Source organism: Oncorhynchus kisutch, linkage group LG18 (genome assembly GCF_002021735.2).
Source record: "Oncorhynchus kisutch isolate 150728-3 linkage group LG18, Okis_V2, whole genome shotgun sequence".
Lineage (NCBI taxonomy): Eukaryota > Metazoa > Chordata > Actinopteri > Salmoniformes > Salmonidae > Oncorhynchus > Oncorhynchus kisutch.
This window is the reverse complement of record NC_034191.2, coordinates 60,330,621-60,453,036: the sequence shown is the minus strand read 5'-3', so window position 1 is coordinate 60,453,036 and position 122,416 is coordinate 60,330,621. Positions and strand designations below refer to the sequence as shown.

General features: G+C 42.7%; 1 protein-coding gene across 1 annotated transcript; it reads right to left on the bottom strand.

Annotated features, from left to right (window-relative positions):
• Window positions 1-45,621: 45,621 nt before the first annotated feature.
• Window positions 45,622-108,685, bottom strand: cnbd1 (cyclic nucleotide binding domain containing 1). Its single transcript, XM_020509124.2, has 13 exons — window positions 108,550-108,685; window positions 108,153-108,231; window positions 107,763-107,879; window positions 104,199-104,318; window positions 71,324-71,469; window positions 68,857-68,954; window positions 67,139-67,276; window positions 66,776-66,908; window positions 56,164-56,270; window positions 55,727-55,877; window positions 55,530-55,597; window positions 55,284-55,343; window positions 45,622-50,275 (listed from the first exon to the last, which is right to left on the bottom strand). The coding sequence occupies exons 1-13, from the start codon at window positions 108,581-108,583 to the stop codon at window positions 50,054-50,056; spliced, it is 1,473 nt and encodes a 490-aa protein (XP_020364713.1). The 5' UTR covers window positions 108,584-108,685; the 3' UTR covers window positions 45,622-50,053.
• Between the last annotated feature and the right edge of the window lie 13,731 nt (window positions 108,686-122,416).

The following is a 122,416-nucleotide window of genomic DNA, read 5'->3' as shown; positions in this document are numbered from 1 at the left end:
GGAGAGAGAGAGAGAGAGAGAGAGAGAGAGAGAGAGAGAGGGGAGAGAGGAGAGGGAGCGAGAGAGAGAGAGAGGGGGAGAGAGAGGAGAGAGAGAGAGAGAGAGGAGAGAGAGAGAGAGACAGACAGACAGACAGACAGACAGACAGACAGACAGACAGACGTGGAGGAAGAGAAGATGCTGATATCGGACTCTACAGCAAGAATGAGGATGGGAGAAAATTTGAGAAAGAGAGAGAGAGAGAGAGAGAGAGAGAGAGAGAGAGAGAGGAGAAGAGAGAGAGAGAGAGAGAGAGCACTCAACATAGACAGGTCCAAGGTGTGTGTCTCTGTGTGTAAGTGAGAGGGCTCAGCTCAGAGGAAGATGACTGCAGTGATCCAACAGAGCAGTTAAGTGCTCTATGGTCAGACAGACAGACGGACGGAAGGACGGACGGACGGGCGGACAGACATAGTTTCTTTCTCCATCTCTCTGCCCTGAGGCCTGTATGTATGATTCATGAAGCTGGACTCTAAACCAGGTCAGTCCTCAGCCATCATGTCACAACCACCACTGAGCCTAACTAACATCACCATGGAGACCTGAGACCCTAGCATCTCAAACTGGGGGATGGGGGGGGGGGGATGTGTGTCTAGACATATCTTTTTATATCCACCGGAAAGTATCAACAGTACAGTACATTAATATTCTTGTGAATATTTATTGTACTAGAGATTTCACAAATTATGTGTAATGAGTGTGTGTGCATTCTCAAGACACTGGGTTTGTATACAGTGCCCTTACTGAAAAAACACCTACATTTAACATGTGAAGTTAATGTGATAACAAGTGACAACATGTAAAAGCAACGTGATAACGTGAAACTACACATATGAAAACATTGAGCACATGTGAAATTAATCTGACAACATGGGGATACAAAATTTCAGCAATATACCATGAAACTACATGTGACAACATTTAAAAGTCTTCGGGAAAAAAATATGAAATTTTCCTCACATGTGAAAAGGTGGTGTTAACATGTGAACGACTGACCTCACACGTGTCTCTTTTGTTTTACATGTGAAAGTTTCAGCTCAACGTGAAAACAGCTATTTCACATGTGAAATTGCACATTTCACGTGTTCTTTTGGAAGGGAAGTAGCATTAAACACTTTGAAATTTGACGTTTGGAACCATTTTTGAAATGTGATGTTTGAGAAAGGCGCTACAGTGGGTATTGCGAACGGCCCAGTACATCACTGGGGCCAAGCTTCCTGCCATCCAGGACCTCTATAACAGGCGCTGTCAGTGGAAGGCCCTAAAAATCGTCAAAGACTCCAGCCACCCTAGTCATAGACTGTTCTCTCTGCTACCGCACGGCAAGCGGTACTGGAGTGCCAAGTCTAGGTCCAAGAGGCTACTAAACAGCTTCTAACACCAAGCCATAAGACTCCTGAACATCTCATTTTATTTTACCTTTATTTAACCAGGCAAGTCAGTTAAGAACAAATTCTTATTTTTAATGATGGCCTAGGAACAGTGGGTTAACTGCCTGTTCAGGGGAAGAACGACAGATTTGTACCTTGTCAGCTCGGGGGTTTGAACTTGGAACCTTCCGGTTACTAGTCCAATGCTCTAACCACTAGGCTACCCTGCCGCCCCCAATGGCTTCCCAGACAAAAAATTGTCTGTAGTATTGAAGGTGCCCAAAAACACGGTGGACTCTCAGACCATTAGAAACAAGATTCTCTGGTCTGATGAAACCAAGATTCAACTCTTTGGCCTGAATGACAAGAGTCACGTCTGGAGGAATCTAGGCACCATCCCTACGGTGAAGCATGGGGGTGGCAGCATCATGCTGTGGGGATGTTTTCACTAGCAAGGATTGGGAGACTAGTCAGGATCGAGGGAAAAATGAACAGAGAAAAGTACGAGGAGATCCTTGATGAAAACCTGCTCCAGAGTGCTCTGGACCTCAGATTGGGGGCGAAAGTTCACCTTCCAACAGGACAACGACCCTAAACACACAGCCAAGACAAGAAAGGAGTGGCATTGGGACAAGTCTCTGAATGTCCTTGAGTTGGCCCAGCCAGAACCCAGACTTGAACCCATTCAAACATCTCTGGATAGACCTGAAAATAGCTGTGCAGCGATGCTCCCCATCCAACCTGACAGAGGTTGAGAGGATATTCAGAGAAGAATAGGAGAAACTCCCCAAATTGTATTTTATTTAACCAGGCAAGTCAGTTAAGAAAAAATTCCTATTTTACAATGACAGCCTACCCCAGCCAAACCCTCCCCTAACAACACTGGGACAATTGTGCGCCACACTATGGGACTCCCGATTGAACCAGGGTCTGTAGTGATGCCTCTAGCAGCACTGAGATGCATTGCCTTAGATCGCTGCGCCACTTGGGAGTCCAAATACAGGTGTGCCAAGCTTGTAGCGTCATACCCAAGAAGACCCAAGGTTGTAATCGCTGTAAGTGCTTCAGCAAAGTACTGAGTAAAGGGTCTGAATACTTATGTAAATGTAATTTTAGTTTTTAGGTTTAATAAATTTGCAAACATTTCTAAAAAACGGTTTTTTGCTTTGTAATTATGGGGTATTGTGTGTAGATTGATGAGGAAAATAAACACATTTAATCCATTTTAGAAAAAGGCTGTAATGTAACAAAATGTGTAAAACGGTTATGAATACTTTCCAAATGCACTGTATGTCGAATATGTAACAATATACTCGTGTATGTCAAATATGTAAGCTGAACACTGATTGCGTAACGTTCCGGGGACATCCTAATGACACATTTTTGTTTGCAAGGTATCACCTGTGAAAAATATCCACGTGAAACTTCTTGTGACATTACATCACATGTAAAGTGTTCAAAGACCAGTGAAATCATGTGGTTTTTCATGAAGGTATACACATAAAATGGGCTGTGTTTATGAAATGCTGGTTGCCTTTCACACAGATCTGCCATCTGAGAGTGTTGGAACATGTAAGCTCAAGTAGAGTATCTGTCTCCGTCAGCCTGCAGTCTGTCCCTGGACTTGCTTGTACAGTCCAAAGGGCAAACCCACAATGTAAATGAAAAGGTCTTTGAAAGGAAAACCAAGTCCAAGTCTACATAAATATTTGTAATCCAATGGGGAATTTAAAAAAAATCGGGGGCTGTAGACATGGGTGGGTGTGGGTGGACACAGGCCCACTCACTGCAGAGCCAGGCCCTGCAAAGGCCCACAATCAGATTGAGCAAAAAACAAAAAATGATATATGATTATTTTTAAATACTCCTCAGTCCCCTCTCCCCCGAATTTTGGTCTATACCCCTGAAATGGAAAATGGATTGCTCTTAAAAGGGAAGCTGACCTAAAATGTATCTGGTTGAAAACGCTTATGATTCTAGTGTAAACATGGCATAAGGGAACGATGAGCGGATAAAAGGCTATCTGTAATTTTGATTAAGACATTAATGAGCGTGTTAAGACAGACATAGTCAATATAACTATTTGTTCAGCACTTTTGAAATGTACAGCGATAGAATTCAGAACATGGGCCGTTCTTACAGTATTCTCCCTGTACACCAAGTCAGAACAGTAGGATAAATGAAGGGGGCATATAAGCAGACAATGAAAGCTCTTACAATATTCAATGATGACATTCCTCTAAAACAGGCTATAGGCTACATGTGCACCACCAAGTCAGAGCAGTAGGCTAAGTTATGAGGGGAAAGGGACCAAATGATTAGGGTGAGGCACATGGGCAACTAGCAGCATACTAAACAACATACACTTAGTAATACTTTCTTAGCTACAGTATACATATCTCCCTGGCATATTACATAATTTATGCAGCAGCATACAATACATTTCTGGACTCACCGTTGTGCTGTTCTCACTTGAACAGGAACGTGGTGCAGCAGTCCTTCTTGTGGGCAAATTTTGTCATGAAACTTTGTCATCAAAGTCTGACATTCTCTGGATGTATTGTGCTTTCAAGACAACTGGGAACTCAGAATAAACCAGGTTGAATCATGAGGTCAGTGATCTTCAGGTCAGAGCTCTAGAAAGATGCCAGAGTTCCCGAGTTGGAATTTTGAGTTGGATGACCATACAAAACATATTTTTCCAGTCAGAGCTAGTTTTTTCCTGAGTTCCCAGTTGTCTTGAACTCACTGAAGTCTGAGATTTCCCAGTACCGAGTTTCCAGTTGATTTGAATGCGGCAGGTGTCATGCTGGATTGACAGCATGGCCAATGTATTCAACCTTTTCTGGCCCATGGTTTTGCGAGTGAATGTTTATCCTTTTATGCTTGGAAAAGAGACCCTTAAACCCAGATTTGTGATTTGACATCATTTTATCTGTGGCCAATTATCTTGAGCCATCTTGGATGTGCACTTCTAATGTAGATCTATAGCAGCACCCAAGGAGGCTTGAACATTCAAGCTCTCCCTGTAGATTTTGCGGTGATGTAGTGTCCCCATGAGTGACAGAACACTGAGCCAATCACGCGCAACTAGAGAAGATTACCAACCCCTACATTTTGTATTTTTCTCTGGCTGCCCCTCCACCACAGAAAGCACTGAGCTCGGCTGAAACACCTGCATTTTGCAGCTGGAAAACTCAATAAACCAAAAAAGAGACCTAAAAAGAGACCTCCTGCTAAACAGGTAGGGCTCAAAACAGGTGGGCCTCTGCCTCACATGCCCTGAATGATGGGTCTTATCCTACTGTTCTGACTTGGTGTACAGGGAGAATACTGTAAGAACGGCCCATGTTCTCCACTGTGCCTGCGGAGAATTGTCATGTACGCTCTATCCAATCGTATTGCAGACAGACCTGCCCACATTATGCAGAACCTCAGACAATACTCGCCAATATTGTGTTAAAATAACACTTGGTCCCTAAGCCCTTTATTGAGCGGCTACTTGCTGATATGTTTGATAGTCATCACTCGAGTCTACCACTGTTTTGTGCAAAGTGAGATTTGAGAAGGCGAACACTTGCATCCTAACTGCCACTTGACAATATTCCAAAATTCAAAACCTATTCTTGTGTTCATGATTCGCTATGAAACAATATTAGACAAACGCACACTCCGGTAATAGATTGTGAGAACGTTGTAAAAACAAAACCAAAGCACTTTGCCACTTGCCTGTGACTTGGTAAGCTGATTTACTGTAGCTAACGTGGACTGTCTGCTCAATGTGCCAGCTTCATTGACAAACACAGAGATTGAGCTTAGCTGGCTAGTGATTTTGTGCACTGATAAAGAGAGTGGACCTCGTGCTTTAGAGTATTTAAGATAGTTTTACAGCTTGCTGATGAAGTTGTTGACATGTTCTCAGAAATCTTTCATTTCTGCAGTCATGTCCATTTTTTTACTCGAGAAATACCGCACCAAACACTTTAGCTAGATGTTCAATTGCGCCTCAAGTTCGGCTGGCGCCTATCCGAGCTTGCATACGCCGTTAAACCTCTTAGATGTAAGGTCTGTGGGAGGATTTTTCAGTCATCTGATGATTCTCAGTAACTATACTGTTCTCTTTGAAGTAGAAAGAATAATCAATATACGTTCAAATATTAGAGATGTGTAAGTAGAATGAAGGCTGTATAAAGCTAGATCAGCTATCGAATTGACCATTGGACATGTAAAAAACAGAACGTAAGCAGAATCTGTGTGGATTAGTCAAGGTAGACCAACAAGACGTGTCTGGTCTGGGCCATGTCTGATCTTGTGAAGGCTACTGGACACACACATGGGTTAATCATACATAGACAACTTCGGTCTGAACTTGTGAAGACCTTTGGTCAGGAACATTAGCTAATCAGTGATAGGCAACAGTAGGAGTATGCATGTCACGCCACCACTAGAATCTATGCCCCAATGTCTGAGCCAATAAGAGAATGGAAACTATGTAAGACAACAAGATTCGTAAAGTGGAGTGATGATGATGTGTACAACAGGGAGTTTCCTAAAAAAACAATAATTGCCAAAACATTTCTAGCCTGTCTATTTATGGGTAACAGGGTTGACGTGTTATGCTTGACCCGCTTAGTTTCACACCCAGAAACACCAAAAAAAATGGCCAAGAGTAGAACCAGCTCACCTGTTTTTAAACTATGATTTGAACAGTAGGATTAGGAGTTAGGATTTCATTTGGATCCCCGTTAGCTGTTGCAAAAGCAACAGGGGCCTCTATCTGTGGTCCACACAAAACATAACATAATTCAGAACAATAATAGACAAGACCAGATCAAGGATAGAGATACATACATATATTATTAGATGTTCAATGTTAAAATGAGGGACAGACGTAAATGAATCACTAATCACATGAAATAGATAATAATCTTCAGGAATTACTTTGTCAAAGCAACAAAATAACTAGGGCTTTACAATGATGGTGAAATTTTGAGAATTTTGGCGATTAAGTGGGTTGAAATCTTCCTAGAAATGACAAGGGGTTGACAGAGGGACATTGGCACTTTGGCAAGCCTTTATTCATAAGGCTCAGTGTACACAGCAGAGAGAGTGAAAGAGAGCAATGACGTTGTGCACATACAGTGTCTGCACATACACTATGTGACGTAGTACGCAATTTTCAGGGACCATTTTTGGCTTGTAAGTGCTACTTTCAGAACTACTGGCTAAAAAGTATAAAAAAGTACCAGAGAATCTCTTTAAAGGGCACTTAATTTAATATAACAGGCTTTTAAAATGTTATATTGGCAAACAATTTCTGCTTAAAATATCAAAGGGATGCAATAGGCACCCTTTTCGTGGAACAACCCTGCTAGGCTCTCTCAAACAATGGGCCTGCAGCCTAATTCAAAATGGCACCTGTGGGTTGGACACACCTCCAACCATAACCATACCTGCAGCCTTAAAGGACTACTGCTTATGAAGTAATTATCAGTAAAATAGTGTTGGTCGAATACATACAATAACACATTATTTTCACAAAAAACATTTTTAGGGGCCGTGTTTCATTTCATTTTCATTTTATGTTTTCATTTAGCAAGAGAAGGAAGAGTGAGAGAGATAAAGGGAGACATACAACGTCTGAGATAAAAGACCCATGGTCCCATTCCTATGGAGATTTTAGAACACCTCAGGGATTCATGATGGACACCTCCCAAATCCCCAAAGCCTGTCATTTTAGAGTGGTGGCAGCGTAGCCTTGCTGCTGACCTCATTGAGGTTGACCAATCAGGTTCACCACAGACAACCACAGATACAGTAGACCGCAGCCTGTCGTTTCGATTGGGAACAGACGAATCATAGTGGGCAGAACAAGTAAGGAGGTGGGCAGAGCCAAGCACGAGCTAGCAAGATCTTTTGGCCCGTTCTAGCATATATCTGCATATTTCCATTTGGGAACGCTTACTCTGTGAAATGAACGTGTGCAAGAAATCAATTAGACTTTGCACTCCTTCTAAACAATGAGATTTTATAAAACTTTGGCAAAGGGTAATATCCACTCTGTTCATAACAGATTCTAGTTTAGGGAACAGATAACTGTATTGAGATCAAACGTTTTATTGACGAGAAAATGTAGAATGTAGGCCAAAATCCATCTTGTTCAATCTTCCACCACTTCCTGCCAGTGGGCTTCCTCTCACTGTGGAAACGAGTGCAGATGCTTCATATTTATACATCCAGTGAAATATCTGTCTCATTGTTCTATCTGTGCTATACGTGGCTCAGCCAACACAACCGGGGGCCATTTTAAATGACCAAGGTCTCCCTCCTAAAATAAACACACATAAAACATCTGTCTAAGAATGTAATATCAGAAGCATTCGATTTCATATCACGTTCAACAGCGTACAGGTGTCGGCAAGCTACTGAAGTTTACTTTTTTTTGGAACCAATCAATACCCAACCTGAACTGTCCGTTCCTCTGCCCAGGTTACAGCTGACTTTAGGCTTTACACAATAGTGCTGGATGATTATATAATGAGCTGTATTATGTAGAGTATAACCTAGTGTTAGATCCTTTTCCTCCATCTCCTTCGCCACGTATCAAGAGAGTCCCATTTGTGAAAGTTGTACAGTATTTTTATATTACTGTCTATTCCAATAAAACCTTGAGGATAATATTAGAAGTTTCTATGCCATTATCTCTCTAGGGCTTCCCTTAAACTGGTGGCTGTAACAGTCTAAAATAGGAATATAACGACAGTACAGAGACTTCTCTTGGCCTTACAAATCGGTCTTACAAAAACCTGCTAATTAAAATCGGCCTGTAGTTCACGGTTATACAGTATCTGATCTACCATGATCTGCTGTGTGTTGTGTCAAAAGCAATTAATGGCCCTCAATCGACTCGGCTCAGCTTTTTGTTCCTTCAGAAACTTGAATTAGATTGCTGAGTGAATGTCTTCAGAAAAACGAGGACACACAAGTTCTTCAGATAGAAGCCGGAGACATGGAAAATGGCTTGTTCTGTTCTTCTTCAGTTATTCAATAAACAATAGGCGTGTTAAATCATGATTCATTTTGACTGGGGAAATGTAAACTCGCTTATGTCCCTTTTACTCTAGCACTGCTAATGGCCTTTAAAAAATATATCGTTTAACTCCTGTACATAATTCTAACAGTTGGAGCCTCATTCAATAAACAAGAACAGTACAACATCCGTCAAGAACTCTGCAAGCCAGGGACCAATATTGGAAGAATCAAACCAAAGCACTTTTACATAGTCCTATAAGGGCACAGGGGCGAGACCCAGATGCAGACATGGGAGGCAGATGGTTCGAGTCTCTGATATTCATTAGTATCCAAGGGGCAGGCCAGAGAATGGTGGTGGACAGGCAAAATATCATAAACAAGGTCAGAGTCCAGGAGGTACAGAGTGTCAGGCAGGCTCGAGGTCAGGGCAGGCAGTATGGTCAGGCAGGTGGGTTCAGAGTCAGGGCAGGCAAGGGTCAAAACCAGGAGGGCTAGCAAAATACAGAACAGAAAAAGCAGACGCACAGGAAATAAATGCTGGTTGACTTGACAAGACAAACTGGCACAAAGAGACAGGAAACACAGGGATGAATACACTGGGGAAAATAAGCGACACCTGGAGGGGGTGGAGACAATCACAAGGACAGGTGAAACAGATCAGGGTGTGACAGTCCATCTCTGATCAAATCATGTAGCTACAGTAGCCTGATCCAGACTAATATCTGGTTAGTTACCCCACATGAGTGTCCTTGAATCATAAGTGGTGTCCCATATTCCCGTTACTCCCAGTCTTTTCCATGGATTCAATAATTCTGACTTCCAGATAGATTCCTGGAGGCTCAGGGCACAGTGGCCATGAAGTGGCTTAACAGAAATAATTATTCCCATTGTGACTTGTAACTGGAGACAAGGCAAGGCACATGGGGCTGCAAGAGGAGACAGGGAGTGTGTGTGTGTGTGTGTGTGTGTGTGTGTGTGTGTGTGTGTGTGTGTGTGTGTGTGTGTGTGTGTGTGTGTGTGTGTGTGTGTGTGTGTGTGTGTGTGTGTGTGTGTGTGTGTGTGTGTGTGTGTGTGTGTGTGTGTGTGTGTGCGCAAAGCTTTCATCAAGGCAAAGGGTGGCTACTTTGAAGAATATATTTTGATTTGTTTAACACGTTTCTGGTTACTACATGAATCCATATGCGTTATTTCATAGTCTTCACTATTATTCCATAAATGTAGAAAGAACCCTTGAATGAGTAGGTGTGTCCAAACTTTTGACTGGTACTGTATGTGTGTGTGTGTGTTATTCTCTCCACTATCCCTCATTTTGAGATAATGTCCTTATCTTAGTTGACCTTTTGGATTAGAAAGACAACGCAAAATCTTCCATTCCAAATACTGTAGCGGCCCCACCAGTTAAACCTTTTGTTAACCATTTAGGAGTGAAAAACACTTCATGTTCTTGTTTCACATTCAATTACAGAAGTGATTTGAAAAAGCACCCAAGTGGCACAGCAGTGTAAGGCATGGCACCTCAGTGCTAGAGGTGTCACTACAGACCCTGGTTCAACTCCAGGCTGTATCACACCCGGTTGTGATTGGGAGTCACATAGGGCGGCGCATAATTGGCCCAGTGTTGTTAGGGTTTGGCTGGGGTAGGCCGTCATTGTAAATAAGAATTTGTTGTTAACTGGCTTGCCTAGTTAATTAAAATAAATAAATTTGAGGTAGGTAGTTTAATTTACACATTTTAATACAAACATTTCTACGATACAATTATTTTCCATTTGAGCTCGTTCTGACTGTCTGACTCCTGTTTTAGAGATGATCTGGAAAGAGAAAACAAGAGGTAGCAAACAGACAGAGAGCAGGCTAATGGTCCCTGGGAGAGAGATGCTAGCAGAGCTGCCACGGCCACCGGTAGGTGTTGTGTTTATAGAGATCACTCCATTGATATCCCTCAGGTCTTGTTATAAAGGAGAGGAGACAGAAAGAGAAAGACAGGGAAAAAGACAGAGGAAAGTGACAGATAATGAGCCAATTCAACATCAGTACACCAACACATGGGATAATAACTAGAAGGTGTGTGGAGTTTGCTTGATCGCAGTGCCTGTAACTTGCTCTGCGGTGCATGCTTGTCTGGGTGCATGCGTGTGTGACATTGCCCAGTACAGTCCTTCTGCCATGATAATAAAGGATTTATAGGGTGTATAAGACGGTAATAAAAATATGAATTGTGTTATTTTAGAGAACACTCCAATAGTTATTGGGGTGAAAGGATAAAATAAGTAACCTCAGACATATAGAAAATGTTTTATCTTATCTCTTTGTTGTTAACTACAGGATAAAACAAGGCTCCGTGTTGTTATCCTTGCAAGGGGAGGGTGCCTGAGTATTAAAAACAGAGGTGCCAATAAAACATTTTTTTTACTTAATAAACAAAATCTCTTTCACTTAGCAAATGTATTAGTATAAAATAATTAAACTTTCCAACTTTTTTTAGTATACAATAGAGCTCAGTATTTGTATTATTTATTTTATACAGTCTTTTTTGCTCATCTTTATCAACGGTGCCAATAATTTAGGTTGTGACTGTACAGTATGTCCAGTATTGCAGAGATTGGCCTCTCATCCCTGTTGAGCGGTTATCTGGCCAGAGGCCTCCATTGGTAATTAACACAGAGAGCACACCCTTCAGTTATTAAGCCTTACATTCACACACGTACAAAAAACACACACACAGGAGGAGGCTGGTGGGAGGAGCTATAGGAGGACAGGCTCAGTGTAATGGCTGGAATGGAATAAATGGAATGGTATCAAACACATCGGACATACCGAAACCAGGTTTGACTCTGTTCCATTAATTCCATCCATTACAATGAGCCAACCCTCCTATAGCTCCTCCCACCATCCTCGACTGACACACACACACACGCGCACACACGCACACACGCGCACACGCACACACGCACACGCACGCACGCACACACACACACACACACACACACACACACACTCTAAAGATAGATGGCATCCCCCCTCCAATCTCAATGATACAGAACACGTTAGTGGTTTATAGCATCCTCTCCCTCTTCAGTCCACCAACCCTCACCCCAGGGGTCAACAATAATCTACATTTCAATGAAAGTGGAAAACAGGGTTTAAAGATGCTCAATGAATGATGATAATGCTCTGTCCCGGGGTGCAGGAGGTTTCAACTGCTGCGCTGAGGAAAAGTGGACTGCTGCGTTTAGGCATAATTATTTCATTATCTGAAATCCTGCTAACACCAGAGCAGTGGCACAGTGAGACTACAGATTAGCCCAAACCACAATTATTATTACAATTAGAATTGGAATAGCAGGCCCAGTAACGTGGCCTTGGGAAAATGTGAATGTCAAGACCGCAATTAAAGTGTGGAGAAGGAGAAAAAGCAAGTGGCAGGAGTTTAGGAGTAAATATTGTGTGAGTTTGGGGGGGGGGGGGTACTTGTTTGTCTCACCGCTGATTGGTTGAGATTGTTTTGACATGGACGGCTGTTGTGATGGATAAGAGTTGTTTGGGAGAGACAAGTATGTCAGGTGTCACAGGTGAAACTTGAAGGCCCGCATAGTAGTGCAAGAACTCATAATGCCATTTCCTGTATGGGAAAAACATTATTCTCGATCCAAAGAGGCAAGTATGTCTAGGCAACAATTCAACATCAGTACACCAACACATAACTATAACTAGGTGTGTGCAGTTTGCAGTGCCTGCGATTTGTTCTACTGTGCATGCTTGTCTGTGTAAACATTTCCCAGTATGGGCCTTCAGCTATGATAATAAAGAATTTATAGAGGGTGTATAAGTCGTTAATAAAAACATTTCATGATGTTCTTTTGGAGAACACTCCAATAGTTATTGGGGTGAAAGGATAAATGAAGTAACCTCAGACATATAGAAAATATGTTTTTCTTGTGTGTTGTTAACTACAGGATAAAACAAGGCTCAGTGCTGTTATCCTCGAAATTCAAGTGTGCTGGAGTATTACATTTGACATAATAAAATAGAACCCAGCTGCAACATGCGGTCATGTTAAACCAATCATCAGAAAACACAAGACAAACGCATATTTAGTGGTAAATATCTTTGAACATATGTTCATACAGGAAAGTGAGAGAGAGAGAACACATGTCGACATTTGAACAGGGGGATTTCCACACGTTCTAACGTTTCAATGTTTTTTAACAATCTCATTCTGATGAGACATAATGGTATTAGCTGTCAGCGGCGCTGCTATGGTAACGGCGGTAAAGAATGGCTCCGTTATAGGCCATAATTACTACCAGTTCTGCTGAGGTCATGACCGGTCTGTGAGAAAACTTGTCATACTGAAACAAAGGAAAGTCTAATAGCGTATCACATTGCCAGCAGCATACCACCCTGCATCCCACTGCTGGCTTGTATCTGAAGCTAAGCAGCGTTTGTCCTGGTCTGTCCCTGGATGGGAGACCAGATGCTGCTGGAAGTGGTGCTGGAGGGCCCAGAGGAGGGACTTTTTCCTCTGGTCAAAAAATATGTATATCCCAATGCCCCAGGGCAATGATTAGGGACACTGCCCTGTGTACGGTGCTGTCTTTTGGATGGGACGTTAAACGGGTGTCCTGACTCTCTGTGCTCACTAAATATTCCATGGCACTTATCGTAAGAGTAGGGGTGTTAACCCCGGTGTCCTGGCTAAATTCCCAATCTGTCCCTCATACCATTGTGGCCACCTAATCATCCCCAGCTTACAATTGGCTCATTCATCCCCCTCCTCTCCCCTGTAACTATTCCCCAGACTATTGTTGTAAATGAGAATGTGTTCTCAGTCAATTTACCTAGTAAAAAAAATGTATAAAATATTCACTGGATCCATACAGTACATACTGTATTCATCCATTTCCCACTTCCGCTAACACCACTGGCTCCCCAAGGATACTTGGTAAAAGATAATGTATCAACAATTCAGTAAGTTATGATGTTTTAAGTCTGTCCCAGGGAAAGTTAGAAAAATGTAATGTATTGGATAATCATATGTACAAAGTGAGAGAAAAAAATCACACTGACTGACAGTAAAATCACATCTTAGTATTATGCTATCCAACTCTCTATCAAGCAAACTGTCTAAACATATACCATACACATACACATTCCATTATTCCTATATCCCAGATGGTTTTGTCAAATTGAGCTCGACTTACTATTGAAGAAGTAATACAGTCATCATCCCTTCACATAAACAGGCTTTAGCCATACTTTACAGGATAACTGAAAGGACATTAAAGCTGGGTAGCTTCGCTCAGAGTGGAGGCGAGGAGAGGATCAACTAGAGAGGCATTAGCTGGTGGAAATCATTGGGTATTGGAATAGGTCATCATCAAACTAATGACTGAGGCTTAAGTGGACCCAGGTCAAACATTCCCTTTCTTCAAAGTTGTTATGAAATGGCACCCTATTCCCTATTTAGTGCGCTACTTTTACCCAGGGCCCATGGTCAAAACAACCATTTGGGACACATGGTCCCTGGACTAAAGGAGGGTGCATATACAGTGTATTTGGAAAGTATTCATACCCCTTGACTTTTTCCACATTTTGTTACATTACAGCCTTATTCTAAATTTGATTAAATCATTTTTCCCGCTCATCGTTCTACACACAATACCCCATAAGGACGAAGCAAAAACAGGTTTTTAGACATGTTTGCAAATGTATTAAAAATACAAAACTTAAATATCACATTTACATAAGTATTCAGACCCTTTACTCAGTACTTTGTTGAAGCACCTTTGGCAGCGATTACAGCCTTGAGCCTACTTGGGTATGACGCTACAAACTTGCCACACCTGTATTTGGGAAGTTTCTCCCATTCTTCTCTGCAAATCCTCTCAATCTCTGTCAGGTTGGATGGGGAGCGTCGTTGCACAGCTATTTTCAGGTCTCTCCAGAGATGTTCGATCGGTTTCAAGTCTGGGCTCTGGCTGGGCCACTCGAGGACATGCAAAGACTTGTCCCGAAGCCACTCCTGCATTTTCTTGGTTGTGTGCTTAGGGTCATTGTCCTGTGGATCAGGGGTGGATCAGCTTAATATTGCAGAAAGATTGTTGCTTCCATCAATGTAATTGTCTGCATCATTTCCAACCCCCCATATATTTTTTGGGTAAATATATATATCCATATACATACACGTATTCATACATATACACATATATACATACACATACCTATATAGATATACATACTTTTTAAAGAATATACTGTACCTTTATTATTTCCCGCAAACCCTACCACTCTTCCCCCAATTGGAGTAAACTAATCAACACTTAGGCTTCTACCTTCAATTTATACATCTTATACACATTTTACAGACAAAATCTATTTTACAATAGCTGTATTTTGTTTGTTTTTAGTCCTTCCTCTATTTCTGACATCCGTCCAGTTTGATTTTCATTTTCCTGTTGGAAGGTGAACCTTCGCCCCAATCTGAGGTCCTGAGTGCTCTGAAGCAGGTTTCTATCAAGGATCTCTCTGTACCAATGGAGGCCGTTGACTTGAACAATTGAGGAGGATGGGAGACTCACGGTATAGGCGCGGAATGTACGTCATCAAAGACTAATTATTTTAACCTAATGCATTTAAGACGATTATAGTACAGTATCATGGGGAAGGGGAATGAGAGGGCTACTTACACAGTGTTGGAAAGGGATCACAGCAGTGATTGAATGAGGGTATGAGGCATGAGTTGAGGTGTTCAGAGGCTTGACCACTGCAGGACAGGATTTGACTGGGAAGACAAAAAACAATAACACAACACACTACACAGTTAGACAAAATAGCTAAGAATGAGTTAGTCCAAGCAAGGAGTAAAATCGTTGCTGTGTAATAATGTGATTGTGTATGTGATTGACTCTACATACAGTAATGAGATAACATTGATATGGGCACTCACAGTGCTTGGAGGGGAAACATTCAATGTGCCAGTGGATGAGTGGGCACATGAGACATCGTGGCTTCAGTTCATGTCAAGAGAAATTTGACACTGGTAGTTAAGTGGAGTAGTCATCACCTCTTAATCAGGGATTCCATTACAGCTGCGCCATCGTAGGTTTGGACAACGAGTTTCTCTATGAAGTTCCACTCAGACATTTCAAAATTCATAAAGTCAAACACAGACCGCGCATCTCGCCCACTTGACACATAAAAGTAGCCCAAGAAACGTTTGTGAATAAATCCCTGATCATCCACATACCACTATGGTGGCACCATAGATCCCAGAGCGGTGGGGCAATTTTTACCCCCTGGGGCCTGGAGTTTTCTTTATATGTTAACTGAACTAGGAAAACTCCGGACCCTATAAGGTATGACAGTGATTCATCATAAAACTGTTTTATATGGGCTATGATGGGACCAGTTTTCATAATCAAGTCACATGGTTTAAAAAAAGAGTTCCTCTGTACAGTGTCTGTGTTCTTTTGTCCATCTTAATATTTTATTTTTATTGGCCAGTCTTAGATATGGCATTTTCTTTGCAACTCTGCCTAGAAGACCAGCATCCCGGAGTCACCTCTTCACTGTTGACGTGGAGACTGGTGTTTTGCGGGTACTATTTAATGAAGCTGCCTGTTGAGGACTTATGAGGCGTCTGTTTCTCAAACTAGACACTCTAATGTACTTGTCCTCTTGCTCAGTTGTGCACTGGATCCTCCCACTCCTCTTTCTATTCTGGTTAGAGCCAGTTTGCGCTGTCCGTGAAGGTCTTATTACACAGCATTGTGCGAGATCTTCAGTTTCTTGGCAATTTCTCGCATGGAATATCCTGGAAGGAATCTGGAAGGACATCAAGGAATCTTTGTGTTGTCTGTGAATTTATAGCACGACTTTTGATGTTCCTTGGTTGGGGTCTGAGCAGATTATTTGTTGCAATTGCAAACGTATTAAAATGGTGGTCCGATAGTCCAGGATTATGAGGAAAAACATTAAGATCCACAACATTTATTCCATGGGACAAAACTAGGTCCAGCGTATGACTGTGACAGTGAGTGGGTCCAGAGACATGTTGGACAAAACCCACTGAGTCGATGATGGCTCCGAAAGCCTTTTGGAGTGGGTCTGTGAACTTTTCCATGTGAATATTAAAGTCACCAAAGATTAGAATATTATCTGCTATGACTACAAGGTCCGATAGGAATTCAGGGAACTCAGTGAGGAACGCTGTATATGGCCCAGGAGGCCTGTAAACAGTAGCTATAAAAAGTGATTGAGTAGGCTGCATAGATTTCATGACTAGAAGCTCAAAAGACGAAAACGTCTTTTTTTTTGTGTAATTTGAAATTTGCTATCGTAAATGTTAGCAACACCTCCGCCTTTGCGGGATGCACGGGGGATATGGTCACTAGTGTAGCCAGGAGGTGAGGCCTCATTTAACACAGTAAATTCATCAGGCTTAAACCATGTTTCAGTCAGGCCAATCACATCAAGATTATGATCAGTGATTAGTTCATTGACTATAATTGCCTTTGAAGTAAGGGATCTAACATTAAGTAGCCCTATTTTGAGATGTGAGGTATCATGATCTCTTTCAATAATGACAGGAATGGAGGTGGTCTTTATCCTAGTGAGATTGCTAAGGCGAACACCGCCATGTTTAGTATTGCCCAACCTAGGTCGAGGCACAGACACGGTCTCAATGGTGATAGCTGAGCTGACTACACTGACTGTGCTAGTGGCAGACTCCACTATGCTGGCAGGCTGGCTAACAGCCTGCTGCCTGGCCTGCACCCTATTTCATTGTGGAGCTAGAGGAGTTAGAGCCCTGTCTATGTTGGTAGATAAGATGAGAGCACCCCTCCAGCTAGGATGGAGTCCGTCACTCCTCAGCAGGTCAGGCTTGGTCCTGTTTGTGGGTGAGTCCCAGAAAGAGGGCCAATTACAGTGCCTTGCGAAAGTATTCAGCCCCCTTGAACTTTGCGACCTTTTGCCACATTTCAGGCTTCAAACATAAAGATATAAAACTGTATTTTTTTGTGAAGAATCAACAACAAGTGGGACACAATCATGAAGTGGAACGACATTTATTGGATATTTCAAACTTTTTTAACAAATCAAAAACTGAAAAATTGGGCGTGCAAAATTATTCAGCCCCTTTACTTTCAGTGCAGCAAACTCTCTCCAGAAGTTCAGTGAGGATCTCTGAATGATCCAATGTTGACCTAAATGACAAATACATGATAAATACAATCCACCTGTGTGTAATCAAGTCTCCGTTTAAATGCACCTGCACTGTGATAGTCTCAGAGGTCCGTTAAAAGCGCAGAGAGCATCATGAAGAACAAGGAACACACCAGGCAGGTCCGAGATACTGTTGTGAAGGAGTTTAAAGCCGGATTTGGATACAAAAAGATTTCCCAAGCTTTAAACATCCCAAGAAGCACTGTGCAAGCGATAATATTGAAATGGAAGGAGTATCAGACCACTGCAAATCTACCAAGACCTGGCCGTCCCTCTAAACTTTCAGCTCATACAAGGAGAAGACTGATCAGAGATGCAGCCAAGAGGCCCATGATCACTCTGGATGAACTGCAGAGATCTACAGCTGAGGTGGGAGACTCTGTCCATAGGACAACAATCAGTTGTATATTGCACAAATCTGGCCTTTATGGAAGAGTGGCAAGAAGAAAGCCATTTCTTAAAGATATCCATAACAAGTGTCGTTTAAAGTTTGCCACAAGCCACCTGGGAGACACACCAAACATGTGGAAGAAGGTGCTCTGGTCAGATGAAAACAAAATTGAACTTTTTGGCAACAATGCAAAACGTTATGTTTGGCGTAAAAGCAACACAGCTCATCACCCTGAACACACCATCCCCACTGTCAAACATGGTGGTAGCAGCATCATGGTTTGGGCCTGCTTTTCTTTAGCAAGGACAGGGAAGATGGTTAAAATTGATGGGAAGATGGATGGAGCCAAATACAGGACCATTCTGGAAGAAAACCTGATGGAGTCTGCAAAATACCTGAGACTGGGACAGAGATTTGTCTTCCAACAAGACAATGATCCAAAACATAAAGCAAAATCTACAATGGAATGGTTCAAAAATAAACATATCCAGGTGTTAGAATGGCCAAGTCAAAGTCCAGACCTGAATCCAATCGAGAATCTGTGGAAAGAACTGAAAACTGCTGTTCACAAATGCTCTCCATCCAACCTCACTGAGCTCGAGCTGTTTTGCAAGGAAGAATGGGAAAAAATTTCAGTCTCTGGATGTGAAAAACTGATAGAGACATACCCCAAGCGACTTACAGCTGTAATCGCAGCAAAAGGTGGCGCTACAACACGCCCAATTTTTCAGTTTTTTATTTGTTAAAAAAGTTTGAAATATCCAATAAATGTCGTTCCACTTGTTGTTGATTCTTCACAAAAAAATACAGTTTTATATCTTTATGTTTGAAGCCTGAAATGTGGCAAAAGGTCGCAAAGTTCAAGGGGGCCGAATACTTTCGCAAGGCACTGTATCTACAAATTCTATCTTTTGGGAGGGGCAGAAAACAGTTTTCAACCAGCGATTGAGTTGTGAGACTCTGCTGTAGAGCTCATCACTCCCCCTAACTGGGAGGGGGCCAGAGACAATTACTCGATGCCGACACATCTTTCTAGCTGATTTACACGCAGAAGCTATGTTGCGCTTGGTGATCTCTGACTGTTTCATCCTAACATCGTTGGTGCCGACGTGGATAACAATATCTCTATACTCTCTACACTCGCCAGTTTTAGCTTTAGCCAGCACCATCTTCAGATTAGCCTTAACGTCGGTAGCCCTGCCCCCTGGTAAACAGTGTATGATCGCTGGATAATTCGTTTTAAGTCTAATACTGCGGGTAATGGAGTCGCCAATGACTAGAGTTTTCAATTTGTCAGAGCTAATGGTGGGAAGCTTCGGCGTCTCAGACCCCGTAACGGGAGGAGTAGAGACCAGAGAAGACTCGGCCTCTGACTCCGACTCGCTGCTTAATGGGGAAAACCGGTTGAAAGTTTCTGTCGGCTGAATGAGCGACACCGGTTGAGCGTTCCTACAGAATTTCCTTCCAGAAACCGTGAGAAAGTTGTCCGTCTGCGGGGACTGTGCCAGGGGATTTATACTACTATCTGTACTTACTGGTGGTACAGACACTGTTTCATCCTTTCCTACACTGAAATTACCCTTGCCTAACGATTGCGTCTGAAGATGGGCTTGTAGCACAGCTATCCTCGCCGTAAGGCGAGTACAGCGACTGCAATTAGAAGGCATCATGTTAATGTTACTTCTTAGCTTTGGCTGTTGGAGGTCCTGACGAATCGTGTCCAGATAAAGCGTCCGGAGTGAAAAAGTTGAGGACAGAAAAACAAAAATATAAACGGTAATTAAAAAGTAAAAACCGTAAAGTTGTCAGGTAGCAAAATAGGTTGGCAAGAAAAACAAAACATGTTATTCCGCCTTGAATGTCCCTCTGATTTCTGCTTCATTGTAATCATGGATTCACACACAGAACTGATGTCCTCTCTCAATGACTTACAGATTGCTTTCATCTTGCCATTCTCCTGTTTCAACTCATCGAGCTGACCCTGGGAGAATTGCAAGCTGTTCTTCAGGTCCTGGACCTCTCTGGTCAGGCCGTCCATTCTTTTTCTAAGTTGAATCCACCAATATTGTTGTAACAACTGTTGTTGTAACATCCTTCACCTGTGATAGAGAGACACCACTGTCCTCAACAGTACTCCCGCCAGCTCTGGTCTTTGTCATGGTTGCTAGCAACGTAGGTTACACTGTTACTCCTCACAGTTCCAGACAGAGCAGGCCACAGAGAAGATTGAAAACAACAAACAGCAGGTATCTAGACAGACACCAACCCGGGACAATCCGCAGTCCCAGCCACAATGGCTAACTGTATCGCGGACTGTGTTCAAGCCCACAAGAAACCCTGCTAGCTTGATAGGCAGCTAGCTAGCAGCTAGGCTACCTGCTATGCCAAATAACTCCTCAGACCCGGCCTTGGTTGACAGGATCATGGGACAGAGAGCAGCAGTCCCAGCAACTGATGCAAACTGGGTTGCGGGATCCAAAATAAAATGTTAGCTAGCTGATAAAAAACTTTCCAAAACAACAAACCGAGCTCTCCCTCATTCTGCATTCAACAGGAAGTCAATTCGATTTACCACAGGTGGACTCCAAGTTGTAGAAACATCTCAAGGAGGATCAATGGAAACAGGATGTACCTGAGCACAATTTTGAGTCTCATAGCAAAGCATTTGAATGTAAATTAAGTATTTAATTAAAAAAAATATTTTATGCATTTGCAAACATTTCTAAATGTTTTCGCTTCGTCATTCTGGGGTATTGTGTGTAGATTGATGAGGAAAAAAGTAATTTAATAAATTTTAGAATAAGGCTGTAACGTAACAACATGGAACAAGTCAAGGAGTCAGAATGCACAGTATCTAGGAGGTAGGGGGTGACATTCAGACACAGCAGGAGAATGTCTAGTAGTAATTTCTGTTGTTTCTCTCATTCAGGGAAAATGGAAGGATACCAAATCTCAGCTGCTGCTGGCTATTTGCTGTTGCTGCCTCTTTGGTCCATGCAGGAATACAGGTCATAACCATAACATTAGTGCTTAAGTGTTATGATGTTCTGAGAAGGGCTAATGGTTAATGGGAAGTTAATGACTATGGGTGTGAGAGGGGTTGTGAGGTGTGGAGGAGTGTGGGGTTCTGGAATGCTAAGCAGTTCCATTCGAGAACATGTGACAGTACATGACTATGATATAATGGGGGGCAAGATGGGATTGTACTGGGGGCTGAGGGTGCTGTGTGTGCCCCTCGCTTTGGCTATGATGGAACTGACATATCTAACCTCTCTAGGGAGAGTTCCATAATTACTTATTCATCATAGAGCTCCTTCCTCTGCTTAAGAGGCCGGATCAGGTTATCTCTCCAACAGGTGCAAGCAACGATATTCCCCAACTCTTCTGAGAGAGACAGACTGTTGACGGTTTCAAAGAGAAAGATACAGAGCAATACTGGGTCTGGGAGACTAATAGAAAAGATAGGGAAAATCCAAACTGAAGACTTAAATGCAAAAATATAAATGAGTTGTTAGGGCATTCATATTAGGCTGGGACATCACACTTTACAATCAGTGGAGGATGCTGAGGGGAGGATGGTTTATAATGATGAGTGAATGGAATGGTATCCAAAACATCTGCTGGATACCATTCCAGTCATTCCACTCCAGCCATTATTATGAGCCGTTCTAACATGTATAAGTGTAACTAGCGTGAATAGAGAAAATCATTTTATGTTTCCCTCTGTCTGCCTGTCCCTCCCTCCCTCCCTCTTAATCTGTAAATTAAACTGTCAGTAGCAGTCAGTCTTTAGCGTCAGCAGTGTCGTACGGCACTGCTGTGTCCTTGCGGAAATCAACGCTAAGATAATCAAGCTGTGCAGGTCAGGGGGAGTGGTAGGAGCAGAGGCAGGAAGTTGTGTTTATAGGCCGCTTAGGAGCCCCATTCTGATTGGCTCTTGTCTCCATGGACTCTTCCGCTCATCAGCCAGACTTTATGCACACACACACACACACACACACAGGGGCGGATAGTCCATCTGGCAATTCTGACAAATGCCAGATGTGCTGGACCATTTTTTTTGTTGTGTGAGCTGGTCGAAATTGACACACACACGTTTTCTATACAGTGAGGCGGAAAAGTATTTCATCCCCTGCTGATTTTGTACGTTTGCCCACTGACAAAGAAATTATCAGTCTATAATTTTATTGGTAGGTTTATTTGAACAGTGAGAGACAGAATAACAACAGAAAATCCAGAAAAACACATGTCAAAAATGCAATTGTCGGACAAACACAGCTTTGGAAACTTCTTCCTTTGTCCCTGTAGAAAAGAGGAGGGTCTCAAATTTCTGTAGATATACGTTTCATTTGTCAACTGTCAATATTCAGCTCAATAGCAATTATTTTACAATCAAGATATTTGAAATGGCTCTGACATACAGATCTAGGATCTTAATTTGACCAGTTATTCACAGCAGGAAAATAATCCTGCAGCAACAGGAAACTGTATTACAGTGTGGATTGTAATTCATGGAAATGTTTGTAGGGGTTGATACATTTTCAGTTAGGACAGATCAAGTATGAGCATTTTAAGTGGAAATTGCAAGCTTTAGAAGTATTTTTACACCTTGAAAATACTACACGTTTGCATTTCCTGCTGTGCATGTAATGTCCTGCAAACAATAGGGTGATCAAGCAACTATTGTCTAATTGTCAACGCAAAATTCATGACAATCAGTGGATTAGGTTGCACATCAAAATATCTTGAATCATGCATTCCTGCATAGTCGTGTAATTTCTTGAATACCTCAGTAGTCTTGCCACTCCCACAGGCTTCTAATTGTCTCCAATAACCCTAGGCCAAACCCCTTCCCTCCATACCTGTTACAACTCCTTTTATCACCTCTCTACCTCTCATATGTTACCCGATTTAATCTGCATGCTCCTTCCTACAGGATCAGTTTATGCTTGGTGATGCCATGGGGCGGCTCAATTCTTCCTCCTTCCATTGTGTGCGATATAATCAAGTGCCCTTTATATTATACTGTTAGGAGAATGTCATAAATAATATATATATATATACAGTGCCTTGCGAAAGTATTTGGCCCCCTTGAACTTTGCGACCTTTTGCCACATTTCAGGCTTCAAACATAAAGATATAAAACTGTATTTTTTTGTGAAGAATCAACAACAAGTGGGACACAATCATGAAGTGGAACGACATTTATTGGATATTTCAAACTTTTTTAACAAATCAAAAACTGAAAAATTGGGCGTGCAAAATTATTCAGCCCCTTTACTTTCAGTGCAGCAAACTCTCTCCAGATGTTCAGTGAGGATCTCTGAATGATCCAATGTTGACCTAAATGACTAATGATGATAAATACAATCCGCCTGTGTGTAATCAAGTCTCCGTATAAATGCACCTGCACTGTGATAGTCTCAGAGGTCCGTTAAAAGCGCAGAGAGCATCATGAAGAACAAGGAACACACCAGGCAGGTCCGAGATACTGTTGTGAAGAAGTTTAAAGCCGGATTTGGATACAAAAAGATTTCCCAAGCTTTAAACATCCCAAGAAACACTGTGCAAGCGATAATATTGAAATGGAAGGAGTATCAGACCACTGCAAATCTACCAAGACCTGGCCGTCCCTCTAAACTTTCAGCTCATACAAGGAGAAGACTGATCAGAGATGCAGCCAAGAGGCCCATGATCACTCTGGATGAACTGCAGAGATCTACAGCTGAGGTGGGAGACTCTGTCCATAGGACAACAATCAGTTGTATATTGCACAAATCTGGCCTTTATGGAAGAGTGGCAAGAAGAAAGCCATTTCTTAAAGATATCCATAAAAAGTGTCGTTTAAAGTTTGCCACAAGCCACCTGGGAGACACACCAAACATGTGGAAGAAAGGTGCTCTGGTCAGATGAAACAAAAATTTAACTTTTTGGCAACAATGCAAAACGTTATGTTTGGCATAAAAGCAACACAGCTCATGGTGGTGGCAGCATCATGGTTTGGGCCTGCTTTTCTTCAGCAGGGACAGGGAAGATGGTTAAAATTGATGGGAAGATGGATGGAGCCAAATACAGGACCATTCTGGAAGAAAACCTGAAGGAGTCTGCAAAAGACCTGAGACTGGGACGGAGATTTGTCTTCCAACAAGACAATGATCCAAAACATAAAGCAAAATCTACAATGCAATGGTTCAAAAATAAACATATCCAGGTGTTAGAATGGCCAAGTCAAAGTCCAGACCTGAATCCAATCGAGAATCTGTGGAAAGAACTGAAAACTGCTGTTCACAAATGCTCTCCATCCAACCTCACTGAGCTCGAGCTGTTTTGCAAGGAGGAATGGGAAAGAATGTCAGTCTCTCGATGTGCAAAACTGATAGAGACATACCCCACAAAAAAATAAAGGGATCACTTAAACAACACAATGTAACTCCATGTCAATCACACTTCTGTGAAATCAAACTGTCCACTTAGGAAGCAACACTGATTGACAATAAATTTCACATGCTGTTGTGCAAATGGAATAGACAACAGGTGGAAATTATAGGCAATTAGCAAGACACCCCCAACAAAGGAGTGGTTCTGCAGGTGGTGACCACAGACCATTTCTCAACCCTATGCTTCCTGGCTGATGTTTTGGTCACTTTTGAATGCTGGCGGTGCTTTCACTCTAGTGGTAGCATGAGACGGAGTCAACAACCCACACAAGTGGCTCAGGTAGTGCAGCTCATCCAGGATGGCACATCAATGCGAGCTGTGGCAAGAAGGTTTGCTGTGTCTGTCAGCGTAGTGTCCAGAGCATGGAGGTGCTACCAGGAGACAGGCCAGTACATCAGGAGATGTGGAGGAGGCCGTATGAGGGCAACAACCCAGCAGCAGGACCGCTACCTCCGCCTTTGTGCAAGAAGGAGCAGGAGGAGCACTGCCAGAACCCTGCAAAATGACCTCCAGCAGGCCACAAATGTGCATGTGTCTGCTCAAACGGTCAGAAACAGACTCAATGAGGGTGGTATGAGGGCCCGACGTCCACAGGTGGGGGTTGTGCTTAGAGCCCAACACCGTGCAGGACGTTTGGCATTTGCCAGAGAACACCAAGATTGGCAAATTCGCCACTGGCGCCCTGTGCTCTTCACAGATGAAAGCAGGTTCACACTGAGCACATGTGACAGACGTGACAGTCTGGAGACGCCGTGGAGAATGTTCTGCTGCCTGCAACATCCTCCAGCATGACCGGTTTGGTGGGGGGTCAGTCATGATGTGGGGTGGCATTTCTTTGGGGGGCCGCACAGCCCTCCATGTGCTCGCCAGAGATAGCCTGACTGCCATTAGGTACCGAGATGAGATCCTCAGACCCCTAGTGAGACCATATGCTGGTGCGGTTGGCCCTGGGTACCTCCTAATGCAAGACAATGCTAGACAGCTGGCGCTGTACTGCAGCACCAGCTGTGCCACCAGAGACACTGGGTTCGCGCCCAGGCTCTGTCGTAACCGGCTGCGACCGGGAGGTCTGTGGGGCAAAGCGACAATTGGCCTAGCGTCATCCGGGTTAGGGTTTGGCCGGTAGGGATATCCTTGTCTCATCGCGCACCAGCGACTCCTGCACGTAACAGACACACAGTGCACGCTAACCAAGGTTGCCAGGTGCACGGTGTTTCCTCCGACACATTGGTGCGGCTGGCTTCCGGGTTGGATGCGCGCTGTGTTAAGAAGCAGTGTGGCTTGGTTGGGTTGTGTATTGGAGGACGCATGACTTTCGACCTTCGTCTCTCCCGAGCCCGTACGGGAGTTGTAGCGATGACAAAAGATAGTAGCTACTAACAATTGGATACCATGAAATTGAAGAGAAAAAGGGTCTAACATTTAAAAAAATTAAATTTAAAAAAAGAAGTAACCTAAAAAGTGTAAACACCGATTCTTCAAATGATGACAGCTTTGCACACTCTTGGCATTCTCTCAACCAGCTTCATGAGGTAGTCACCTGAAATGCATTTCAATTAACAGGTGCTCCTTGTTAATTTATGGAATTTCTTTCCTTCATAGAAACGACAGTCCATCATTACTTTAAGACATAAAGGTCAGTCAATCCGGTAAATTAAGAACTTTAAACCTTTCTTCCCAGAAACCATCAAGCTCTATGATGAAACTGGCTCTCATGAGGACTGCCACAGGAAAGGAAGACACAGAGTTACCTCTGCTGCAGAGGATAAGTTCATTAGAGTTAACTGCACCTCAGATTGCAGCCGAAATAAATGCTTCACAGAGTTCAAGTAACAGACACATCTCACCATCAACTGTTCAGAGGAAACTATGTAAATCAGGCCTTCATGGTTGAATTACTGCAAATAAACCTGTATTAAAGGACCAATAAGAAGAAGAGTGTTGCTTGGGCCAAGAAACACGAGCAATGGACATTAGACCGGTGGAAATCTGTCCTTTGGTCTGAAGAGTCCAAATTTGAGATGTTTGGTTCCACCCTCCTTGTTGTTGTGAGATGCAGAGTAGGTGAACGGATGATCTCTGCATGTGTGGTTCCCACCGTGAAGCATGGAGGATGAGGTGTGATGGTGTGGGGGTGCTTTGCTAGTGACACTGTCGGTGGTTTAGTTTGAATTCAAGGCACACTTAATTAACATGGCTACCACAGCATTCTGCAGCGATACGCAATCCCATCTGGTTTGCACTTAGTGGGACTATAATTTGTTTTCAACAGGAAAATGACCCAAAACACACATCCAGGCTGTGTAAGGGCTATTTGACCATGAAGGAGAGTGATGGTGCTGCATCAGATGACCTGCCCTCTACAACCATCAATTGAGAAGGTTTTGAGTTGGACTCCATGAGTTGGACTGCAGAGTGAAGGAAAAACAGTCTAGTGCTCAGCATATGTGGGAACTCCTTCAAGACTGTTGCAAAAGCATTCCAGGTGAAGCCGGTTGAGAGAATATGTGCAAAGCTGTCATCAAGGCTACTTTGAAGAATCTCAAATATAAAATATATTTTGATTTGTTTATTGGTTTATTGGTTACTACATGATTCCATGTTTTATTTCATAGTTTTGATGTTTTCACTATTATTCTACAATGTAGAAAATAGTAAAAATAAAGAAAAATCCTTGCATGAGTACATGTGTCCAAACTTTTGTCTGGTACTGTACAGTATATATAATTTGTTGCCCTACGTTATATCTATGTCCTCAGTTTAATTTTGCTAATGCACCGTTATGGCAGCTTCCTTAGTTTGTGGCTATATGTTAAGTCCATTCCCCTGAAGCTTTATGTTGTGTGCCTAATGTTTCCTTTTTGTATTGCCCTTCCAGACCAGCACATCCTAAAACACATCCTTCCTAAAAACCACCACATTCTATCTCCATGGCCTTACAAGCCACAACTCGTAACCCATCCTTCCTCACCTTCCTCTGTTCCTTCCTGTGTGTGTGTGTGTGAAACTGGATTCCTTCTCCATATCCTCATTTGCATTCTGATCGAAGCTCAGGGGTTGGGTTAAATGCGGAAGACACATTTCAGCTGAATACATTCAGCTGGACAACTGACTAGGTATCCCCCTTTCTATTTCCCTTTCCATGGTGGCAGCAACAGTCCTGAACCTAGCTTGCAGTCCGTCCTTTCTTCAAGTCTATTGTCTATTATAGTATAATTACTTAATAAAGCACTGACTTTATAAGATGAATACTCAAAGTCATGGGCTGGTGCCACCAACTAAAAGTCAGTGACACCAGGGGGGAATGTTAGTCTGTCAGTCCAGTAATGGTAATTAACACCTAGGATAGGTTTTGATTCTGGGGAACACATATGACAGGGCAGGCACATATTCAACAGTGTTGTAGCCTAAGTTTTATAACATGAGGCTTAAAGGGTAGGTAGCATAAACGTAACATATGGATTTGCATTAGTATATGCATAAAAAGTCCCAATGCAAAGTTACACCACACTTTTATATTTAGAGTTATTTTATAAAACTGATCAGAACCCCGAAGTAATGTCGGGAAAAACACATGGGGTGTAATGTAATATGGAGGACCCGGCAAGCCAGCCTACTCTCTATGATTTAAAGTCCAAGAAATCAAAAGAAATCAGCCAAGACCTCAGAAGTGTTTTTTTAAACCACCACGAATCTGGTTCATCCTTGGGTGCAATTTCCAAACGCCTGAAGGTACCACAATCATCTGTACAAACAATAGTATGCAAGTATAAATACCATGGGACCACATAGCCGTCATACCGCTCAGGAAGGAGACGCGTTCTGTCTCCTAGAGATGAACGTACTTTGGTGTGAAAACTGCAAATCAATCCCAAAACAGGTACAAAAGTATCTATATCCACAGTAAAATGAGTCCTCTATCGACATAACCAGAACGGCCGCTCAGCAAGGAAGAAGCCACTGCTCCAAAACCGCCATAAAAGATCATACTTTCTGAAGAAATGACCTCTGGTCTGATGAAACAAAAATAGAACTGTTTGGCCATAATGACAATCATTATGTTTGGAGGATAAAGTGGGAGCCTTGCAAGCCAAATAATACCATCCCAACCATGAAGCACAGGGGTGGCAGCATCATGTTGTGGGGGTGCTTTGCTGCAGGAGTGACTGGTGCACTTCACAAAATAGATGGCACCATGAGGGAGGGAAATTATGTGGATATATTGAAGCAACATCTCAAGACATCAGTCAGGAAGTTAAGCTTGGTTGGGTCTTCCAAATGGACAATGACCCCAAGAATAATTCCAAAGTTGGCAAGATGGCTTAAGGACCACACAGTCAGGGTATTTGAGTAGCCATCACAAAGCCCTGACCTCAATCCTATAGAAATTTTGTGGGCAGAACTGAAAAAGCGTGTGCGAGCAAGGAGGCCTACAAACCTGACTCAGCTACACCAGCTCTGTCAGAAGGAATGGGAACAAAATTCTCCAAACGTATTGCGGGAAGCTTTTGGAAGGCTACCGAAACATTTGACCCAAGTTAAATAATTTAAAGGCAATGATACCAAAAACGAATTGAGTGTATATAAACTTCTGACCTACTGGGAATGTGATGAAAGAAATAAAAGTTTAAATAAATCATTCTCTCGACTATTATTCTGACATTTCACATTCTTAAAGTAAAGTGGTGATCCTAACTGACCCAAGACATGGAATTTTTACTGGGATTAAATGTCAAGAATTGTGAAAAACTGAGTTTAATTGTATTTGGCTTAGGTGTATGTAAATTTCCGACTTCAACTGTATGTGCAGTTTTTAGCTAGCAAACTAGCCAGTAACAAAAAAGAAGCTCACCAGCCAGCTAACGTTAGCTATTTAGCCGACAAACATTAGCTCTTAGCCTAGCAAGCCTAGCAAACCAGCATGGCTATGGTCGGCACGCTAGAGCCCAACTACTGGAGTCCAGTTAGAACACAACTAACACATAACCACAAATGAAAAGAGCAGAGACTTACAGATTGTCGGCTGGAGGCTAATCCAATTGCTATAGCGGAAAATCCAAAGTAGATTGCAGATGTCAGTCAGTTAGCATGCTAGCATTACGACAAGTTGCTTTCGGAGTTTTTCTGATGTAGGCTGAAAAGTTGACAAAACAAAATGGAGAACAGACAAGGTACCGCCGTTAGAGAAAGCAGGTATGATTTTTTTCCGTTTTGAGCCCATGGCAAGAAGGCACCAGAGCCTGCAGTGCTAACGCGTTCTCAATAGATTAATGTCCCGAAGTCAATGAAGAGCATGAGGTGTGGCTAACATTAGCAAGCTTGAGCTAGCTTGTAGTTATAGGTAACCAGATCGTGACTACAACTAAGTTACTAAGTCTTTGACCACACTGCTGTTACTTTGGTGATTCAAAATCATGCTTCCTACCCTTTAAGCAGACACAGACAGACAGACAGACAGACAGACAGACAGACAGACAGACAGACAGACAGACAGACAGACAGACAGACAAGAGTGATGTGGGCTGGTGGGGATCAAATTTCAGAGACAAATTCTTGTCCCAGTCCACACCTGCCTACACACACACAGCCAGACTTTATGTAGAAATCACTCTTGCCTCACCTCGTTAATAGGACTGGGGCTAATTGCTAATTACCGATTCCTAACGAAGGAACGGAGTGCGTACAGCAGGAAGGAGCTGATGAATCAGAGGTGTGTCAAACGAACGCCCCTGAACGCACCCCTGAATCACCCGAATAATTTCTAAATTAGCCAAGACTAAAGAGAGATACACTCACTCAAAGGCATGCTGTGCACCATGAAAATGGGAAGATTATAAGGGAAAATAGAGAAAGAAAGACCTGTCGAAAAAATTATATAATGTAGACGCTAACCTTTCAAGAACTATTACCTTTTCAGTTTGACTGTTCATTATCTTTTGGAAGTTAATCTGAATAGGTTAGCGCCCTATATTTTTTTTATTTAACAGTGTTGCTTTAAACCAAGGAAACCAACTATGGTTGGTGAGGTGCATAGAGTTGCATAGAAAGAGGGCACATCTTTCTAATAAACTCTATGGCTATGTCTCATTTATCTCTCCTTCCTCCCAAAGTGTGCTTTTGTTTATTTCCCTTCACTGATATGAAAGTAATTGACATAAATATGGTGGAAACCCACACTAGCTCATACCTCCACCAATCCAATGCTTTTAGATTTGTGGGAAGTGGTGAATGAGTGCACACTTCAGGAGAAAGGAGACATTATTGGGATGAACCCCTTGATTTAAACCAAAGATGGTTGATAAATGAAGAGTTCACTCAGGCTTTTTACTATAGCAAAAGAATTGTCAGTTCCTGTCTGCTTAACGGGGTGGCACTCCTATAAAGATCAATGCGATAGCATCTGGGTCTGGTATATTTAGTTCATTGACTTTAATTGAAACACAAATAACCAGAAAAAAGCTGTGAGGGGGGTGTCTCGCTTCCTCTACCGTCTCTGTTTCAAATGCTATCTTCCATCCATTGGCACCTCCTGTTACTGACACTTGTTGACTCAATGAAGGAAGGACTAAATTACTAACCTTGAGAAGCAAAATGCAAATGAAGGAAATCACTCTTCCTGTTGTTAATTCCTGTATATTTAACATTCAAGCTTTCTCCTGTTGGCTTGCAGCTAGGTAATTTCCTGTAAGTCCCAGCGATATGGATTTACATTGCAAATCACATAGCTTTCCTTTTTTCTACCCCACAACAGGCACTCAAAAGATGGGCAGATCATAAAACAGCATGCGCTCTCCAAGTGTGATGTGAGAGTCATCGATTCTTACAGTACATTCCGGAAAATATATATATTTTTCTCTCATAATAAATGTGTCATGATAATGAAAGCCCTGAGTGGGCTATACTAAAAGAGCATATCCTGATCTCTGGAATGGATGTCAGTTAGCCATACAAGTACACTGTTCAGTACACCTCTCCTCTTTCAATCAACTATACGCTCACACAGCGCACACACACAGCGCACACACACACACACACATCGCGCACACACACACAGCACGCACACACACACACACACACACACACACACACACACACACACACACACACACACACACACACACACACACACACATACACACACACACACACACACACACGCACTAACACACACTAACACACACTAACACCCACCCAAATGGGGACATCAGTTCTTAGTGGGGCCATTGCACAGCAGCCTCATCAGGCAGAGTGCCACACAGTGCAGATGAATACGTCTCCATGGACATTCACAGGAGCCCAGGGGCTGTTAGGGGATTTATTGGCAATGACAGTAATGAACTGACTCAGCATTCAACTCATGTCTTGCCCGGGACGTCCTCAGAGTGTTTGTAACACACACACGCATGCGCACACACACACTGAACGTTTGATGACAAACAATGTCCGAACAAGCAAACGTTGAATGTGAAAAGCATACTGTTCTCTATCACCAGCAAATCACACATTCCATAGGTAAACCTATATTCATTCCACTAATTCTTTCACAAGCTTCTCTTTCCTTTCCCCTATCCCAATTCCACTTACATGGTGTGCATCCCAAATGGCACCATATTCCCTTTTTACTGCACTTTAGGGCTCTGGAAACAAAGTAGTGCACTGTCGAGTAGACAGAATATGTTGCCATTTGGGAGACACCCACCTTTCCTTTACCTCTCCTGATTCCATTCAAATAGCCAGCCTACTCTGGTGAAATAACTGTCTTCATCATGTAGAAATATGGTCCCAGACAATAGAGTAGAGCTGCAGCTTAGAGAGACTCTGGGGGGACCAGGGTGAGAGTACTGCAGCTGTCGTCTAAACAATGATAAATGGAGGAATGACAGGTTTAGATTGTTTTTCTTTGTTTTCCTAGGCCCTGCCACATCAACATCAATTGTCCCCCTGAGCAACGTGATCATAATCCCTTTAATGCCTCAATCTCCATCAACTTCAGTAGGAAAAGAAGGGAGGAGGGACGAGAAACGAGGAGGAATTCCCCTGCCGACCAGCTCCTCCTTCTCCCCCATATGGCTCCTCTCCTCGCCACAACTCCCTGGGTCTCCCCCATCCCATCCTGATGTCATCCCTCCCTCTCCCTTCCTCTCATCTTTGTATTATTTGTTCCACCACGCGCTCAATTGATGTTCTATCCCGCCTAAACGATGAAAATCATGAGCCAACATCTCTCTCTCTCTCTTCCCATCTTAAACCTTTCTAGTTTCCAAAAGCACCACGGTGAAAGAAAAGATGTCATCGATTCGTAACTCAGTGAACGGTGGGTCACAGGAGACAGGAAATGGCCCCGATTGACCTCTCAGAGCGAGCCAGAGAGACAGTAAAAGTCATCTGTGTTTGTATACACGGCAGAAGGCAGACCTTGTGTACACAGCCGTGGAGTGCACCAATAATGTTTTCCAAAGGAGATGATTCTGTTTTTCTTTTTGCGGTGTCCCTCAGAGACTTCTTTTTGCTGAATTAACAGAAACCAGAGCGGATATGTATTGTTACTGCCGGTGTTAAAGGTCAACGCCATTTTGGAAAGTGTGACAATTGAGACTGTCAGACAGAGGGACCGACGGAAGCTTGGACAGTCATGTAAAATGACGAGTGAAACTTTCCATTAGGCCAGGCCACAACCCATTGTGTTTCAGCTCAGATTGTTGCCTTAGATACGTTTATTTACCCTTTACTGCGTCATTGGTCTGTGTGGTTCGTGTGGAACAAGAAAAATGGGGAAACGTGATTGAAAGTCAATACATAGAATGAGAGCCATTGATCAATGTAGATGGTGACAGTGGGAATCCAGACGGAGCCTGACAACCCAAGCCCATTTAATTGTAATGTGTAAAGCCAAGGTATTGAATCTCCTTCTACAGACATCAATACTTGATGGTCCCTACAGGATCAAATGGCCTGCACTGACAATCAGCTTACTCCTGCAATAGACTAATACCACTGAAACAGACTAATACCACTGAAATGAACGTTTACAATCTCACAGCTGACTGTTACCATTTAATAGGAAGGTTAAATTGCAGAGGACTGTCTACACAAACATGTCAGCTGGACATGAACAGATGCTTAATCTCAATAGAATGTTTGTAATTGTTTATGGAAGTAGGTCTTGGACGCATGCAATGTGTATCCGGGACAAAGTTACACAAATAAAAGTACGCTCAACAGGAAATAGCAGGAGGTCAAACCAATTTCCAACGTGAAGGAAACGAGATAAACCAATTGAGTAGTGTCCATCTTCCATTTCACCCACCATCAGCTTGTGTTTCGTAGAAGTAATGTGATGATCTACCGTGAGGACCTCCAGAATGGTGGAGGTAGAGCTCAGATACGTGATTACCTGTTGGTGTCTTGGGCTCAAAGATAAAGCAACAACTAACTGGAAAGTTTGGGAAATTCCCTGATGTGACAGCGTGTGCCGAGGAAGGATACAAGGTTGACTGTTGTTTCAGGCCTACAGCATCACCATAGAAACATTATAACATTGGTCAAGGAGACGCAGTAGATATCAGCTATAACAACATGGTTAACACACAAAGGGGAGGATGGCTTTGGATCCCAAGCAAGCAGTGAGTCTGAACCACCCACGGTGATTCGTCAAGCCTGTCAGTGGGTCCTTGTGAATGTCTTCAATGACAGATCCATCCACCCAAAGACAATCTCCCCCACTGTCTGTCCTGTCTGTGGAGCCGGTTCATATTTCCAGGAGCCCTCAATTCCCCTAAACTGACATCAAAGAAGAGGAGAGGGTCTGGAGGCCACGTTTCATTACAGTTGGGAGTGAAGGGAGCTGGTGAGAACTAAGAGCTGATTCTCCTCACTGAATATGCATCGCAAATGGCATCCTATTCCCTATATAGTACATTACTTTTGACCAGGGCCCATATGACTCTGATGCACTAAAGAAGGAATAGGGTACCATTTGGTACGTAAGAGCAGAGTGGTTGGCTGGTTGGCTGAGTTACAACGTTCCTTCCTGCATCTCCCTGAATGGGCCTCCCTTATTGGTCTAATAGTCTTAAAATGAGCAGGTGCTGAAGGACCCCGGTGATTAATAGATCCTTCTGAGGAGAGATGAATAAGGGGGCGACCATGAAAACAAGACATCTTATTCAGTGAACTTGCCTTCGTCAAAGCCTTTACATTATATGGCCATTTTACAACCCAAGGCAAAGGTGAGGGGTAACGGTCAAACTGCTATGACTTTAGATTTGGTCTGAGAATAAGATTCCCAAGTTAGGTCTAATACTCACACATACAGCGATACTTTGTCCCATAAAACACAACTCAACACACTTCACCTCAAATTGAGCATGCCCCCCCCCCCCCCTCCTCTGGTCCATCTGGTGTGGGAGCGCCAGCTCCTGTCACTAGTGGCCGTCTGAAGCCTCCTCAGAAAGCCCGGCCAGATGTATCCCATTATATGGACATGGTTCCACAAAAATTGTCTTTCATGGCGGCAGACATCATGGTGAAGTCGAGCTGCCTGGTCTGTGCTGAGACGGCGCAGCACAACCGCCCACCCCACACACACAAACACCAGCTGGTGCACATTTAACAGTCCATTGGGTCCTGATGCGCACCATGAACCCCAACGCTGTCGAAACACTATGATGGAACATTGGGTATCAAAGAGACAGACAGAGAAGGACACTCATCTCCTTCTCCTCTTCTTCCTCCGTCTCGTCTTCGGTGTCTGCCCTCTGTACGGGGACAGGAAATGAAAGGGGAGGGGGAACACCATGACATTTGGCAACTGGAAAATATGATGAAGAGAGTTTGTATCGACTAACCTTGGAGCCATTTCAACATTTTTGCAGCGCCTATATGTCTTCATGACTGCTGCCTTGGAAAATAACCTAATTTACAAACAAATAAACACATTTGAATAGCAGAGGCGTAGACCAAGACTTTGTATGTTGTAAGATATAAATCCCTGCTTAGCTTTATGGAGAGCCAACAACACATTAAAACACTCATTAACTGTTCAGATGCAATATGGCAGTGAACTGAACATGGGCTCTATTTCAATGGGAACACAGGCTCTATGTCCATGCTACCATTCTACTTACACTGCACTACTGTATTTGTCACACATTGTATGCTAGTATGGATGTTGAAAGTACAGGGAATAAAAAATACCCTGTATGCATCCTAAATGACACTCTATTCCCTATATGGGCCCTGGTCAAAAGTAGTGTACTATAAAGAGAAAATGGTGTTATTTGGGATGCAAACCCTGACCATTTTGTTATATTTCTCTTTTTATCTTCTCCGAGAATTAATGTTCACCTCTTCCACAGACGTCCTATAAAAAGCAGCGGTGTAATGTTGTGGAACCAACAAAGCTTTCCCATGCTACTTGTGCATCACACAGTATTGTCTGGTCAATCTACCATTGCTTCAGACTGGCAGGAGAATTTATCACACAGATAAAGTTAGCCAGCGGCTGAAAGTAAACAGGGGGACAACAAAGCATTTCTCCTTTCTCTCTCTCTGCTCTCTTTCTTTCCCTCTCCCTTTCATAAAGTAGTAGGTAAACTACAAACTACAAAACCTGGCTGCATTTAACACCAACAACCTGGTGGGAAATCTCTCACTTCCTTTCTTTTAGAGGAAGGCTACAAAACCTGGCTGCATTTAGCACTTAGTAACCTGCTGGCTATATACCACCCAATTTAGCTGAAGATGTGTTACTGATGCATAAAAAAAGTGAGAAATCCACAGCGCTAAGGAGATGGTGAAAGATGCAGCGCCATGTGGGCCAGGAAATAGCATAGCTGGCAATAAAAAAAGTTGAAAATACAAAAAAAACACAACTTTTTACGGCATCACATTAAAATGATAGGACATCTTATAAAATACAATTTGTATCCCATTGAGGGTGATTTTTATTTCTTGCCAGATGTGTAAGGAGTTAGGACTGTTACTATTAGCTGCAGGGGTATCGCCCATGCAGCTCTCTACTAAGGCCAAACATGAGCTCAGCTATAGAGGTTCTGGATGCATCCCAAATTGCACCCTACTCCATATGTAGTGCATTACTGTTGACTAGGGCCTGGGTCTCTGGTCAAATTAGTGCACTAAATAGGGAAAAGGGTGCCATTTGGGACGCAACCTCTGAGGAGAATTAGGGTGGAGGGGAGAAGGATGTTCTGGCTGGCTGCTGTGACCCAGAGGGAGAACAATCTGGAACAGTAACAGGTGTTTAATGTTGTTTTACCAACAAGGCCTCCCAACACCACTCCTTCCTTCCGCCAAGCTGCCAACTCCCCTCCACCTCCCTGATAGATAATGTCCCTTTCTTCCATCTGTAATACAATGAGAAAATTGACTAGCTGTATCCTGTTCCAATCCCCTTATTCCCTCCTCTCATTATTCAACTAATTACAGTCACATAATTCACTGGTTCTTCCTTCTCTAACACGTTTGACTAAGCATTAAACTATCAGCAGAAGGGAGGTTTTACACTGACAGAATGATGAACATTTGTTTGGAGTAAAAAGACATTTGGATAGATTTGATGGATAAGAGCAGTAGCGCAGTTCTCCCATCAAAGTTAAGGAAAAAGCTTTGTCTAAATAGCCTTAGACTGAGATTAGCGCTTGAAGTAATTGTGTGTGTGTGTGTGTGTGTGTGTGTGTGTGTGTGTGTGTGTGTGTGTGTGTGTGTGTGTGTGTGTGTGTGTGTGTGTGTGTGTGTGTGTGTGTGTGTGTGTGTGTGTGTGTGTGTGTGTGTGTGTGTGTGTGTGTGTACGTATGTGCATGAGTGTGTGTATGTGTTGAAGTATGCAACTGTAACCGCCGAGTATATACAGATATATACAATGCATTCGGAAAGTATTCAGACCCCTTGACTTTTTCCATATTTTGTTATTTTACAGCCTTATTCAAAAAAAGGATTAAGTAGTGTTTTCCTCTCATTAATCTACACACAATACCGCATAATGACAAAGCAAAAACTGTTTTATAGAAATGTTTGCACATTTATATTTAAGTCCAGCCAGAGGCCGGATTTAAACCTAATCGAACATCTCTTCAGAAACCTGAAAATAGCTGTGCAGCAATGCTCCCTATCCAACCTGACAGAGCTTGAGAGGATCTACAGAGAAGAATGGGAGAAACTTCCCAAATACAGGTCTGCCAAGCTTGTAGCATCATACCCAAGAAGACTCAAGGCTGTAATTGCTGCCAAAAGTGCTTCAACAAAGTACTGAGTACTGAATAGTTATGTAAATGTGATATTTCAGTTTTATATATAAAAAACTGACAAAATGTGGAAAAAGTCAAGGGGTCATAAAACTTGCCAAATGCACTGTGAATTAAACCTCCTACAACTATTACCACTACCCTTTTAAAATCATGTCTATCTTTATTTCCCAAACACAATTCAACACAATCACAATCGCTTTTGGTCTATTAATAATGTTAAGCATCTTATAGCACAGGCTTAACCACTAACAAACACTTTTCACATAAGCCGGGCCCTGTTGTTACTTTATATCCCAGTGATAATGCCTTGCCTGGGAAGAAAACACCTAAATTTGCTCATCTTGCCATTGGCTCAACTTACTCCTTAGCCCACACAGCTACAATGATGCACTTTCATGCTAGGTTGAGGGACCTCATATTGAAGCTTATATTGAAGCTTATAGAGACCCCAACTGATGTATAGAACAATCTTAAACGTATCTACTTATACAAGAATCATGAAACATATAACACAATAAATGCATTTGACTTGGTGAAAATCTGTTTTTTTGGACCTAACTTACTTACCAGCATCAACCCTACACTAGGGTTTCTACTGGGTTGTGTGCCAGCATCAGAGTGTGCAGCTGAACACTTGGTGTGTTGCTTTTGAAGAAAACATAATCAATATTCATTAAATATAAATACTGAACATGTTTTTGCATGGATTCCGCGACGCGGTTAGCTTTAATCAGCTAGGGCCGCTATTTCTTGTCCCGTAATCCCACTTAACAAACAGGTTGAAGCCACTAACCTTAGCTAGCTAATTAGCTAAGCTGTTAGCCATCAAGCTAACGAAGTTAGTCCCCGATGAGTTTTGCAATGGAACCTTCTTTGTCTGGAGATGTAAATGAACAGTTCCAGCGCTGTAGGAGCTGTATCTACTACACTTTGTTTCGGGACAATCTGGATTACTTAGAGTTCCAATGCGGTAATTGTTTGCTTGCCGAGGATAATATAATTGAAGTTGCTTCCTTGATCAAGCAGGTCGCCAGCCTAAGTAAGAAACTGGGGAAAACGCAGAGTTGAATGTTTACCTTTTCCACGCCAGTTGCTGGAGGGCGTTCGCTCGTTGGATTGCCGTTTGTCTTTGTCCGACTGATTGGTGTTGACTGGAGTTTGTTCGCCAGAGGAGCCATCTCCTGCCTATCTGATTGTGGAGTCGAAGGAGCACAGCAAGAGGAGTATGCAGCTCAACGATGGTTGCATGTCACGAGCCGTGGAAGCCGAAGATAGCAGCCTTCCGCAAAGTAAGCTATACTCCCAACGAGAGGCCTGGAGCTGATACAAACAACAAATAGTTTCGACGCCCAGGAGCCTGATCTTCCGAGACCTTTGTCCTTGTGGGTACCTGTATCTGCGGCCGCTGTGTCTATACCTTCCCCTACGATTCCGAAGTCGACGTTGGCAACCTTCTGTCCCTGTTTTGGATCGAGCTGTGCTTCTCCATCTGTCAAAGGCCTGCACTTGACGCCGGCAGCTACAGGTTCAAGTTATCCTGCCTCTCGCCCGTCCTTAAAGGATTCTCCGGATCTTGTGAAGTGGGGAGTGGGCGGATTTTCCTCGTTCTTCTTGTCAGCCATGATTTTGGGCAGCTCCATGGTAAGAAATGTGACTGTTCCTGGTGCAAAAACAATGTCCTATCCCGGAGCTTGAGTAAATTACATTACTAAACTGCTCCTGAATGTTTTACGCCAGGACATGGAAAGTGATTCTATCATAGTCCATGTGGATTTTATTGAAATTATGAAGGGCAGCTCTGAACAGTTGAAACTGGATGTTAAAGAGCTGATTCTCTTCGAGACACTAATAAAAGACCCATCATATCTGTCCCTGTGGCCTCTCTGAATCATGGCATTGAACACTTTAGCAGGATTCTTTCTCTTCACAATTGGCTACATGGTTTTTGCAGCTCAATGTGTGTAACTTTTGTTGACAATTTTGAAACCTTTTGAAGACAAAGCACGTTTTATTAAAGAGGATGTTCCTGGATCCATTCATAGCATTATAAGGCTGCATTGAGACAATAACTTATCAATGACCCAAGCCCAGATCAGTTAATCCTTACCATTGTGTCGCTGAGTTGTCGTAAATATACATTATAACAGAGGCGTTGGTAGACACAATGTAAGTAACCTAATTTATGTCCCTCTAACTGCCCTGAATGCCGCTGCTGATCCAACATTTATTGTATGCAGTAATCATGTGCCTATGAAACAGAGTTATTCTGTTAGCAATGAGGGATTGTGCCCTAGTAGGAAGTCTACTGTGTGCAGCTAACCCTGCACTAACATAAATAACATGAGCATGTCTACTTCTGCCAAGCTTCTCAGTAAAGCAATGAAACAATCAAGCATCCCAGAAAAGTGCAAAAATAGCCCACGTTAACATATGTAGCTTAAGAAGCAAGGTTCATGGAATTAATAACTTGCTAGTAACAGATGACATTCACATAGTATCTATGAAATGTACTTAGATAATAGCTTTGATGATACAGTGGTAGCAATACATGGTTATAACATTTACAGAAGAACAGAAATGCCAATAGCGGAGGTGTTGCTGTTTATATTCAGAACCGCATTCCTGTAAAGCTTAGAGAGGATCTCATGTTAAATACTGTTGAAGTAACATGGCTACAGGTTCATCTGCTTCACCTAAAGCCCATTCTTGTGGGAAGCTGCTATAGACCAGCAAGTGCTGACAGTCAGTATCTGGATAATGTGTGAAATGCTTATCAACAGTGAGGTATATTTTCTGGGTGATTTAAATATTGACTGGCTTTCATTAAGCTGGTATGGTTGAGAGGGATGAGGCTAAAGGAATGGCAAATAAGTCTGGCTGCATAACCGATTGGCAAACTTACTGCAAATTGAGAAATTGTGACTAAACGGAGTAAAAAGAAGAAACTATACCAAGAAACAAAGATAAATTATATAAAGAATGATAGCAAAAAGCTTTCAGGAACCTTACATTAAATGTTGGGCAAAAAGGCAAACTCAGCTCCATCATTCATTCAATCAGATGGCTCATTCATCACAAAACACACTGATATTGTCAATTACCTTAATGATTTCTTCATTGGCAAGATTAGCACACTTAGGCATGACATACCAGCAACAAACACTGACACTACACATCCAAGTATAACTGATCAAATGATGAAATACAAGCATTGTAATTTCGAATTCCGTAAAGTGAGTGTGGAAGAGTTGACATTTTTTGTTGTTGTCTATCAACAATGACAAGCCACCGGGGTCTGACAACTTACTGTGGATAATAGCAGACGATATTGCCACTCCTATTTGCCATATCTTCAATTTAAGCCTACTAAAAAGTGTGTGCCCTCAGGCCTGGAGGGAAGCAAAAGTAAATCCGCTACCTAAGAATAGTAAAGCCCCCTTTTCTGGCTCAAATAGCTGACCTGGCCTGTTACCAACCCTTAGTAAGCTTTTGGAAAGAATTGTGTTTGACCAGATACAATGCTATTTTACAGTAAACTAATTAACAACAGACTTTCAGGATACTTATAGGGAAGGACATTCAACAAGCACAGTACTTACACAAATGACTGATGATCGGCTGAGAGAAAATTATGATAAAAAGATTGTGGGGCCTGTTTAGTTTGACTTCAGTGCAGCTTTTTACATTATCGATCATAGTCTGCTGCTGGAAAAACATATATGTTATGGCTTTACACCCTCTGCTATATTGTGGATAAAGAGTTACCTGTCTAACAGAACACAAAGGGTGTTCTTTAATGGAAGCCTTTCCAAAATAATCCAGGTAGAATCAGGAATTCCCCAGGGCAGCTGTCTAGGCTAATGGGGATTCCTACTAAATACAAAATACAAATACAACTTTTTCCATGTGGTTTCTTTGGTCACAGACTCCATGAAATGATGACCTCTTCCTAAATATTTTGGTCAAATTATTAATTTTGTGTATGGTTTCCTAGAAACAAGGGCAGCTCAACTTACCCCTTTTGTTCAACTTACCCCATTATCCCCAACTTAGAATCTCCCACCTTAACTGAGGCAAATATAAAACAATCATATTCACATAATTCACCTTTATGATGCCTGGCAACAAGAATGCACTCAATTTGTTGCGATTATTTTCCTACTTCCGGCCCATTCACAAATAAGCAAAACATTGCTAAATATGAATTACATTTGTAAAAACTCTGAAATAATGTTGCACAGAATTTTAAAGATATGTTAATTTAATGTTAAAAAAAATTACTGAAGGAAAATATTACAAACAGCTTAATATGCTAGCTAGCTAACCCACCCAGTGAAATTGTATGAGAATGCTAATACTATAAAAGGTCGGCATTCCGAGTGTTTATACTTCATGAAAATAATATACCTTGTGAAAACAAACGTTTCAATTTTTTCTATCCAAGTTATTTAATTCTTAATAGTCTAAGCTGACATATGCATTTGTTTTAAGAAGGTCATGGTATGCCATGGATCATTTAGAAATTAGATTTTAAATTTTAGGACCCCTTTAGGTATCCCAATTTTTAAAATAAAATATTGAATTTGGCTTTTACTACTATAGCCCATAGAAACACGTTGAAAAATACATTCATAAATGCAGAGGCGCAACATTAGTTTTAGAAGTGGGGGAGGACAATACTTGTGTTTTTCTTTTTTTTCTTGACAGGTAAACACACCAAAACAGCCTAACTGACCACTCGGAGACGTCCACACGGTCGGAATGCACACCTTTGCCTAATTTTGTATCGCATTCCAATGATAAAACTAGCGGGGACAACATTTCTGTTTGTGTGTGTGTGTGGGGGGGGGGGGGGGGGGGCGTGCCAACTATTCTAAAGTGGGGTCATATTGTCATATTAGTTTGTTGGGCGCTACAGGCCAAAGTTGGCACATCAGCGTTACCGACGTCAGATGAGTCCTGTCGGGCTTGTGTGGGTCGTAGAGCAAAACGGAGAACACCATCATGTCCGTGAGACTCTTCCCCTTTCTATAGAGTGGTCATATTAGTTTTTGTGAGAAGACAGAAGTCTCCTGGTTTCACAAACAGCCACTTTTTTATTTTTTTTGTTGTTGTTGAATTTTACCCCTTTTTCTCCCCAATTTTGTGGTATCCAATTGCTTGTAGCTACTATCTTGTCTCATCGCTACAACTCCCATACGGGCTCGGGAGAGACGAAGGTTGAAAGTCATGCGTCCTCCGATACACAACCCAACCAAGCCGCACTGCTTCTTAACACAGCACGCATCCAACCCGGTAGCCAGCCGCACCAATGTGTCGGAGGAAACACCGTGCACTGCGCCCGGCCCGCCACAGGAGTCGCTGGTGCGCGATGAGACAAGGATATCCCTACCGGCCAAACCCTCCCAAACCTGGACGACGATTGTACGTCTCCCAACGGACCTCCCGGTCGTGGCCGGTTATGACAGAGCCTGGGCGCGAACCCAGAGTCTCTGGTGGCACAGCTGGTGCTGCAGTACAGCACCCTTAACCACCGCGCCACCCGGGAGGCCAGCTCTGCCACTTTCAACAGCAGATGCGGAAGGACTACATAGGCGGATGCGGTGCCCATGCAAAATGTATTTTATTTTATTATGTTACTTAGATTGATGCACCGGTGCATCAATAGACTATTAATAGTTTTTACAAACGTAATTCATATTAACAATGTTTTGCTTGTTTGTGAATGGGAGAAAGGAGGAAAGCAATCATGTTCGATCAGGAACTGGCTCAAGTGGGCGGGGCATCATGAAGTGAATAAGTAAAGTTGTACCTGGTTGACATTGGGATACAGAATCCACTTAAAGAAAACTCTGAATTAGGTCAGAGATATCAAAACACCTCCCCCTCCTCTGATGGAGTGTTTAAAGTTCCCTGAGGTCTAACTTAAGATCCTTCAATGTAATTTCCCCGTATGGCTAATGACATCATAAATAATGAGTAACCAGACCACTACATATATATGAGAGAGAGAGAGAGATGCATCTTCATGACAGTAGACTGCATCGAGATGACAGTATAACCGATGTGGTGTCCAGGCCAGAGGGGGCCAGAGAAATGAACCACGCTCGCCCTTTATATTGTAGATGATGATAAGAAACGACAATGCAGACAGTCATAAAATCAGTGAGTAAATGAATCCCTGTTCTGAGTATTAATATGGTAGTTTGTAGCTGGCAACAGTTAGATAGAGTAAATATTGGTTTATAAAAGACAAGATTGGATATTGGTTTATAAAAGACAAGATTGGATAGTAGTGTATGTGTCAAAGGATGACATAAGCTTCTTTAATCGATTCTTTAAAAAAAAAAGAGTGAAACACCTAAGAACTGTCGAGGCAAGGTGTGAGATGTGTCACTGTATGTAGCGGCACCATAGGCTCCTGTTTGGTTTTGACAACGCGCCTGACAGAATGCAATTTGGTTTATTGTAGTTTTCTTGCCACCTAATCAAGCCACAATACAAATGGGTTTTCTTTTACCTGACATGTAATCTGCTTGAAATGCTTCTTCTTGACAATGAAGTAATGTCCTGAGCTGTGCAGTGTAGTATAAATTAATAAGGTACCTTCTATAAGACAGAGGACACAGCGGGAGACAGAATCATTCCACTGACCACTGCTCTGAGGCTAGTATGGGTTCCACCTCTAAGAATGAAATGAAAAGTGTTGTTTTTTCATTATATTTTAGGATTAGTGCTTAGGGCTGTAATCAGTGGTATGACCATATCTGTCTGCCTGCATAATGTCCAACTCTGCAACGCTAAATTATTGTTGAATATGAATCATCATAACTACAAAAACAATAGTGAAGCAAGTAGCCTATTTTAGGCATATAGGAATATTTAGGCCAGTTTAAATGCCAAATGTGATGCCATGCAATCCATCATTTGGATCACTGTCTATAATCTAAAACTACTGGAGCTGACGACAGAGGGCCTCTCTCTCTGACCTTTCTGCTCTGGGATCCAAATGGAGATAGATGTACTGTAGGAGAAGGAATGATGCAGATCAAGCTTTTCTCAGACTCAATTTCACACACATCTCATTTGCTTAAGCCCCCAGAAGCTCTCCACCATCCATCAACAATTGAGATGAAAACAGGTTTCAATGATATGACATCCATTTACTTATTCTATTGTGAAGTCAGAGGAAGGGGGTGCACATGTTGAGAACTCTCTTTCAGCAAAGTGGTGCAGTTTACAGGGGTGTATTAACTGTGCCAAAACCAACAGACTCTTCAGAGAAGCTTTAACCTCAGACAGTGTGACTGGGAGGACTGGAACCCAATGTGGTTGCAAAATGACACCCTATTCTCTATGTAGTGCACTACTTTTATCCAGAGGCCCTATGGGAGCTGGTCAAAAGTAGTGCACTATATTTAAGACACAACCAGTGTCTCCTGGGCATGGATACAGACTACAAACTCACCACTACCGGAGGAGGATCAAACTGGAGCGTGGTCTGAAGATACCACAGCGTGACCACAAAACATTACAGTATTAGGCTACACCAACTAATAGGCACTTTTTCTAAAAATAACTCTTTACTTTGATGATGTCATCGCAATTAGGGCTGCCCAATTCTGGTAACTCCTAAAATTCCCAGGTTACCAGAAATCCTGGTTAGAAGATTCCTGGAGTAAGGAGGGAATAAACTGGGAATCCAGGGATTCTCCAACAGGGATTTCTGTAAAACCTGGAAAATTTGGGAAAGTTATCCCAATTTTCCAGCCTTAATCTCTGATGTCTAATGACAACCATCTTTGTTAATATATGTCAGATGACTCTCACCAAGTTGAATGAGTGATTACCATAGAAGTTGTGAGGAAAATGTTTTAATAGTATTCCATTCAATGTTAAGAGTGATCCATAATGCATTACACGGACAACAGACAATAGTGGCTCCTTTGAATAATTTCTGCCTAGACTATGAATTTGTATGCAATCATTCATCTTTTACATCATCAGAACCAAATTGAAATGTAAATAAAACACATTAAGCACAGCCAAAAATTATATCCATCTCTTTCCTTGAAAGTGCTCTAAACCAGAAATACACTAAAGCATTTGACTCCCGTCTGGAAGGAGTCACCACACCAAACGGCTGTATTTGTTGGTTTGGACGACTGAACAGGCGACGCTGCTTCCTACCATATGGTTCCACTTTCCAACAGAGCCAATGCCCTAAAGGCTACCCACTTTTTTTGTTTTGGACTTTCTTCCTTTCTCAACCGTACATTCTCGATTTAGAAACAGATTTAATAGAACCCAGTGTGAGTCTCAACTGGCACCATATTCCCTACATAGTGCACTACTTTTAGCCCAGATCCCTATGGGCTATAGGGAATAGGGGGCCATTTAGGATGCCACCCCAGACTCACTTGACCTCCCCCATCTGGTACAGGCAACAGTTAAGTGTGTGTTCTAACCGCCATTGTTTGTATGTCTACACTTCTTTCATACAATAGGTGTAATGTGCAGGAGTATCTCTGTTCACAAATTAAAGCTCTAATGCAGGTGTTTTAATGTCAATATCAAATCATTTATGGGTAACAATAATTATGTATCTTACTTTGATTGTTTTCAATTAAAATGGTCAAAAAGAAACAAAAACAAGTTGTTAGCTAAATGCCATTTCTCAAGCAAGATTTTTGCTAGGACTGTCTGGGAGTGGTCTGAAAGAAGGGTCTAATTGGAGGAGCCTAATGGGAGGGATGTGTAACCTGAAAATTAGCTGTTGTTGGCAGAGAGGAGGGAAACCTCTGTTATTTGTGTATTAACTTATACTGCCTGGCTGTTCTGAGGGCAAAAGGGGGGACTGGTGGTGCAACTCAATATTAGGAAGGTGTTCCTGATGTTTGATATACTCAGTGTATATAAAACATAGGGAAATCATGTTTTTGACTGCACTGCCCTTTTAACAAAAGAATATAGTTATTCTGAAAAACTCAAACTGAATCAAGTTTGTTCTGACGAAATTTACAATTTTTTACATCAACCTGACTCAAACCTGCCTTTGCCTTTAATGCCACAGCGTTGAGCTACACAAAATAGATGCATCACATCAAAAAGACTGTTCAAGACATGCATTAACCAACATCACAACATTGTCTTACACCAGATAGCGCATTGACTTTGCGTCGTGTTGGAGTGACGCCACCTGTCAGAAGACAATAACATCACAGATACCAATCTAATCCATGATAGGAAATGAATTTGAGGTGCCTGCTTCTGAGGGGATGTGGAGCATGTCCCATATGGTTTAACTAGCTACCTCTCATCCTGTGTCCCAAATGGCAACATATTCCCTATGCACTACCCTATGGGCCCTGGTCAAAAGTAGTGCACCATATAGGAAATAGGGTGCAACTTGGGACGCAGACACTGTCTGCCGATGTAGGAAACAATGAGAAGGGCATCCTTATTTCCCCTGGGGTTGGTCCTCTGTGACACTGCATTGACAACAGACAGAGACATAGTAGAGCTAAATGGAAACCACGAGATATGGAAGAGAGATCTCATTGAGATGTGAGATGTAGGTTACAGAGACACAGACAACACAACACTACATAGCAGACATCAGGCCTGAACATGAGTCATGACCCAGTTCGCTTAGTGTAACCTTGTGTTATGAAAGTGTGTGTGTGGGGGTGGAAGAGAATTGATGTCCACATACAGTACGGAAGATTTGCCTTCAACTAAACAATATCTGACATTCTCCCATGCACTTAGGGTATATCTGGAACCATGACAAGTCTTGACACTACTTCATATAAAACAGGAATGGAAAATTATCAAAATACCTGAAGATCCGATAGCTAGACAAACAACTTGCCATCTAACAACCAGGAAACATGGATTTCGAATTCCCAGCCAAACAACACAAATAAGCCCCCTGCATTTTATGGGGGGGGGGGGGGGGACAAATCAGTTGCTATTTGTTTCGTTTTGCTATAGAACAACTTGAGTGCTTTTTCCTACTTGGGGACACACAGCAGAGAGAGCCATGATAGATTATGCCCCCAACTTCAGGGGTTAGAGTTCATTATGAAGAAGACAAAACTCTGTGCCAAGATAATTGGCTGTGTTTATCTATTACGGTTTCCTTTCTCAGAGTAGAGAAACAATGGTTGATGTCAATAGGTGCAGATCCACTGACACCGCCAGGCAGACAACTCCCATACAATATGTGTGATGTGTATATCCTTGGGAAGAGCTCCAGCCTCTCTACTGCTTAATAAACAAGAAATTAACAGGTCAGCAGCAGCTATGATGGATTACCTTGACAGGCCCAAGACATTGGGTGTCTCCCAAATGGCACCCTATTCCCTAGTACAATACGTTTGAACAGGGCCATAAGGGTTCTATTTAAAAGTAGTGCACTATATAAGGAATAGGGTGCCATTTAGGTCTATCCCATGTTCCATATAGCCTGCACTGTGTTTATTATAACATGTTGTATGAAATCCCAGGGGAAATACATGCCAGGAGAATTAAATTCCCAAAGACAGGTAAATAATTGCAGAGTGTAATTGAACAAGATATGCACCAGTCATTTTTGGAATAATCATCTGATCTGAGCAATCAATTATCTGACCAGTATTCTGTTATTTTACAGATAAGAGGCTTAATGAAAACTCCACAATGCGTGGCTATTACAATTTTTTATATACACATGTGGTGAAATGCCCTGGAGTCCAGTAAAGTGTTATGTGGGATAGCATGTCCTGTTGTGAGGTCATGGGAAGTGAATGGGATGTTTCAGGCTTCATCACCTCGTTTCCTAGTAACACCCCCTACCGTGACTGTGTCACACCACACCTAGGTGACACCTCTCCTCTCGCCTTGGAGACACATGCAACACCTCTCCTCTAGCCTTGGACTACGTTCTCACGGGGCCTTGTCCAAACAAAGGAAACAGCTTTGTCATTTCCCCCTGCACCTTGAGGGAAAACATCTCATCTCACCAAGCTAACCTGCCAAACATTGTATTGAAAGCAGCTCTTGGACTGTGTGAAATGACCGTGCGTGTGTTGACAAAACCACGTGAAAGCATAATTAATCTTACTTGTGTCAATGTTAAGGGTTAAGAGCCTCACTCATCTTGGGAATTAGCTATTTGTTTGAGTTTCTGAAATCTCTGCTAACATGAAGGAACACTTTTGGCGGGGATAAAAGGTGAAGATTAACCAATGAATAGAGCACAAATTGCTAAATGTATCTCTATGCAGGTAAAATTTCCATAACACACGCACAAAAACATTTAATAAAATTAGGCTTATGCAGACGAGGAGATGCTACAATATTTGCTACAATAAAACCATACCATTTACCACAGCTCGTTTCAAGCCCATTCTCATCTCAAATCATTCTCCAGACTGAGGGACAATTTCAGTAGGTCATTTCAGTACAGAACTGTCATCTGAGGAGAAAACAAATATATATACAAAGAAGCAATAAAGAGGTATTTTCCTTAGGGAATGTGGAACAAACAGTCTCGGTCAAGGTCAGTCAAATCTAAACAAACACCATGTATTTTAAGGTCTGTGTTTCTGTTTCCATACAGATCCCAGCAATCTAAAAAGTCTATGTCTCGACCCAAATATTTAGACATAAAACTAATTATACGGTCAAGTGTCATTTCAGTTTCTCTATGATACGGTTCAGCATTGTCTCTTTCATAAAGAATTGTTTTCCGTTCTCTACAGTATTCACAGTGTCTGCGCAACAAGATGTTGTGTTGGGCTCTATATGTCATTGCGGACTTGTTGCCTGTCTTGCCCAACACTGTTTCACACAAGTATAAGATCCAATACGGCTGTGTTGTTTTGGCCTGTGTTGGGGGTGTATGCTTATGGTGGGTTGTTTTGGGCTGGGTCAGGCTCTGTATTTGCACACGTAGGACATGTCTGGTTACGTTATACTAAGTGGGTGAAAGACAACATGATGTGTCACTGTCCTCAAGAGTTCCTCTGGCCCTGGCAGGGATATAGGAAGCACTGCAGTGAAAGCTGCTAGCTGATTGACAATAACTGCCTCTTATTTCAAAGGCTTTGAGTGAGAGTGAAAGCTGGGGAGAATAACAGTTTATTTTCTTTGACACTATATTAGTGTACATCTGGAGTGGTCACTGTACGTTGAGTCCAAAGATACAGGCAGAGAATGAAAGTGTATGTGGCGGGATATTGGAGGGTGTGGTGTCAGAAGTTGGATTGGAGCATGGGACTGGAGTTATACTTTTAAACAGCAAATTAGGGTTTGGCAATGTCAGTTCCTGTGTTTTCTTGCGTTGTTGTTGTAACATCTGGAGTCAAAGCAGGCAGTATACGCTGGGGTGTTTGTGTGTGTGCTGTGTTTATTGGATGGGGGTTGCTCTTGTCCACAGATCTTCTTCCACCTCCCCTAGTGAAGGTCCACTTCCCGTTCCCCTGCTGGATCCCGTTGTAGAGCAGGGCATCAGACAACACTCTCTTCTGTGGAGGAAATAAGAGACAAAACATGACATTAAAATAAACACTTATGATGAGCATTACAGGATGTCACACTGCATTGCAGTACAGAGGCGTCATACCCATAAGGGGCACAGGGGTACGTGCTCCCTCAGAATTGTCCAGTAAAAAAACAATATTATAATATTAGAACATTTGTTTTTAGAACATTTGTTTTCCTTCTGTAATACAACTAGCGACTTTAGCAATTTTAGGAAGTTGGCATTAGCTAGCCCAGATGGTTTCCCAATTTCCCAACCTTATAAATAGCTACCAAGAAGCCATTTCAGGCAATCAATCTAGTTAGAGTAGCTAGCTTGTCTATCTTAGCTGACATGCCTGCTGGCAAGGTTGTAGACAATCAATAACTAAATGTACAAATAACACTCAAATTCCTTTGAACCTTTTACCCAGATTTTTAGCAGAGAAGCATATTTTGTTTCTTTAAGAAAATAACCACCAGTCAGAAGGAGAGAGCTCAAGAGGTATGCTTCAATATGCAGAAAAATCGACAGAAAACAAAGAATGAAGCATAATGAATATGGCTGTAGATAGCAGGAAAAGGCTATTTCACGTGTTTGAAAAATGCTAAATTCTCCAACTTCCGGATGGGGAGCCTTGCGCCACTACGGACCACCCTTCAGCCATCCTCAAATACTTTGTGCCTCCTCAGATTTATTAGGTGCATGATACCCCTGCCTGTATATCACACTGTATGCCCAGTGCTAAAGATCAGAAGCACTAATCAATGGAGCGTTATTACATTGGTCTTTGGCACCCCACACTACCTGGGTCTGATTATAGGAAACAGATAACCAATTATACAGTACCAGTCAAAAGTTTGGACACACCGATTCATTCAAGAGTTTTTCTTTATTTTTTTTACTATTTTCTACATTGTAGAATAATAGTGAAGACATCAAAACTATGAAATAACACATATGGAATCATTTAGTAACCAAAACAAGTGTTAAACAAATCAACATATATTTTATATCAGAGATTCTTCAAAGGAGCCACACTTTGCCTTGATGACAGCTTTGCATGCTCTCAACCAGCTTCACCTGGAATGCTATTCCAACAGTCTTGAAGGAGTTCCCACATATGCTGAGCACTTGTTGGCTGCTTTTCCTTCACTCTGTGATCCAACTCATCCCAAACCATTTCAGTTGGGTTGAGGTCGGGTGATTGTGGAGGCCAGGTCGTCTGATGCAGCACTCCATCACTCTCCTTCTTGGTCAAATAGCCCTTACACAGCCTGGAGGTGTGTTGGGTCATTGTCCTGTTGAAAAACAAATGATAGTCCCACTAAGCGCAAACCAGATGGGATGGCGTATCGCTGGAAAATGCTGTGATAGCCATGCTGGTTAACTGTGCATTGAATTTTAAATAACTCTCTGACAATGTCACCAGGAAAGCACCCCCCACCATTACACCTCTTCCTCCATGCTCCATTGCGGGAACCACACATGTGGAGATCATCCGTTCACCTACCCTGCGTCTCACAAAGACACGGCGGTTGGAACCAAAAATCTCGAATTTGGACTCCTCAGACCAAAGGACAGATTTCCACCGGACTAATGTCCATTTCTCATGTTTCTTGGCCCAAGCAAGTCTCTTCATCTCATCCTTTCGTTGTGGTTTCTTTGCAGCAATTCGACCTTGAAGGCCTGATTCACGCAGTCTCCTCTGAACAGTTGATGCTGAGATGTGGCTGTTACTTGAACTCTGTGAAGCCTTTATTTGGGCTGCAGTCTAAACAGATGTGTGCGAGCACACAAATCACAGATCAATATCCATTTGTTTATGAACACACATTTTCAAAGGGCAATCATGTTTAAAGTTTGCAATGATTCAAGTGAATGCATTCGGTCTGTGGATGAATTTTGTCTTTCCGACGCGTTTTCTCTTGCTCGACACACGCCACACACACACACACACACATGCACTCCCACTATATAGCACTGGTTATAAGTGAAGCATTCAACACAATCAGCATCATCCTACATATCAGTGTGGCTAAGATGTAACATCAGGACCATTTTAATATTCCGCTGCAGAATTTTATCTTGCCCAAACACTCTCTTGCAAACTGGTGCTCTGTATTCAGTCTGGTCAGATATTGATTGGTTCAATTCAGATGGTTCTGTCTGAGAAATTAATTCATGCAGTTCCTCAGTATGAAACAATCACAAAACGGTTAGGACTTGTTATTTTGGGGAAGAATTTCTTGAACAAAAGGCTTTGCTCATTATTATTTTCCTATTAGACAATCATGTATTTGTTAGGATTTTTCCTTTTGTGTGGATTGAGTGATATTTTGAGGGACTCAAAACCTTTAATAAGAAAATGTAAATCGGGCACATTCTGAAAGGAAAAGCTGATGAACATTTTGTCGTTGTCTGGTGAAATTTCTAAGTCATTTATTTTTTGAGTGATCCGTCCATATTCTCAAGGGCATGACACTTGCAAACATGGTAGTGTACCACAAGACTGTTTAGCGATCTGAGCCAAAAACTGGGCATTAGCTCTGGGGGCTAATAGAAGTCTTCAGGTCTCAAGCAAGGTTACTCATCAAGTGAGCATTGTTGTCACTATCTTTGTTACGTAGGAGTACAGTGTTTCAAACGCTGTCTGTTTGTGACTCGGGGAGCTAATTCAAGTCATTAGGTCTCAGACAAGGTTACACAAGTAAGGAATAATAGTCACTGTCTGTCTGTTTGCGTTTTTTTCCCCCACCACACCCACATTCATGGAGATGTCTGTCGTAACAGTGACCAGAGACTAAAAAAACCAGGAAGACACAGAACCTCTTCTCCAACCCATATTTAGAACCTACCGTCTGACGTAAAACTCCACCGCCCAAAATTACACACACTCAGCCTAGATTACTGAGCATAACATAGGAATAACACATCATTTATAGGCGATTCACCCATGTCCCAATACTTTGGAAACTCTTAACTCCTAAATCTATTTAAAAGGCAAAAAATAGTTCAGATGTTTGGCTAAAAAAGGGCTGTTGCGTCAGAAACGTGAACACTCGCAGTCCTATTAATCATAGCCACTTTGGGTTCTCCATATGAGAGCATAAACAAACAAATCTGTCCTTATTCTGGAGCTGAAAAATAAAGCCTGACAGCAAACAAACGCTGTGACTGTTGTCATTCGTCAGCTCAACAGTAAGATTAGCAATCAAACAGGCATAATAACTGCCCGTCTCCATCAAAGAGAGACTAGACATGTAAACAGTCGTTTTTCCAGCTCTGTGCTCCTGCTACAGATCGTAAATGATCTAACACCATTTAGCGATGGCAGATGGAAAATGCCATCAGCTGTAGCAAGAACGAAAGGTTTCAATAGACACATATCCTTTGTTTCTGTTTAGGTTCATCAGTGTCCATTTGTCAGACTGTGTAATTGCGATAAACAAGCATGACATACAAGCAAGCACTGACACTGGGGCTTTAAATGTCTTTTAAATGTTAAATGGCATGAACCACAGTTCAAAAGGCACTTAACATGAGAAGGAGACGTATCTGGCTCCATGCAGAGAGAGGCTCCATTAACCTGATGGGTTGTATAGATAACTCCAATGATCTTGGAAATACAGCACAAGCAGATCTGGGATCAGGAAAAGGCTGCATATAAGAGAGAAGCTACAGTTGTGCTACAGAGGCCTCCCTGTAGAACAACGGGCCGATTCATACCAGTGCAGAACAGCTGACCATATACTGTACAACAACATGCTGTTTGAAACAACTAGCTACAGCTGTCTGTTTTAGTCTCTATGTGTTAGCTAGGATGACAACACCCAACAACCTGCCCCCACTGAGCTCTATGTCACTATCAGAACACTGTTCATGACAGTTGATTGTTACGGTAACGGTTTGCTTTGTGAGGCTTTCATCGGTCAAGATCCTCCTCTCTCATTGGCGGTGGGACACTGCATGTCGGTTCCCACCACACCCCAACAGGCCGGGGCTCCCGAACTCCAACGCCTCCTGTCTGTTCAGCCGAGAAAGCTTGGCAGTGAGACCCAGATCCAGACCACACACTAAACCAAACCAAACCATGACAGAGGCAGACAGCTGGGGCTGATGATCACTTTAGCCTCCTGACAGACAAACTGTATTGTGTTCCTGACAAAATGCACAAAGAGACCCTTTCTATTGGCCTACAACCCAGAGCTACATGGGAAGGGTCTGAAAGGTTATATTCCTGTGAAACAAGCAGCCAGAGAAAGGGAGGTTGGCCGGCCTGTCCGTCTGTCTTTATTACGTGGGAGATACACAAGCTGTAGCTGTAGAAAGGTACCTCAGAGAGGACTGCACTAGACCAGTTAGCCAGCGTCCATAATGAATTTCCTTCCAAGTAAGGATTTTGCCATGGCAATAACAGAGCAGAGCTACACAGTGGTGTAATCATCTATGGGAAACTGGCACGCATACCCGCATACACAAGCGAACATGCGCAAATACACACACACACACACACACACACACACACACACACACACACACACACACACACACACACACACACACACACACACACACACACACACACACACACACACACACACACACACACACACACACTGTTGGTTGAGAACAAAGGCAGACATTGGCACTCAGGCCTGGGAATTAGTTAGGGCTGGCTGCATGGCTGCTGATTCTCAGAAGAAACGTTGTGTTTGTGTTCTGGGTTTGGACAAGGCACAGGGATTATAACGTACTGTGCTGGGTATTCCATAAGAGCCTAAGACAGAGAGAGACCCTTTTCACACTACTGAGCCGACCCGTACTGTCCTGGCTTGTTATTTTCTATTCACATTGTCCTTCACTGCACAGGTCCAGAAACTATGGCGGATGCATAATCAGGCCAGTGTTGTACAGCTCTGTAATGTGAAAAGGCTTAGTAGAATTTAAAGGCTCATTAGTGAGAAAAGGAAAGACAGTAACAATATGCTTTACTGACGTATACACTACACCTTTATGTGGTCCCACTCCTTGTGCCGCTCTTGTCTGATGTATTCCTTGTTAATCTCTTCCTGGAATAAGACAGGGACAAGTCATACAGAACCAAGCTGTCAACAGTATTCTAGGTGAATGCAACAGAATATTATTCACTATTCGAACCAGTGCTTTTCCACTTGTTCCATAACACAATAGTATCAGGGTAAAGGGAAAGGTTGAATAATGTAAGGTTAATATGTTGGACAAATTGACTGCAGTACCCGACTCAACTTCCCGTAAGTCGGCTGTGCTGTTTGTAACATCAGTGCTGATGTCACTGAATCAAGTCCTAAGCAAAATATGAACATAAATCAAATTAACGCACAGTAATGAACTCAGTTTTTATTTCCTTTCAAACATCCAACAGTTTAAGAGATTGTATAGGCTACCAGATATGATATAAGAGCATGTGACTAACCTTTCAGAGCATCTGGTTGGATGATCCCTACTTGCACCTCTGTCGCCGTGACGATGCTGCAGGGGGAGGGCTGATCAAGCAGGATGCTCACCTCACCGAACGATTCCATTGGTCCGAGCTTCCCCACGACAACAAACTTTATCCTGCTGCCCTGGAAACCAACAACCAATGAAGGAAAAATAGCCAAGGCCCAATCATTATCACAAATGACATGTTCCTGGAATTGATATTCCCATTTCCCGGTATAAAATGTAACACAATTATGGTAATCAGTCTTAACCATGTAATTAATATTCAAATCAAGTCCTGCTCTTTCACTCCTTGATTTAGATGAAGTGGTTTTTAATCAAACAGGGAACATGCAGCAGCCTGGAGGAAGGCCTACTGTTACAGCTTGATGTGTGTGTTTGTGTGTGTGCGCGCACGCAGACCGACACCTTCTCCTGTGGGGTCCTCATCAGCGAGTTAATGTCCTGGAGGATGTTACACTCCCCCTCTCGGATGTAGGCCACAAAGGGACACACCTTACCTTCCTTCGCCAGTACTACAGAAAGAAGAGAGGAGGAAATAGGGAAATAAGTTCTCTACCTGCATGCCTACTCATTTCAGATCAAGTAATATTCTTCTGCTTCTTCAGGTCAGAGTGCGGGCTCCTGTATCATAGGATGGATGAGGTTATGAACCAGCATACAGTACGTGAGAAGTGTGGGTCGGTGTGTGTAACATCGACCTTGTAAGTATGCTCTGTACTCAAATCAAAATGTTATTCATCACATGCTTTCAAAACAGGTGTAGACTAACAGTGGAATGTTACTTACGGCCCTTCCCAACAATGCAGAGAGAAAAAATTGAAGAATTATAACATGGGGAATAAATACACACTGAGTGATGATAACTTGGCTATATGCACGGGCTATGTACCGAGTTGATGTGCAGTGGTATAAGGTCATTAAGGTAGATAAACACATATAGGTAGGGATAAAGTGACTAGGCAACAGGATAGATAATAAACAGTAGCAGCAGCGTATGTGAGGAGTCAAAAGAGTTGGCGCAAAAAGGGTCAATGCAGATAGTTAAATTCTTTAACCAACTAGCTACCCAGACAAACTAATTAGCATTATTACGGTTTGGGAGTATAAGCTGTCCAGAGTCCTGTTGGTTCCAGACTTGGTGCATCAGACGAAGGCCCTAAAAATAAATCAGACTCCAGCCAACCATCATAGACTGTTCTCTCTGCTACCGCACTGCAATTAGTAGCAGAGAGAGCAGTCTTTTAGGGCCTTCTTCTGACACCGCCTGGTATAGAGGTCCTGGATTGCAGGGAGCTCGGCCCCAGTTAGATACTGGGCTGTACTCACTACCCTCTGTGGTGCCGTGCAGTCAGATGCCAAGCAGTTGCCATCCCAAGAAGTAATGCAGCCAGTCAAGATTCTCTCAATGGTGCACACTAACACAGTCAAGATGCTCTCCCAGCCTCCTGAGGGAGAAGAGGTATTGTTGTACCTTTTCACGACTGTGTTAGTGTGTGTGAACCGTGATAATTCCTTAGTGATGTGGACACCAAGGGATTTGAAGCTCTCAACCCTCTCAACTACAGCCCTGTTGATGTGGATGGGGGCGTGCTCTGCCTTTCATTTCCTGTAGTCCACGATCAGCTCCTTTGTCTTGCTGATGTTGAGGGAGAGGTTGTTGTCCTGGCACCAGGTCACTGACCACCTATAGGGAGGCGGTCTCATCATCGTCGGTGATCAGGCCAACCACCGTTGTGTCGTTAGCAAACTTAATGATGCTGCTGGAGTCGTTTGTGGCCATGCGGTCTTGGGTGAACAGGAAGTACAGGAGGGGTCTAAGCACGCATCCCTGAGGGGCCCCTGTGTTGAGGGTAAGTGTGGCAGATGTGTTGTTGCTTACCCTCATTACCTGGGGGAGGCCCGTCAGTAAATTCAGGATCCAGTTGCAGAGGGAGGTGTTTAGTTCCGGGGTCCAGAGCTTAGTGATGAGCTTGGAAGACACTATGATGTTGAACGCTGAGCTGTAGTCAATGAACAGCTTTCTCAAAAAGGTGTTCCTTTTGTCCAGGTGTGAATGGGTAGTGTGGAGTGCAAGAGAGATTGCATCATCTGTGGATCTGTTGGGGCGGTATACGAATTTGGGTGGGTCCAGGGTGTCTGGGATGATGGTGTTGATGTAAGCCATGACCAGCCTTTCAAAGCAGTGCTACGGGGCGATATTCATCCCCCTCCTGTCCTTTGTAACTATTCCCCAGGTTGCTGCTGTAAATGAGAACGTGTTCTCAGTCAACTTATCTCCTAAAATAATGGTTAAATAAAAAATGTAAAAATGTAGACAGGTTACCTTGGCATTCTTGGGCACAAGGACTGTTGCGGTCTGCTATAAACATGTAGGTATTGCAGACAATCAGGCAGAGGTTGAAAATGTCAATGAAGACACTTGCCAGCTGGTCCTGGTAACCTGCCTTGCCTTGCGGCCTTGTAAATGTTAACCTGTTTAAAGGACTAGTATGATTCGATCTTAGTTCTGTATTGACTGTTTGATGGCGTGTCGGTGTTCGTAGCGAGATTTCTTATACAGTTGAAGTCAGAAGTTTACATACACTTAGGTTGGAGTCATTAAAACTCGTTATTAACCACTCCACAAACTATAGTTTTCGCAAGTCGGTTAGGACATCTACTTTGTGCACGACACAAGTAATTTTACCAACAATTATTTTCAGATCGATTATTTAACTTATAATTCACTGTATCACAATAACAGTGGGTCAGAAGTTTACACTAAGTTGACTGTGCCTTTAAACAGCTTGGAAAATTCCAGAAAATTATGTCATGGCTACAGAAGCTTCTGATAGGCTAATTGACATCATTTGAGCCAATTGGAGGTGTACCTGTGGATGTATTTAAAGGCCTACCTTCAAACTCAGTGCCTCTTTGCTTGACATCATGGGAAAATCAAAATAAATCAGCCAAGACCTCAGAAAAAAATTGTATACTTCCACAAGTCTGGTTCATTCTTGGGAGCAATTTCCAAACGCCTAAACGTACCACGTTCATCTGTACAAACAATAGTATACAAGTATAAACCCCATGGGACCACACAGCCACTCAGGAAGGAGAAGCGTTCTGTCTCCTAGAGATGAACGTACTTTGGTGCGAGAAGTGCAAATCAATCCCAGAACAACAGCAAAAGACCTTGTGAAGATACTGGAGAAAACAGGTACTAAAGTATCTATATCCACAGTGAAAAGAGTCCTCTATCGACATAACCTGAAAGGCCGCTCAGCAGGGAAGAAGCCACTGCTCCAAAACCGCCATAAAAAATCCAGACTACGGTTTGCAACTGCACATGAAGACAAATATCATACTTTTTGGAGAAATTACCTCTGGTCTGATGAAACAAAAATATAAATGTTTGGCCATTATGGCCATTGTTATGTATGGAGGAAAAAGGGGGAGGCCTGCAAGCAGAAGAACACTGTCCCAACCGTGAAGCACGGGGGGTGGCAGCATCATGTTGTGGGGGTGCTTTGCTGCATGAGGGACTGGTGCACTTCACAAAATAGATGGCACCATGAGGGAGGGAAATTGTGTGGATGTATTGAAGCAACATCTCAAGACATCAGTCAGGAAGTTAAAGCTTGGACGCAAATGGGTCTTCCAAATGGACAATGACCCCAAGCATACTTCCAAAGTTGTGGCAAAATGGCTTAAGGACAACAAAGTCACGGTATTGGGGTGGCCATCACAAAGCCCTGACCTCAATCCTATAGAACATTTGTGGACAGAACTGAAAAAGCGGCCTACAAACCTGACTCAGTTACACCAGATCTGTCAGAAGGAATGGGCCAAAATTCACCCAACTTATTTTGGGAAGCTTGTGGGAGGCTACCTGAAATATTTGACCCAAGTTAAACAATTTAAAGGCAATGCTACCAAATACTAATTGAGTGCATGTAAACTTCTGACCCACTGGGAATGTGATGAAATAAATAAAAGCTGAAATAAATCATTCTCTCTACTATTATTCTCACATTCTTAAAATAAAGTGGTGATCCTAACTGACCTAAGACAGGGCATTTGTAATAGGATTAAATGTCAGGAATTGTGAAAAACTGAGTTTAAATGTATTTGGCTAAGGTCTATGTAAACTTCCGACTTCAAATGTAAGTGTCCGGATTAGTGACCCGCTCCTTGAAAGCGGAAGCTCTAGCTTTTAGCTCAGTGAGGATGTTGCCTGTAATCAATGGATTCTGGTTAGGATATGTACGTACGGTAACTGTGGGGACGATGCACTTATTAATGAGGCCGGTGACTAATGTGGTTAACTCTTCAACGTTATCGGATGAATCCTGGACATGTTTCCAGTCTGTGCTAGCGAAATGGTTCTGTAGCTTAGCTTCCGCTTCATAAGACCACTTCCGTAATTAGGGTGTCACTGGTACTTCCTGTTTTTGCTTGTAAGCAGGAATCAGGAGGATAGAGGATCAGATTTGCCAAACAGAGGGTGAGGGAGAGCTTTGTATGTGATTTTGTGTGTGGAGTAGAGGTAATCTAGAGCTTTGTATGTGTCTCTCTGTGTGGAGTAAAGGTGATCTAGATTTTTGTATGAGTTTCTGTGTGTGGAGTAAAGGTGCTCTAGAGTTTTGTATGTGTCTCTGTGTATGGAGTAAAGGTGCTCTAGAGTTTTGTATGTGTCTCTGTGTGTGGAGTAGAGGTGATCTAGAGTTGTGTATGTCTCTGTGTGTGGAGTAGAGGTGATCTAGAGTTGTGTATGTGTCTCTGTGTGTGGAGTAGAGATGATCTAGAGTTGTGTATGTGTCTCTGTGTGTGGAGTAGAGGTGATCTAGAGTTGTGTATGTGTCTCTGTGTGTGGAGTAGAGGTGATCTAGAGTGTTGTATGTGTCTCTGTGTGTGTAGTAGAGATGATCTAGAGTTGTGTATGTGTCTCTGTGTGTGGAGTAGAGGTGATCTAGAGTGTTGTATGTGTCTCTGTGTGTGGAGTAGAGGTGATCTAGAGTTGTGTAGGTGTCTCTGTGTGTGGAGTAGAGGTGATCTAGAGTTGTGTAGGTGTCTGTGTGTGGAGTAGAGGTGATCTAGAGTTGTGTATGTGTCTCTGTGTGTGGAGTAGAGGTGATCTAGAGTTGTGTCGTCTCTGGTTGCACAGGAGACATGCTGGTAAAAATGAAGTAAGACAGAATTCAGTTTCCCTGTATTAAAATCACCGGCCACAAGGAGCGCCACCTCTGGATGTGCATTTTAATTGTTTATTTATGGCCCGTTTCAGCTCATTGAGTGCGGCCTTAGCTCGCTCAAGTAAACAGACATCTACCTAAGGTCTGCAGCTTATCATGACGGAATTCTAACTCAGGCGAGTAAAACCTTGAAACTTCCTTAGCATTAGAGATTGCTCACCAGCTGTAGTTAACAAAGAGACACACACTTCCCTCTTAACCTTACTTGAAGCTGTACTCTATGTGTCTATTCAGCGCCTCGAACACTCTTGGGTTACTGCGCGTGCACACACAAACACACACACATCCTACTAACCCCCACAGCAACACCCAATCCACCGCTTCTTTGACTAATGCATCACAACCGACAAAATATACCAAAAGTTTTGTGAAAAAAAAGTAGGCTACACTGTAAATTACAGAAGAAGTCCTCTTGTTTTAGCAAGAGGCCCCAAAGTCTGGGCTGGAGGATTATTTTGTCATGTGACAAATCTTTGGTTTGTGTGCATTGGGAGGTGAGCATTATATTGATTCACGGCCCTCTAGCCTTTAACGGCTAGGAGAAACACGGTATATTAGTGCTGACAGGTGTTTTTAAACGCTATCTCTATGTAGGGGAAAGTTGGACAAACGGGGCCCATTTGTTATGTGTGCTGACAGTACGGGAGGGCCCAGCCTCACATACAGTGGTAGACATCACTGGGGGAGCCATGGTGTGTGTGTGTGTGGGTGTGTGTCATTCTCGGGCCTAATTTCATCCCGGCCTATTCCAATGAAACGCTTGGCAGCTTTTATTTAAGACCTCAGAACCTCAAGATCCCCTTTGACCTTTCTCACTCACTCAGGCCCCAGAATAATCAAACAGTTAACAGGGCCTCACCTGGGAAATTACCCAGTAGGATCCCCTGGACTGTGTCTGTCTGCTCCAACTCTCTGTCAAAGACTACGTTCCAAATATCACACTATACCCTAGTGCACTACTTTTGACCAGGACACATAGGGCTCTGGTCAAAAATAGCGCACTTTATAGGGAACAGGGTGTAATTTCTAACACAGTCATAGTCAATGTTCCCTCCAGAACAGGCTGGGGCCAAGGTTCACTCAAACTGCCGTCACATATTAAGTGAGAGGGCTGTTTTCCCCTGGCGATCAGGTTAATTTAGTGGCCATGTCTGTATTGTTATCCTTTTTCACATAGAAAATGAAAAATGGGCAATGTGCAGGGTATTTAGGATAAACTGCTAGATGGCAGGGTTAGTGTGAGGTTGTCTTTGGTATGATTTCCCCATACATCAGAGTGCATTGGTTGTGCTTACTATATCTCCAAGCATACAGCATCTACCGTGAAATGAAAACATCAAGCGTGCAGTCCATTATCTTTCCTGGAGCTGATAGTACCTCTTGACTGACAAGCCATATCGTCTCTAGCCTCCCCGTCCTCTCCCCTTAACGTTTAAGTTGCTGCCTGACAGACTTTTGATTGTCACAGAACTAATGGGTAGTTAATGCCAGTGTTTTTACTGGTGTGATGGGAGACAGCCAAACCCTCTCTCCTCTCCTCTGTGTGTGCATGTGCATTCATGCGCCAGACAGAGAAAGATTCGGAAGGGAGTTTTGTCCAAACACTGTGGTAGACCTCATTCACTGTATATAGGGACGGAGGGAGGAAATCCAAATAGGGGTTGAATTAGCCACTCTAATAGGGCCCTAATAGTCCGTTATTAGTCTGTTTGAGGCCCTCGTCTACAGTAATGAGCTCTCTGAAACAATAATCAGCCAATGATGGATAGTAGAGCCATGCCACAGTTTGGAGAAGGGGAGGAGGGTGAGGTGGTTGAAGAAGGGGTGAGAAGGGCACAAAGATGACAGCTGAGAATTATTAAGAAGAGGAAATGCCTACAACCGAAGGAAAGGGATATTTTCTAAATGAACCGTTTTATTTTCTATTACCAGTATACGTTGAAATTGTCTTGGCTTCACCAGATTCCAGGAAGGGGAAAAGCATACTTATCTGCTTGTGATCAACCACTACTCTACCTGTCGGCCTCGGAGGCATTCGACGTACGTCATAAGGCAGAGCGGTCATATTCAATTAAGTGTAACAGGATACCTCGCTGAAGACGTATGCGAGTCTGTAAGACTAAGGCATGGTGAATCACTCAACTCTTTACAATACCCCGAATACATGTGTTTCATTCAGGCCATGCACCACTATGAAAATATCCATCAGCCACTTTACACACAAAGCGTAATGTAATCCATCTCTTGCTTGGATTAAGATACCGGCTGGATGTTTGATCCCCGTGAACAATCAATGTAAAACAGTCTGCCAGACTATGTGCAGTGTGTGTGTGTATGTGTGTGTGTGTGTGTGTTTGTACGTGCCCGCGTGTGTTAGAGGACTACATTCCAGAGGAGAGCTCTTGGACAAGCATGACCGTCTGGGATGGGGACACAGTATTCCCATACAGACAGCCTTGTCTATCGGACGTTCTGAAAAAGCCTCGCGTGGGAAAACGCCTTGGTCTCCAGCCAGACTGCTGTTTCTGTTGTGTTGGAGCCAGAAGGGAAACGAATGTACCCTTTTTACACTACCGAGCCAAGCCAGGTTACGCAACTACAGTTCCTTAGTTGCTTGAACCATGTTGGAAAGGACAATGTGAAACGCATAGTAATGTAAAAAGGGTACCGGATGGACCAGAGCCAGCCTGGAGAGCTGTTGGCGCTGTTAAAGCAACCAGCCAGCCAGTCAGCCAGTCGGCCAGTCAGTCAGCCGGCCAGCCAGCCTGTCCAACACATTTACTGTGACTGAGGTCATCTCATATAGACAAAGGATCCGTATGTGGAAACTTGAAGCAGCTACTGTAGGACAGTTGTGCCTGTGGTGACACCAGAGTTAGACACACACCCCTCTGAGATGAAGAGTCCCCCTGCAGTGGTGAGGTCATAGCCTTCTGTAACACTGCCTTTCTCCACTGACTTGTACATCTCACCTATAGTACTGTATACAGGCGCTGGCATAACAGATGTGACGGAAGGGGTCATAGAGAGATTTAGGATGCATCAAAACTTTAACAGAGGGGCCCCAAATTGAGGTGGCCCCAAATGTCATGGCCCGGCCTAACCTCCAGAGTTATTGTCTGTTCCGACAGTAGTTGAATGTCTCTATGGTGGCATCAGCAGATAACAGTCTTCATTCTGCTCTCACAAACCTTTACATGAAACACTATCCCTCTCAAAGCCACTGAAGTATCAACATGGAGCCAATCAAGGTGATCAAGTAGCCTGTTGGAGATTGAGAGACAAGCTTAGGCGTCCGTATAGGTTAACATGGCAGGCAGGTAAGCCAGATGGTTATGGTATCCTCGCCATGTCACAGGCCAAAGTACAGAGAGACAAATGGGGATATTGTGTTATAGGGTTGAATTACAAATGACACCCTATTCCCTATATAGTGCACTACCTTTGACCAAAGCCCTATGGGTAGTAGTTCACTAAATAGGTAATAAGGTGCCATTTGGGAGGCAGACTAGGCCTCTGATGATAGGCAGCAGCATGTAAACAAGTCATTCATCTGTACAAACCTCAGGACAGGAGTCCTGCCCTCTAGGCAGACCGTTCATCTATCCAGGATACATAAACCCAGATACAGCCGGCTGGCTAGCTTCAGCTTCCCCACTGGGCAAATAGAGCTAGAGATCGTCCCTATAGCAATCAACGAACGGCACACACCACTCGCTCGACTTATTTCAGCCTGCGATGAGATCCTATCGTTTGACAGTATGATACTATCCTATACCCCACCCTTACCCCCCAACCAACATATCCAATCACTAGCGGATGCACGTATGCACACCCACCATTTCTTCCGTCTTTCACTTTCCCTCTGATATAGGTAATGTATCATTGCATTCGGATGAAGGGGATGAAGAGGAAAATGGGGATGGAGAGAGTATGGTCTCCTGTTGGAGGGAGCTGTAGGAAGGCCCTGGCTCGCTCTCTCCTTAAAAGACAAGAAGGTGAGAGAAGAGGGAGGGGATCAGTGATGATGACATGCGCTACAAGTAGTGGAAAAGACAAGGTTCTGAGTTAAGTGTTTGATATAAAACATTTTGTACGGTGCCTTTAGCCTCACTGTGTAACGTCTCCATTCAACGTTCACCATATGCTCTCCTGTCGCCTCGACTACATCTAAAGATGGAATAGGGATAGGTAGAGGCTAGAGAGAAAGAAGAGAGAAAGACAGAGAGAGAGAGAGAGAGAGAGAGAGAGAGAGAGAGAGAGAGGAAGAAGTAGAGGATGGATCTAATTTGATGTTCCCCCAAATTAAATTGGGGAGGGGACTGTGCATCTGTCTCTGTCCGTTAGTACGTTAGTCACGCAATATCTCAGACAACACAAGCCCGATTTTGACTAAACTTGGGTGAATGATGAGTCTTGTCATGGAGATCTGGCATTTACTGATTGGCCAGATGGTGGAGCTATAACAGGAGATTGAAAACCCAAACTTCAAAAGGTCACGCCCCTCACCCCATTTGACCTAGTCATGAAATGTGGTACATAGGTCCCTGTTCTCACAAAGAACACATTTCCCTCAAGGACCCATAAGGTCCACCATGATTGATTTTCTTCCATTTAAAATGTTTGGCAAAACGCTACTTTTCTGGCCCCGAATGACCAATCTGTACGAAACTTCATATGTGACAAGGTCTCTCAATGCAATTTTTTCCAGACTACTACGTTAAACAATTTCGCCGACATTGACGAATACATATTCAAGCAGGCGTGCTCTAGCACATTAATAAATAGAAATTAGTCAAGGATATTCGTATTGTAACAAAATGTGGCACACATGTTGCAAACACTATCATCACTCAACATGTGAAAGAATATTAATATTGACCACCCGGTGGCGCTATAACAGGCAATTGTTTATATCTCTTGATCTGTTTGACTCAGAGTGATGAAATTGGTGAATGATGCGTTTGCCATAGTGATCCGGCATTGACTAAATTACATTGACTGGCCCAAGAGGGCGCTACAGTAATCAACTGTTGATACGTTAGTCCTACACGATATCTCAGATGCCACTGGCCCATTTTTTACGAAACTTGGGTGAATGATACATCTCGTCATAGAGAGCCGCCATTTACACAAATTACACTGATTAGCAGAAGGCGGGGGCGCTGTATCATTCGTGGGGGACAACATGTTTACTGTCGCCTTGCTTGTGTTTGTTTGCTTGGCAGACGGCACACACTAGGGCAGGGAAGTTAATGCATAAGCCGTTCATGTCACTTTGATAATGTATTGAAGTTGTTAAGATCTAGTGGTATACTACAGTAACCTCGGTTTCATATGCAACCATCTGCGTCTAGGTCTAAGTCTGTCTTGTTTTCAATGAAGCATACAGCGTCTGTACCTAATTACTGACAAATAAAGATGTAATAAAAAAAACTGCCACACATTACAAAGACTTATTTCATACATGATGTATCATATTTTCCCAGATAAAAAAAACAACAAAGGGATTTAATTGAACTCATACAGAGATGAATGTGTGGAAAAGAGAACAAATATTATTCATTACAGGAATACACAGCCTAACTCCCATTGCACTATGGAATTACCATGTACTACCATGATTCGAATTAGGTAGTAGTACAGTATTACCATGATCGGCTGACTGTGAGGCGAGTATTAGCGTGATTGGCTCACTGAGGGTATTATTGTACCATGATTGGGTGACAGAAATGGGTTTACCGTGATTGGCTGACTGAGGGGAGGTTATTACTGAACTGTACCGTGTTTGGCTGGTAAGTTCTTCATCTGGATGATGTTGGCAAGCCTATCGATGGAGAGCTTGGGCCACTGCAGGTAGAAGTGACAACCCTGGATCAGAGATTCCTTCAGAGCATAGTTCTGGGCCAAGATCTCCTACAACAAGAGACACACAGCACAATACAGATTCAAGACAGTGGGCAAGGACACATGTCTTAGTGTAAAAATAAAGTTGAAAACATTGAGGGCATGTCTAAAGACATTGAAACATGTGGAAGTATAAGTAACTTGTATTTGTGGTTGATTAATACAGTCGCATATGCTGGTATGCATATAAATCAGGTACGTAGCATATTCATTTTGGATAGTAAATGTAGTTCCTTCACCTTCTTCAGCTTGGCGTAGCCTGAGTGGGAGATTTTCAGGATCTCGCAGGTTTCCTGTGTTAATGTACACTGGATGGTGATGCCTGCCTCAGTACCTGCAGGAGGTTCAAACGATCCAAAGCTGCCACCCACACCTATCTGAAACACGCAATCAATCACTCAATCAACCAACAAATCAATCAACTAACCAAAACTGTGAAAAGACCTTAAAGCTTAACCCTTGTGTTGTCTTAAGGGTAAAAAATAACCCGCCACTATGTTTAATAGCAGAGAAAAACACCTTAAATTATATTTTTCAACTTGACATTTGATGAGTGACCCCAACATTACAAAAAGTTAAACATCGCCTTTGTTCACATTTCCATGAAAGCTGTACGCCACCAGGGCACAAAGATTGTCTTAGGGTCATTTTTGACCCGGCAGTTATAAAATAACTTACACACCATAAAAATCACAAAGACACACACACACACACACACAATGAGAGATTGAACTCAGCTTGGCCCCTGGTCATCTTCCATAACATTATTGATGTGTCCTCATACAATTCCTTCATGATATGGAACAAGATCAACCCTACCTGGATGCCTGATAAGCAGAACAAGAGGAGGGTGTTCCTGGAGCAGCTGTAAAAGGCACTTGTAACCCCACACATTCAAAGAAGGGAGTGCCTCCCCCACACAGCAGCCTCTGCAGCGCTTGTGAAAGCTGTTTAGGGGGCTGAATCTTGTCCTGTTCCACCTGAGGCTGCAGCTGGGGCAGGCAAGAGGAGATTCCAATTCTGCCCCCCAAAGAAGGACTGTAAAACAAATACTATGTGCTGCACATGTGAGAAATACATCAGCAAAGTCCATGCACACACACTTGCATACAGTCCTACATGTGCTAATTAGAGTTGATTGATTTATGTTCTTCATGTTTTTGTTTTGTATCTATTATCTTATTTTATTCTTATTTATTGTTGTTGTTTATACACCTTGTGGTTGGGGGCAATGATAAAAAAAAATGGGAGGAGACTAGTATTTTGTAGTTGAATTCCTCATTGTACAGGATATAAAAATATATCACTATGTACCCAAAAAAGTTCAAGACCGTTAATATTTCCCTTCAATAAAATGCATTCAAAACTACTTGCTTCACATTTCTGCTACTTTCTTTGGCTATATAAGTGCTATCTCTTGCTAAAAAACATATGTTTACATCTATGTAGTACATTTAGCAATAATAATAATAATAAGTGATAAAACAATTATGACAGGTGTGTTGTAATAAAAACGAGTGGTGTCCACTGATTAAATGCAGTCTTTCTGCATCGTGAAGAGGGAAAACCCAGATATTCACAAAGTTTGTGATGAATGACAGATTTTGGGTTTAAAATTAAATTAAGCTGCTTTATTTTAGGGGTTTAGTGAAGGTGGGTCATTTTTTACCCTTAGGACAAGGGGAGTATACCGAATGTTAAGACTACACAAGGGTTAAAGAATCCTTAATGGTGAAACAGCCACATTCCATTGCGAGATTACAACAGAGAAGTCACTGCAAACGACGAACACGGTTCTTTCCGCTTTTACCATGCTGCACGATGCTCCTCAGCTCGGCAACAAAAACGATAACAATGGTGGTTTGGGTGGCCAGTGTCGCCGTTTCCCCCTACAGCAGATACCATCTTTTAACACTCCGGAGTAACATTGTGGCAATGCCATGGTGTGGTTGCTTACCACTGAGCCCTTTGGATCAACAGCCTCCTTGGATCTTTCTTGAGTGTACGGAGCTACTGAACCTTTCAGGATGAGGTAGAATCCATTGTGTCCAAATACTGCAGGAGGAAAGGGATGTTAAAGTGTTCAAATGAAATACAAACTTTAAAAAGTAAAGAAATGCCTCTGTCCATCACAGAAGAACATCACAGAATCTGCCTGCATCCCAAATGGCACCCTGTTCTCTATATAGTGCACTACTTTAGACCAGTACACTATAGTAGACAGAAAAAACTCCCTCACAGCAAAACAATTATCCCAAAATGCACCGGTCTTGTCTTTTCAGAACGTTTCAAATAGCTTATCACATCACAAGTCTCAGACATGAAACCATGCCATCATATTCTATATTTGAGATTCTTCACAGTAGCCACCCTTTGCCTTGGTGACAGCTTTGCAAACTCTTGGCATTCTCTCAACCAGCTTCATGAGGTAGTCACCTGGAATGCATTTCAATTAACCGGTGTGCCTTGTTAAAAGTTTATTGGTGGAATTTCTTTCCTTCTTAATGCGTTTGAGCCAATCAGTTGTGTTCTGACAAAGTAGGGGTGGTATACAGAAGATAGCCCTATTTGGTAAAAGACCAAGTCCATATTATGGTAAGAACAGCTCAAATAAGCCAAGAGAAACAACAGTCCATCATTACTTTAAGACATGAAGGTCAGTAAATCCGGAAAATGTCAAGAACATTGAAAGTTTCTTCAAGTGCAGTCGCAAAAACCATCAAGCGCTGTGATGAAACTGTCTCTCATGAGGACCGCCACAGGAAAGGAAGACCCACAGTTACCTCTGCTGCAGAGGATAGGTTCATTAGAGTTACCAGCCTCAGAAATTGCAGTCCAAATAATTGCTTCACAGAGTTCAAGTAACAGACATCTCAACATCAACTGTTCAGAGGACAGTTGATGTGTGAATCAGGCCTTCGTGGTCAAAATGCTGCAAAGAATCCACTACTAAAGAACGCCAATAAGAAGATAATATATTTAGAATTCAAGGCACATTTAACCACTCTTAACCTGCATGGCTACCACAGCATTCTGCAGTGATAAACCATCCCATCTTGTTTGCCCTTAAAAATAACGAAAAACCCTGGAATGAGTAGGTGTGTCCAAACTTTTGACTGGTACTGTATATATATATATATATATATATATATATATATATATATATATATGTATATATTGATCTCTGCTTATGTACACACTATATATATATATATATATATATATATAGTGTGTACATAGTGTGTGCATAAACAGAGATCAATTTATTTAAAGTATTCATTTCCCTCTCTAGAATATAGAGTACTTCTCTCCCCTCATCAAAATCTACAAAAATATCAGCCTCCCGACTCAAGCTCCTGGGAAAGGTAACAGAAAAGCAATATCCAACCACCAAATCAAACATAACAGGAGAGGGGATTGAGTCTAAGCATTCCGTTGATAGTGCTGCCTGCCTCTATGGATGACAGTCATTTCAGAAGCCAAACCAGCTCGCAGAGTTTCATATATGAGCAGCTTCTATATTTCCCTGTGGTGCTCTGCTGCATATCTCACCACCACTTGTAGATGTTCTATCTCAGTGAGTAGCTAGAGGGGTTTCAATCTGCCCAAATCGGTGCACGCACACACGGTGTACGCGCACACATGAGGGATGAATGATGAAAAGAAACGGACACAGATAAAACTGCTCGTGAAACCAGTCAGGCCTCACAGAAGGGAAACAAAAAGACTCTATTTCAGTACTGTATGTTCACAGTCAGATGCACTGTGGGCAGGAGTGTGAAGGGAGCAATGTACTTCTTGGGGTGAAGGGGTGTGTTTTGGGGTGAGGCTGAAGGGTGTTTGTATGCGTGTGTGCGCATGCACATGATGCATAATGTATAACAGTGTGTGTGTATCAGCTTAGGCATGCGTGATGAGAGTTTGTTGTTTGTCTATCCCCACCAGCCTCCGCCAGTGAAATGTGATAGATAGAACAGCCTAGAAGCACGTGTGATGTACTCAGATTACTGTTGAATAGCATGAATAATAGATGGTGAATTTGGGATGATTGAGGTCTACAGCGCTGGAATAGTGCTGTCTCAATCAATAACATCACCGCATGCACAGCCCTCCAGTACTTCTTAAGACAAACAGTAGCTATAACATTGACTGTGAGCACTCTGACAGACAGCATCTCCTGTTAAAGACCATGGGAATGGACTAGAATGAATACCTTATAAAAACCTGTATGAGTATTTCTCTCTGTGTTTGTGTGAGAAAACGCTCTAAATAAGGCTGTGTTCTTATGCATTTATGTGCCAACGCAGTATTCAGGAAAAGGCAGGGAGTTTTCCAAAGACAAAATGATATATTGCCAATGCTATGCTAGAGCATGTTTAAGTTTACAATGCAAGAAGAATATGGTGTGTGTGTGTGGGACTCACTGATCTGTGCCCTATCCCAGGTCTCTATGATGGCGATGGTGCTGATCTGCTGTAACTCATGTCTGGAGAGGTGGGCTGTCAGACACGGGAACACCTTCAGCATCTTATGGATAGAATGGTGCTCCAACTGGGACCGCTCTATAGGGCTGACAGACAGACAGAGACAGACAAAGAAAACAACATTTTTCAAAACTCCCCCCAAAAATGATTTTTGCGCGTGCATGGGAGCACGGACGTGCACACGTGCGCATTAATTGATGATGATCGCTGGGTATTCCTCTACTAATTTGGAGAGATGATGATGACCGGGCAATTAGGATACAGACGTGTCAGTACGTCTGAGCCCAGAAAATGTTAGAACTATCAATCAAACGACCCCTTAAAACTGCCTGGTGTATGTGTGAGTGTTTGTACGCGTGTGTGTATACAGTGGCATGCGAAAGTATTATACTGGAGTGATAGATGTGCAGATGATGATGTGCAATTAGAGATACTGAGGTACAAAAGAGCAAGAGGGCAATTAATAATATGGGGATGAGGTAGTTGGGTGTGCTATTTACAGATTGGCTATGTACAGGTACAGTGATCGGTAAGCTACTGACAGCTGATGCTTAAAGTTAGAGATGAAGATATTTTGCAATTCGTTCCAGTCATTGGCAGCAGAGAACTTGAAGGAAAGGCTACTAAAGAATGTGTTGGCTTTGGGGATGACCAGTGAAATATACCTGCTGGAGCGCGTGCTACAGGTGGGTGTTGCTATGGTGACCAGTGAGCTGAGCTAAAGCGGGGCTTTACCTAGCAAAGACTTATAGATAACCTGGAGCCAGTGGGTTTGGTGACGGATATGTAGTGAGGGCCAGCCAATGAGAGCATACAGGTCGCAGTGGTGGGTAGTATATGGGGCTTTGGTGACAAAACGGATGGCACTGTGATAGACTACATCCAGTTTGCTGAGTAGAGTTATTTTGTAAATGACATCGCCGAAGTGAAGGATCGGTAGGATAGTCATTTTTACGAGGAATTGTTTGGCAGCATGAGTGAAGGAGGCTTTGTTGCAAAATAGAAAGCCGATTCTAGATTTAATTTTGGATTGGAGATGTTTAATATGAGTCTGGAAGGAGAGTTTACAGTCTAACCAGCACCTAGGTATTTGTAGTAGTCCACATATTCTAGGTCAGAACCATCCAGAATAGTGATGCTAGTCGGGCGGGAGGGTGCGGGCAGCAATCGGTTGAAGACCATGCACTTTGTTTTACTAGCATTTAAAAGCAGTTGGAGGCCACGGAAGGAGTGTTGTATGGCATTGAAGCTCGTCTGGAGGTTTGTTAACAGTGTTCAAAGAAGGGCCAGATGTATACAGAATGGTGACGTCTGCGTGGAGGTGGATCAGAGAATCACCAGCAGCAAGAGCGACATCATTGATACATACAGAGAAAAGAGTCGGCCCGAGAATTGAACCCTGTGGCACCCCCATAGAGACTGCCAGAGGTCCGGACAACAGGCCCTCCGATTTGACACACTGAACTATATCTGAGAAGTACCTGGTGAACCAGGCGAGGAAGTCATTTGAGAAGCCAAGGCTATTGCGGTGATTGACAAATCAAGTCAAAAGCCTTGGCCAGGTCAATGAAGACGGCTGCACAGTACTGTCTTTTATCGATGGCTGTTATGATATCGTTTACGACCTTGAGCGTGGCTGAGGTGCACCCATGACCAGACCAGATTGCATAGTGGAGAAGGTACGGTGGGATTCAAAATGGTGGGTGATCTGTTTATTAACTTGGCTTTCAAAGATTTTAGAAAGGCAGGGCAGGATGGATATAGGTCTATAACAGTTTGGGTCTAGAGTGTCTCCCCCTTTGAAGAGGGGGATGACCGTGGCAGCTTTCCAATCATTGTGGATCTCAGACGATATGAAAAAGAGGTTGAATAGGCTAGTAATAGGGGTTGCAACAATTTTGGGGGATAATTTTAGAAAGAGAGGGCCCAGATTGTCTAGCCCAGCTGATTTGTAGGGATCCAGATTTTGCAGCTCTTTCAGAACATCAGCTGTCTGGATTTGGGTGAAGGAGAAGCGGGGGGGCTTGGGCAAGTTGCTGCAGGGGGAGCTGAGATGTTGGCTGGGGTAAGGGTAGCCAGGTGGAAAGCATGGCCAGCCGTAGAAAAATGCTTATTGAAACTTTCGATTATCGTAGATTTATCGGTGGTGACAGTGTTTCCTATCCTCAGTGCAGTGGGCAGCTGGGAGGAGGTGCTTTTATTCTCCATGGGCATTAGAGTGTCCCAAAACATTTGGTAATTAGTACTACAGGATGCAAATTTCTGTGTGAAAAAGCTAGACTTAGCTTTCCTAACTGACTGAGTATATTGGTTCCCTGAAAAGTTGCATATCGCGGGTGCTATTTGATGCTAATGTAGAACGCCACAGGATGTTTTTGTGCTGGTCAAGGGCAGTCAAGTCTGGGGTGAACCAAGGGCTATATCTGTTCTTTGTTCTACATTTTTTAATGGGGCGTGCTTATTTAAGATGGTGAGGAAAGCACTTTTTGAAGAGCAACCTGGCATCTTCTACTGTCGGGATGAGGTCAATATCCTTCCAGGATATCTGAGCCAAGTCGATTAGAAAGGCCTGCTTGCTGAAGTGTTTTAGGGAGCATTTGACAGTGATGAGGGGTGGTCGTTTGACCGCGGACCCATTACGTACACAGGCAATGGAGGCAGTGATCGCTGAGATCCTAGTTGAAGACAGCAGAGGTGTATTTAGAGGGCAAGTTGGTCAGGATGCTATCTAAGAGGGTGCCCATATGGATTTAGGGTTGTACCTGTTAGGTTTCTTGATAAATTGTGTGAGATTGAGGGTATCTAGCTTAGATTGTAGGATGGCCAGGGTGTTAACCATGTCCCAGTTTAGGTCACATAACAGTACGAACTCTGAAGATAGATGGTGGGTGATCAATTCACATATGGTGTCCAGGGCAACGGTGAGAAACTTGCTTCTGGAAAGGTGGATTTTTAAAAGTAGTAGCTCAAATTGTTTGGGCACAGACCTGGAAAGTATGACAGAACTCTGCAGGCTATCTCTATCTTGTCAGAAAATAGTTAATAGTATCCCCAAAGGCAATATGTTGTAGAACCACATTTTTCAGCAATTACAGATGCAAGTCTCTTGAGGTATGTCACTATAAGCTTGGCACATCTAGCCACTGGGATTTTTGCCCATTCTCTTCAAGGCAAAACTGCTCCAGCTCCTTCAAGTTGGATGGGTTCCGCTGGTGTACAGCAATCTTTAAGTCATACCACAGATTCTCAAATTGGATTAAGGTCTGGGCTTTGACTAGGCCATTCCAAGACATTTAAATGTTTCCCCTTAAACCACTTGAGTGTTGCTTTAGCAGTATGCTTAGAGTCATTGTCCTGCTGGAAGGTGAACCTCTGTCCCAGTCTCAAATCTCTGGAAGACAAACAGGTTTCCCTAAAGAATTTTAATGTATTTAGCACCATCCATCATTCCTTCAATTCTGACCAGTTTCCCAGTTCCTGCCGATGAAAAACATCCCCACAGCATGATGCTGCCACCACCATCCTTCACTGTGGGGATGGGGTCCTCGGGGTGATGAGAGGTGTTGGGTTTGCGCCAGACATAGCGTTTTCCTTGATGGCCAAAAACCTACATTTTAGTTTCATCTGACCAGAGGACCTTCTTCCAAATGTTTGGGCAGTCTCCCACATGCCTTTTGGCGAACACCAAACCTGTTTGCTTATTTTTTCCTTTAAGCAATGGCTTTTTTTCTGGCCACTCTTCTATAAAGCCCAGCTCTGTGGAGTGTACAGCTTTAAGTGGTCCTATGGACAGATACTCCAATCTCCGCTGTGGAGCTTTTCAGGGTTATCTTTGGTCTCTTTGTTGCCTCTCTGATTAATGCCCTCCTTGCCTGGTCAATGAGTTTTGGTGGTCGGCCTCTCTGGTCAGGTTTGTTGTGCTGCCATATTCTTTCCCTTTTTCAATAATGGATTTAATGGAGCACCGTGGGATGTTCAAAGTTTTTTTATAACCTAACCCTGATCTGTTCTTCTCCACAACTTTGTCCCTGACCTGTTTGGAGAGCTCCTTGGTCTTCATGGTGTCGCTTGCTTGGTGGTGCCCCTTGGTGTTGCAGACTCTATATACTGAGATCACGTGACAGATCATGTGACACTTAAATTGCACATAGGTGGACTTTATTTAGCAAATTATGTGACTTATGAAGGTAATTGGTTGCACCAGATCTAGATTTAGGGGCTTCACAGCAAAAGGGGGTGAATACATGTGCAAGCACCACTTTTCCGTTTTTTAAATAGTAATTTCTTTCTAGTAGAAAGAAGAGGAAGGGAAGCACTACTAAGGTACATAATAGTCAATTTTGGTAGACAGAAGGTGCACTTAGGTAAAAGGGGTGAATTGGTCATCTAAAAGAAAGGAGGACCAAGGCACTCTATATAATTAATTAAAATTCCTTTATTTGTATGGCGTGTTCAATAGAAACAAAGTTTTAGTGCTATTAGGGCTAAATGGAAAAGATGTTCAAAAGAGGACATGTATTATTTCTTTGTACTCCCTGACGAAGGCCATGCAGCCGAAACGAGTCAGATTTGTAACACTTTGTTTCTATTGAACATGCCATACAAATAAAGGCATTTTAATGAATTATATGAAGTGTGCCTTGGTCCTCCTTTCTTTTTGAATATTTCTTTTTCATTTCACTTCACCAATTTGGACTATTTTGTGTATGTCCATTACATGAAATGCAAATAAAAATACATTTAAATTACAGATTGTAATTCAACAAAATAGGAAAAACGGGAAGTGGGATGAATACTTTTGCAAGGCACTGTATATGGGGCGGCAGGTAGCCTAGTGGTTAGAGTGTTGGGCCTGTAACCGAAAGGTTGCTGCATCAAATCCCCGAACTGACAAGGTAAAAACCTGTCATTCTGCCCCCAAACAATGCAGTTAACCCATTATTCCCCTGGTAGGCCGTCATTGTAAATAAGAATTTGTTCTTAACCTACTTGTCTACTTAAATACAGGTTAAATCATTTTAATTTTTTATTTTTATGTTTAAATATTGTGGTCAGAGAGAGACGGCATGAGTGTGCATAGGAGAGCAGCAGGTAAAAAAAAACAAAGAAACTGTTCCCTCATCTCAGATTCAAGGCAGTCACAACTGAGACGGCCCGCTTTGAGAGAGGAGACCGGGAAGGAAGCGACTTCACCCTCACTCTCCAGAAGGCAATGTTAAGATGGGTGCTATTGTGGTGTCTCCCTACCATGGTTCACATATACTTTGAGTCAGACTGTCTGAACTATGGAGAAACACACAATCTATTGAACGGCCAATGCACAAAAGTATCAAAACGGTGAGAGACAGTTGTGTGATTGAAGATCGCACACATTCAGACGGAGACTTCTGACACCAGTCACTCATCTCTAGCCATACCTGAACTCATCTTCACGACAGTTATAGAACACGTCTAAGATCTGAATTAGGTCCCTTTAGTGCTTAAAAAAGACAAACGTGACAAGCCAGCCAGTCACCTGCTTGCATGTAAAACGGGTCTAGACAATCATTTGCGCCATATCCGTCCTAACGGGTCAGAAGTAATCTCCTTATCCATCCATTAAAATGGGGCAATCTGCAATTGACACATGATATATACCCCTTGATTCTTGAAGAATATAACTTTTATACATGCTTCATGAGCTCACGTCAACTGTCGTTCTCTATCAGAACCCAAAATATAAGCTTGTTTTATTCCAATGTTTGCAAACAATCTACATCTAAACGAACACTGTATATAGCCTCAAAACATAGTTAAAACTATCATTTTAAAATCATGGATGGCAAGTCCTTGTATCCATAGCGGTCTATGCATTTGAGAGTGGTTACAATTTTCCAGCCCCGTTCCTCAGCTTTTTACTAAAACAGAGGCGGGTGATGGCTTTGTTATTGTTTGAAGCTGCTTTAAGTTTTCAAACTGTATAGAAATTGTTCTAAATTTGTCACTGGGAATTCATTGTTCTTGTCCTTTTAAAACGCCTTTTAAATGTGTACATGATACTGCGATGACTTTTCCCTATACGGGAACCATAAAGTCAGTGGTGTAACCCACCCAGCATCCCGAGGGAGTATCCTCTTTGATAGTAACGCGTGACTTATGCTGAGCTCTGGTTAATATCGCAGCAGGCTATTTCAAGGTTCAGCAGGGACGAGCTAATAATTCTAAACACATCACATCTAAATCAATGCATATGCACAAACTGTACAGCGTACACTCAGTATACACTAAGCCCATGGGAAATATCAAGGAACTATGGGCATCTGTATTCCATTTCCTTACCATATAATGATTGCTATAGCAGCTGTGTAGGGGGGAAATATAAATTAATATGGGCGGGGTAGTGGTACTATCTATTCTGTCATTGGGAGAAAGGGGAGAGACTTGCAAGCAAATTACGCTTTGCATGTCGAAGCGGTGCAGCGCTACATTCAACCTCTGACTGTCTTTACAACAGCCCTATAGATGGGATGACCTAGTGTCTGTGTAGGTGGAAGTGGTTCAGTGATCTACACTTGTGTGATGACTAGCCTTGTCTGAGACTTGAAAACTACTGGCATACAGATGTGGTCAAATATATTGGCACCCTTGTAAGATTCACTTTTTCTTCTAAAATAAGTTGAAATTGAAAACACTGAAATTGAGAAATGTCAAAGCCAAACAATGGCCTTGAGTAAATTATAAAAAATTATTATTATTAAAAATAATTTAGTTGTTGGCAATGATTCTCATTTACTGTGCAATTTGACCTCTGGTAAGTTGCAGGTGCCTACAGGGTAAAAAATAGCCATTCAACCAGTTTTGAAAAGAAAAAAACAGAACATTCTGCTCCATTGCAAGAGTTCCAATATATTTGACAACATCTGTAAAAATCTTACCCTCTCTTCCACATCAGCCATTGAGAGTACATACAGCACCCCTCCACCCTGCCTTCTCACTTCCTGGTACCCTTTCCGTGCCCCCAACATGACCTTTGACCCAGAGTTATGCACTTCCTGCTCACTTGACGCTGCATCATCAGACACATCTGAGGTTGGACGTAGGAATGCTTTGGTGTCTGAAATGTGTATACCACTGCCTTCCTTCCACATAATTATCCAGATAAGTCCTTCTAGAGCATCCCACAGCATCTGATTACATATCTTAATTGTTAGCTCGTAGTGATGTCCTTGGAAATTCTAGGGCCAAATTTACTACATATTTACAGTATAGACATTACATCAGTAATTTTTCCCTTTCAACTTAATCCCTTCTAAAAAAACATCAGTCCCTTAAATCGCAATGGTCCTCAGTCATATTCAGGAAAAATCGATTAATTAAACAGTTAACTTGATTTACAACGTAGTAGCTTATAAGATACATGTATAATCAAAAGGTTGAACTATGAGGGTCACTTTGGTAATGTAAACATTTTTACACCACCAATTCCAAGACTTCCAGTTGACATTTCCATATGCTGGTATTAATCATAAATTCCCCAATGATAATAGTAATTGCTATCGCTAATCCCTTTCCATAAGTTTCTAATTAACTGGATGAAGGTTTATCATTGGAAGGACAGGGAAAGACTCATTTGTGTGAATAAGTCATTTCTGCAAACGTGAAGGATTTGTAGCCTCTAACACGCACACAAGGTTCTTTCTCCCACTCTCTCTCACAAACACACAGTGAGGAGCTGAGGAGACAGAAAGTGGTGGTTGTGTAAACAGAGTGGCAGATTAATTTGCAGGGCGCGGGGCTGAGGCAGTGTGTGTGTGTGTGTGTGTGCGCCGAAGGGGGCTGCTGGCTACGCTGTACTAACCGTGGTGCTTAGAGGAGCTGAGAGAAGAGATCCTGTAGAGGACACACCAGAGGGTTTGTGGCTCAGAGAACAGCATGGGGGATTGAGAGGGAGAGAGATGCTCAGCTCAGTTTAGCTCAGGCCTGGAGGGATGCTGACACAGTCCATCCGCTTGCTCCACTCCTGACTCGCATTCTCTTTTTTCAATCTATCTAGCATTTGCGTCAAGCATCGGATCAAGCCGAATCTAAAGCACACATTGTTGTTCAAATAAAACAACAATGTTACTGCCGTGTTGGTAGTTACATGGACTCTTAACAATGTGATGAAACTTTGCTCCTTGCTGAAACAAATTCAGCAGCAGCACACAGAAATAGAATGAATAGAACAGGTTTGGAACCTCTAACCGTGGCAATTTTACTGGTTAAACTCATGGGAACACTCGCAATGGCTGCCTGATATTGTGATGCAATAATTTCCATGATGATGTAGAATTTCCATTCAAATTATGTTAACTGATGTGGCTCATGCAATGGAATGTATTTCTTGTAATGTCAGTTGAGTTCAATCAACAAATCACAGCACATTTTTAGCTCATATTTTACTCCCTGCTTTGCTATGGGTACACTCGCAATGGCCGCCTGTCTGCTCATTATGCCATCATTGACTTGAATCGGAATGACGTTTCTAGTCACAATATTTCTATTGCAGCACATGCAATCAGGAGTGGAAAAGAGGAGAAAATATGTGTAAAAAAACAAAAACATTGCCTTTCGAACGGTTATTACGGTGACCGCAGTCCTTTCACTGGCCAATTACTGTCATCCAAAATTCCATGACCGTCACAGCCCTACTAAGCAGCACATTTAAAATTTCTCACGCTTTATACTAAATTAAAATAGAAAAACACAAATCGTCTACAACAGAGGTACTCAACTACTTTGAGAATGTACGGTCACACAAATTTCCTAAGTGGCAAAGGTCCGGATGGATATTGTCAGTGACTCACCAAAATCAAATGAGGGACCCCTGGTGGTCGTGTCCCTGGGCACGTAAATCTAGACATTTTAACTACACAAATTATATAGGTCAATTAAACTAACCAGCAATATGGCTAACATGGGCTAGTAATTGATCAACTGGACATGTCTGACAGGTTCTAAATAGCTTGAGGGTCTGTCAGTGAATGACATAAGAGGAAAACTGCCCATGCACTTCCAAATGTTGAAATTGCACCTTGTGCATTCTGCTACTCCAACCATCAACAGCAGCAAGTTGAAAGCCCAACGGAGCATTCAACTTGCGGTCCGCCAGTTGAGTATGGCTGGTCTACAAGGTCTTATCAGGACAAACGTTATTACCAAAGTTCAGGAAGCTCAGGAGAGAAGAGACCCTGGCCTGCACTCTCCTTGGCTTACAGGCTTTTAAAGTGTCATCACCATCGAGAGCCTTTAGACAAGACAAAAGTCCTATCAGATCGGTTTCAACACTGGACCCTTGCTTTTAGGAGAGGAGAGGCAGCAAACGCTATTTTTCTTCTCACAAATAACTGTAATCAGCCTTATCTACAGCCTCCTACAGCCTGCTCCGGCCGCTCCATCACCATCTTATCGCCCCACCAAATGCCTTCCTTTCCTCTCACCTATCACCAAAGGACGCTGGGGGAAAATTGCCCCTAAAGCGGACCCAGCCAGTGACATAAATCACAGGGAGAGAAGAGCTTGATAAGAGCTATCTGTCTGGAAGTTAGAGCCACAAGGCACTTTTCTTCAGATGGCCGGCCGGGGCAAAAAAAGAAAAAAATGCTGGCTAGGCTAGCCAACTTAATTCAAATTCAAAGTCCACTTTGAAGATAACAGGGGGGGGGGGACCTTCGAGGTAATCAATTTAAATCAGGAAGACTCAAATCACAGCTCCAATGGCCTCTGTCTCTGTTTCTTTTTTTCTTTTAATCTTTTCAACTGCACTTTTTCCGAAAATGGGAAAGAAAATTATACGGGGGGGGGGACACACACCCTTGTCTTTGACTGAGCATTCACTTCCCATAGGAGAGGGGACGTAGAAAGGCAATGTCTTGGGGACCACAGTGATAAGATTTGTGTTATACAGCAGTTTAGACCTTTATCAGAGATGGCTGATGCCTGCGGCCTGTGCAGAGCAAGGGAGCCAATCAATCTTTGGTTGGAGGGGAGAAGACAAGAGAGCCTTGAACCTTTCTGCCACGGTCTAATTCATTCTGAGGGGAAAACAAAGAGCCTTTGTGAACACATATAGATCACATATATTCTATTAATGTTCACACACATATGTAGCAGATAGGGATCTGTCCAACTCACTCCTCAGCCTGAAGTGTCGCCCCTTGCACAATTATCCTTTACAATGGTGCTGTGACCCGGATCTCAGCTCAACCGCTGGGGTCGCCTTGGAGTGAATTTGGGGTGTGAATGTAGAAGACGGGGATCTCTGAAACTCACTCAGTGAGTGTCGACCCTTACGCAATTATAAATGGCCTTTTCCAATATCCTGATGGGTTGGAAAACTTCACGAGGGTGGTCACGTGTGTTTGCGAGGCAAAGGTCCTGAGTCTCTGTATGAGCCAAATCACGGGGAAGCGGTACTCGCTAAGCAAGCAGCATGACATCCTTTACACATAGTAGGGGTGTAACGGTACATGTATTCATACCGGGGACCACTCTTTGGTTCACACTGTGAACCCGAATGACTACAGAGATATATCAAAAATGAAAACAATAGGCTGGTGGAGGATTTGGACACCCTTGTCGAGTAAATTGAGGTGAAAAAACATTTCAGGCTATTTCCGTTAAAACAACTAGAGCCTATGCCCACGTTGTAATATAAATTCCAATCTTAATTGCCGCATTTCAAACTGCCCTTTCGTGAGGCGCAGCCAGGAACTAGTTCTGTACGATGGCGAGTGGTGGGGTCGATAAACCAGGAGAATTCTCCATCGTTTAAATCTTCAGTTTGGCTACATTTTGTCTTTCCAGTAGATGACAATGGCAATGGACAGAGAGAGCATGTCGCCACTGCTCAACGAGAATACCCTACGTACCCGACGTCGACCCAGTATTCCTACCACCGGAGCAAGACCGAAAGGCAAAAAAACAACACAACTTCGTCTCCTCCCTGCATTCAAGCAACCCATCAAAGTTGATTCTGACAGGGCCAAAGAAATTACAAGAGCGTAATCCCTCCTCTTTCACCAAAGCTGCCAAACTAACCCTGATTCAGAGGACCATCTTACCCATGCTAGATTACGGAGACGTAATCAAAGATCGTACTTTTTGGAGAAATTTCCTCTGGTCTGATAGAACTGTTTGGCCACAATGCCCATCGTTATGCTTGGAGGAAAAAGGGGGAGGATTGCAAGCCGAAGAACACCATCCCAACCGTGAAGCACAGGGGTGGCAGCATCATGTTGTGGGGGTGCTTTGCTGCAGGAGGGTACATGTGCACTCCACAAAATAGATGGCATCATGAGGAAGGAAAATTATGTGGATATATTGGAGCAACATCTCAAGACATCAGTCAGGAAGTTAACCTTTCTAGCGCAGTGGTTCCGCCTCGACAACATGTCGCTGAAAAGGCAGTGCGTGAAATTCAAAAATATTTTTTGGAAATATGGAACTTTCACACATTAACAAGTCCAATACAGCAAATGAAAGATAAACATCTTGTTAATCTACCCATCGTGTCCGATTTCAAAAGTGCTTTACAGAAAAAGCACCACATATGATTATGTTAGGTCATAGCCAAGTCGAAGAAACACACAGCCATTTTTCCAGACAAAGATAGGAGTCACAAAAAGCAGAACTGTAGATAAAATGAATCACTAACCCTTGATGATCTTCATCAGATGACACTCATAGGACATCATGTTACACAATACATGTATGTTTTGTTCGATAATGTGTATATTTATATCCAAAAAGTTTACATTGGCGCCTTACGTGCAGTAATGTTTTGATTCCAATACATCCGGTGATTTTGCAGAAATACTCATAATAAACATTGATAAAAGATACAAGTGTTATTCACAGAATTAAAGATAGACTTCTCCTTAATGCCCACCGATGTATCAATAAAAAAAAAATACTTTATGGAAAAAGCATAATCTGAGAACAGTGCTCAGAACCCAAAACAGCCAGAGGAATATCCGCCATTTTGGAGTCAACAAAGTTAGAAACAACACCATAAATATTCACTTCATCAGAAGGCACTCCCAGGAATCCCAGGTCGACAATAAATGACTGACTTGTTCCATAAAATTCCATGAAGTCCATCATTTATGTCCAAATAGCCACTTGTTGTTAGCGTGTTCAGCCCAGTAATCCATCTTCATGAAGCGCAGCAGGTACTTCATCCAGACAAAAACTCGGAAAGTTCCAAAACATGTCAAACGATGTATGGAATCAATCTTTAGGATGTTTTAAACATAAAACATAAAACATCAATAATGTTCCAACCGGAGAATTCCTTTGTCTTCAGAAAAGCACTGGAACGAGAGGTAACTCTGTCGGGAGCGTGCGTCATGAGACCAAGGCACTCTGCCGGACCACTGACTCAAAGAGGTCTCATGAGCCCCTCCTTTATAGTAGAATCCTCATTCAAGTTTCTAAAGACGGTTGACATCTAGTGGAAGCCGTAGGAAGTGCAAATTTATCCATATCTCTATGGTTATTCGGTTGGCCAAGCTTTGAAAAACTACAAACCTCAGATGTCCCACTTCCTGGTTGGATTTTTCTCAGGTTTTCGCCTGCCAAATGAGTTCTGTTATACTCACAGACATCATTCAAACAGTTTTAGAAAGTTCAGAGTGTTTTCTATCCAATACTAATAATACTATGCATATATTAGCATCTGGGACAGAGTAGGAGGCAGTTCACTCTGGGCATGCTATTCATCCAAAAGTGAAAATGCTGCCACTGTCACGACTTCCGCCGAGGTTGGCTCTCCTGCCCGTTCAGGCGGTGCTCGGCGGTCGTCGTCACCGTCCTACTAGCCACTACCGATCCCTTTTCGTGTATCTGTTGGTTTTGTCTGATTGGTTTCACCTGTGTGTTGTTTAGTTAATTAGTTTCTGTATATAATGTAGGTTGTCCCACCCTTGTTTTGTGCGGGATTGTTTATTTTGTCATTCATTTTCGTCTGTCGGTGTTATTGTGTTTCTTATTCTCCGGTTAGTCTGTTATCCTGTGTTGGATAATTTCACCCTGTGTGTGTTTGTGTTGACCGTGTTTGTTTTGTTCACCGGAGAATAAACTTTATATCGCTATCTGCTCTCTGCGCCTGATTCCACCCACCTTGATTAGACGTGACAGAATCAGCAGGAGCAGCAGCGTCTCCTCTCCCATCGATGGAAGAGAGGGTCCTCCATCATACCAGCGTGCTTCACCGGATTGGTTCTGCTATGGACCAAATGATGGAGAGAATGGATCGATGGGAGAGGAGTGGCCTCCCCACCTCATCTCTAGCAACCCCTTCTCCAGCACCTCCTGTTTCTGCGACCACATCTGGCTCTGGGGCTCTTCGGCTGACACTCCCACGGGAGTTTGACGGATCGGCGGCTGGGTGCCAGGGTTTCCTCCTTCAGCTGGAACTATACCTGGCTACCGTGCGTCCTGCTCCCTCTGGAGAGGAGAGCGTGTGCGCCCTCGTCTCCTGCTCGACTGGCCGAGCCCTCGAGTGGGCCAACGCAGTGTGGAATGGTCCGGACTCGGCTAAGGATAATTACCCAGAGTTCACCCGCCGATTCCGAGCTGTTTTTGACCATCCACCCGAGGGTCGGGCGGCGGGTGAACGGCTGTTTCACCTGCGTCAGGAGACGAGGAGCGTACAGGATTTTGCCCTAGAGTTTAGGACTTTGGCAGCAGGAGCAGGATGGAACGACAGGGCCTTGATTGATCATTTTAGATGTAGTCTCAGTGAGGACGTCCGCAGGGAGCTGGCCTGTCGGGACACCACATTCACAGGTAGGTGTATAGGAGTTGCCATTGGTGCGACTACGGTGGAGAGTCCAGACCAAGTTTCCACCGTGCGCATTCCCTCTGAATATGCCGATTTGGCTATCGCCTTCAGTAAAGGGAAGGCGACCCAATTACCACCTCATCGTCGAGAGGACTGCGCGATAAACCTTCTGGAAAACGCTGCACTTCCTAGGAGTCACGTGTATCCATTGTCCCAGGAGGAGACAGTTGCGATGGAAACATATGTTTCCGAATCGCTGGGACAGGGGTACATTCAGCCCTCCATATCACACGTCTCCTCAAGCTTCTTTTTTGTGAAGAAGAAGGATGGAGGTCTGCGTCCGTGTATTGATTATAGAGGTCTAAATTCCATCACAGTGGTGTTTAGTTACCCACTACCTCTCATCGCTACGGCAATGGAATCATTTCACGGGGCGCGATTCTTCACAAAACTGGACCTGAGGAGCGCGTATAATCTGGTACGTATCCGGGGAGGAGATGAGTGGAAGACCACATTTAGTACTACTTCTGGTCATTATGAGTACTGCGTCATGCCATACGGGTTGAAGAATGCTCCAGCCGTTTTCCAATCCTTCGTAGATGAGATTCTCCGAGACCTGCTCGGGCAGGGAGTGGTAGTGTACATTGATGACATCTTGATCTATTCTGCCACACGCGCGGAGCATGTGTCTCTGGTGCGTAAGGTACTTGGGCGACTACTGGAGCATGACCTGTATTGCAAGGCGGAGAAATGTGAGTTTTTCAAACAGTCCGTTTCCTTCCTGGGGTATCGTATTTCCACCTCCGGGGTGGTGATGGAGGATGATCGCGTTACAGCCGTGCGTAATTGGCCGACTCCGACCACGCTGAAAGAAGTGCAGCGGTTTTTAGGGTTTGCCAATTACTACCGGAGGTTTATCCGGGGTTTTGGTCAGGTGGCTGCTCCCATCACCTCACTGCTGAAGGGAGGACCGGTGCGCTTGCGCTGGTCAGCAGAGGCGGGCAGAGCTTTCAGTCGTCTGAAGGAGCTGTTCACCAATGCGCCCGTGTTGGCGCATCCGGACCCCTCTTTAGCGTTCATAGTGCAGGTGGATGCGTCCGAGGCTGGGGTTGGAGCCATGCTGTCCCAACGCTCGGGCGTGCCATCCAAACTCTGCCCGTGTGCTTTCTTTTCGAGCAAGCTCAGCCCAGCGAAACTATGATGTGGGGGACCGGGAGTTGTTAGCTGTAGTCAAGGCTCTGAAGGTGTGGAGACATTGGCTTGAGGGGGCTAAATACCCTTTTCTCATCTGGACTGACCATCGTAATCTCGAGTACATCCGGGCAGCTAAGAGACTAAATCCACGTCAGGCTAGATGGGCCAGGTCCTGGCTCCATGGCATCAGAGTCAGGCCGAGGCTCCTGCGGTGGAGGAATGGGTACAGCGCTCCAAGGACACCTGGAAAGCCGTTCAGGACTCATTACGGTTAGCGGGAGAACGGCAGAAGAGGAGCGCTGACCAGCACCGCAGTGAGACCCCCGTGTTTGCACCGGGGGACAGGGTCTGGCTCTCGACCCGAAACCTGTCTCTCCGCCTGCCCTGTCGGAAGCTGGGGCCGCAGTGTGTGGGGCCGTTCAAAGTCCTGAGGAGAATAAACAAGGTGTGTTATAGGTTACAACTTCCTAGGTATTACCGTATTAACCCCTCGTTTCATGTGTCTCTCCTCAGGCCGGTGGTGGCTGGTCCCCTGCAAGAAGGTGAGGTGTCTGAGGTCCCTCCGCCCCCTCTGGACATCGAGGGGCCCCCGGCGTATACAGTTCGAGGCATTCTGGATTCGAGACGCCGGGTGAGGGGCCTGCAGTACCTTGTGGACTGGGAGGGGTACGTCCCGGAGGAGAGATGCTGGGTTCCGGTGAGGGACATTTTGGACCCTTCTCTCCTGATAGAATTCCACTGCCTCCACCCGGATCGCCCAGCACCTCGTCCTCCGGGTCGTCCTCGAGGACGGTGGCGGCGCGCTGCGGGAGCCGCGCGTCAGGGGGGGGGGGTACTGTCACGACTTCCACCGAGGTTGGCTCTCCTGCCCCTTCAGGCTGTGCTCGGCGGTCGTCGTCACCGTCCTACTAGCCACTACCGATCCCTTTTCGTGTATCTGTTGGTTTTGTCTGATTGGTTTCACCTGTGTGTTGTTTAGTTAATTAGTGTCTGTATATAATGTAGGTTGTCCCACCCTTGTTTTGTGCGGGATTGTTTATTTTGTCATTAATTTTCGTCTGTCGGTGTTATTGTGTTTCTTATTCTCCGGTTAGTCTGTTATCCTGTGTTGGATCATTTCACCCTGTGTGTGTTTGGGTTGACCTTGTTTGTTTTGTTCACCGGAGAATAAACTTTATATCGCTATCTGCTCTCTGCGCCTGATTCCACCCACCTTGATTAGACGTGACAGCCACCTATCCCAAAAAGGTTAAAACTAGCTGGGTCTTCCAAATGGACAATGACCCCAAGCATACTTCCAAAGTTGTGGCAAAATGGCTTAAAAGGACAACAAAGTCAAGGTATTGGAGTAGCCATCACAAATTTTTACTAGGATTAATTGTCAGGAATTGTGAAAAACTGAGTTTAAATGTATTTGGCTAAGGTGTATGTAAACTTCCGACTTCAACTGTACATATTGATATCACACGCATATTGCACTTTATTTTAGTGTTGAGTAATCGTGTGTTTTAATTTGTTATAGTAAATACAAAGTGTTAGGATTCCTGATTGTGCTCTCAACAGGTATTATAGGACTCATGATCATATATGGAATTAGGAACACCAACGCTTTGTATTTTCTTAACAAACATTAACTACAGTAACTGTCGGAATTGAACTTTCCTGCTGTACCGAAATATGACCCCAAAAGCGCAAAACCGTGGGTTTGGTGAAGCGTTACAGCTCTAACACATAGACTCTAAAATGAGCCAGACACAGAAATCGTAATAGTCACAAGTGAACCATTTTCATCAAGGTAATATCATATCATTAAGAAATGTTCTGTATTGCATCAGCCACTGATAGTCCTGCTAAAGCTCAGCAGTATGGCTGGAACCACAGACACCAGCTAGCTAGGCCTTGGCAGGGTAGACGTGGCAGTGGAGATAGAGGTTAATTGTCCACCATCACCCAGTTTGGAGAGCATCCCGCCAGCCAGCCAAGCCATCTAACACTGGACGTGATTAAATACCCTGTCTCCTGTTATTGTTTACACTCCTGGGGGAAAGAAGGGGGAGGGGCATTCAGAAGAGGAAGAAGTCATCCGTTTTTGTGGGTTTCCCCCCAAACCCAACCCAACAGCAGCTGTCATAGAGAGACAGCTGTCAGAGAGAGAGAGAGATGGAACTGACTGGAGGCCAGGGCAGACAGCTGGATCTGAGGTCATGTCCCTCTGTGTGCCAGAAAGAGTCTTGACAACGACAAAAAAAACACAGATTAGAAAACTATTATAACTCAGTTTAAATCAGATTCCCAGGCCAATATGTGTGTCATCAAATCTGGGGGACGGTTTTCTGGACCGCAGTCAGCTGGGAGAGAGGGAGTAGAAGTAAAACTGGGCACCTTGCAACAACGAATGCAGAAATAGAGATATTTTGCAATACGTGACAGACCGAAAAAGACAGATTGTATATTCTCCAAAAATATTTCTTAATCCCCCCTCTACTGAAAACTCCAATCAGATACGTGTCCTGCTGATATGAGTGGACTGCAATAACACAGCTTCAACAAAGCACTAGAGAGTTCCATGGCAGAGCCCAGTAGGTGAGGCAAGAGTGGCTGTTGCTCAGTTTTGTTTACATTTCAGCAATATCCATAACTGATCTTAATCTTGATCATACAGTAACATTACAGCATCGACACTCACAACGACGAGACGTAACATGAGATTTCTTCTGTTTAGCTTGGGGACAGGAGGGACTGAGACCTTGTGTTATTTTGTGTTATCTGCTGACTGGGGTAAAAACCTCTAAAAGTCGAAGCCTTTGGGGGGGTTGAGGGTTCTACTAAGCTGACATATGAAATTGTTTAAAGATGGTCATACCATGGATCATTTAGCCATTTCATTTAGAATTTTAGGACCACTGTTGTTATAAAAAGTACACTTTATATACAAAAGTATGTGGACACCCTTTCAAATTTGTGGATTCGGCTATTTCAGTTACACCCATTGCTGACAGATGTATAAATCACTGGAGTGATGAATCACACTTGACCATCTGGCAGTCCAACAGACGGATCTAGGTTTGGCAGATGCCAGGAGAACACTACCTGCCCAAATGCAAAGTGCCAACTGTAAAGACTGGTGGAGGAGGGATAATGGTCTGGGACAGTTTTTCATGGTTCAGGCTAGGCCCAATTAGTTCCACTGAAGGGAAATCTTAACGCTACAGCACACAATGACATTCTAGACAATTCTGTGCTACCAACTTTGTGGCAACAGTTTGGGGAAGGCCCATTCCTGTTTCGGTATGACAATGCCCCCAAAGCGAGATCCGTACAGAAATGGTTTGTCAAGATAGGTGTGGAAGAACTTGACTGGTCTGCACACAGGCCTGACCTCAACCGCATCAAGCACCTTTGGGATGAATTGGAACGCCGACTGCGAGCCAGGCCTAATCGCCCAACATCATTGCCCGACCTCACTAATGCTCTTGTGGCTGAATGGAAGCAAGTCCCCCCAGCAATGTTCCAACATCTAGCGGAAAGCCTTCCCAGAAGATTGGACGTTGTTATAGTAGCAAAGGGGCACCAACTCCATATTAATAACCATGATTTTGGAATGATATGTTTTGACGAGCAGGTGTCCATATACTTTTGGTCATGTAGTGTATTTGATAAAATACTGAATTTGGCCTTTACTAATATATCCCATAGAAACACATTGAATAATACATTAATAAATGGTTAAAAAAAAGACAGTCAAAACATAAATCATAAGGAATAAGGTTTTGAAATGTCTGTCCTAAAACTGGGAGATATACGAAAGCTCATATTAGTTTGTAGCCCAAACGGGTCGGACGCTACAGACAGCGGTACCAACTTCAGACAAGTCCTGTAGCTCAGCCGCCTTCCAGCGCAGATGCGGAAGGCCGACATAGGCGGATGCAGCCCATGCAAAAAACAGATATCTCTAGCTTAAACTGACTGATTCTGATGGGGATTTCTTTATTATGTTACATTGATTGGCGCACGGGTGCATCAATAGACTTAAGGATTATGAATTAAATGGAAACTCAGAGAGACAGGTCCAACAAACCATCTCAACGTGGCCAGTCATCCCAGACCTGTCTGTCAGTTTGACTTCTCCCCCTACTTTTTTTCCACAACCTAATGTACTCCCTTCTCTTCTCACATAGTTGGATGGTGTAGTGACTAGTCTCTCCATAGACAGACAGCTGGTGAAGAGTTCCCGCACTTGCAATCTGAAATGACGCTCTACCTCCTTTGACCTTCCACTGTGTCAGGAAAATACATTTACCATAGGGTGACTCACTCTCACACACCAGACAGACCAGACAGGAACTTTCCCGTTTCTCTCCAACGACTCCCCACCCCTCGCCTGTGTTGATGTTTCCACAACAAGATGGACGCCTGTTTGATATTTATGTTCCTAAGTCTTTTTTCGTGGCCGGCGGATTGTCAGACAGATTGGATGGAAAAAAGAGCAGAGAGTAATCTACAGGGACAGGGTATTTCAAGTCTTTCCTACACTGTAGTTATAGATGGGAGATGGTTTTATCACCAGTGGTGGTGGGAGTGTGGTCCAGGCACCTGTCTAATACCAGAGAGTGATGAACAGGGCCAGTAGAGGTAATCACTTAATAATTCATGCGGAGGCAAGCATAGTGTTGGCTTGGCACACCACATGCTGGCACACATGCACACCCGTGAGTACACCCCTATATACAATAATAGAATATATGCCATTTCAATGCCACTTTTATCGCGTACACATTTTACATATGGATGGTCCCGGGAATTGAACTCACTACCTTGGCGTTACAAGTGCCATGCTCTACCAACTGAGCTATAAATGACCACTTCTCACTCTGTTACTCTAAACACATGTGGTGAATCCTTATGACTACTGCATATAACAGCCTGGTCATCCATAACACCACACATGGCAAACTACTGTTCTGTAGCCATGCTAGATCTCACATGGAGTGAAACATCGACATGGGGTCTGCTGCATGAGATGACGCATCGTTAGACTGCTGGCGTCAAACCTTCCGACTACATCCAATCCATCTGCTCAGTATTTGCAATGTAAATGACACTTCTGCATCCCAAATGGAACACTATTGCCTATATAGTGCACTACTTTTGACCAGAGCCATAGTCAAAACACGTGCAATAAATAAGGAAAAGGGTAGTATTTGGTACACACACACTGGCTGTACTGTATAAAACATGTTGCAGTCGTCAGCTTTGATTAATTTTGCGTACAAACCACATTAGGATCTGGATATTAAACAGACATAATGGTTAAGCCATTTACTCATGAGGCATAGACATCATGTGGTCCCACCCAGAAACACAAGCCTGCTGCCTACAGTTCTTGGGCCACATTCAATCTTTTAAATATTCTTTGCAGTGATATTCTCAATATATACAGTGCATTAGGAAAGTATTCAGACCCTTGACTTTTCACATTTTGTTACATTACAACCTTATTCTAAAATGTATTTTTTCCCCCTCATCAATCTACACACAATACCCCATAATGACAAAGCAAAAACAGGTTTTAAGACATTTTTACAAATGTATTCAAGATATATAACTGAAATATCACATATACATAGTTTGGGATCTGGCTAGGCCACTCAAGGACATTCAGAAACTTGTCCCGAAGCCACTCCTGCATTAGCTTGGCTGTGTGCTTAGGGTCGGTGTCCTGATAGAACCGCTCTGGAGCAGGTTCTCATCAAGGACCTCTCTGTACTTTGCTCCGTTCATCTTTCCCTCGATCTTGACTAATCTCCCAGTGACTGCCGTTGAAGAACATTCCCACAGCATGATGCTGCCACCACCATGCTGTTGCCACCACCATGCTTCACCGTAGGGATCGTGCCAGGTTTACTCCAGACGTGATGCTTGGCATTCAGGCCAAAAAGTTCAATCTTGGTTTCATCAGGCCTGATTGGTGGAGTGCTGCAAAGATGGTTGTCCTTCTGGAAGGTTCTCCCATCTCAACAGAGGAACTCTGGAGCTCTGTCAGAGTGACCATCAGATTCTTGGTCACCTCCCTGTCCAAGGCCCTTCTTCCCCGATTACTCAGTTTGGCCGGGAGGCCAGCTCTAGGAAGAGCTGGTGGTTCCAAACTTCTTCCATTTAAGAATGACGGAGGCCACTGTGTTCTTGGGGACCTTCAATGCTGCATACATTTTTGTTGTACCTTTACCCAGATCTGTGCCTCAACACAATCCTGTCTTGGAGCTCTACGGACAATTCCTTCAACCTCATGGCTTGGTTTTTGCCATGACATGCACTGTGGAACATTATATAGGCAGGTGTGTGCCTTTCCAAATCAGGTCAAATCAATTGAATTTACCATAGGTGGATTCCAATCAAGTTGTAGAAATATCTCAATGGAAACAGGATGCACTTAATACAAATTTGGAATAAGACTAACGTAACAAAATGTAGAAAAGGGGGTCTGAATACTTTCTGAATGCACTGTATATATAGTACCAGTCAAGAGTTTATTTTTACTACTTTCTACATTGTAAAATAATAGTGAAGACATATAAACTATGAAATAACACATATAGAATCATGTAGTAACCAAAAAAGTGTTAAACAAATCAAAACAATTTCATATTTGAGATTCTTCAAAGTAGCCACTCTTTCTCTTGATGACAAATTTGCAAACTCTTGGCATTCTCTCAACCAGCTTCGTGAGGTAGTCACCTGGAATGCATTTCAATTATCAGTTGTCCTTGGTTAAAAGTTAATTAGTGGAATTTCTTTCCTTTTTAATGTGTTTGAGCCAATCAGTTGTGTTTGTGACAAGGTTGGGGTAATATACAGAAGATAGTCCTATCTGGTAAAAGACCAAGTCCATATTATGGTAAGAACAGCTCAAATAAGCAAAGAGAAATGACAGTCCATCATTAATTTAAGACAAATGTCAGTCAAGCCGTACAATTTCAAGACCCAACTTCATGAGGTAGTCACCTGGAATTGTTTTCCAACCGTCTTGAAGGAATTCCCACATATGCTGAGCACTGGCTGCTGAGCATTGGCTGCTTTTCCTTCACTCTGCGGTCCAACTCATCCCAAACCATCTCATTGGGTTGAGGACGGGGGATTCTCCTTCTTGGTCAAATAGCCCTTACACAGCCTGGAGGTGTGTTTTGGGTCACTGTCCTGTTGAAAAACAAATGATAGTCCCACTAAGCGCAAACCAGATGAGATTTGATTAGGATATTTTTTAGTCCTGATTTGGACTAATCTTCCAAGAGTCCTTAAACATTAAAATACAATTTATAATACGATCACATTTTCACATATAACACTGTTACAAAGAGACATAATACACTGACATATTCACCAGATAAATACTCTTAACAGTCTAAAAAGATAGATTGATTCTTCATCGACCATAGTCCAGCACAACTTTCCTATGTATTATATTTAAATGGTTTTAAAGTATTGTTTGAATTTATATATTGAGAGTTTTCTGGTTTGCGCAGATAAATTATTCTATATCTTTATTGCTCCAAATCGAAATGTTCTTTGCCAATTTCTCTTTTTTGTATGGACAATCTATTCCAAGTATTTACTGAATGTCTGTCTCTTACCAACTGAATACTGTTGTGAATAGAGTTAGGCCGTTTTAAATTGTGTATATTATGAAATAAAATAAGCATGTGTTTTTCAATTATCTTGTCGATTGATGACCAACCAAGAGCATTGAGCATGACTACAACAGAAGAACCATATCTCCACCTTGAAACATTCCTTGCTGCTTTGTTCTGTTCAATCTGCAGCCTCCAAATTTCACTAGCTGATGCATTTCCCCAGACTATGAAATAACACAAAACAGGAGTTCACCTGACTCTCAATAAATGCTTGGTTTATTTGCTTAAGAATTTTTTTCCAGTAAATATTTAGCTGTCCTTCTGATCATGCATGCAGTTGTAATACTTTTATTTACATAGATGATTTATTTGATATGACCATGATAATCAGTTGTCTAGTTGCACTCCCTGTAGTTTGATTTCTGCCACTTCCTGAATTTGTACTCCCCCCATACTTAATTGTATCCATTGCTGTGTTGGCCTTTTCCTGGTGGAACAGACCAACATAACTTTGGTTTTCTTGGTGTTTAAAACAAGTTTGTTCCGGAAAAAAACAAACACTCGCTGATATTTTCCAAATCTACTTGTAGAGCTTGCTGTACCTGTTGAACTGATTGTCTTGCTGTATAAATTGTAGTATGGCGCATCGCTGCAGAATTCTGTGGTAGCCATGCTGGTTAAGTGTGCCTTGAATTCTAAATAAATCACAGTGTCACCAGCAAAGCACCCCCATATCATCACACCTCCTCCTCCATGCTTCACGGTGGGAACCACACATGCAGAGATCATCCGTTCACCTACTCTGCGTCTCACAAAGACACGGTGGTTGGAATTTGGACTCATCAGACCAAAAGGACAGATTTCCACCGGTCCAATGTCCTTTGCTCGTGTTTCTTGGCCCAAGCAAGTCTCTTCTTCTTATTGGTGTTCTTTAGTAGTGGTTTCTTTGCAGCAATTTGGCCATGAAGGCCTGAGTCACACAGTCTCTTCTAAACAGTTGAGGTTGAGATGTGTCTGTTACTTGAACTCTGTGAGGTGCAATCGGAGGTGCAGTTGATTGCCGATATCTGAGGCTGGTAACTCTGAATGAACTTACCCTCTGTCTTCCTTTCCTGTGGTGATCCTCATGAGAGCCAGTTTCATCATAGCGCTTAATGGTTTTTGCGACTGCACAAAGTTCTTGACATTTTCCGGTTTGACCTTCATATCTTAAAGTAATGATGGACTGTCATTTGTCTTTGCATATTTGAGCTGTTCTTGCCGTAATATGGACTTGGTATTTTACCAAATAGAGCTTTCTTCTGTATACCATCCCTACCTTTTGACAAACACAACTGATTGGCTCAAACACATTAAAAAGGAAAGAAATTCCACAAATGAACTTTTAATAAGGCACACCTGTTAATTGAAATGCATTCCAGGTGACGACCACATGAAGCTGGTTGAAAGAATGCCAAGAGTGTGTAAAGCTGTCATCAAGACAAAGGGTGGCTCTCAAATATAAAATATGTTTTGATTTGATTAACACTTTTTTGTTACACATGATTCCATAATGTGTTATTTCATAGTTTGGATGTCTTCACTATTATACTACAATGTAGATAACAGTAAAAATAAAGAAAAACCCTGGAATGAAAAATGAAGAGACCAATGCAAAATGATCCGTTTCTCTGGTTTTACTATTTCTATGTATGTGTTTGGGTAAAATGAACATATTTGTTTTATTCTATAAACTACTGACATCATTTCTCCCAAATTCCAAATAGAAATATTGTCATTTAGAGCATTTATTTGCAAAAAACTACAACTGGTCAAAATAACAAAAAAGGTGCAGTGTTGTCAGACCGAAAATAACGCTAAGAAAATAAGTTCATTTTTAAACAACATAATACTAAATGTTTGAACTTAGGAAGAGTTCAGATATCAATACTTGGTGGAATAGCCCTGATTTTCAATCCCAGCTTTCATGCGTCTTGGCATGCTCTCCACCAGTCTTTCACATTGATGTTGGGTGACTTTATGCCACTCCTGGCACATCATTTCAAGCAACTCGGTTTTGTTTGATGGCTTGAGACCATCCATCTTCCCCTTGATCACATTCCAGAGGTTTTCAATGGGGTTCAGGTCTAGAAAAACCAGTCTCAATGTCAACAGTGAAGAGGCGACTCCGGGATGCTGGCCTTCTAGTCTAAAGACAGCCAGTTTTATTGCTTCTTTACAACAGTTTTCAGCTGTGCTAACATAATTGCAAATGGGTTTTCTAATGATCAATTCATTTTATGTTATTTTAATGGACAAAAAAGATTTTTTTTCAAAAACATGGACATTTCTAAGTGACCCCAAACGTTTGAACGGTAGTGTGTGTGTATATATATATATATATATGGTGGTTGTTTTGCCTACTTTAGTTGAATACACTTCAAATGAAGTCACTCTAGATAAGAGCCCCAAAAATGTAATGTAGATCTTAGTTCTCTAGTAAAACCCTGAGAAGACTTTATTTGCCTGGGCTGCATGTGATGGTTTTACCTGTGGTTTTAGACATTGACATCACGATAGTCATCACAGACACATTGTCTGATAAATACCTCTGAAGCATTCAGCCATACAAGTTTGCATCCTTGATACAGATCCCCACAGCATTGTATATCCCCTTTAGCTTGGAGTAAGACACCCTGTTATTACCCTCCATAAAGATGAAGAAATATATATATATAATATTTTTTGATATATACACACACACATACACACAGATTTACTGTAAGAGGTAATATTGGATAATGGTGTCTGCCAAATAGATGGATAATGATAATAGATGGGTTTCAGAGCACCAGCCCATCAGTGGAGGAGGATGAATCAGGCAAATTAATAGCTGAAGGCATACAGCTACATTGATTTGCTGTGTTCTGAGAGTATATCACATAGAGGTAGATTCTAGGTCTGCCTGGCTCTTCTCTCTCTCTCTGTGTCTATTGTATTTGACTTATCTTTTGAAATAGATTGAAAAAGCCTAAATGTGCAGACAGACCCTATACTGAATGGTCTGATTATCTTGCAGTCTCTCTCCCATCACTACCTCATAATGAGATGCTTATATCTGGGCTCCAGTGTTACAAGATTTTCTTGGATTTCTGGTTTGTGTTGTCATTGTGCTATTGATATAAATCCTTCTAGGTACAATAATCTAGTCACAACGCACACACACCATTCTAGGGTTGCAAAGAGAGGGTATATTACTGGTACCTTTTGAAGTTTAGAGGTAAACTACCAGGTTTTGGGGGAAATATTATCGCATGACATCTAGTGGCCTTTTGGGTACGTCTGTAATAATCTCTGGGCCTCTGTGTTGCCTTATCACAGGTAAAATATCAAATAATCAAATAAGAGACTGGGAAAGCTGTAAAACATTATGCTAAATGTAAACCATCAACTTAGTGAATACTATTGTGTTTAATATGAGGGTTTCAGCATGAAATCTCCTTTATATTTTTTTTACACACTTATTTATTTTACTGTGTCAATTTCTTTGTTTTAAAAGTGTTGGTGCCAAACTGGTGGCAGTTGTGAAAAAAGTTGATAGTTGGGAGAATTATAGAGCTTATTGAAAATAATGCCAAATCTCTCTTGAACCATATGGTCTATCCACTAGAAACTCATGGACAATATGGACACAAAAAAATAATACTATACATAAATACATGACCAAAGATACAATAGATTGCCTGTTAATTACCGAAAGTTCCTGTAACTTTGGTAAATTACCAGTAGGTTTTGCAACCCTACACCAGTCACAACACACGTGTAAATAAAGACATACACACAGCACAATAAATCTTTGCCCACAACCTGGTTGGATTGGACTACAGACAAGACAGACAGACAAAAGAAAAGTAGGTAGGTTACACCATTTTTCCCAAACCAACCCATAGCGGCATCCCGTAGCTGAGGAAGCTCCCAACACTAGAACGGTTGGAAAGAGGAAATCCTTTCGGAATGGAAAGCAAAGAGGAGTGGAGTGGGACGGGACAGAGCAGAGCAGGGCGCTGATTCATAAAGAAAAATAAATACATGAAATAAAACAAAAACAGTGAAAGTGCAGACAAAGCAGGTTGTGCGGGCCAGTTTCCTTCATAAAACAAGCCTATTTCTTCCTGCTGGCCAGAGCATCAGAGGCCCCCTTCTCCCTCGGACCATTACCCAGAAACACCGGCGCTGAGGCCGTCGGCCTGGGTTGTCCATTGAGGCACGGGTGGGAAGGGGCAGGGTGGTTGCAAGGTACACACACACACTTCCTGCTCCCAGTGCTAGCACACAGACATGGAAGAGACGCGTGTGTGTGTGTGTGTGTGCGTGCGCGTGGTCTTGTTCTTCTATCCTCGTGAGGACCTGAAATTCCAAAGTGTCCCCACAAGGTTAGGAAAACAAGGAAAAGTCTTCCTCGTGGGGACATTTTCCACATCCCCATGAGGACAAAGGCTATTTTAGGCAAAACAGGATTTTGAATTGAAAGACATTTTAGGTCCCCACGAGGATAAAAGAATGAGTATGTGTGTCAGCACAGAATGTAGAAATCACACTGTGTGTGCAATACACATTCAGTGCCTTTAACTCCCATTTATCTGTTCATGACATGTTCAAAACAAAAGTGTGAATCTATTTTCAAAAGATCAATAGGAAGCACAACATGCACCCTTTCACTGATGCCAATTTTCTTTTGCTATTTCAACAAGACTGTTTGGTTATTTCTCTCTGAAGAGACTTGTGTAATACCGTAACTGGACTGCAGACAGATTATTCCCGTAACTCTATTTTGAGTATACATATTTCACAGGCAGAGAACTACAATAACTGCACTTGTTAGAATAGATTAAAACTAGGCCTGACCCTCAACACAGGGGCCCCTCAGGGGTGCGTGCTTAGTACCCTCCCGTACTCCCTGTTCTCCCAGGACTGCATGGCTGTGCACATCTCCAACGCCATTATTAAGTTTGCTGACGACACAACGGTGGTAGGCCTGACCCCCGATGACAATAAGACAGCTTATAGGAAGGAGGTCAGTGACCTGGCAGTGTGGTTCCCTCAACGTCAGCAAGACAATGGAGCTGATGGTGGACAAAAGGAAATGGAGGCCCCCATCCACATCAACAGGGCTGTAGTGGAGCGTGTCAGGAGCTTCAAGTTCCTCGGTGTCCCCATCACTAAAGAATTAACATGGTCCACACACACCAGCACAGTTGTGAAGAAGGCACGACAACGCCTCTTCCCCTTCTGGGGGCTGAAAAGATTTGGCCTGGGACCTCAGATCCTCAAAAAGTTCTACAGTTGCACCATTAAGAGCATCTTGACTGTCTGCATCACTGCTTGGTATGAAAACTGCTTGGCATCCAACCGGAAGGCGCTACAGAGCGTAGTGTGTACGGCCCAGTACACTACTGAGGCCGGGCTCCCTGCCATCCAGGACCTCTATACCAAGCGGTGTCAGAGGAAGGCCCGAAAAATTGTCAAAGACTCCAGCCACCCAAGTCATAGACTGTTCTCCCTACTACCGCACGGCAAGCAGTACCGATGCACCAAGTCTGGAACCAACAGGACCCTGAACAGTTATATATAGTTAACCAAATAGATACCCGGACTATCTGCATTGACCCCCCTTTGCACTAACTCTTGACTCGTCACATACGGTTTATTATCTATCCTGTTGCCTAGTCACTACCTATGAGTACATATTTACCTCGTACCCTTGTCATTATCGTTATTCATTGTATATTTATTCCTCGTGTTATTACCTCTTATTTAAAAAATGTTTTTCTGCATTGTTGGGAAGGGCCCTTAAGTAAGCACTTCACAGTTAGTCTACACCTGTTGTTTTACCAAGCACATGACAAATGACATTTGATTTGAACAACTGATAAATGTTTTAACATAGAAACAACCACAACACTTGTTTCCTCATGCCAGAGTGCAGATCTTTTAGACAGACTTATTCTTAAACCTGACAGATTGCAGTTGGCATCCACAGCCTAGATATGAAGATACCCCAGCCTAGTGCAAACAGTTTACAGAGAGGAAGTTAAAAACTAGGGAAGCAGCGAGGAAAGCAGGGCAGGAGCCTAGGGCCAAAACAGTGCAGACAGGGCTGCATAGTCAGTCAGACCAGGCATATGGATGGGAGGGAAAGAATGGTGCTATCTGTAGTTCCATCTGTGTAGGCCAGGTGGCAGAGAGGAGAGAGAGATACCTTTCATTAACCTTGACCTTCCTTCTGTTGTTGCTGATGCTGACACACTGACCTCAGATCAGAAGATAAGCCGATGGTAAAACAACACACTGACAGAGCTTTAAAGTAGGAATAATACAGTAGCTTAATACTGCACAAAGGTTGGTGGGAGGTTGGTGCAGTTAGTTTTGTCTCTGATTGCTTCAGACAATGGATATTTCGAGGCAGGTGGGTAACATGGGTTTTGTACAAATCCCTGCCAAACCTGTGTGGCGCTTTTTCGGATTCAGAGCAATTCTGGGAGCCTTACTGCAGTAATATAAAATGCTTTCTCTAAATCCTTTGTCTTTATATAACAGAGCACTGTGTCAGGAACATAGAGAAGACATGAGTTGGGGTCAATTCCATTTCAATTAGTCAATTCAGAAAGAAAACCAAATTCAAATTTCAAATGTTCCTAATTGAAAGCATTCAATGGAATTGGAATTTCAGTGTACTTTCTGAATTGACTCATTTAAATGGTATTGACCCCAACCCTGATGTAATGTTTGAATAGCGAGTCGGTGATGACACTGAGGGGCTTCGTTCTAATAGTACTTCACACACCTACTGTACAACACATTATATCCCAATGATCCCCTCAATGAAATACTACAGCACTCTGAGGCCTCTCTCTCTCTGCACAGGTCCTGTCCTGTCCAACACTACCAGAGAAAGAGAAGCTAAAAACACCACATAATAATGCAACTTTGTAAAAACCCACTGCCTCGATGAAAAGGAAAGATTAAATAAAAACACTAGGAATGTCAATGAATCCATTCTACACAGGCAGGCTGGAAACAGACACCCCAAATAGAAACATGTCGGCCAGGAGGATGTTGCTACCTTATCTCACCAGAGGGACGTCCATCTCGGCATCTGAAATTGCACCGTATTCGCTATAGGAAGAAAGTACTGCACTACAGAGTCCTCAGAAAGTATTCACACCCCCTTGACTTTTTCCCACATTTTGTTGTGTTACAAAGTGAGACTAAAATTTATTTCTTTGCCATTTTTTGTCTACAATTTATACAAAATACTCTGTAATGTCAAAGTGGAAGAAAAAATGCTAACATTTGTAATTTTTTAAAATATATATTAAATATAAAACACTAATATATCTTGTAGAAAGAGGAGGGAGGGAAGCGCTACTAAGGTACACAATAGTACATTTTGGTAGATAGAAGGTGCTCTTTGGTAAAAGGGGTAAATTGGTCATCAAAAAGAAAGGAGGACCAAGGCACTCTTCATATAATTAATTAAAATGCATTTACTAATAAAGGCATTTGAATTAATTATATGAAGAGTGCCTTGGTCCTCCTTTCTTTTTGATGACTAATATATCTTGATTAGATAAGTATTTATCCCCTAGTCCTGAGTTAATACATGTCAGAAATACTTTTGGCAGTGATTAAAGAGTTTTTCTGGAGAAGTCTCTAAGAGCTTTTTCACACTTGGATTGGGCAACATTTGCCCATTATTCTTTTCAAAATTCTTCAAGCTCTGTCAAATTGATCACCCAAACATTTTCAGGTCTTGCCATATATTTTCAAACAGATTTATGTCAAAACTGTAATTCAGCCACTCTGGAACATTCACTGTCTTCTTGGTAAGCAACTCCAGTGTAGATTTGGCCTTGTGTTTTAGGTTATTGTCCTGCTGACAGGTGAATTAATCTCCCATTGTCTGGTGAAAATAACCAGGTTTTCCTCTAGGATATTGCCTGTGCTTAGCTCCACTCTTTTTTTATTATGAGTACAAGCATACCCATAACATGATGCAGCCACATCAATACTTAAAATATGAAGAGTGGTACTCAGTAATGTGTTATATTGAATTTGCCCCAAATATACTATTTTGTATTCAGGATAAAAACGTAATTGCTTTGCCAATTTTTTTGTGCAGTTTTACTTTAGTGCCTTGTTGCAAACAGGATGCATGTTTTGGAATATTTTATTCTGTACAGGCTTCCTTTTTTCTCTGTCAATTAGGTTAGAATTGTGGAGTAATTACAATGTTATTGATCCATCCTCAGTTTTCTCCTATCACAACCATTAAACTCTGTTTTAAAGTCACCATTGGCCTCATGGTGACTGAGTTAGGAAGGACAAATGTATTTTTGTAGAGACTGGGTGTATTGACACACCATCCAAAGTGTAATTAATAACTTCACCATGCTCAAAGGGATATTCAAGGTATGTTTTATTTTCATTTTTACCCATCTACCAACAGGTGTTTGAAATTCACTGCTCAACTGAGGGACCTTACAGATAACTGTATATGTGGGGTAAAGAGATGAGGTAGTCATACAAAAAATACTATTGTTATACATAGTAAGTTGCCTGGACTCAGTCTATATGACTTGTTAAGCAAATATTACTCCTGAACTTATTTAGGCTTGCCATAACAAATGGGCTGATTACTTAGAGTAAACTCAAGACATTTCAGCTTTTCATTTTTCATTTATTTATAAATATTTCTAAAAACATTTCCACTTTGACATTATGGGTTATTATGTGTAGATAAGTGACACAAAATCTCAATTGAATCCATTTTAAACTCAGGCTGTAACACAACAAAATGTGGGAAAAGTAAAGGGGTGTGAATACTTTCTGAAGGCACTGTATGTTGGGATTAGGGTGCCATTTCAGACACAGCCTTTGTCACGATATGGCCAGGGAGGGCCAAATAAACTCATTTACTGAACATGCTGGTCTGGGATAATCTCACAGTGATTAACCATGATAGCAGGGAAATCAAAACATGAAGGCAAAAGGGCATACATAAACTGTCTGTCCCATCCAAATGAATCAAGGCTACAAGGAGCTTTGTTGATTACAAGGAGGTCTGGGGCTGGTATAGTGATTTGGTTCGTTTACTTTGAGACAGTTCCATGTGTAGTAGAGGCACCAAATGCTATTGATTTGACATTCTTAATATGTCATGCTGCTGGAGTTGTTGTTGTAGAACTCAGGGCTTTGACCCAAATGGCACCCTATTCCCTACAATGTGCACTACTTTTGACCAGAGCCATATGGACCCCAGTCAAAAATTGCACCGTATAGGGAAAAGGAATATGGCGCCATTTGGGACGCAGCCAGAATGATCCTCAACTGCATCTGGCTAATTCTAATGAAAACAGTACTTCATCATCCGTTGGCCAGCCAAGGGGGGAAATGTGAAGAAGGAGCGCAGCGCAGCACATGTTCAGAAAATTTGATGATGAGACAGTTACAAAGGGAATACACTGCCCCCTTCTGGTTTTGGAGAGAAGTGCAATATTCACAGCATTGTTTGTCTATGACTCAACCAGAGATACTGTACTGTACAGTACAAACCTGAATTAATTTAAGCTAAAGAAGTTATGTGCAGGGATATTATACAGTAATATATACTACTTCAAGGTAATACCACGTTTTTTAAAAGATGCAACGAACGCATGCAATAATATATCGGACGTGGACAGGAGTTATGTTCTTGCACTTAAATGTGCATACATCACTGTATATACTCTTTACTTCAACATAACTAGAGTTGCGTTCAACAAGGGAAATAATTTGCTGACGTTGGCTAACATATTCCATTTGTTTTGTGTTAGCCAACAGTCAGATGATAATGTGCAGTGAACGTAAGTGTGTTTCGGGTCTAAACTGCAGCTAAAAATAATAAAGTGGCCATGTAGACTTTCTACTATATTTAGTAGGAATAGTTAAGTTGTTTTATGTTTGAATATTGTCGCTAAAAAGCCACAGTAATCCTTACAAAAAGTAACTGTTCGATGTTTCACCGAACATATTGGAATGCTCATTCAAATGGTTCAACTGAAATTGTCACTCTGGATGTTTGCTGCAAACAAGCCTGTATTAGATCTCGCCCACCAGCTGGTAGATCAGGACATGGCTTTATCACCATGACAGACAATTCTCTACTCACAACTTTTTGAGGGCTTTGATCATTTGGTTGATGAGTGTCTCTTGAGTCTGTCTCCCGTGACCTTGGTTCCTGTTCACTTCCTGGCTCTCACTGGCCTTCAGCTTCTCAGGGCCGGGAGCGCTGTTGGGAACAATGACAACAGTTATTTTTTACCCCCCTTTTCTCCCCAAATTGCAATCTTCTCTCATCGCTGCAACTCCTCAAGGGCTCGGGAGAGAGTCTTATTTTACCTTTATTTAACTAGGCAAGACAGTAAAGAACTTAAGAACAAATTCTTATTTTCAATGACGGCCCAGGTTAACTTCCTTGTTCAGGGTCAAATCGACAGATTTTTACCTTGTCAGCTCAGGGATTCGATCTTGCAACCTGTCGGTTACTAGTCCAACGCTCTAACCACTAGGCTACCTGAGTCATGCAATGAAGGTCGATGTGTTCTCCGAAACATGACCCACCAAACCACGATCCTTAACACCCACCAACTTAACCCGGACGCCAGCAGCACCAATGTGTAGGAGGAAACACATTTCAACTGACAACACTTAAGTCCTCTCAGGGGAAACGTCACATTGAGCATGTTTACTTTCTGTCAACCAGAGAACGAGACCCCACTGACAAACTCACTTCATTGAACTAGGTTAAGTTAATCATAGTGGCATGTCCTATGTAGACTAATCCTATTAACAGTGCTTGACTTGGGCAGGAGCTCACCGGAGCTGAGTTCCAGCACCTACCATGTTTTGCTGCTTGAGCTCCTGTTCCTATTCTATAATATTAGATAAAAGTATTGTGCCGCTCCTGCACCTAAAATACCGTTCAAAAGTTTGGGGTCACTTAGAAATGTCCTTGTTTTCCTTGAAAACATACATGAAATGAGTTGCAAAATGAATAGGAAATATAGTCAAGATGTTGACAAGGTTATAAATAATGATGTCATTTTAATGTAAATAATAGTGTCCTTCAAACTTTGCTTTCGTCAAAGAATCCTCCAGTTGCAGCAATTATAGCCTTGCAGATCTTTGGCATTCTAGTTGTCAATTTGTTGAGATAATCTGAAGAGATTTAACCCCATGCTTCCTGAAGCACCTCCCACAACTTGGATTGGCTTGATGGGCACACCTTACGTACCATACGGTCAAGCTGCTCCCACAACAGCTCAATAGGGTTGAGATCCGGTGACTGTGCTGGCCACTCCCTTATAGACAGAATACCAGCTGACTGCTTCTTCCCTAAATAGTTCTTGCATAGTTAGGAGCTGTACTTTGGGTCATTATCCTGTTGTAGGAGGAAATTGGCTCCAATTAAGCGCCGTCCACAGGGTATGGCATGGCGTTGCAAAATGGAGTGATAGCCTTCCTTCTTCAAGATCCATTTTACCCTGTACAAATCTCCCACTTTACCACCAAAGCACCCCCAGACCATCCCATTGCCTCCACCATACTTGACAGATGGCATCAAACACTCCTTCAGCATCTTTTCTGCGTCTCTCGAAAGTTCTTCTTTGTGATCGGAACACCTAAAAACTTAGAATAGTCTGTCCATAACACTTTTTAACAATTGTCCTCTGTCCCGTGTCTGTGTTCTTTTGCCTATCTTTTATTTTTATTGGCCAGTCTGAGATATGGCTTTTTGTGGCAACTCTGCCTAGAAGGCCAGCATCCCAGAGTCGCTGAGACTGGTGTTTTGTGGGTACTATTTAATGAAGCTGCCAGTTGAGGACTTGTGAGGTGTCTGTTTCTCAAACTAGACACTCTAATGTACTTGTCCTCTTGCTCAGTTGTGCACCGAGGCCTCCCACTCCTCTTTCTATTCTGGTTAGAGCCCGTTTGCGCTGTTCTGTGAAGGGATCTTCAGTTTCTTGGCAATTTCTCACATGGAATAGCCTTCATTTCTCAGAACAAGTATAGACTGACGGGTTTCAAAAGAAAGTTCTTTGTTTCTGGCCATTTTGAGCCTGTAATCGAACCCACAAATGCTGATGCTCCAGATACTCAACTAGTCTAAAGAAGGCCAGTTTTATTGCTTCTTTAACAGTTTTCAGCTGTGCTAACATAATTGCAAAAGCATTTTCTAATGATCAATTAGTCTTTTAAAATGATAAACTTGGATTAGCTAACACAACGTACCATTGGAACACAGGAGTGATGGTTGCTGATAATGGACCTCTGTACGCCTATGTAGATATTCCATTAGAAATCAGCCGTTTCCAGCTACAATAGTCATTTACAACATTAACAATATCTACACTGTATTTCTGATCAATTTGATGTTATTTTAATGCACAAGAAATGTGCTTTTCTTTCAAAAACAAGGACATTTCGAAGTGACCCCAAACTTTTGAACGGTAGTGTAAATATAAAGAATACTGGCACCCAAAATGAGTACCGGCCCCGGCATTCTCATGGCAAGGCCTTTTCAAGCGGCCTAACCCCGACTGAGAGCGGATCTATATTCACGGCAATTAAAGCTGTGACTCATATGTCACTGCCCACCAGAACACTAATTTCTACAGTAGCTGAAAGTAGTGCTTCCTTTCTTTCCACTGTAACACATTATGTATTACTCAATGCATCTGTCTCTCTGTGAGTGGGTTTGTTGTTGTGTTGTCAAACCATGTTTGATTGACAGGTTTCACTATTGTGCGTCACTCCACTCCAGGGCACTTAGTAAAAACAGCCCACGCTGCTTTTCATTTGTTTACCTTTTTTTTTCTTGCTTAAACGTTTGTCAAAGTTAAAGTAAAATGTTATGAATATATATTTTTTTATATTGTTCTTCTTCCACTATGGAGAGGTCTATTTCTTAAACGTTCTGTGAATTCATTACAGTGCAAAGCAAGATCTACATGCACTTAGCTTTCTGGCTTAGGGAGTGAGTGAGAGCTTTGGCGAAAAGGTCCGCAGCTCGAACTCTGAGCTTAATCAGTTTAATGGATGAGATGGAGAGATCTAATGACCGCCCTCCTTGCATCAGTAAACATTGGAAAGGTATAAAATAGTGGTGCATCTGCACTCTTCACCCCCTCGCCTCTCTCTCTCCATTTGGTTATTTACTACATGGAGAAACAATTTCTTTTTTAACTGGATGCTACTGAAAGCATCCCCCTCTACTTAGGTTCATAAACATGTAGCCTCATAAGACATGGAAAACCTCAATCATTTCTTGCGACACTAGTCTGGCTTTGAAAACAATTAGCTACGAACATCTGCTGGTATCTAGAAAAAGCACAGTGCACAGAAAGGCAGTCATCCCATTTTCTTCCACACAAACTTCTATGGCGGTTTCCCAGACACGGATTAAGCCTAGTCTTGGACTAAAAACTATTTCCGATGAAGATTTCCCATTGAACTTGTCTTTTAGTCCAGGACTAGGCTTAATCTGTGTACGGGAAACCACTCCTACTGTTAAATTGACCATTTTCTTATGTTAACTCTTTATTTAAAATAATGATCCGTGAGAACTGTATGCTGCTATTTGGCTGTCCGTGATTCATTCATAAAAATAGTCTACCCAGAAGAAGACATCGGTTTTGCATAGGGTGTTGTTGTCTAGCTGTAAGATACTTACACTTTGCTATCTGTCTGGAAAGGGTTCTGGGCAACCATTTTCTTTGGCAGGATAAATATATTTCGATAGGAGTTCATGAAATTGTTATGGGCCTCTTCAGTTGATTGGTATCTGTTGCTGTAAAAACAAGTTTATCAAAGGAGTAAAACAACAAACTGATTAAATGTGATGATGTGATTTAGAGTGCAAGAGCTATTCTGAATCCTGATGAATTTTTTAAAAAGTGCCCATGGTAGCCTACAATATTGATATTGTAGGCATCTGTTGGTATTTTAGAAACCACCACATTAAATACAGTCTCCGATGTACACGGTCACTGACTGATATGAATAAACTGAAACTGAAAGAAGATTAATTCATAACAGGTAGAGTAGAGAGTCATAGGCCTACCTGTCTCTGAGTCTAAGCCCGTGGATTCTGCACAAAGCCTTCAAATTACTGTAATCTATCCCCAGGATTTGCTGATCATCTGATGAGAGACATGAATAGAGGTTGGCGTAATAAATGTGACACTCAATAAATCAACAGCAACTTCACTTGGCAGGCAGTTGATCCATTTTTTTGTAGTTAGCTCCGACAATATTTCTTAATAGGTCACCACCAAATTGTTGTAGGAACGACGTGATGCTACACCTACAGTAAGTAGCTAACTAGCTACAAAGTGTAATTTTTGTGCGCACAATGTATCAACATGATACCTCTATGAAGTTAGCTGCCGATGCTAGCATGATGGCTAACTACTGCAACATTGTTTCTCTTTTGACCACCTGAAAGAAGCAAAACATACCCTTGCGCTGCAAACTAGAGGGATGAAGCTGCATTTCACTCGGGATAAAATAATATAATTGGGGTAAAGAAGAGAAAGAAAACGAAATAACAAAATACCCCTGACAACCCACAGCCCAGTGTCCCCCAAGCTTTGAAAAGATACTATGACATGTGTTTGGCTAGTTTCCTCTCGCCATGGTAACACCCTCACAGGTTTGAACAGCCTAGTCTCAGACTAGAACGTAGTAAACGAAAATCTGGTATTATTATGATATGTAACGTTTGGTATGGTTACCTAAAACAGATGCTTACTTAAGGCAACCCAAAGGTTGCGAGTTGGAATATCATCACGGAAAACTTTAGCATTTTAGGTAATTAGCTACTTTGCAACTACGTAGCATGTTAGGAAAACTTTAGCATTTTAGGTAATTAGCTACTTTGCAACTACGTAGCATGTTAGCTAACTCTTCCCCTAAACCTACCCTTAACTCTTTTAGATAATCCTTCCCCAAGCCATAACCGTTTCAGCTAACCCTCTCATAACCATTTAACATAACTCCTAAACTTAACCCTAATCATTGACCCTAACCTCCTAGCTAACGTTAGCCACCTAGCTACGTAGCTAGAATTTGTAACATGTCATACATTTTGAATATTAAAATAAAATAAAATTGTATTTGTCACATGCGCCGAATACAATAGGTGTAGACCTTACAGTGAAATGCTTACTTTACAAGCCCTTAACCAACAATGCTTTAAAAAAGTGTTCAGTAAAAAATTGAAAATAAAAGTAACAAATAATTCAAAAGCAGCAGTAAAATAACAATAGCGAGGCTATATACAGGGGTACCGGTACAGAATCAATGTGCGGGGGCACCGGTTAGTCAAGGTCAAGGTAATTGAGGTAATATGTACATGTTGTACATGTAGGTAGAGTCAAAGTGACTATGCGTAGATAATAAACAGAGAGTAGCAGCAGCGTAAAAGAGGAGTCTGGGTAGCCCTTTGATTAGCTGTTCAGGAGTCTTATAGCTTTGGGGTAGAAGCTGTTAAGTATTTTGGACCTAGACTTGGCACTCCGGTACTGCTTGCCGTGCTGTAGAAGAGCGAATAGTCTATGACTAGGGTGGCTGGAGTCTTTGAACATTTTTAGGACCTTCCTTTGGCACCGCCTGGTATAGAGTTCCTGGATGGCAGGAAGCTTAGCCCCAGTGATGTACTGGGCCGTACACACTACCCTCTGTAGTGCCTTGCGGTCAGAGGCCGAGCAGTTTCTATACCAGGCAGTGATGCAACCAATGCTCTCGGTGGTGCAGCTGTAGAACCTTTTGAAGTCTCCTGAGGGGGAATAGGCTTTGTTGTGTCCTCTTCACGACTGTCTTAATATGTTTGGACCATGATAGTTTGTTGGTGATATGGACACCAAGGAACTTGAAGCTCTCAATGTGCCCCACTGCAGCCCTGCCGATGAGAATTAGGGTGTGCTCGGTCCTCCTTTTCCTGTAGTCCACAATTATCTCCTTTGTCTTGGTCACATTGAGGGAGAGGTTGTTCTCCTGGCACCACACGGCCAGGTCTCTCACCTCTTCCCTATATGCTGTCTCATCATTGTTGGTGACACCGTTATGTCATCAGCAAAATTGATGATGGTGTTGGAGTCGTACATGGCCATGCAGTCATGAGTGAACAGGGAGTACAGGAAGGGACTGAGCACACACCCATGAGGGGCCCCCATGTTGAGGATGTGTTGTCACCTACCCTTACCACCTGGGGGGCGGCCCATCAGGAAGTCCAGGATCCAGTTACAGAGGGAGGTGTTTAGTCCCAGGTTCCTTAGCTTAGTGATGAGCTTTGAGGGCACTATGGTGTTGAACGCTGAACTGTAGTCAATAAATAGCATTCTCACATAGGTGTTCATTTTGTCCAGGTGGGAAAGGGCAGTGTTGAGTGCAATAGAGATTGCATCATCTGTGGATCTGTTGGTGCGGTATGCAAATTAGAGTGGGTCTAGGGTTCTGGGAAAATGGAGTTGATGTGAGCCATGACCAGCCTTTCAAAGCACTTCATGGCTATATGAAGACTACGGGTCGGTAGTCATTTAGGCAGGTTACCTTAGTGTTCTTTGGCACAGGGACTATGGTGGTCTGCCTGAAACATGTTGGTATTACAGACTCAGTCAGGGACAGGTTGAAAATGTCAGTGAAGACACTTGCCAGTTGGTCAGCGCATGCTCGGAGTACACGTCCTGGTAATCTGTCTGACCCTGCGGCCCTGTGAATGTTGACCTGTTTAAAGGTTTTACTTACATCGGCTACGGAGTGCGTGATCACACAGTCGCCCGGAACAGCTGATACTCGCATGCATGCTTCGGTATTACTTGCCTTGAAGCGAGCATAGAGGTAATTTGGCTCGTCTGGTAGTTTCATGTCACTGGGCAGCTCGCGGCTGTGCTTCCCTTTGTCGTCTGTAAAAGTTTGCAAGCCCTGCCAGATCCGACGAGCATCGGAGCCGGGGTGTAGTACGATGATTCAATCTTAGTCCTGTATTGCCGCTTTGTCTGTTTGGTGGTTCGTCGGAGGGCTTAGCAGGATTTCTAATAATCTTCTGGGTTAGAGTTCCGCTCCTTTAGCTAAGTGCAGATATTGCCTGTGATCCATAGCTTCTGGTTGGGGTACGTACGGTCACTGTGTGGACGATGTCATCGATGCACTTATTGATGAAGCCATTGAGGAGTGGTGTACTCCTCAATGGCATCGGAAGAGCCCCGGAACATATTCCAGTCTGTGCTAGCAAAACAGTCCTGTAGCTTAGCATCTGCTTCATCTGACCACTTTCTTATTGACCGAGTCACTGGTGCTTCCTGCTAGTTCGTTTTTGCTTGTAAGCAGGAATCAGGAGGATAGAATTATGGTTAGATTTGTCAAATGGAGGGTGAGGGAGAGCTTTGTACAAGTCTCTGTGTGTGGAGTATTTGTATTTATTATGGATCCCTATGGATCCCTAATTAAGTCAGTTATACAATTTTAAAAACATACATTCATTACAGAATTCAGAACACACTAAGTGTGTGCCCTCAGGCCCATACTCCACTACCACATATCTACAATGCAAAATCCATTTGTACATGTGTGTGTATAGTGTGCATGTGTCTGTGCCTATGTTTGTATTACTTCACAGTTCCCGTTGTTCCATAAGGTGTATTTTTACCTGCTTTTAAAATCTGATTCTACTGCTTGCATCAGTTACCTGATGTGGAATAGAGTTCCATGTATTCATGGCTCTATGTAGGGCTGTGCGCCTCCCATAGTGTGTTCTGGACTTGGGGACTTTGAAGAGACCTCTGGTGGCATGTCTTGTGGGGTATACATGGGTGTCCGAGCTGTGTGCTAGTATTTTAAACAGACAGCTCAGGAATCTACAACTTGTCAACATCTATTATAAAAACAAATAATGAGGAAGTCAATCTGTTCCACTTTGAGCCATGAGAGATTGACATGCATGTCATTAATGTTAGTTCTCTGTGTACTTTTGAGGGCCAGCCGTGCTGCCCTGTTCTGAGCCAACTGCAGTTTTACAAGTTCCTCTTTGTGCCACCTGACCACACAACTGAACAGTAGTCTAGGTGCGACAAAACCAGGGCCCGTAGGACCTGCCTTGTTGATAGTGTTGCTAAGAAGGCAAAGCAGCGCTTTATTGTGGACAAACTTCTCCCCATCTTAGCTACTGTTATATCAATATGTTTTGACCATGACAGTTTACAATCCAGGATAACTCCAAGCAGTTTAGTCACCTCAACTTGCTCAATTTCCACATTATTCATTAGAAAATGTAGTTGAGGTTTAGGGTTTAGTGAATGATTTGTCCCAAATACAATGCTTATAATTTTGGAAATATTTAGGGCTACTTCCTTGCTACCCATTCCGAAACTAACTGCAGCTATTTGTAAGTGTTACAGTCGTTTCAGTTGCTGTAGTAGCTGATGTGTATAGTGTTGAATCATCCGCGTACATAGACACACTCACTGCCTTACCCAAAGCCAGTGGCATGTCGTTAGTAAAGATAGGCCCCTTGCTTTTTTCTCAACAGCTACCATGGGGAATTCCTTCTTCTACCTGGATTATGTTTAAGAGGCTTTCATTAAAGAACACCCACTGTGTTCTGTTAGACAAGTAACTCTTCATCCACATTATAGCAGGGGGTGTAAAGCCATAACATATATGTTTTTCCAGCAGGACAGTATGATCGATAATGTCAAAAGCTGCACTGAAGTCTAACAAGACAGCCCCCACAATAATTTTGTTTGTTTTTCCCTCTGGTTGCACATTTAACATGCTGGTAGAAATGAGGTAAAACGGATTTGAGTTTCCCTGCATTAAAGTCCCTGGCCACTAGGAGCACCGCCTCTGGATGAGTGTTTTCCTGTTTGCTTATGGCCGTATACAGCTCATTGAGTGCGGTCTTAGTGTCAGCATCAGTTTGTGGTGGTATATAGACAGCTTCAAAAAATACAGATATAAACTCTCTTGGTAAATAGTGTGGTCTACAGCTTATGATGAGATACTCTACCTCAGGTGAGCAAAACCTCGAGACTTCTTTAGATTTTGTGCAGCAGCTGCTGTTTATAAATATACATAGACCGCCACCCCTTGTCTTACCAGAGGCCGATGTTCTATCCTGCCGAAACAACATAAACCCACCAGCTGTATGTTATTCATGTCGTTGTTCAGCCACGACTTGGTGAAACATAAGATAACACAGTTTTTAATGTCCCGTTGGTAGGATATATACGTGATCGTAGTTTGTCTATTTTATTTTAGATTGATTGTGCATTTGCTAATAGGACTGAAGGTAAAGGTAGATTACCCTCTCGGCGACGGATCCTTACAAGGTACCCGGACCTTCGTTTACAATACGTCCGTCTCTTTCTCCTGCAAATGACTGGGATGAGGGCCTTTGTCGGGCGCCTGAAGTAAATCTTTCCCGTCTGTCTCGTTGAAGAAAAAGTATTCCTCCAGTATGGGGTGAGTAATCACTGTCCTGTTATCTAGAAGCTCTTTTTCGGTCATAAGACACGGTGGCAGAAACATTATGTACAAAATAAGTTACAAATATCGCGAAAAAACATACACAATAGCACAATTGGTTACAGGATAGTAAAACGGCATCCATGTTGGATGTCAACAAATTAATACATACCATACGAAACGTACCCTATCATACTAAAAGTAGTCTCTCGGATTTACATACAGAATAATATGAAATGCTCTGAGACCAAGTTGCAGCGAACCTTAGGTATTTTTCTTAAAACTGCATTGTTGGTTAAGGGCTTGTAAGTAAGCATTTCACTGTAAGGTCTACAGCTGTTGTATTTGGTGCATGTAACAAATACAGTTTGATTTGATTTGACCTCAGCAGTATTTTATGGCAGGTTCTTAGTTCTGGAACCAAACAGTGCATCAAAATTCAGTTGAGATGCTTGAACATGGAAGAAAACCCTGCATCCCTTCTAAAACTAAATGCAAAACAATGGCACATTTTATAATAGGCCTACTAAAGTATCTTACATTACACTTACTGGTCTATGCAGAAGGCAAATAGTTGCCTATAAATTGTGGGCATACTGTTGGCAGTAACTTGGTTTGAACTTTAAAAGATTTCTTCACTGTAGCATGTTGTATTTGTTTACCTGCGTCACATTCACCTAGGAGACACTAAAGTAATCCCCTCATTGGCAAGTATAGCTTGTGGCTTGTGTGGTTTAATTAAGTAAGTGATATCTAAGTTTATGGGCCAATTGACCCACCGAGCTCCAGTATGCCTGTCTGCCAGTTCTTTATTTACTCTACTGAATGCCTGCCTGGCTGTGGACTATGTAATTGATGGTTCACAAGAAGAATGGACATTATCATAGCTGTGGGAAGTAGGGGTGCTGAGGGTGCTGCAGCACGCCCTGAAAAAATCAGAATTAATAAAAAATACAAAAATTCACAAAAGTATTGCACTGGGTGTTTACTAGTAATTTATTAGTGGGTCAATATAGCAGTTTGTAGCGTGGGCGCAAAACAAATTCTGCATATATCATATCGTAGCCAATAGATATAGGCATAATAACTTAACCTCTGATGAAATACTCTGGAACAACTTCTTGAATCTGGCAGATAGTCTGTACTGTACTTTCAGTGTTCAGAGATTATCCTGAACCCCCCCCCCCCTCGGTGGTGACTTACAAAGCCAATTTGTTCTCATTATGATAGCTGGCATTGGACTTACACACCCTGCCAGGCCGGCCCCTAAAGTGGGGGCTGCTTGCCTCAGAGGGGGGTATTAGTGTTCTGTATTAGTGGGTCTAACAGCATCAGAGGCCTAATTCTATCAGAGGTCCGCAGGTTATGGGGACAGCAACCTAGAGGACTGTATAGCTGAGCATGACATAGAGAGACAGAGAGAGAAGAGAACAGAAGGGAAAGGCTTGGAGGGGAACTCACTACCACCACCTCTGTCCACAGCAGAGTCTGTTGGCTACCCAGCTATACAGCCATGTTTGGCAAATTGAAGAGGATGTTTATCCCCCAACCCCCAGCAGCCCCGGTCTCCGCTCCAGCCCCGGCCTCTGCCTCAGCCGCGGTCCCAGCCCCAGCCCCGGTCTCTGCTCCAGCCCCGGCCTCTGCCTCAGCCGCGGCCCCTGCTCCAGCCCCGGCCCCTATTCCAGCCCCGGCCACAGCCCCAGCTCCTGCACCTGCTAAGGTAAGATACCACTGGTTCATCCCAATACTGTAGCAGCATTAGGCTGATCCACTGTGTTATGTGCAGCATACTAACAACATATTGTAGGCTAGTGAAGCTGAATGATTATCCCTGTCCTCCAATGATGCTTGGACAAAGTAATGCTTATGTTAATAATGGTTATCATAAAATACATTTGTGCAATATTTTTTATCCTGTCTTTTTCATTTCTGTTTTCTCGTCACATTTTGTAAGGACCAACAATGTCTAACATTCAGAAATATCAAGCAACTTCATTTTGCATTATCATGTTTTTGCTATGAGATTTGCACTCTGGATTCCAACGCTTTACTTGTAGCAATCAATTCTTCTCCATTCTCCATGTGCTTCTATTCTTCAGGCAAAAAAACTATTGAATCATGATTGTTGTTTTTTTCTTTCATTTGTCCCATATCAGTTGTTCATTACTTAAAGGCACGTTCAAATTCATTGCATTATGATTAGACCTTAATTTGAAACTGTCTATCACGAGTAGTGTTTTGTTGCTGAATGGTAGATCTACTCCCTCTGTGGGAAATTGTCTCCTAAATTAAAATGTCCTCTAATCACAATGACTTGAATAATGAAGATGAGAGTTTGACTTTGAGGCAATGTTACTCATCTCAGCAGGAACATAAGCCTGCAGATAAAGAAAATGGGGCCAAGAAAGAGGATAAACCAGCAGGTAAAGAGTCTTGACTGTTGGCTCATTCCCGCTGCTTCTCATTGCTTAGAGCTAGCTCCTGAATGTTTTGGATCATTTTTATGCTTGATTAAATATAGTTTGAGCTTTTCTACTGTCCTTGTAAGGCAAGCCGTTACTGACAAGGTACAAGCAAACAAAAACACAACTTATTTCAAAATGTTGGTTGTTGTCCTGTATGTTTTACTTTACTGTGAGGCTGAGGTGGGGGCATGTCTTGGCTGGTTAGCTATTGTAGTTGGATATAGACAGCTCAACTGTCTGCTTATACTTTAAGTGGAGCAGCGAGGTGAGCAAGAAGTTAAAGCTATGCAGGTCAATGGTCACATTGGTTCATCTGCATTAATGCATTAGCGTCCAGTCTGTTACTGTAGCAGATGGCCAAGATTCACAAGACTGGTCACAGAGAAGGCCCCCCCCCCATGTCCCCCATCTCCTTTCTGTTGTGACCATGCAGGAAACCATGCAGGAAACATACACCTCAACATTTCATGTCTAGATGTTTCTGTGGCAGATTAAATAGTTGATAGTTATTTTATGGATTTCTCTTATTAAACAAAGACATCAGAATGCCTCTTAGACCTGGTATATATTGTTTGTTTCTCTATTTTTTCCTTGTACATCTTGATTGAAACTGCCATCCCGCCGGTCTTCGCAGAGCCTGCACATAACCCAGCCCCGGCTTTAGTCACTTCCCCAGCATCTGCTGTGGCTCCAGCTGCAGCCCCAGCCGCTACCCCAGCCCTGGCCACTGCCCCAGCATCTGCTGCGGCTCCAGCTGCAGCCCCAGCCGCTACCCCAGCCCCGGCCACTGCCCCAGCATCTGCTGCGGCTCCAGCTGCAGCCCCAGCCGCTACCCCAGCCAACCCTGGCCAGGAGGAAGCAGAGGGGTAAGTGCAGTACCTTGTGTTCATTCTCCATTAGTCTCTCCCAACATTTATAGCTTGAGATTTGGTTATGGCTTTGGTAACTCTCCATAGAAGGCTCTCTTCAACTTCCAACACTGGCATTTACTTACAGTATGTATAGTAAATATTGATAACACCCTTAAGGAGAAGAGTGTGAGTGAAAGTAACCTACTCACCTTCTCTTGAACCACACAATGGGAGGTTGACCGAATTTGAACCCCTTCCAAAATGGCCACCTCCCAAGAGATCTTAACACCAAATCAGTATCAAATTAATAATCTAATCAAGGCTGACACAGAGAGTGGAGAAGATCTCTCAGTCCGTGTAAGAGACAAACACAGGCGTGATCTATAGGATCTATATCCCACAGCAAAGAAACATGCAGATTAAAGGAGAGAGAGAGGAGCTGAAACGAGATAAGAAGATTAGCTGATCGAAGCTCACTGGAGCTGCTTATGGTTAGCGAGGCTATGAAACAAAAAAAATGAAAACAAATCCAGTATTAACGTCATGGCGATCCCTTTAGCCAAGGGGATCCCTTTAGTCATGTTGATGCAACTGCAGTTTGACTGTTCGTCAGTAGCTGAACAAATTAATTTGTAGTTCTAGCCTACACTGTGTGATGACTGAGTGTGTTTTTGCAGAAAATTAAGGCCTATATAAAAATAGATATGGAACATTTGGCTACAGGGGCAGTAGAACAGTATGAATAGAGTTATGGTAAAAAAATAAAAAATAATACCATGGCTTTGCACACCAATATTGCTTGTTAAAGGGTAATCCACTCAAAAACTATCTTTTGGTATTTTTTCATTATACCACTGTTCAGTCCTAAAATGTTTTGCATGTCAGGAGTCAAGTTTTCAAGAAATTGGACTTTCAAGAAGCATGTGGCGGTGACACTTGGTTCTTGAAAGTCCAATATCTTGAAAACTTGACTGCTGACACACAAAACATGTTGGGACTGTATCAACAGTGGACAAAGGAAAAATAACAAAATATCAGTTTTGGGTGTCATTTCACTTTAAAGCCAAACCCAAAATGTTGCATTTTATACTGATCAAAAATATAAAAACACAACAAGAGATCGCTATGTGCACAGGTAAGTTCAGGGATATTGTGTCTGCGTACTGAAACAGGTAAGTTCAGGGATATTGTCTCTGCGTATTGAAACAGGTCAGATCAGGGATATTGCCTCTGCGTATTGAAAAAGGTTAAATCAGGGAAATTGTCTCTGCGTATTGAAACAGGTAAGATCAGGGATATTGTCTCTGTGTATTGAAACATGTCAGATCGGGGATATTGTCTCTGTGTATTGAAACATGTCAGATCAGGGATATTGTCTCTGTGTATTGAAACATGTCAGTTCAGGGATATTGTCTCTGTGTATTGAAACATGTCAGATCAGGGATATTGCCTCTGCGTATTGAAACAGGTAAGATCAGGGATATTGTCTCTGTGTATTGAAACATGTCAGATCGGGGATATTGTCTCTGTGTATTGAAACATGTCAGATTAGGGATATTGCCTCTGCGTATTGAAAAAGGTTAGATCAGGGAAATTGTCTCTGCGTATTGAAACAGGTAAGATCAGGGATATTGTCTCTGTGTATTGAAACATGTCAGATCGGGGATATTGTCTCTGTGTATTGAAACATGTCAGATCAGGGATATTGCCTCTGCGTATTGAAACAGGTCAGATCAGGGAAATTGTCTCTGCGTATTGAAACAGGTAAGATCAGGGATATTGTCTCTGCGTATTGAAACAGGTCAGATCAGGGAAATTGTCTCTGCGTATTGAAACAGGTCAGATCAGGGAAATTGTCTCTGCGTATTGAAACAGGTCAGATCAGGGATATTGCCTCTGCGTATTGAAACAGGTCAGATCAGGGAAATTGTCTCTGCGTATTGAAACAGGTAAGATCGGGGATATTGTCTCTGTGTATTGAAACAGGTCAGATCAGGGAAATTGTCTCTGTGTATTGAAACATGTCAGATCGGGGATATTGTCTCTGCGTATTGAAACAGGTAAGATCAGGGATATTATCTATGTGTATTGAAACAGCTCAGATCAGGGATATGGTCTCTGTGAATTGAAACAGGTCAAATCAGGGATATTGTCTCTGCGTAATGAAACAGGTTGGTATTGTGGTGAAATGGAAGAGGAAAGACTATATAATTATTGTGACCACGAAGAAATAGAGAATGAAACTAATGTTATCCTCTATTGCCCTTTCTACCATGATATACACTTGCTCTTATTCCAGAAAGCACACAAGATATACCCTGGCATTATGTGGCGTCTCCCATATGAATCTTCTCTTTGTGTCAGACAGACTGGGTTCAAGTGACTTCTGTTTCTTTTTTCTGTATTTATTGGTCTGTATATGGTATGTATGTATTTACAGTGGGGAGAACAAGTATTTGATAACCTGCAAAATTGGCAGTGTTTCCTACTTACAAAGCATGTAGAGGTCTGTAATTTTTATCATAGGTACACTTCAACTGTGAGAGACGGAATCTAAGAGAAAATTCCAGAAAATCACATTGTATGATTTTTAAGTAATAAATTAGCATTTTATTGCATGACATAAGTATTTTATCACCTACCAACCAGTAAGAATTCCGTCTCTCACAGACCTGTTAGTTTTTCTTTAAGAAGCCCTCCTGTTCTCCACTCATTACCTGTATTAACTGCACCTGTTTGAACTCGTTACCTGTATAAAAGACACCTGTCCACACACTGAATCAAACAGACTCCAACCTCTCCACAATGGCCAAGACCAGAGAGCTGTGTAAGGACATCAGGGTTAAAATTGTAGACCTGCACAAGGCTGGGATGGGCTACAGGACAATAGGCAAGCAGCTTGGTGAGAAAGCAACAACTGTTGGCGCAATTATTAGAAAATGGAAGAAGTTCAAGATGACGGTCAATCACTCTCGGTCTGGGGCTCCATGCAAGATCTCACCTTGTGGGGCATCAATGATCATGAGGAAGGTGAGGGATCAGCCCAGAACTACACGGCGGGACCTGGTCAATGACCTGAAGAGAGCTGGGACCACAGTCTCAAAGAAAACCATTAGTAACAAACTACGCCGTCATGGATTAAAATCCTGCAGCGCATGCAAGGTCCCCCTGCTCAAGCCAGCGCATGTCCAGGCCCATCTGAAGTTTGCCAATGACCATCTGGATGATCCAGAGGAGGAATGGGAGAAGGTCATGTGGTCTGATGAGACAAAAATAGAGCTTTTTGGTCTAAACTCCACTCGCCGTCTTTGGAGGAAGAAGAAGGATGAGTACAACCCCAAGAACACCATCCCTACCATGAAGCATGGAGGTGGAAACATCATTCTTTGGGGATGCTTTTCTGCAAAGGGGACAGGACGACTGCACCGTATTGAGGGGAGGATGGATGGGGCCATGTATCTCGAGATCTTGGCCAACAACCTCCTTCCCTCAGTAAGAGCATTGAAGATGGGTCGTGGCTGGGTCTTCCAGCATGACAACAACCCGAAACACACAGCCAGAGCAACTAAGGAGTGGCTCCGTAAGAAGCATCTCAAGGTCCTTGAGTGGCCTAGCCAGTCTCCAGACCTGAACCCAATAGAAAATCTTTGGAGGGAGCTGAAAGTCCGTATTGCCCAGCGAGGTCTGTATGGGGTCTGTATGGAGGAGTGGGCCAAAATCCCTGCTGCAGTGTGTGCAAACCTGGTCAAGAACTACAGGAAACGTATGATCTCTGTAATTGCAAACAAAGGTTTCTGTACCAATTATTAAGTTCTGCTTTTCTGATGTATCAAATACTTATGTCATGCAATATAATGCAAATTAATTACTTAAAAATCATACATGTGATTTTCTGGATTTTTGTTTTAGATTCCGTCTCTCATAGTTGAAGTGTACCTATGATAAAAATTACAGACCTCTACATGCTTTGTAAGTAGGAAAACCTGCAAATATTGGCAGTGTATCAAATATTTGATCTCCACACTGTATGTATGTATGTATGTATGTATGTATGTATGTATGTATGTATGAATGTACTGTATTGACTGTTTGTATATTATTGTACTGCTCTAGGGATGTAGTTATTGTTTGGATAACCATATTTACTCTTATGTATTGATGTATTGTATTTTTCTGTAATGCAGCGAATGCCAGGAGGAAAAATGATCATTTAATTCCCATAGTGAATCATTGTAATGTTTGTTCATGTGTCAATGAATCCCTTAAGGGATGGGTTGCCAATTGTTGATTTGACACGAAAATAAAATGTCCTTCATTTATTCATTCATGCAACAATTCCAGCCGCACCAATGTGTCGGAGGAAACACCTTACACCTGGCGACCGTGTCAGCGTGCACTGTGCCCGGCCCGCCACAGGAGTTGCTAGTGCGCGATGAGACAAGGATATCCCTGCCGGCTAAACCCTCCCTAACCCGGACGACGCTGGGCCAATTGTGTGCCGCCCCATAGGCCTCCCGGTCGCGGCCGGCTGCTACAGAGCCTGGGCTCGAACCCAGAATCTCTAGTGGCACTAGTGCCTTAGAGGACTGCGCCACTCGGAAGGCCCAGAACTGGGACATTTTCAGCTTCTAGGAATTATGTACATATCCTTGTGACATGGGGCTGTGCATTATCATGCTGAAACATGAGGTGATGGTGTAAGATGAATGGCATGATAATGGGCATCAGGATCTCATCACGATATCTCTGTACATTCAAATTGCCATCAATATAATGCCATTGTGTTTGTTGTCCGTAGCTTATACCTGCCCATACCCTAACCCAGGGGTGGGCAACCTTTTGGCTCAATGGCCACATTGAGTTTTTGAAACCAAGTGAAGGGAGACATACTATATGCGTGACAAAACATGTGAAGCGTTTATTCATTTGCAAATTGACACGGAACTACTAGTGTACTGTAGGTGTACAAATGCTTGCGGAACAATGATACCCTTGCACCATCACTACCCTTGTTTTTTGTGAACAGATTTCACAACATTGATATAATTTATAACTACAAAGACACAGTCAAAAACACACACAGATCCTGCATCTCTACCCTTGTAAAGTACAATCTTAAGTCACAATATGCAAACTTAAAAATGGATATACTGTACATTTCATGACTGGAGACATGCAACATGTAATAGCAGATGTGTAAAAAAAAAAAACTATTCTCAAATTTGAGTGAAACATATGGTAAGGACATCCGTTTCATTTAGAAGGGTCTGTTTTTTAAAGCATATTAAGGCACAATTCTTATCTCCATCGTGAGCCATATTTACAGTTATCCAATCACCTCAGCCCAAATCTGACTGATTAGTTATTACCTGTATCCAAGTGCATTGCTGGATCATTCTCACTACATAACCATCACCATGAAAAAGCATAATCCTTGTCTGCCTACCCCGGTCACGGTTATTCCAGTCTTAATATGAACAATGGGTCTGGTCACCTCTCTTGGCATTGGCATCAAAGTCTGGTGTCATCATTGATGTAGAGATTCT

Excerpts from the sequence above, each read along its gene's own strand:
- cnbd1 (XM_020509124.2), bottom strand. The coding sequence starts at position 108,583 with ATGCAGCTTCATCCCTCTAGTTTGCAGCGCAAGG. Across the intron at positions 56,271-66,775 it reads GAACTTACCAGCCAAACACG|TACTGGCGAAGGAAGGTAAG; the intron begins GTACAGTTCAGT and ends TTCTTTCTGTAG. Across the intron at positions 55,344-55,529 it reads CTTACGGGAAGTTGAGTCGG|GAAGAGATTAACAAGGAATA; the intron begins GTACTGCAGTCA and ends GTCTTATTCCAG.